The sequence below is a fragment of the Anopheles cruzii genome, chromosome 2, assembly GCF_943734635.1.
Source record: "Anopheles cruzii chromosome 2, idAnoCruzAS_RS32_06, whole genome shotgun sequence".
NCBI classification, from domain to species: Eukaryota; Metazoa; Arthropoda; class Insecta; order Diptera; family Culicidae; genus Anopheles; species Anopheles cruzii.
Genome location: NC_069144.1, coordinates 15,725,023 through 15,864,469, shown reverse-complemented (window position 1 = coordinate 15,864,469; position 139,447 = coordinate 15,725,023). Strand labels below are relative to the sequence as shown.

At 53.7% G+C, this 139,447-nt stretch overlaps 10 protein-coding genes across 12 annotated transcripts in view; 4 read left to right on the top strand and 6 right to left on the bottom strand.

Annotated features, from left to right (window-relative positions):
* The window catches only part of LOC128278529 (dipeptidase 1-like), a 1,549-nt gene extending 285 nt beyond the window's left edge, over positions 1–1,264 (bottom strand). The window contains exons 1-4 of the mRNA XM_053017257.1: positions 1,249–1,264; positions 1,001–1,184; positions 146–921; positions 1–74 (exon numbers count right to left, since the gene is read on the bottom strand). The exon at positions 1–74 is cut by the window's left edge and continues 285 nt beyond it. Of these exons, the coding sequence (XP_052873217.1) occupies positions 1–74; positions 146–921; positions 1,001–1,184; positions 1,249–1,264 (1,050 nt within the window). The remainder of the gene's footprint in view (positions 75–145; positions 922–1,000; positions 1,185–1,248) is intronic.
* Positions 1,265–1,764: 500 nt separating this feature from the next.
* LOC128268246 (ribosome biogenesis protein SPATA5L1) lies at positions 1,765–4,251 on the top strand. Its single transcript, XM_053005285.1, has 2 exons — positions 1,765–3,822; positions 3,889–4,251. Exons 1-2 carry the CDS (start codon positions 1,765–1,767, stop codon positions 4,033–4,035), a joined length of 2,205 nt encoding a protein of 734 aa, XP_052861245.1. The 3' UTR covers positions 4,036–4,251.
* Positions 4,252–4,453: 202 nt separating this feature from the next.
* LOC128278528 (dipeptidase 1-like) lies at positions 4,454–5,578 on the bottom strand. The gene is made up of 3 exons (XM_053017256.1): positions 5,575–5,578; positions 5,308–5,476; positions 4,454–5,252 (listed from the first exon to the last, which is right to left on the bottom strand). The coding sequence occupies exons 1-3, from the start codon at positions 5,576–5,578 to the stop codon at positions 4,454–4,456; spliced, it is 972 nt and encodes a 323-aa protein (XP_052873216.1).
* Positions 5,579–7,276: 1,698 nt separating this feature from the next.
* LOC128278526 (tyrosine-protein phosphatase 10D) lies at positions 7,277–12,117 on the top strand. The gene is made up of 6 exons (XM_053017255.1): positions 7,277–8,983; positions 9,079–9,238; positions 9,312–10,019; positions 10,089–11,236; positions 11,303–11,648; positions 11,720–12,117. Exons 1-6 carry the CDS (start codon positions 7,277–7,279, stop codon positions 11,965–11,967), a joined length of 4,317 nt encoding a protein of 1,438 aa, XP_052873215.1. The 3' UTR covers positions 11,968–12,117.
* Positions 12,118–12,468: 351 nt separating this feature from the next.
* On the bottom strand, positions 12,469–16,079 carry LOC128278165 (tyrosine kinase receptor Cad96Ca). Its single transcript, XM_053016833.1, has 4 exons — positions 15,959–16,079; positions 13,531–15,043; positions 13,346–13,451; positions 12,469–13,271 (listed from the first exon to the last, which is right to left on the bottom strand). Exons 1-4 carry the CDS (start codon positions 16,053–16,055, stop codon positions 12,765–12,767), a joined length of 2,223 nt encoding a protein of 740 aa, XP_052872793.1. The 5' UTR covers positions 16,056–16,079; the 3' UTR covers positions 12,469–12,764.
* Positions 16,080–62,815: 46,736 nt separating this feature from the next.
* LOC128278525 (uncharacterized) lies at positions 62,816–98,736 on the top strand. The gene is made up of 3 exons (XM_053017254.1): positions 62,816–64,865; positions 95,654–95,779; positions 98,524–98,736. Exons 1-3 carry the CDS (start codon positions 62,816–62,818, stop codon positions 98,640–98,642), a joined length of 2,295 nt encoding a protein of 764 aa, XP_052873214.1. The 3' UTR covers positions 98,643–98,736.
* A 1,672-nt stretch (positions 98,737–100,408) lies between these two features.
* Positions 100,409–111,281, top strand: LOC128268880 (phosphatidylinositol 4,5-bisphosphate 5-phosphatase A-like). 3 transcript variants are annotated; one of them, XM_053006172.1, is made up of 10 exons: positions 100,409–100,443; positions 102,451–102,689; positions 106,853–106,975; positions 107,047–107,272; positions 107,345–107,520; positions 107,592–107,822; positions 107,884–108,037; positions 108,673–108,846; positions 109,551–109,832; positions 109,904–111,281. In XM_053006172.1, exons 2-10 carry the CDS (start codon positions 102,658–102,660, stop codon positions 110,183–110,185), a joined length of 1,680 nt encoding a protein of 559 aa, XP_052862132.1. In that variant the 5' UTR covers positions 100,409–100,443; positions 102,451–102,657; the 3' UTR covers positions 110,186–111,281. The 3 variants fall into 3 exon arrangements, with proteins under 3 accessions (XP_052862132.1, XP_052862131.1, XP_052862129.1); XM_053006171.1 differs by lacking the exon at positions 100,409–100,443 and adding an exon at positions 100,822–100,919; XM_053006169.1 differs by lacking the exons at positions 100,409–100,443; positions 102,451–102,689 and adding an exon at positions 106,116–106,195.
* LOC128278524 (probable G-protein coupled receptor Mth-like 14) lies at positions 110,685–114,445 on the bottom strand. The gene is made up of 5 exons (XM_053017253.1): positions 113,846–114,445; positions 112,572–113,314; positions 112,380–112,498; positions 112,080–112,299; positions 110,685–112,005 (listed from the first exon to the last, which is right to left on the bottom strand). The coding sequence occupies exons 1-5, from the start codon at positions 114,443–114,445 to the stop codon at positions 111,525–111,527; spliced, it is 2,163 nt and encodes a 720-aa protein (XP_052873213.1). The 3' UTR covers positions 110,685–111,524.
* A 1,535-nt stretch (positions 114,446–115,980) lies between these two features.
* On the bottom strand, positions 115,981–117,886 carry LOC128267428 (uncharacterized). Its single transcript, XM_053004261.1, has 4 exons — positions 117,304–117,886; positions 117,009–117,212; positions 116,764–116,935; positions 115,981–116,681 (listed from the first exon to the last, which is right to left on the bottom strand). The coding sequence occupies exons 1-4, from the start codon at positions 117,851–117,853 to the stop codon at positions 116,384–116,386; spliced, it is 1,224 nt and encodes a 407-aa protein (XP_052860221.1). The 5' UTR covers positions 117,854–117,886; the 3' UTR covers positions 115,981–116,383.
* Positions 117,887–121,882: 3,996 nt separating this feature from the next.
* Positions 121,883–126,482, bottom strand: LOC128278324 (uncharacterized). The gene is made up of 5 exons (XM_053017034.1): positions 125,836–126,482; positions 123,306–123,538; positions 122,897–123,243; positions 122,468–122,828; positions 121,883–122,392 (listed from the first exon to the last, which is right to left on the bottom strand). The coding sequence occupies exons 1-5, from the start codon at positions 126,169–126,171 to the stop codon at positions 122,071–122,073; spliced, it is 1,599 nt and encodes a 532-aa protein (XP_052872994.1). The 5' UTR covers positions 126,172–126,482; the 3' UTR covers positions 121,883–122,070.
* Positions 126,483–139,447: the final 12,965 nt, after the last annotated feature.

Genomic DNA, 139,447 nt, shown 5'->3' with positions numbered 1-139,447 from the left:
CGTCACCCCATTGTAATCGCCACCAATTCCGATGTGGTCCACTCCGATGAGCGATCTGATATGGTTGAGATGTTCTGCAGAAGACACAGAAGGAGAGAGAGACATGAGAGAGAAGGAGAGCTTTTTCTCCGTGGCGGCCACCTACTGATAACGTCGTCGATGGTGTTGCCACCGACAAACAGCGGATAGAAGTTGACCATCACGAGGCCACCCTTTGCGGCCAGCTGCTGCAAGATATCGTCCTGAACGTTCCGGTGGTGCCCGTGCACGGCGTGGGCCGACGAGTGGCTGAAAATGACCGGCGCCCGACTGTGCTCCAGAACGTCACGCATCACCCCGTAGCTAACGTGCGATATGTCCACCATCATACCCAACCGGTTCATCTCCCAGATGACATTGCGGCCCCAGGCGGAGAGATTGTTTAGCTGTGGCGGAGGGCTGCCCTGCTCGACCTCATCCACCGGCGACGCATCGGCCCACGGGGTGTTGCACGAGTGCGTTAGGGTTAGGTAACGGACGCCCAGCTCGTAGTACAACCGGAGCACGGCCAGCCGCGAATCGATCGAGTGGCCACCTTCGACCGCAATGAGCGAGCCAATTTTCTTCTCCTGAAACGCTTCCATTATACCGTCGGCCGAATCGACGTAAATCAGATCGGCCGGATACCGGCGGATGATGCGCTTGGTGACGTCAATCTGCTCCAAGGTCCGCGCCACCGAGTCCAGGTACTGCGTGTCGACGCAGCGCACGTAAGCGACCCAGAACTGGGCGCCCACCATTCCCTGGCGCATCCGCGGCAGATCGGTGTGACTCCGGTCGGAAGTCATCCACAGGGGGTCCGTTTTGAGGTTCGTGTCGAGGTGGAAATTTTTGATTACATTCTTCTCCATCAGATAGACCGCGAAGGGTAGATCGTTGTGCCTGGCGGGAGAGAGAGAGAAAGAGTAACGTGCTATACATATTTGTTCCACAAAGCACCACCGTATCACCGTATCCGTACCCATCGATCAGGGGAACTTCATCTAACACGTCTCGGCCGATAAACGGCGCCATGGTCGTTGACGTTACCATTGCGCTTGGCGCATCATCGTACGAGTTGACCACGGCAATCGGTACCACGATGGCGCAGATCGTTATCACGGCCGCGATCGCGCAGGCCGTCAGTAGCTTTTTGTTGCTTAAAACTGAAGAGCCACATCCACCGTTAGGAACTATAGCAGAGTAGCACTCATAGGCAGTAGTACTTACTTCCCTGGAGGAACATGTTGCCGAAGCAGATCCGTACCTTACCGAGACACTACGCTCACTAAACTGCGAGCGCCGCCAGCGAACTACCTGCGAGGATGTGTACAGATAACGATACGGTTGAACGGGTTTATTGCTCACTGATAGGGCCATTTAATTATCGATTACCGACTCGCTTTGCTCGGTGCCTCACGGCATTTCTGCTCCGAGTGTTTTGCGACCAAAAATTAATAGGGAAACATGTCGCCGGTAGCGTAATTTTGTTACCTGAACCGATTCCCACGACCGGTTCAATCGGTTTCCAAACCGTTTTAAGTTCAAAATTTTGAAATTTGAATTGCACAAAATGTCGACGTAAGTGTTTGGTTCGTGTCTTCGCTAGCACATGTCGACTATTGTCTGACAGCTGACGTTTTATGTCGACCATGTGGTTTATTTTGTTTACATTTCTGTAGTGTAAATAAACGTTTTGGAGCGCGGAACGTTGATGTGAAATACGTTAATTATCGGCGATTCACCATGGAGGAGACCCACAGGCTGCGTTTAGAGTACAGCCCCCATCTAGAACCATCGTTCGCTGTGCCACAGACGTGTCTGTTGTGGTTCCGCGAAGGCGACCGTAAGAACTGGAAGTTTCCGTACGCGATGCCGGCTATCGGACGGTTGGCCAACGGTCAGCAGTATCTCTGGCGAATGCACCCCCAGCGGGATCGAAACTCGGTCCACCGAGAAGGCTATTTTAGCCTAGATTCGGTAGAGGCACCCGAAAGTGAAGAGGCCGTTCCGTCTGCCGATCGAACACTGGTCGAGGTCGTGCCCATAACGCAACCGATCGCCGACTTCGAATCAGTGTTACTCGATGTCCGGTTAGATTGTGCCGTGGTAGACACAACGCTACTGGTTGCCAAGGATTGCTTGCACGTGCTGCTCCGTTCGTTTCTTAGTTTATCCTTTTTCTGTCGCGGTGCGCGACTCGATTTCAGCAAAATGCGCCACAAAGGGCTTTGTGAAGCGTACGTAAAGGACACGACCGGGCCACCGACCGGTTACGGCTCGCTTGGAAAGGGAACGCGTATCGAAATCGGCCGCATTCTGTACCATTCCGTCCGGCACAATGTGTGGCAGGGTAAGCGGCTCGGAGGTGTTACCGAAGCTCGTCAACAGTTGACCGACGCGCTGGTCACCAGACGGTCATCGCTCCTGCTCGCCGGACCGAGCGGTACGGGAAAGTACACGATGGTCAAATCGTTGGCCGTGGACCACAACTACCCCCTGTTTGAGGTGCGCGGACTACACTTTATCCGTTCGTTGCCCGGTGAAACGGAGGCCGAACTGCGGAAGATATTCCAGCGCTTGGAGCACTTCGAAGAGCTGATCGACGACGGGCGGCCAATTCTTCTGCTGGTGAAGGACATCGATATGATATGCCCGAAGAACAGCGCCAAAAAGGGAGAGGATTCGTCCAACATCTCCCGCATCGCTTCACAGTTCCTGGCGCTGATCGATCAGTACCTAGAGTCATCGAGTAACCTAGTCATAATCGGCACCACATCCTGCATCGAGAACCTGGACCCGCGGCTGAGAAGGCCAGGTCGGTTAGTGAAAGAGATTACACTCGGGATACCGTCCCGCGAGCAGCGGATCGACATTCTGCGCTCCTTCGAATCGGACAGCACCTTTACGCCAGCGCAGCTAGAAGAAATGGCCCACCGAACGACGGGATACGTTGGCGCAGAACTGCAGCTTCTTTACTTCAACGTGACCCGAGAGAGAGATCGGCGAAACCTTTCGTTTCAGGACGCACTGACCGCGGCACAGCGGAAACATCGACCGGGCGCACTCCGGAACGCGATCGGATTGGTCGGCGAGGATCGGTCGCTGAACCTCGATTCGTTCGGTGGCCTGCAGCAGCTAAAGACGTTGCTACGGTTGTGCGTCGTGCAGCAGCTGAAAAATCCGGCCCGCTTCCGGCAGCTCGGTATTAGCCCGTTGAAAGGCATCCTACTGTACGGTCCGCCCGGGTGTGCCAAAACCACACTCGCCAAGTGCCTTGCGGCCGAGTCCGGCATGACGTTTCTGTCACTTTCGGCGGCCGAGATCTACTCACCGTACGTTGGCGATGCCGAGCGGCTTATCACGCGCGTGTTCAACGAGGCTCGCATGAACGCTCCGGCCGCAATCTTTTTGGACGAAATCGATTCCCTCGTGGGTAACCGGGGAACAGCAGGAATGTCCGGAACGGGCGTGTCCGTCAACATGGGCGTTCTGTCGACGCTTTTGCTCGAAATGGACGGCATTGGCCAGGCCGAACAAACGGCCAGTCTGTTGAGTGAGGATGCGAAGCGGGTCGTAGTGCTTGCGGCCACTAATCGGCCCGATATGGTCGATGATGCACTACTGCGACCGGGCCGTCTAACGAAACTGATCCACATTCCTGCTCCGGATGAGCAAACGCGAGTGGAAATACTCCGTAAGACCGGAGAGGCCACGCCATTCGCTCCGGATGTGAACTTAAAGCGGCTGGCCGAACGTACGGAGCGATATTCTGGTGCCGACCTTACAAATCTCTGCTCACAGGTCACACAACCACCAGCAGGCTGGTGATAAATGGCCGTTTTAAATCTTTCGATTTTTTTCTTTTAGGCAGCATTGGTGGCAGCAACGGAGAACCTTAGCGCAGCAGTGGTCACGATGGCACACTTTGAAGCAGCACTGCAAGACGTCCGCCCTTCGCTAACACAGGAGCAGATCGACTGGTACTACGCTTACGAGGCCAACAAGCGAACATGATGAGCTCATTGCTTTAGAAAGGATTCAAAAATTGTATATTAAAAGGAACAGGACAGGGAAGGGTCAGTTTTAACCAAACACTTCATCGGTATCGTCATCTTCGAATGCTGGCTCATGTGACAAGCGTTCCCGAATCTGCTCGATCTGCCCGAACAGCCTCAGGTAGTTCTCGCCCGCAATTTTCCGTATATCTTGCTTTGGCCACGCCGGATACGTTTCCCCATCGGAGTACTGACCTTTCGCGAGTGCTTCAAAAAGGTTTCCAAACTTAGAGACATCCTCTAGTCCCTGCAACACACTGCTGAATCCATCAAAACCCGTTCCAATTCCTATGTGATCGACTCCGATCGCATCTCTCAGATAGTTTAGGTGCTCTGTGGATACAATTTAATAAACAAACCATCAAATTGAAGCTGTTCTAACGAATGCCCTCGAACGACATACCGACGACATTATCGATCGTGTAGCCACCGAGAATGGTAGGATTGAAGCTGATCATCACAAGCCCCGCACGGGAAGCCAACTGTTTCAGCACATCGTCTCGCACGTTCAGATGATGCGGATGGACACCGTATGCACCAGCGTTGCTGTAGATCACTGGCGCTCGGCTGTACCTCAGCACGTCCAACGCCACACCGTAGCTACCGTACGAAAGGTCAACGATCATTCCGAGCCGGTTCATTTCCCACACCACCAGTCGGCCCCAAATCGACAGATCACCCCGGCTACCGGCGATCCCATTGTCCAGTTCGTCCACGATCGATGAGTCGGCCCAATCGCAACAATTGTGTTCCGATGCCAGCGACATGGAGCGAACACCAAGCGCGTACAGTGAACGCAACAGGCTCAGCTTGGCGTTGATCGAGTGTCCGCCTTTCACGGCTAACAGTGAGCCGATCCTGTGGGCATCGATTGCGTGCCGTAACTCTTCGACCGATCTACAAAGCGCTAGATCCTGCGAATGCTTTTCGATTAGCCTTTTGAACGTGTCGATCTGCTCATACAGTTGCTGCACGGTTTCGGCCGGATGCCCGGAACAGTTGACACCGGCTACCCAAACCTGCGCGTGTACGTGACCATTCCGAAGCCGGATCAGATCCGTACGGCTGTTGTTCACCTTGCCCCAGACGGCGTGACGATCCAGGTCCCAGGTTAGATCGAACTCCCGCAACCGTTGGTTCTCGTACCGGGCCACATTGATCGGCAGGTTGTTGTGCCTGAATGGAGCGAGTTGTGAGCAGTCCGGATACGTGTGCACCCCGTGATACGTACCCCGCGATCAGGGTCCATTCTTCGTGCTCTTTTATCCGACGCGTTAGGATGGTGTCGCTGAGGAACTCATCGTTAATTTGGTGCAGTTCAATTTTGGTTCCAACCAGGACGAAGATGAAAACAAAGGTAAACGTGAACGCCACCAGGAGAATGACTAGAAATGGAGAATCTGATGGAGAGACGAAGGAGACGATCAGTTACGAATGGAGTCGCGAAGTTCGATCGGTCTGCGTAGATCAAAAAGCAGAGCGTTGGAGATTTTATCACCCATACCACTACACTTCCCACCGATCTCTTATCAACGTTGCTTGCATCGGATTTCGCTACGTGTCCGCGCAACCAGCTACGGCCTTGGCCATTCTCACCGTTTTGTGGTGCACCAGCGCGTTGAACCGGCGCAGGTTGGCGGTTGGGCATCTTCTTGGCACGCTTGGCACCTCCGGCTACTGCTAAGATTCCAGGTCTATCTGGGAACCGGATCTGCGAAGTATGTACTAGAGAGCTGGTAGAACTAGACTGGCGAGCCCATGGCCCAGCAAAACACACTGCGACACCAGATAAGACGATGTTTTATCGATTATCGTCCTCCTTCGCGAGCTGATAACAGAGTTTCGGTCGCTTTCGGGCGGATCATGACTAACTTCATTCATTCGACTGCATCACCCGACCGAGCCCAACGTTGGCCCCCAACAGTTCTACTGCGTTGGGCTGCCGATAGTATACAAGCTCTCTCTCTCTTTCTCTCTCTTATCACTCGCCCGCCCGCGTGTGTGGTGGTGTCGAGAGAATGGGCTCCCTTATCGGTCCGGCACACCTAGACGGAAGTGGCTTGATCGGTAACGGTGTATTGGCCAATTGGGGTCTATTGGTAGCAATAAACAGCACTAGCACGCGAGAGCCATTAACAGCCACCGAGTGGATCGTCGGTGCGCCAGTCGTTCTCGGATCGCGAAGGTGACAAGGCGCCCATTACGGTAGTGTCCCAACGGAGGTTCCCGGACAATGTGATAGCAATCTTATCACCTAAACTAAATCGTGTAGAGTTGTGTCGAAAACAAGATCTTCCAAACCAAAAAAACAGAAAACAAGACCAGGGCCGCGAGATTCTTCAGTTTGGGAGAAGGAATTCTTCGTCCTCTGTGGTTGCGTCGGGTGCTGCTGCGGGCGGCCACCGGGGAGCCGATTGCGCGAAATAATAATGCGAAGTGTTTGCGTGATTCGGCACCACCATCTTCGCTTCGATAGCGGCACCGTTGGACACAACAGAGCACGGAGAGCACGGTCGTCGATAACGCCCAATCGATGATGGATTAATTGAATGAAACGCTATCGATAGCCCTCCGGTGCCCTCCTCAAGGTGTTCGATGTCAAGTGTATTATAACGTTGAAAACTCAATATCAAACGTCTCGGAGCCCTGCCGGAGCCACCATCACCGTCCGGGCCATCGGCGGTGGCAATCGATCAATTCGGGGGGAGAAAAAGCGAAACAGAGCGCCGGGGAACATGTGGCACTTGCGGCGCTGGGAACAACAATATGGCAATAGCTACTTGCAAATGATGTGTGCAGATGATGATAACAACCTGGGACGCGCGTTGACGCAGATGGGTAGTAATTTCCAGAAAGTTGCCAGCGGTTACGTCGGTCACCCATCCTAAAATAGCGCCCGAAACATATTGGACCGAGCGAGTGTCAGTGTAGGAGTCAGTCTCTTATCAACTCCTAGATCCGGTTTCCACGTTATAGTTTTGTGAGCTTCCGGAACGTACTGGAACGAAGACGGAGCGTAATACATGTGTGTCTCCCTTGTAGCTTTTACAGGAACAGGAACGAATTGAGATGAGACGGCCAGAGCCAGTGTCCGTTGTTATTGCTTCCCGGTGAAGTGCTGCTCCTGCTGAAAAGCACTACCTATCGTATTAGTATTCTTTTATCTTTATGCGCGCCCAGGCACGTGATGCAAAATAGTGATGGTGAACCGAGACTTTAGTCACCGGTGTGCCGTGGTGCTGTTCTGTTGTTGCTGGGTGTTGTTGATACTTCCCGAGTGCCACGCGCCCGTTATCTCGCCCGATACCTCGTGGATGAGTAACGATGTGAATGGTTTTGAACCTCCGCTCGAGGCGCTACCGGGAATCGGATGCCAGCAGGCCAGCCTGACGTTGGTTTCGCGTGTTTCCGATCTGGCCATCGAATGGTCCGACGGTGCTCACCAGCAGGACGATCGAGCGATCGTGAAACACTTCTACAACATTTCGTGGTACGATCGAAACGAAGGCAGGGTGATCCGGCAAGGCGGAGGTATCCTTAAGCTGCAAACCTTCCGACTGCCGACGCAGAACAAGTGTGAAATCATCGAGCTGTCCGTGTGTCGTCGAGATTGGCAGTCACAGACGTGCGCGTGTGGTATTTGGACCCCAGCAACCAAAGCTCTACGATCGATCCGGGTTCTAAAAGGGATCGGTGGAGTGTACAGTGTCTCCTGGGAGTCAGACCCCTGTGTTACGGAGTACGTGCTTGAGCCGGGTTCCATTGTGCTGACGTCAACGCACCCGGTGGTAAGAGTTTATGATGCAACCGAGTGCAACTGGAATCAGCTGGTGGTTCGTGGCGAGACGCAGAACGGAGCCACGTGGCAGGAGCTGGTCGAGTTCCACGCCTATCCTCAGAGGCTGCTGTGGCCGGGCTGTGTGATGGCGAACAGTGTGGCCATTCGTGCCATTCCCGAATCGGTGTACGAAAGCCCTTTGGAACTCACGGTGGATCGATACCGTGAGGCGGACGAGCAAAGTGCGGCGTGCTTTGTTCCGACCGCCCAGGACTATGCGGTTGCTTGTGGAGTAGCGTCAAGTAGACTTCGGCACCACGCCGCAGCAGCAGTACCGAGTGCCGACCCTATGTTTTGTCCTGTGTTTCGATCTACCGCCACCGATCCGCTATCCATTGGTCCGGTACGGGATCTGCGGGCGAATACGGATCTGGATCGCACCGTCATTCTGACCTGGCGAGAACCGGACGATGCTGACGATTGCGTGAAGGAGTACCAAGTTAGCTGGGGTTCGGAAATGGTGGTATTGGCGCCGGACAAGACATCGTACTTTGTGCGTAATCTGGAACCGTGTGTCTCGTACAACTTCACCGTGGCAGCCGTTGATCTCACGAACGATAGGGGTGTTCCGAATACGATCGAGGCGACGGTACGCGAGATCGAGCAGCTCTCGGAGGTGGTCGAACTGGAGCTGAACGAGGTGGATCCCCGGTCACTGTCGGCCAAGTGGAAACCCCCGGTCAACGGGACGAACTGTGTCAAGTCGTATCGAGTGGCCGCGTGGTACACCTCACCCGAGGATGCCAGCGATGAGGTCGTGTTTTCCAACACGACCACCGATCAGCACGTTACGTTCGGCGAGGTTATAGCCTGCATGACCTACATGGTGCAGGTGATTCCGATATCGTTCCTCAACAAGGACGGTCGCAACGAAATTGCCCCACTGAAGACGAAGGAGCGCACGATTTTGCCCTACCACGTGGAACCGATCCGGGCGGTAGTGGTTAAGCCGCGGAGTCTCGAGCTGTCAACGCATCTGCACGCGGACAACAACAACAATTGTCTGCTGGTCAGTGTTCGGTTCAACTGCACGATAGTAACCGATGGGGAGGCCGACCCCGAGTCGCAGGTAAGATTCGGTATAGTAGCAGTGCCTACTACTGCTTAGTTCGTGTACGTAAATAAACAAGTTTCGTTCGTTTGTCTCGCCGTTGTCCGGCTCAGGTTGTCAAGGAGTACCGCATACCGGATGGAAACGCGAGCTTCGAGGGCCTCGTAGAGCCGCTTGTTCCCTATTCGGTGTATCAGTGCAACGCGCAGATCCTCAACATCGCCGGCTGGTCCGACGCCACACCGTCATACGACATTCAAACCGCCGAAGATGGTAATCTTTTCGCGCTTTTCGATGCCTACTAAGAGCTGACCTACAGCTAATGTGACTTTTCCGTTATTTCCAGTGCCGGAAATACCCCGCGACCTGCGACTAAGGGGGGGCAATGGATCGGTCGACATCACCTGGAAGGCACCGGCCGTGAAGAATGGGATCGTGGTACGCTACCGGATCCACATCCGGATGATCGGCCCCGAGTATCCGCTGCCGAAGGCTTGCGATGAGTTGGAGGAGTACAACGAAACGGTGGACCTGCGCGATGAGATCGAACCCGGGGATACGCGCAGCTGGGATGGGGTCGACTTTCAGTACACCGTCACGCGGCTGGCCCCTTACACCGAGTACACGGTGCAGGTGGCCGCAGCGACAGGAGCGGGCGTTGGACCTTATAGTGACGCGTCCAGCGTTGTCACTCGGCCGGGTGCACCGGAACTGGCGCGAAACTTTCGTATCGAATCCATCCTGGGCCCGGAACTGAACAAACCGTACCAATCGTCGGTGGAGTTCTCCTGGGAGGTACCGTGCCGGCTGAATGGGCAGCTGCGCCGATTCGAGGGATTGTTGTACGGCGTCCGGGGCCATAACATCTCCGCCACGCACTCGCTCGCGTGGAGCGTGACCGTTGAAGAAGGGGACGATCTGTTGGAGCCGTTCCGCTACATCGAGAACCGGCTGCTGCCCGAGTATGACTACATGGTTTCCCTTTATCTGTTTGTGGCCGATGTGGACGAGCCGAGCGCGGAAACGATGCTTACTTTCGAGTCTCCAGCAGGCAGTAAGTACTCCGAGCTGCCGAGTGACTTCGAAAACGGGCTGCATAACTCACTCAAGTCTTCTTTTGCAGTTCCGACCATCGATCCGACGGAAGAGTGGTTCAAAGTGGACGTGTTCGATGCCCCGAACCCGACCAACACCGCCCGGATACTGCTGGGCAGCATCTCGCTCACCTCGGACATTGGCAGCATCCGGTACGTGGCGCTGCTGGTATCGGAGCGTATCTGTCAGAGCGATCCGCAGCCGCGGACCGACTTCATTAACGTCGCCGGCGAGTCCCAGTGGCCGGAGGTTCCCGACTGGCACCGGGTGTACAATATGCGCTGCACGGAGCAATACCAGACGACGCCAAAGTTTTGGAACCCGATGCAGCGCCTTGTGCGGGGCGAAACGAGCGCCGTCGAGTTCGTGGTTGGCGAGGAGCGGTGCGACACTGGCAAGGAGTACTGTAATGGGCCGCTTAAACCGGGCACGGACTACGCGCTGGTCGTGCGGATATTCTCCCGCACCGGCTACACCGATTCGAATCTGCAGTTTTTCCGCACGGATTCGCTCATCTTGGTCGGGCTGATCACCGGCTCGATCGTGGCCTGCTGTGTGCTGGCGTTCGTTAGCGGGTTGGTGATACTGTGGCGCCGACAGAGGCTGCTGTCACCGGCCCAGCTGGCGGGGCGCACCCCGAGCGAGGAACCGTCGGACATTCCGCTGAAAAACTTCCCCAACCAGTACGACGAGCTGTTCCAGTCGAACCGGGAGAAGGTTTCGAAAGAGTTTCAGGCGATCAACTACTTCGCCGATACGGTGCTGCAGGAGACGGTCAGCCAGCAGAGTGCGCGCGAGAACGAGCGTAAGAACCGATACGTCAACATACTGCCGTTTGACTCGAACCGGGTGCAGTTGGATGGCCACGACGAGGTCGAGGGCGATGCCAACGACTACATCAACGCGTCCTACATCGAGGGCTACAAGTACCAGCGGGAGTACATCGCGACGCAGGGTCCCAAGCAGGACACGTGCTACGACTTCTGGCGCATGGTGCTGCAGTGTGAGATCGAGTCGATCGTCATGCTGACGCAACCGATCGACCACGACAAGAACAAGTGCTGTCAGTACTATCCCCGGTTCCTACAGTCAATCTGCTTCCGCGACATCCGCATCAAGTGCCAGCAGGAGATGAACCTGGGCCTCTACCAGCGCCGTCTGTTCCTGGTTTCTCAGGTAGATCAGGCTCCAGTCGGCGATTCTCACTCGATTTCTTTTTACCGATCCCATCCGCCTTTGTAGGGCAACCTGACCAAGGTGGTGTTCCACTATCACTACCTCGACTGGCCCGACCACAGCTGTCCGGCCAGCCCGACGGATCTGATCAAGTTCACCAAAATCGTCCGGGCGGAACGCAAGAGCTACGCCCTGCCGCTGGTCGTGCACTGCAGTGCCGGCGTCGGTCGCACCGGGACGTTCATTGCGTTGGACATACTGCTACAACGGATGCTGCAGGAGAAGAAGATCAACGTGTACGACACGGTCAAACAGTTGCGCCGCCAGCGAGTCAAGATGGTCCAGACACTCGATCAGTACACGTTCCTGTACCAGTGCTGCCTGGAGTACGTCACAAAGAGCAACCGGAAAAGTAACTAGCTGTTTGTGTGTGTGTGCATTGGGTCCTGACATTCCTGACATTCCTACTATTCCTGTTCACAGAGCCTAAAACGAGCTACATCGAAATGATGCGACGGGATGGTGATGGTGGCGGCGGCGGAACTGGTGGCGATGGGAAACAAAACATGCCCACCGTCATCGAGGTTGACCAGCCCGGCACGATCAGTAACGGTGGGAAGCCGCTGTTTAAGATTAAGTTCCCTAAGTCGGTTAACCCGGGTCTGAACCCTGGAGGTCTGGAGAAGGTGACCAGCTTTGCACCGACCGACATCGGGGGAAGCGATCCTTGATTCGGGGCAGCACCAGGAACCGATTGTGTGTGCCGATACCGATGATTACTGCTAAACGGGTATGTTATCTATTCTACAAAGGTCTGAACAGGAAACGTTTATGGGATTAGAAGAAGGGTGAGCGAGCGTGAGCTTTTACCAGTTAAAGACTACATCTAAGTTATTTATAAAAAGTCAGTTGTACAAATCAACAGAAGAATCAGGACCTCAGGATGTGTGCAAGCAATCAGCGGGATCTGTCAAGTCGGGTTGTCGGGCAGCGGGATCTGTCAAGTCGGGATCAGCGGGATCTGTCAAGACGTGATCTGTATCGTGATCCTCTTCAAGATCAACTAATTCAAAAGATAGTATTACCTAATATTGTCACATAGTTAGTTCTTTATTTCAACCTTCAGCTTCCTCGCGATAGAAGCTGGAACTGGTGGTTCTACTACGAGGCCACCACAACGGAACAGACTATGGAGTAAATACAGATGCGAAACAGCGAAATCAGTTCTCTCCCCGTCTATATACACACTGGAGAATGTCGGTTAAAATGCCGTGTCTTTAATCGACATTGCGCCCTCGACTCCATTCTACAAATCTCTCCTCGTTCGGCCGTTCGGCTTCACACGATAATCGGCGCCACACGACGATAAGCACAACTTGGCGATCTTATCACAATTATCATAATCTGCGGCGGCACTAGAGTCTAGTGCCCTGCGCGTCATCCACTTCACCCTTGAGTATGTTACCACTTCCTGGAAAGGCGCAGCCCGGCGTAAACCCGGGTGAGATCCTAATCCGCCCCGCCGCGCTCACAGCTTCTCGCCGCTCATGTTGAGCATGTTGTAGTAGTTGTGGTCAGGGAACCGCTCCAGTTCGATGTAGTCGGTTTCGGTCTGGAGCAGCCGGTCGAGCATCTCGACCACCTCCGGGAAGCCGGGTCGCTCGCCGGCGTCGTGCGCCCAGCAGTAGAACATGATGTTGTACAGCTCGCGGCGGCAGTGCTCCGGCTTCTCGAGCCGGTAGCCGTCGCGCACCTTGCGCATCACGTCGGCCGCCGCGATGCCCGGGTAGGGCGTCGAGCCGAGCGTCACGATCTCCCACATCAGGATGCCGAAGCTCCAGATGTCGGACTTGACGGTGAAAATGTTGTCGTACAGCGACTCGGTCGCCATCCACCGGATCGGCAGCCGGCCCTCGCTCTTGCGCTCGTACACCTTCGACGTGACGATGTCCCGCGCGAACCCAAAGTCCGCAACCTTACACGTGTGGTCGTCGGTGATCAGGATGTTCCGTGCGGCCAGATCGCGATGAATGATCTACAAACGGTGGAAGCGGAAAGGACGATAAGCAGTGGAACAAGAAGAGGTGGTGGCACCCCATTGACACTTACCCCCCGCGACGTAAGGAAATCCATTCCTCGGGCCACCTGGAACATGAACGAGGTGAGATCGCCGGAGGTGAGTATTTTGGACTTCCCGTGAGTGTTGCCGTAGTGTCTGTGGGAAAAATCGGAAGCACACGATTATTGGCGCGCCCTTCACACGGGGACATATTGTCCCACGGCCCACGGCTTACTTTTCAACGCGCGAGTTCCGCAGGAAGGTTTGCAGCTTGCCCATGTTGACGTACTCGAGTACGACGAAGATCGGATCCTTCTCGGTGCAGCAACCGAGCAGGCGGACCACGTTGATGTGGGGCTCGAGCGACTTCAGGACCTGCAGCTCCGACAGTAGGTCGCTCCGCTCCGCTTCACTTGCGTTCTCTTTCAGCGTCTTGACCGCCGTCACGGAGATGCCCTCGTGGCCATCGATGTCGGTCGCCTCGCAGCGCCAAACCTGCCCGAACGCACCCTCGCCAAGGATGTTGAACACCTTCAGCCGGTGGCGCGGGAACTCCCAGCGGTCCTTCGCCGACAGTGACCCGTTCGACTCCTCCGACAGCTGCGAAGTCGCCTGTAGGTGGTGCCCGTTTGCGTCCCGTTCCCAGGGCGACGTGTACCGGTTGCTGAACGCCATCGGGCCGCTCCAGTGACTGAGCCCGATCGAGTTCCGGCTGTCCTCGGTGGTCGTGTTGATGGACGCGGACGCGGTGACGTTGCTGCTGGCGTTGCTTTGGTTTGACTTTTTGGCTTTATCGATTTTGTTCTTCTTCTTCAGCGTCTTGCTGATCGCGCACAGGTACTTGCGGAAGATGCAGATCGCGATCAGGCCCGCACTCACGAAGATGATCGCCACGGAGATGATGACCGGCAGCAGTATTTTGACCGTGCTCGCGTCCTCCTGCGGATGGGCTCGGACCGGGTGCTGGTGCGTCGTTGTCGTCGGGCTCGAGGTTGTGTGCAAGTGGCCGGGTTGTTGACCCGGAACTTTCGTACTGGTCCGCCCCGGAATCCGATCGCCCCAGGTGGCGTTGCTGCGGGCCGGACTCTCCGAATCCGTATCCAGATCGGTGTTGCCATTGGCCACGGGTGTCGCTTCCTCGCCGCCAGTGGATGGCAAATGGGCCGTGGGCCGTGGATCGGGATACGTTTTGGTCTGCTTGGTGGGCGACGGTGATGGCGGTGTCAGGAGTGTGTCCTGCTCACCGGAGTCAACTGGCGTTGCCGTTGGAGGTCGCCGGGTGAACTCTGGTGGCAGCGGTGGCAGTGGAACCTGCGGTCGGTGGCCCGTTCCGATCCCGGGCAGGTTGAAGCCGGCCGGCAGTATCTTGCGTATGTTGTCAATGTTCGGCGTGAACTGAGGTGCCCCCGGTCGGCTCTTGTACAGTCCGGTGGCGTTCTGCGCGAGAATGTTGACGTACACCTCGTTCTTGGACGTGACACTGCCGTCGGTGACGGTGACGTAGACGAAAAAGTTCTGTCCCGCCCGACCTTCGACGCTCTTGTTGAGGTACACGTAGCCCGTGTGTGCGTCGATCACAAACGGTTGGTCCTGGCCGGCCACCAGCGCGTCAAGGCCGAACTCCAGCTTGTCGTCCTCGTTATCGTCGGCCGTGACACGCGTGATCATGCTGCCCACTGTAGTGTTTTCCCGGATACGCCAGTGGCGATCCACCAGAATCACGGGCGGCGTGTTCAGCTCTTGGGAGTCTGTAAGAAGTGAAGGAGAGAAGATAACAACAGGGTGTTACAGTCCTTGATCTTGATCATCATCATCAATGGCCTGCGATTAAGATCGCGTTCTTCAGGCCGCGTCCGGTCAATGGACCGGACGGCGTACGCGGCCGTTGAATGTATCTTGCTTAAGGTCACCCGCGACTTCCTTGTCAACGCGCAGGTCTACATTCTACACGCAGGAACAATACGCCTGGCCCCTGCCTGCTATCGGCGCGATAGGGCCACGCGTGTTGCGTATTGAATAATTTTCGAACGCCAACTTCCGCTCAAAACCGAACGGCCTTCGATTCGGTCGGCCTCTCTCTCTCTCTTTTATCACCGGGTCCGGCTACCCCGACGAGAAGTTTGCATCTCGATGGATATCACACAGCCGGGAGGATGCCCTCTGCCGATTAATAAACCGGTAGACCTCCAGCCCCCGGGGGCCGTCATTAAGTCATTGGCGGAGGTGCCGTCCGAAATGGCCGGACAGCCGGAGTTCAGCCAGCGCAGATTGCGAGAGGGTTGAAGGACTATGACATAAACAAAATAATTTGTTGACACCAACCCCGACACACGAACCCGGCCGAACCGAGTGTCAGATGAAGGCACGGGCATCGTCTGACCACACGCAGACCAACTCGCAGTAACGACTGCGAAGATCCGTGCGGAAAAAAAAAACCGGTTTGACCGGACCCAACACAGCAAAGTGTTGTACTCATACCGGGACCACTTTCATTTTAGCGCTCCGAGGATGTGCCGATGCCACTCGCTTTCTACCTCGCCACTCCGGGGGCGCTGTTGGTGTCGGCGGTCACCGCGCGCGCTGTTTGAATTGACTGTACAAACATTATCGAGCCACGTGTTGCAAATAATATCGCGAGGGGCAGAAGAGACCCCTGATCGTACCTGCGCCGTGTTGGTGTAGAACGCTGATCGTTACCAGCCAGACGATCGTCAGCGCACAGCACCGGCTAAGGTGGACCAGCGCCGACGCTGACGTCATTCGCCGCGCGGTCACTCTTCTTCGTCGCAGCATCACTCTCCGGGCAGTCGCCGGGTCCGGGTTGAGATCGATGCGAGATCGAGCTCCGGCTCGATCGGGATGAACGTTTCCGGTTTTCCGCACACACGCACAGCTACGCAGTCATTTGGGAACCTCCAAATGTCCTCTGTCTCTGCGTACCCCTTTTTTCTATCGAAACTTTTTCACTCACACGAACGCGTTTCCAACACGGTCCTTGGTCCTTTGGCGTTGATCGCTGGGCTTTTGGGCGCCTTTACGTAACAATTTCACAACTTGTCACAACGCGCCCGACGATTGGTGCGGTGCGGTGCCGTTCGGTTTCACTTTCGATTACATAGTCCAACGGAGACCGATACATTTTCGGGCGCTGTGCCACAAGGCGACAAACTGTGCACTGTTCGGGGATCTCACTTCTTTACCGCATTGAGCCCATGGCAACACCGTGATTCATCGTGTCGCGCATAAGGATCAGAAGTTGCCCTGTTGAAGGTTTGCTAAGGAACGAAATGATTTCATTATTATATCAACCACTTATGTATTAATGTTTGTCCTTGATCGCATTCATTTTAAACATGACCGATCAAGTAATTTAAAAAAGGGGCAAACGATGACTCGCCCAGCAAGTTAAAGCTGCGCGATCACCCCGGCCGCTAATGAAACTTCCTCTCGTCTGGGTCTTTTTAATGGCTTCCTTTCTCACGGTCACATTCTTGAGGTTAAATTAAAGCATTTCCTCCCATTCAGACCCAGGCCCTCCCTTTTGCTCTAGATTGCGGATATGAAAAAGGGTCACGCACACACACACACACACGCTTGGGTGCGGTTCGCAGCAGCGGTTAAGCTGTTGTTCTTCGACACCAGCGAGCGTCTGGCGCTCTTTCGATCTGATCGCACTCGCCCAAATGCCCCATGCAGCATTAGTATTATCTCCTATTTCAAGACAATTTCACCGGCAAACACACTTTCATCGCCTCGCCGCTAATGATTTAATTCGCCGATTGCGCATAGCTTTCCAACCGCATTGTGGCTTATTTGAATGTGGAAGCTGCAAAGTGAATTGTCGTTCGTGGGGCGCCGCGGGCGCTTTCCACCACCGCTAGGGGTCCGCTATGCACTGATTCCGCTTTCCGCGCTCGCCCGATGATGTTTGAAAATCCATCCATTTCCGTGACCCCAAACACATACACGGGAGCGCGATCGAAAGAGTTGAGGATCGAAAGAGCTGAGCAAAAGCGACGAACCCTCCCGAAAAGTCGAGTGCCAATTTATTGCATCTGCCGGCATCCTGCCACGTTTTCTCTTTCACTGACCCTGAGGCGCATTCGGCGATCCTTTTACTTTACCCCAGCCACCCAGCCCCATGCACACCACCGCCGGTGTGGTTTCACAACATCTTGTCCCGTCGATCCAGACCAGACCACCGGGCCGCCAAGTGAAAGATCGGTCTGCGGTGAAGGTGCATCGTCTGATCGTGCCCCCCCCCCCCCCGTTGCCCCTTCTTCGGTGATCGGCCAGCATAAAGTGATAATCATGCACGCGCGTCGTCGAGTCGCCACCATTGCGCCATTTCTTCGCTCGCAGTCCCTGGTCCGACCATTTCACCGTTACCGCGGTACCCGATTTCTCTTTTCCTTCTCCGGCGCTTTTCTGCTGGCTCGCCGGACCGTTTCGCTTCACTTCACTCTCTGCTGTCACTCTGTTCACCGGGGGTTTGTTCTCTAGCTCTCTTTCTTTCTCAAACACCCTTCCACACAGAGAGAGAGAGATGTATTTTTCTCCCCTTTACACCGCGTTGCTTTTTTGTTGCACGATCACGTCTGAGACCCACCGCGCCAACCGTGGTCACTGCGCACTTTCTTATTTCATCCACCTCCCGATTTTCTTTCGTTTTCTTGTGTTTTTATTCCGCTTCCGCCATGGCCCGTGGCGGCGGCGGCCTTTCTTTCCTTTCTTCTGCGCTCCGGTTTACGGTATTGTGATGTGTGTTGTGTTTTTGTATCTCTCAATTTGTTTAAGGCGAACCGCACCACGATCTCTCACACGACCGAATGCGCATTAGAAGGGGGTAAAGCTGCTGCTGCTGCTGCTGCTGCTGCCGCTACTGCGTTGTTGTGATCGATTTCACAAACTTTATCCGTCGTCATCATCGGAGTGGCCTGGCTTCCGCGCACCGGGTGGGCACTGAGATGACCGAAAGAAATGGCAAACCGCAAATCGGGCACTCCGGAAACGTGAAATCAATTTCGTGGCTTTTCCTGCCCGAACCGAACGATGTCATTTTCCGCTGCCCACAGTGCACTTTCGTTTTGTTTTCGCCGAGCGCGGAGAAATTTGCATCTCACTTTCCGATTGTGTCCGGCCGCTGCCTCGCCAGCGCGGCCGTTTGCGCATTTCTTTACACTCTCGCCATTTGTTTCGTTTCGAAAATTTCACAACTCACGCTAACACAATTGCTGATCAAACACGCCATTGTTACGGCGCTAATTGGCTCTCGCTGGCGGGCCATTTGATTAGTCGGCCATCGATAACGCAAAATCCCACCGCCCGGGTGGGTTCTAATCACGACACAACGCTCCGTAATGAGTCCAGGAAGTTCTCACGGTCCGTCGTCACGTGCACCGGAACGCGAGATGGGACTAAAAATTGTAGCAAGCAAACTAGTGGCCACCAAACTACGATCGTGATCGCGCCAACACACAACCTACCTCGCGCAGATACCAGCTCGAATTGAGCAGCCGTCGGTCGATGGAGATCGCCGGACCGGGATCGGGTGGAGCAACGACAATGTGGGGCCCCAACGTTGGTGTGCGTGGCAACGATCCTCGAACCCGTTCTCTCTCACTTTTGTGCGCTCTCGCTCTGCCCCGCGGTGGGCAATGTTTTGATCAAATGTTTACTAGCCTCTAGCTGCTGAATGTTTGATGCTAATCGGTGAGGTAGTTGGGTAGTTGAGTACTATTTAAACATCGATTAGTAACTCGCCTCCCCGACACATTGCCAATTGCCAGGTAAACAGCATACACACACACATCTTACTGCCAGATGATTGGTTCCACTAACACAACAGAGCGGCGCCGCTGCAGCAACCGGCCATTCTTTCCAGTCATGCCGCAAAAAAACCCGCATAATGTGATGAAGAACCAGTCTAGACCAAGGCAAAACGAAAGCTAAGTGGTGAAAGAACGTATCTTGATGCAGCCTCGCAGATCGCATCAGACGGACACATGTGCCCTGATGACGTCGCGTACGGTCAGCTGCTTTTGCTTTCGTTACATTGAGCCGCACCTTTTGTGTCGCCGAATGGTCTCTCTTAATGTGTGATACTGTGAAAAGATAGCAACATAAATTTATTACACTTTATTCTTGATCGTTTTGATGTTCTAGAAGTTATTGATCACGATGATCAAGCTTTTTACGCTTCAAACAGGTTTGCTAGGGTTCGTTTTCTGTTCGGCTATCGAAATCTTTCGTACGCCAAAAGGCCAGCCAGCCAGCTAAGCCAACAATCTCCTCCGGCCAACTGAGATGAACTTCTCACCGAATCATTCGCTCAAGGTCGTTCGAGATCCGAGGCTGGTGATGGAGGGGTAGAGGGATCACATTTCCCGAGAGCCGCTTACGGATGTTGGGGACGGACCGAAGCCACGCAAACGATCGACCGGGCCCGTGATTCCGTGTGGTGGTGGTGGTTGGATTCGTTAGCATAAATCGCGGCCCTAGTGTGCGATGTGTGTGTGTGTGTGTGTGCGTGTACTGTGTACTGTTTCCCGACCGCATCGGGGCCGTGTGGGCCAAAATGTGTGGGAATCCCGCGCGGCATGTTGGTGAACACTGGTACCGAGGCGGCGAGGTGTGTTTCGTTGCGCTGCACTGCGGGTTCATTGTGCACGGGTTAAGCCCCATAACGGGCCGCAAGCTCTCCGCTCCGCTCTGCCGAATTCGAACAAACAACACACGCACGCACACAACGGTGCATGATTTATCCGGCCTTACCCGCACCGGGCGGAGTGACCTCGGAGTTGCAAAGGGGTGCCTCTCCCGGGTACGGTCTACCAAGAGATGCCACGGTTTAACCGTTAGTAAGCGATACTAAATCGTGGGCATGAAGTATTACTTCATGGTGCACAAATATCCAATTGGTTTTCTAAACCATCGCCAAATGGTCGCCTCCTGTCATTCTATTCCGCGCGCTCCATGCCTGCTTCGATCGTCTTTCTGTGTGACTTTGATCGGCACCCGCGCGAGTTCGCATTTGCATAATTTTGAATCGAGCTTTATTTTTTGTTGTCCCCACCACGGCTTGCTTTGTTGCAAATATTTTCGTTGTTTCTTTCGCAAGCTGTCAAGAGAGTGACAGCAAACGTAATGTGGAAAGGAGTAAAGACCTTTGGAGCCATGGGTCTTGTTTGCATGTTCCTCGGCCCAATGTTTAAACTGCGATCGTTGCGATCGGCTCTGCGGATGATGATTTAACACGGCGTGCCTTGGCGTGGTATGCGTTTCCTAAAACAGCAAACTGTCATTGTTGCACGTACCCCACCACCACCGCCAGAGACACCAATGGCACTTCCCTTTTCCGGTGACGATTTCGAAAGTCGGCCAAAAAACTGTCACTTTCCCGTGTGGCGGACAAAGGACAGCTCGCGCTCGGGGCTCGCCATCGGGAACACAAAATCAGGTCTGCGTTGCGGTGTCCTGTGCGTCTAGCATACTTTCACTTTCCAACTGCATCCCGGGCTCCCGAGGACCACATTATTTTGCACTTTCGCATTGCTTCTTCTGTCGTCCAGCGGCAAATGGCAAACGCCTAATGATGCAATCGCTGCGTTCGACTGGAGATTTTATGCAAATACGAAAATGCCCGAAACTCTTACTGCTTCGTGCGACGTCAGAGTCGGCCACTGACGTCAGTGGTCATTGCGGTGCTCGAAATTACGCCACCGCTGCGGCAACACCTTGCCGGTGACAATGGGCAGCAGGGCGCTGAAGGGTGTGCAAATCCGGGCCCCGATTTCAGCTCATGCACCGTTACATAAACGGCAAGCCGTTGTAGATGCTTGAACTTTAGTGCGATCCAAGGTGCTTGCGATCCCTTCATCGAAGATCCGGGTACGGAGCTGAGAGTGAAGCCGGCCTTAAGGTGAAGCCGGCCGGCTGGCTGGAATGGAATGTTTCATCGGAGTGGGCGCCAGTGGTGGGTTGTTCCGGTTACGGCGCGAGCATGCATAAGTTATCGTTGGCGTAGATTTCATAACTTGTTGAAACTCTCGAATTGAACGAGAGCATTTTTGTGTTTATGCATATTTTTTAATTCGTAGAAAGAAGGATATTCGATTGTGGACCGGTGAACAGTGCTAATGCTCATTGAAGGGGCTGTTGAAAGTTTGTGTTTTATTTAAACCATCGTTCGGTAAGTGCTAATAAATGCATCTAAAATTAAATCAATGGTAAAATTAGGCGTGTAAAATTAACAAGTTTTTTATGAATCATTTAACGCAATTAACGAGCATAAGAAAAAAATCATTATTGTGTGTGTTAATTTGCAACCATTCCGCGGCGCTTTCAACGAATAACGCCTAAAGGTATGCAAACGGCGATACAAGCGAGCTTCGAGCGCACCACCGAAAGCTCCGTTTATGTTTCGAAACAGCTGATTTCGAATGCCGTGGCCCGTTGTGCATAACCTTCCTTTCGTTAACCATGCTTTAGGTTTGATTTTACACTCTGCTGATGCACGCGGCCACGCAACGGCGTACCGAATCGATATATTTGCATGTTCCCGGTGATCGAGGCCAGCCAAGCCTAGCCGAGCCCTCAGCTTCCGCGTTATCCACTCTTAATCGCTTCACGTTCGATATGCGCTAGCGCACATGTGCTGCTTACGTACTATCGCGCACCGCGTAATGCAGATCGCGGCCATAGCTTTCAATTAATGAGGTTTTTTGCTTCATTTTGAGGATCACCAGCGTGTGCCGTGTCGTGGTTGCACAATTTATCGCGCTTTATCCGCTGCTCCGGTTGCCTGTGGCGCAGTTTTGTTTATGCGTTGCGCGAATGGGTGGCCCCAAAGGGTTCTGAAATTCAATAACGACTCCGAATGGGAGGGCAGCGCCCCAAACCACGCAAAAGGTTGAGCATTTTTGGGGCGTCACAGTATTACGTTACCACGGCTGCAACGGGCAGGGCTCGAACAATCGACGGCGAGGTTCGTCGCCTGTCGCTTGCAGTTCTTTGTTTTGTTTATCATCAGCTTGTGCGTCGAAAAGAAGAGGAGAGCGAAAAACAACCCGAAAGCGGACCACATTTTGGTCGCGAAGATGGTACGTGAACTCCGGTGCGAGCGGAGCGCGATCGATTTAGTGGGCCCCCGAAAACCGCACCAGGCGCACTAAAACCATAAACGATACACCAGCGATTGCATGTGCCCCGCCAATCTTCTGGTGCCGCTCGAGAGGGCGAAGAGTAAAGGGTCCCCGCAACTAAAAAAAAAACAAGGACAATGCAAACCACTTTTGGCGGTCGGTGCCCCCTTGCGCGGCAGATCGTATCGATGGATCCACCCGAAGCGTAGGCTTCGTTAAGGTTGGCGTATTCGCCGTTTTACTCTTACTTTGGTTATTTATTTTCTTCCTACACACCCGAAAAACCCACGGCCAAGGTTCGGTCTACCGCGGAGCCCACCAAAAAAAAACACGGCTTGAAATCACAAACACACAATGTGCTCCGGCCAGATCCTGCCGCAAATGTGCCGACCCTCCAACTCGGTTTACTGATAAAACGGTTCCATCTCAAATCAAGGTCCTCGCGCAGGACCTCGCGCTGCACGAACGAACGCAAACACAATTTCGACCCCTCCGGGGAGCGGAGTTGGAAATTTAATTAAACATAATTGAATCCGTTCTGGCCAGCACGAGATGGTGCTGCTGCGTGCCAACGGAGACCCGTGCAGCCGCGCCGTAGAATGATCGATGCCACCGAAATGAACCTTCCGAAGAAAAAAAAAATGGCCAACTCGTGAGAGAGGAGCCAAGCGCAAAAGCGAAAGAATGCAAATGTATTTTATGCTCCGGATCCGCGCGACAGTGTGCGGCGCATTCTTGCGCCGCTGCGGTAGTCACGAAGCCCCCCCCCCGACTACCCCAGAACCAGGCGGGCTTTGGACCCGGACCTGCCGAATGCCAGGGCTAAACGGTCGGGACGCTCGGCCGGATCGTGAGTAATCACTTTCGACGCAATTTATTATTGTTATTATCGCAACTGTTAACATGCTGTTTATCGCATTTTTGTTATTTATTTTGTTTTTTTTTTGGGGAGGAACTAGGTCCGGTTTTGCTGGGGCGTGTGCGCGTGTGTAGTAATTGAAGAGGCTGTGCTGACCGGGCGACAGCATCACGGAACACGAGTCCCCGCCCCAGGTTGGGGATTTGGTTAGTTTGTCCGGAAGCTTGACTTTAAAATAATAAAATGTGCGACAGAAGTGTGGGTCCCCGTTGCGTTGCATCCGAAAGAATCCCAAAACCGCATGATGTCTTAATTTTTTTGAAAAATAAAATTAACACACTGCGTGTGAGTTGCGGCGTGTGATCCTCGGGCACCCGGGGCAAATTCTTGCCGTCAGCAGTAGCTCGCTGAAATCGATTTTTAAATGCTTGTAACGACCGCAGCGTGAAAATAATGAGTGTGCATCGAACTCGGTCGGTGGCACAGGACCAAGCTGGTCACCTGGGCGCGATAAATCATTCTGACAGATCCCACCACCGCCGGCGATCCGCGCCTGTGCGTGCGTGCGCTTGGTTTAGATTGTCTTGACGCGTTTTGTTCCGCGCACGGCGCCCATTTTATGATGCAGCCCGTTAATTATTTTAGCATACCATCCATTTCACTTAACCCGATCGTGAAGGTCACTCGCCGTGCAGAAGGCAGCACGCTCGATCGCCTCCCCCCGGGCTAGGAGATGGCCACCCCACAGGAGAGTTCCCAGGGCAATTAGTCACCGATCAGCAGGTAATTAGTCAAATGTTCAGGTTTTATCTCTTCGATTTCTCTATCGCTCGTCGTCGTCGCCGTGGTCGTCGTTTTTATCCCGCGTTCGCCAATTTGCCTATTGCGAGTCCCGGCCACAGCACAGCGCACACAAATCGGCAAACAAATGGCGTAGAACTCGGCGCTCTCGTTGCTTCGCAGGGACGCTTCGCTTGCGTGTTCAGGATCAAGACATTCGCGAAAGACTCCTCCCCACCACGCGAAATCGAAGCGGAGCGAACCGTGACGGCACGGAACGGCGCGCCCGCGTTCGGAGCGCGAGTTAATGCGCGTGCGAGCGCAAACGACGACGACCCAGACGTAGACCCAGAGACCCGCGCCCAGACGACGATTGCGTGGGACCGTACATAATTATAAATTTATCTCTAATTGTAGTCTACATCGTTGAGAGCGATGCAGTCGCGACATTCGCTGTCGCGAGACTTCGTCATCCATTTGGCGCTCCGGGGTCGCCATGGACCCCCGGCCCAGGTCCCATGCCCCCCTTTGTGGATTCGAGCGCGAAGAGGCACATTCGCTGCGTGTGCTACAGAAACGATAAAACACTCTCGTCTTCTTATTAAAGAGCTCGTGATAAATGGGCCTTGCGCATCCCTCGGAGCTGCTCGGAGGGCCACGGGCACTGTTTCCGGCCTGACACTAACGACACGGCGATGCGATCGATCGACTAACGACACGTGTGCGACGATCCCCACGACCCTGTGTGTGTGTGTGTGCGGTGGAAAATGTTTTATGCAATCGTTAATGGGGATGGAGACCGTGAGGATAAAAACAAATAAATCGATTTCCATAATTCATGGCCGAGGCCCTGGATTGGGACGGGCAGACGATCCTGCAGAAACCCCTGTGCGCTGCTACCCGTTGCTGTCAGCACCATTTGCATTTGGTGAATGTGTGATTTTAGTGTTCGAAAAATGGGCATAAATAGAAAAGCAGTCAATATTTGTTAGCGCATCCTAAAAATTTGAACCCACCAATATTGGTGTTTGGTGTGGATGTTCTCGAAAAATGATTTAATCGATACGGGGCAGCAATTATTTAAAAACTTAGGAGCGTACATTTCACTACATCGAAACCTAACTTACCTTCTATGCTTCGGTCACTGTTCGGACCTCAATACCCACCGAAGACGCACCCGACCAGTCACCCGATGGCTGGGCTTGGGATTTGCATACGGATCCCGGGACAACCCAAAAACGGAGGAAAACGTAGTGCCCAGAAAAACGGGCCGACGCGGAACGGCCGCGGGTAGGGACCACCGAACAAGGCCAGGCTAGGCCAGCGTCTGGGTCGGGCCCCGGGAAACGCGGTCAAATTCGTGAGATCCAAGCGTCGGAAGATGATGATCGGGACGAGGGTTCGCGGTGGTCACCAGCGACCGTAGACCCGGGTCCAGGGTCCGGAGTCTGTAATTAGATTTTTATTTTATTTTGTAGTTTTCCTCCGTGAATCATAAATTGATTTTCCACCCGGCGCGGCCCGGCCCGGCCCGGCGCTCGTGCCACCACCATTCGCCGGGCCCATTCGGCTTGGGGGGCCCAGAAAGGGGAAGCGGCAAAACACAAAAAAAACAACAAAATAAACGGTCAGCCGACCCGGGTGGTGGTGATATTTCATCTCGTCGCCCTTGCCGACGTCGCGGCCAGCACAATGCACACTCACACAAGATAGCGATGCCTCCCGATGCTCGATGCGAAAAACGTGTCCCGAGATTGGTCCTTATCCCGGCCCGGATCTGGATCGGGACCGGATCGGAAAGGACCGGACACATGTTCCGCGGTGCTTAGAACATAAATTAGAAGCACGATCTGGCGAAGCCCGGGCCGGGCGAGGTTCTGGCCCCGGGTCGCAGTCGGGCGATGATGCCGATTTGTGATAGAATCTTAATGAATTCCTTTCGGTGATCCCGCCGGTCGAGTGGCGCGCTCATATTTACGCCCTTTTTCGCGAGCTCTGACTACCGACCGGGCGATCGATCGATAAGCGTCCGCGCGGTGGTAGCCCCGAACGGACGCGTTGAGGGATGTGGTATTCTTCTTGCTGTCGGCAGAGTGCGGCTGCTGCTGCTCCTGACACGTAGAACCTGGGCCACGTCGGGGTGCCGTTGGCGTAACACCGTTCGCCGCCAGCGGATTGTTTGTAATGAAATCTTAACGCTTTTATCTGTGGCCGATCAAATGATTTTTAGCGTCGCTTAAGTGAATTTAAATTTGTTATAACATGATTTTTATGCTAATGCGCCGGGTGCCGGGTGCCGAGGTGCCGGGAAGATGTATGCATAATGGTTGGCCGCAGGCGGTTGTGCCACGCGGAATTTTTGCCATTAGAAGCCATCGCCGCATTAGAGCGCGATGTTATCGATCGATCATCATGATGTCAGTTTTTTGTTCCTCTTTCTCTGATCGCCATTTCTTATTTATGGCCACTCGTTTTATTTCCGAAACCAGTTTAATGTTTTTAAATTATTATTGTTAAATGCGTAGTAAAAATATTTAACGTTCCGCGCAAAATGCCTGCCCCGTTCTGGAGGCTAAAAATACACCGCGCCGTCCGTCCGTGCTGATGCCTAGAACATCGGTCGGTGCCGGCCAAGGCTGCCACCGGGATAAGCGGGCTCCGGTCGTCGCAGACTCCGACCCCTAATGGCCTGATAAGCCGGAGCCGCAGCCTTATGATTTATTCGCCCATCCGAAGCCGGCTACGAAGCCGAAGCCCAGGACCGACCGTGCCGACGGGGCCCGTGCATTGTCCTTTTCGTCCGCGAAGCGCGTCCCAACCGCAGCACATATTTGTCAGCGGCGAGTAATTCCCGCCGCGACCGGAATGCCGGAGGCCCTGCGATGGTGGTGGGCCCTGCGGCCTCCCCGCCCCCGGAGCCGGTATTTCATGCACTTCCGTCGCATACATTGTCCTGCCGCGCACAGTGCCGCACAGTGCCGCGCGCCACACACATAAATAAATCGTCCACTCGCGCTGCCTAAATCGTGCGCGTTCGTACGTGCGGCTCGCCGGGGCCGCTAAGGGTTCACACAAATCAAAAGTGATAGAGAATAAATTCTACGTCTCGGCCGCCCGCAGGTCTTCTAGTTCTTCGTCCCGTGGCCACGACTGTCCACTGGCCGGTGCCGTGGCAGGCTTCGCGACGGCTTCGCAGATGACAGGCTACACCGACAGCTCCGTGGCTCCACGACAGGCGGGACGATGAAGTACACGCTGCGCGACAATTGATCATAGAGCGAGAGAGAGACGGAGAGAGAGAGAGTCACGGAGACCCTGGGCCCGACCCAAGACCACGCGGTTGCTTCCCCGCAGAACACCGATGATAAAGGGCCGCGGTCCGCGGTCCGTGTACGCGGTGTTAACCGACCGCAGCCTTGGCTGGCAAGGGATCAGCCGCGGACGCTAATCGATCGATTGAATGCAGTTGCCGCGGGAACACCCCAGCCCTGGAGTGACTCCCGCTCCCTGAAGGGATGGAGAAAGAGAATTTGCTTCGCCGGGCCGAGAAATTAGTTCTGATGTCTTACTCCATCGAGGCCACCGAGACGGGAACGGGACAAATTAATCGATCGACGGGAGCATCTCCCGCAGTTCCTCGGCGTGCAGGGCACGTGCCCACCAATCTGCGGGCCCCCGACGCAGGAGGCGACTCATTCATTAATGATGATTTATTGGTTTCTAATGCGATCCCTTTTTGCGGCGGTGCGGCGTCCGCCTGAAGTCAGAAAGCGGGCGCGCCTCGGCCACTGAAAGGATCACAATGAAGACTTTGAACATGATTTGCTCTAATTATATCGACAGGACAGTAAATCTTACGCGCCGATTCCGCTTTGGTGCGCACGTTCGCACTGGTTCGGGTGCAGGCCCGTTGCTTGGTGGGCTCTGACGGATTAAAGAGCGAGCGATCAGCACTGTCCTGCCGGAGGACACGCATCCCGCGAGCAGATGATGATTTACGAGCTAATTAGCTAATTTGATCCGACATGCAACTAGTTTGATCCTATTAGGTTTCACCCTGACCGCAAGAAGTAGATGTTAATTCCATTCGAAGCACGTCTCCGGGAAGAATAATATCCTGCCGAGGATCCTGCGGAGCTCGTTAAGCTCGGGAAGATCAAATAAACGTTATTGAATTACACAACACCGATCGATTGAGAGAAGGAACTATTTGTCGGGATGCTGAGTGTTGAAGTGTAGCTATTCGGCCTTCCATTTCCTAGTGGTTCCAGAAACTCCAGAAAGAAGCTCCACAAGTTACAGTCTGCCGGTTCTAATATTCCTGGACAGCTTCTTTAGCCGCAGTCAACAGATTGATCAAGCAGCCTTAGACTTCCGACGCTCGTCAAAATTCCCGATGCTTCCAGCATCTTCACAGCCCCGGTTCCAGAATGAGGCCACATTCTTGGGCAGCCATTTCCACAAGAAAAAGCACAAGCAAAGCAAGTCAGGTGATGATGTAGCTTCTTTGGCGGCGAATGAGCGAGTCCAGGAACCAGGAACTGTCATCGAAATGTGACTTACCCCGACCGATTCGATTCCGAATGGTTACTCACATGGGCCGATGCGCTTGGTGCGATCTCTGACACACTCTGGTGCCGTGCCGTGCCGTGCTCCGGCTGTTCTCACGGCCGGTCGTCGATCGTCGTTACCCCGCGGTTGTCAATTCGCCGATCGCGCCGAAGAAGAATTACTTCGCCCCCACCCGCCCCGCGCGTTGGCCGTGGCGGTACAGTTTCGAAGCAGAAGAAAATTACCCCGATGACGAGAGCGTGAGGCACAGGAATGCTGCTAGCCAGAACCTAGGCCCCTCGGGACCAGGCAGAAATGGAGACAGAACGCGAGTGCCCTGAGCCGACCAGGGTTGAGTCGAATTTAATGGGATGTTTGTTTAGCCAGTCCCCGGACCCGGATGGGACGGATCTCAGGACCTGTATGGGTCACGCCGTGGAATGGGAAAAAGTTGCATCGTTTGGCCTCGAAGTCGTCGTCGTCGTCGTTTCCTGGCACCGCTGCCTGGATTTACTGTCCGGGCTGTCGAATGCAAATTGATGACTCTGCCGGCCGGAGCCTTTCGACTCGAGCACTTCGGTGCCGGACAGCGAAAGATGGATTCCAGCCACATGGATGGAGTCGGAGTCAAGCCCGCCCGCCCCAAGGGGCCAATAATCTGTGGCAATAAAAAAGCTCGAGTGCGCGCGCGCGCGCGCAACACTCTAACCGCCCGAGGGCGGGCCCCCGGCGTTTCGGGGCCGCTCCGGGTCCTTGCCACGGAAGGTGTAAATATGTGTGACAAGGAAATGGCGAATTCATTACAGTTTTCAAACGGGATTCGGCGCACAACTAGCGCAGGCTCGTCTTCCTGTTCGCCAGGCGCCAGGCACAGGGACCCTCGTTGCTTGTCGTTGACGTTCGAGCGTTCATTAGGAGCACTCGAAATAATTGTGCACCGACCGGACAGAACTTTGTTGGTCCAAGGCCAGCACCAGCACCAGCAACTTCTTTCGGGGAAGGTTGGGCGCGTTGGGTTCGGGTTGGGTATGGCGTACTTTTTTTCCCCCCGTGCCGACCAACCCGAGTCCAATTAAAACGCGACTTTATTGGCACATATTGGTGGCCGTGGTTCTCGCACTCGCTCGCGTATTGATGCATATATAAGAGATTTATGGCGCTATGAAGCCGGGAAAAGCAATTTATTCTCGCTGCTCAACTCAGCGCAGGAAGGCCCCCGCCGCCGGTTTACCGTACTGTTTTCTCTCTCTCTCCCGGTTCGGGCCCCCTGTTGTCCGCTGCTGGTGTAAAAGTAGTGTAAAGTCCCGGCGGTGGAGTGTGTGTTCTGGATGGATGGCCGCCGCTGCAACTGCAAGCAGCACAATATTCTTTTGGTCATAGGTTTATGTGTTTCTGTTCGCCCGCGAAGATGCCCGCGTCTCTGGCCGCTTGTGGGAACACTATGCGTCCATAAATATCACTCGGGCCCCCCTCCCCCGACTCAACACCCTGCAGCGGGGTCCGGCTACGGGTACCGCGGTGACGCTTTATGTCCCTTGCGGTTGTAAAACTTCGCTCAGCCAACCCAGAGATGTGGGGCTGTGGTCCGAAAGATGGATCGTTCCGCTCAGGTTCGCTCAGGTTCATTGCATTCCCCGGCCAGACGCTGGTTTCCGGCACACACACACACACACACACACCTCCCTTCGCTGTTTGACCTCGGCCACGACGTTCGGCTTGGTTCCGATGGCTTGGTTTATTACGCTACGCGCGGGACGGGACGAACAACCCGTGGGTGATCGACATCGGTGGTGCAATGGGGTCTTGTCTCGCTGGAGATACCCGCCTTGGTCGCCTGGGGGCCAGGCCGGGGTGTTATCAAATTAGCGTGGCCCCTGCGAGGGACAGAAGGACGTCCCGAAGATGTGTCCGATCGTGTCCCGCCCGAAGGGCCAACCAGCGGGACCGGGTCGCTCATAAATTCGCAACTCCACAACCGTGGTGCTCTACTTCGTGACGTGCTGTGTGTTACGTGTTCGCACCTTGGGCGCCCTTAACGAACCCTTACCGAGGACATCACGTGTCAGCAGCTGTCGCTGTCAGCGCAGTCCTTCAGCAGCAGCACACCGCATTCTATCGCCCACCGTCTCTCGCGCGCACGTTAGCTAGTTAGTGCCGCGAAGATCGCACCGGTTCCGGTCATACAGCCGGACCGTCGGACTGTTGGACAGGGGAAAACAAATTTATGTGACCACTCGGATGGCTCTCGACGGATGATGCAAGCGCCAATCGGCCCAACGGTCCGCCAAAACATCATCTTCGCCATCCGCCCAATAACGCCGATGAGCCACAAACCGATGTCGATCGGCCTTTCGAAACTATCTCTCCGTAGCGCACGCGAATTGAATTGCGTAATTCGACCCCGGCGCGGATTGGCGTGGGTTATCCCGCCCCGCTCGGCACCAAAAGGCGGCCAAAGGTAAATTCTTTTGTCGTCCGCCCGGTGCTGTTTGATTTGCTTGACGTAACAACTGACAGCCACGTTGTCGAGTTGTTCAATCGCACAGCTCGCACTGTTGCGGCTTGTTAAAAAACGACGAAAGAGAGCGAAACGTTGGCAAGAAGAAGAAAGTACGCATGGTGATGGTGAACCCGGGACACCCATTAGTCACCCAGCGGGAGTCGCGAGCTCGCGATGGAGAGCCCATCCATTGGTCAGCCTCAATCAGTTCGAAGGGGGCGCGCGAGAGTGATTCGATGACTGCTCGACTGCTCGATCGGCCGGATCCGGACTGCGGTGCAGTGGCGTGAGTGGTGCACATTCCCTCATCCCCGGCGGCTAATAAATCATTTCGTCACTCGCACACACACACAAACACGAGGGCAGCTTCCTTCGTATTACAATGTGCGCTGCCGAGCCGAAGGAATTTAAATCACCAAGGACCGGGCAAGGTCGCCTGATCGCGCCGTCGCCGTTCCAGAAGTCCCGGCTTGGGCCTCGGGAAACTGCCGTGATAAGCAACCAAGCAAGCTACCAGGCCAGGCACCACCATGTAATCATCGTTTGGCCATCGCCGTTTCGGGGTAATCTAATTTCGGGCGCGGCCATTTTCGGCTGCGCCAGCTAACTACCATGTTGCGGCGGCACGCACGCGTGTGTGTGAGCATCGATTTAATCGATGGCCATGTTAATTTGATTAAACGATTCCGGCACGAAACACTGGCTCCGCAACGGGATGCGATTAAATTTTAGGACCCCGACCGGCCGGGATATCACGATTCCCGTTCGCCCGGCACAAACTTAGACGCACACTGGAGTTGCACCCGTTATTGATTTATAATAATTATCGATCGTTCGCGTACGGGGCCCATCGAGGTTTAACGAGGGCAAGGGCATGCATCCTCCATCTCAATCATGGCCATTCGGGACAGCACAGGTGATCCCAGGGGGGTATGCTAATGTTTGGCGGGGTGCCCCAAACAGAGCCGCGGCCTTGGTCGAGGTCGGCCGGTAAACGCGTCATTAGAAGCCGCGTCGATCGTGATCGATTTCGTCGGCCCGTCGGTCGGGACGGGATGGCCGTCGATCGTCCGGCAACATTCGCAACAACATGTTGTTGGTTTTCAGACGGCTAATTTTATCGGTGGTGGCGACGGCGGCAGCAGCAGCAGCGGACCACCGATTAGCTGGAACGACTTTGAGTAATGGCGCATAATTTACATATGTTTCGCCAACGAAATTGAAAGTCGCCAGCCGAGCCGAGGCCGGCACAGTCGGCTGCAACACTGTGTGTCTGCCGTGGGCCAAGTGAGAACCGCATTCGCACCTTTCGCAGGCTCATCGCAGGATCCTGCGGTTGGCACGGGGCCCCAAGGGGCCACGGGTATGATAATTTATGAACAATCATTTCATCCCTGCGCTGATGATGATGATGCTGCTGCTGCTGCTGCTGATGCTGATGACTTAAGACCTGCGGTACGGTGCGGTTGCCGCCGGCGTCACCCGAAGCCATCGAGGACCGCCGTTGCCTCGCGCCAACAATTGAACCACAAAGTATGCATGGCATGGCGCATGGCGGTCGCGAACGTGGTAGTAATAATAATAACACTTGCAATATTAATAACAACAATGTGCCTCCATTGTTCGGTGCAACAACGGAACGTTCTGATGGGTGCAACGCACCCATCCAAGCCCAAGATCTGGAGCTGCCCGGGGACCAAGATGAAGTTCTTCTCTTCACAGCACCACCAGCACCAGACAGAGCCAGAGAGAGAGAGAATGAGCAAACACTCGCGCCCGTCCTGACAGTCCTGAGAGGGCCTGATGGCCCCCCCGGTCCAGACCCTGGGGACGAGGCAATTAGCTGTGTCATCGTCGTAAAATTGATGAATATTCACAATAGGTGTGGTGCGAGCAAAAGGAACCCGTTCCCGGGTCCGGGGTTCACTAAGACGCTTTGCCGGATAATGCCCCGGCCCGGGAGCGGGAAGGGAGATCACGGGTCAAACACGAAGCCCCCCCTCGGGGGCAGGAGTCGGGCGCAGTGACATACAGAACGTTGACGCCACGTTTTCCCGGTTCCCGTTCCCGGGATGGTTGCGGATTTTAAATGTGACAAATAACGACGAGCAGCCCGACACGCGAATGAATGTGCATCCAATCGGTGAAGAAGCATCGGGCCCGGGCTTTCTGTGCAATTCTTCACCTGGAGTGCTGGAATGGTGGAATGGTGGAAATTAATTTTGAATTACATCCCGTGTCCCGGTCGTCGAATGTGTGCGCGATAGTGTTCACATTATTCATAAGCTCAGCCTTAGCTAATCCGCTACAAATTGGAAGTAACGTTTTCATGGTAATCAAATGCTTTTTTATTGAAGCCGCACCGCCAAAGACCGGGATCGAACAGGATGTTCGGGGTGTTAGGGGTGGTTGAATCGATGTAAATCGATTGCAAACGAAGAAAATTATGTTTCTTTTTTTTCAATTAATATTTCCTTCTTTTACAGTTCTTCTGCCGGGCTTTGGGGTCGCACAATCGACCGGGATGGCGATTGATAGTTGAGTGTGCCCCAAGGCAAGACCAAGCTCAAGAAAGTTATCGACCGGGTTTCCTAAGCTCGAAGTATTTTTTTAAAGCGTCGTAAAAAAACTCTTACCTATCATACTTGAGCTGAAATTTATAGGACGTCTTTTAGCAGCACGCTGATGTAACGTTGATGGATCACTGAGAGGAAGCGTAATGGAGCACTAAAAAACGGACCTCATCCTGTTAATTGTTTGTATCAAAACTGTGAAAAACTTTTAAATTAATATTATTGGAATTTTAATCAATAAGTATTGCTTAAGCTCGCGACTTAGCGGTCTTTGTCGGAACAATCAAGCAACGTGGTTTTGTTTACACGAAGTCAGTTGAACTCGCCGCGCTTATTCTTTAGCTACACTGAGTTTATATTGCATTAATAGTTATTATTATTGTTATTTCCGGCTTAAAACATAGAATTTAAGTGTTGCAAAACGTAGAGGTCGAATAGAGTATTTTGGGATTATGCTATTCAAACGGAAAAAGACCCGTCTAGATCATTGCGCCGGTCGCTGTCTACTTGATCAGCATCGAGGTCTGCGGCTTCACCTGCTGGCTTCGTCAGCTGTCAAAATGTAAGTGTTAAAGTCACACGCAATTGTCAACAAATCGGAAATGGACCAAAGTCTATTTGCATTTATTTACAAGAACACCAGCTCACTCGGCGAACTTTGTTCTGCCCCAGGAGCAATACATAAGCAGATTTTGGATTCTATCACGTTAACTTTTTTATTGGGAGTAGGATAAATAAAAAATCTAGTATTTTATCGATTGACTTTTTGACTTTTTCAGGATTTCTTTTTGTCATCAGTTAAGCACCGGTGTTAGGGGACGTACCGGGACGGTTATCCCTCCAACACTTCCGCCCCACACTTCCGAGGAGGAGGGCTTTTCACTCAATCCTCTTAACGGAACGGGTCAAACGGAATAAAAAGTATCCTATGTACGCCTCCCGGTTCTAAGCTATCTCCCTACCATGTTCTTGAGTTATAAATAGTTTAACTAAAACGACTTTTTCTATACATATAGATTCATTCTGCTCCAACAAACACGGCCAAACTTACATCGGATGTAACAAAAGTGCGTTAAGATTGAACCTCCGCCAGTTATTCAAATGGAACCGAGCACCGTTAGCACCACTTTCATTATCATTGCCCAGCTCCAGCTCCAGCAGACTTGGTCCGCTGCTGAGGTTTCTCCCATCGCATCTGTTTGCGCTGCTCCGTTTCGATATACTTTCCACCCATCCGCCGATGACGATTATCATCTTATCGCTGCACCGATGCACCGATGCAACAAAAGAATCCAACCACCGCCAACCGATGGAAACTGAAAGCGAGAGAAATTAATTTTGCAAAACCGAAGGCACCCAACCGCACCCGGTGCCCGGGCGCCCATTGCAAATCGGCCGTTCGAAGATTAGAAGTCGTCCGGCCACGCCGCTGATGCCAGTGGCCGTGTGTGTTAGAATGCATGAGTATGAGAAAAGTTTTCACCGCTTTTCCGATCCGTTCGAACGGGGGCGATACAATCTCCACCGCCGACTCCTGATGCGCATCTTCCGTTGCGGCGCTGCTGTTAAGCGATGCGCGATGCGATTTCCCTGATCCGACCGACAGAGAGAGAGAGAGTCGTACCGTACCAAGAAAAACACCTCCACGATCGGCGCTTTCGAGTGAACGTTTCGCCCTGCATTGTAATTAAATTATTAGCGTGCGGTCGCGTGCATGGGACAGATCGCGATCGTGATAAGGAAAGGCGGAAAATTTCGTTTCACTCTTTGCACGGACCCGAAATCAGTGTCGAAATGGTGCGCGGGAGCGGAACCCGATCAGCGCGAAAATCTCCGTTTTCCAAAAAGTATTCACCGCGCAGGTGAGATGAATTTTCCGCGGCCAAAATGATCGATATCTAGGGCACTGGAACCAACGCGGATAACGGCGCCGGGAATCGATCGGGATTTTCCCGTCCGTCCCGAGGTAATGGCACGGGAAACTGGGTGAACCTGGGTGAGCTAACAACCCATCATTAGCTGGAAGCCCGAACCCCGAATGCAAATGAGCCCCCCAATAACGCGTTCAAAGCGAGCGACGGAAGCGGCCGCTTATGGGTTTGTTCTTCTCCGCTGTTCTCCGCACAACGGGAATCGTGGGCCTCCGCCCGCACCAACCAAGCAGCCGACGAAGAAGAACGGTTTTCGGATTATGGGGTCCGAGGGCCCCAGGACGCTGAGTGGCTGGCTGAGAACAGCCACGCACAGAACGAGTGCGGTCCGGTGCGGGGCAGCGAAATTACAAACTCCAAAGCACCGTAAGATCCATAAATCCCATAAATACCGTCAATTATCCCGGTCCCGGAGTGGATTGGCCTTTTCTCCGATTTATTGGCGATCGCTGCACTTGGGGTGCCCGTGGTCCGAAGGTTGCAATGAGGTCTTGAACTTGATCGCCCGCACACCCGAAGGGCCTGCCGGTTGGCCGCGTCGCGCCGGACCGGGTCGGGTCGGGCCGGGGCCGGGTCTCCGGGACCACTCTGACCACCGGTTGCCGGTTGGTGCCGGTGCCAAATCAAACATTCCATCCGCACGAAACTAACAAATTAAAGAACAATAATAAACACATATATTTCACCTCGATGGACGGGCTGCGCGCTGGCCAGCATGGCCAGCGGGCTGCATCGGAACGGGACGCTACATCGCTGAAGGGCCCCAGCGCCGTGCCGTGGTCATAGCTGTCCGGTGGAAAAGAATGAGCCATAAACTATGTAATCACCGCAATTATCCTGCCTCATCGTCGTCCGCCCGGTCGGTCTCGGTCCCGGCCGGTTGCGTTCGTTGCGCGCTGCGGACCGCGGATCGATGGACAGCGACCGATGGTTTATTTGGATATCGAAATCAGATGCCAAATGGCTACGACGGCGACGCCACGAGAAGCCCTGCGCTAACCTCTAACACATCTGCCACGGGCCACAAGACAAGGAGTGTTGCGTAAGGGCCTTAATCGAAGGATTAAATTCGATTCGCACCGCCCGGAAAATGAAGCACGGCCGGATGATCATCGTGATCGTGGTGCACGGGCTGCAGGCTGTGGAGACATTATGAATCCGTTTGCCTGCGGTTTCGTATAAACTAATTTGTTTTAATTTACCGTTCACAATTTATTCATCTTTATGCTCCTCGTTACGGTCGGTTGACAGTACTATTTTACTCACAATTTTTTAAGGGACGAATAAACACGGCGACATTTTGAAGCCTTTTAATATTCAGTTCAAGCTAATCAACCGCAATCAAAGAAGGCACCGATTGACCGACCCCGTGTCAGCCTGGCGACTAAGGCACCGTAATTAACCCACTGGCGCGCCATATTTTACTCAACTTGTTGAAACGCCGAACGGAGCAAACGGAGATCCTCGGAACATGACTTCTACTACCGAGCGGAACCCAGCGGACCGGATCATGTTTCACATTTATCTTTCGTCCTCTGCGTTTTTTTTTTGTCTTTCATTTTACCAACCCGGGCCACACACGCCGCACGCACCACCCCATGGCTGGAATGTCCTGGGATGGAATTGTGCACAAACCCGGGACACTAATGGGCCTCGTTTCACGGTGTGTCGACAATTTGGATGATATTTTTTACGAGCTTCCACGAACCCGGGTGGGGGCCACCCGCGGGTGGCCGCGAGCAATTTGTTGGCCCGCATCTGGAAGATTCAAATCTTCCGCCAACGGAGCAGGTGATAATTTATTTTATCCAGCGTGACGGTGCAGCGTGCAGCGAACTTTGCCTCGAATCGGCCCCCAAGCAGCAAAAAAACAATGAACCAAAAAAAAGGAGTGCAGCGTTTGTCGTCCACGCCGCGAAGAACGCCGTGAAGGATGCTTCCGTTCGCTAGGCCCTGTGCTGTAACGGTGACGGTCCCGGTAAGGAACGTTCACTTCAAAGCCAAACAAATCCGGGCACAACATTCTTGCGACAATTAATCGAAGTCATCTTTATATGGTCCCACCGGGATGCACGCCGTGCCGTGCTCCGGGGGATTACATAATTTATAAGCCTTCGTATATCTTCATCACGGTACAATTAGTTAATTTTGTACTTTACTGCCACCCAAGGCGGGCCCACCGGTCGGCGAAGATATATGGCCGATGTATTTAATATCATTTTAAGCTGTAATTTAACTTGCGCCGCGGATCTTTCTCCGCAAGCTGATCCTCGCGCGGCACGGCACGGGCTGGGGTGCCTCCCCGTTGCCTCGGTTGGGTGATGCAATTCTTGATTAAAAATACCGACGAGTGGCACGCACTCGTCTCTCGGCATCATCATCGGACGGGACCGGGGCGGGACGACCTCGTCGGTAAATCGGATCGCGGGCAAACGTAGAGAATTAATCCACACTCGGGCGCGGGCGCGAGCAGTACCATTTCTCTCTCTCTCTCTCTCTCTCTCGCTCTCACCCTTACGCGCTTCTTACGCGGGTTGGTGGCAAAATCGGGTGGCAATGTTTGATTATGAAATATGTTTACGCGGAAAAGCGACGGCCCACGGCCGGGCGGCCGTCCGTTCGTTTCCCCCCGGGGGGTGCGAAATCCCTTCAAATTCGCGCCGGGCACCGCGCTGGGTTCCTCCCGGTAATTGATCGGTGGCCAGCACTGCTGCTGCTGCTGCTGGCCACCGGTGGTGGTGGTCCGGTGCCGTAATCATCCTTGCCGGTGTGGTGTGGTCTATGCTAATTCGATTCGGTTCGGTCGGTGAAGGTGTCGGTGGGCTCGCAGTTCATTTTTTTCTCTCTTGCGTCGTGGCCAATCGAAGCCCAATCATTACACGATAAGCGAAGCCCACCCAGCTAGCGTAGCAGCAGCGGCCATTTCGCGTAACGTGCGTAACTTGTGCCATATTTTCACCACACCAAAGACGAGGCCGGCCGTTTTTTACGATCGCCACGCAACGAAATAGCCGGCCTTTACGGTGGTAATTCGCGGCCGACACAATTCTGTGTGCCGTGTGTGACTTCCAATTTGTCGCTTCACCACAGGACGGGCTTTACGGGCGATCGCCTTTCGGTGCGCCATACATTGTCCACACCTATCCGGGGCGTGCGTAATTGCGTAAAATTTCTGTTACGCGCATCCACCGCACCGGTGTTGTCAAACAACCGTTGGAAGCAAATGAGATCAATTTATCCCGTCCGGGTGCGGGCTGCACTCCGGGCTGTAATAATGTGAGTGTCCGTGCCCACTCTGCCCAGCAGCAGCAGCTCTACAACAGAATGGCCCCAGTGGCCCGGCTACTGTGCGCGGATCTGTTACGTTCTCTACGCCCCATTACACACACACACACAGGCAGGAGGCACACTCAATCTTGGGCCTAAGTACAAGATGATAGTCGCTTGATTACGAAACAATTGCCCGGTGCGCTCCGGGACACTCTCGCGAACAACTCTCCCTTCGGCGGGGAGGGCAATATGATCGCGGCGCGATTGCTGCACCCGCCATCATCCTGCAGAAGGATCGGGCCGCCCGGAGGGACCGAATGGGTCGGCCTAGGTGCCCGCCGGGGCACCCGCTAGCCGCAAGCCTGTTCTAGTTCTAGTTTTGCGCCACGGCGATGCTGCCGGCCCCGAAGGTGCCAATGGATGGCCAGCCCGCGCGCGCACAGATAATTAAAACAACAGCTAGTTGTTGGAGTGTAACGGATCTTTTTTCCCTTTTGCGCTTTGTGGCGGTAGCACCGGACAACGGACGCGCCCGGGACGCGTCGCGGGTTCGTCGCTGACCGTTGCGCGCAAGTTACGGCGGCTGTTGCGGTCGCTGCTGGCGCAAAGTTTATTTCCATCGTTTCTTGACGAGCGCAATGCGGTGCCGATGCGAACTTGTCGGCCATAGGGCTCGAGGCGCATTTCTGCCGGCCGCGGAGTGATGATTGGCTTCTGGTGCGTTTTGGTTTCGGCCGCCAAGGGGCACAGAAATGGCGCAACCGGGCGTTGCAGTAGCACCCTCCGGCCAATCCGTTGCCAGGTTGGCCCGGGACAGCTATCCCGGCGGCCATTCGACTGAGCTGAAATCTTTTATGTAATGAATTTAAAAAAACTCATTTAATGAAAGCCTATTTTAGATGCAGGTTCTGCGAAAATCAAATCTGCTCCAGGATAAACCACCATCAAGGTATGAAGGAACTCTTTAAAAAGCAGGGAACAAAACAGCTGACCGCCGGGCCAGGGCACCCAACAGGTTCTGTCGGTGACGCAATCGGCCGACGAACCGGTGCACTTTATGTCGTGCAAGGCCCTCGAAGGCCCTTTCAGCCCCGCTAGTAGGGTGATAATTATTATCGTCATTAATTGCACTTATCACGGCCCCGGTCATCTCATCTTTTAATTGAATCACTTGCCTGCCCAACTATCCGGTACCGTTGCTGACTCCACTCGGCTTGGCTTCTGTTCACAGTGGCCACCCGCAAGAGTTTATTACAACCGCTCAACCCTAGAACCCTACGGGCTCGGGTAATGCGCGTGTCCCGAAATTTATTACACCTTCTTTCGCTGCTATAAAAATTAAAATCGAGCCCTACAAACACCGAGCACCGCGAGGTGATCCCACCGACCGACCGTCGGCGGAGGACAGCATTTTAAATGCTCCCAGCCCAGTATAACTGTAAAACGCCCAGCCTGGAACGTTGCCCGGGGCCCGGCGCAAATCAATCAACCGACAACAAACGTAACGAAGTCCGCTTACGGAGTTTTATTGGACAAAATTATCAACCGGCAAGAACCGCGTCCTGTCCAGCCAGCGCTACTTGGGACGCTGCTCAAAAATCTTCAAACGGATCGACCATGCCCCGCGATGGAGAACTTGTCCGCCAGATGGATGTGGTGATACAAGCGAAGATAAACAACCGTTTTGGTGAATCGTTTGACGGCGATCGGTCGGTCGGTCGGCGCATTCGCTGAGGTTCTTGTTTTTTGGTGGCTGCCACTCGGATCGTTCGGGACGTTCTGGGCTGCGGGCTGAAGTGAAACAGTTTTGACAGTCTGTTTGGCCGGTCTCCACCCGGTCCGGGCGAAGGTTTGTTGATTGACTCTCAATGTGCCGCATAATTAACCGGAAATCTTGCCCCCGACCTCGAGTCGTGGCGTAAGAGGAACGCGAGTAATGTGCTTCCACTAATCGAAGCCCCACCACGGGGGTCCCCGAAAAAAGGCTCCCCGATTCCCGGTGCTACTGGAATTGAGTTTTGCTGCGGTTGTGGTTGCGTTGGTTGGGATCCCCCGGGAAAGGAATGTCCGAAATCGGGTGGCTTCACGATGGCGGGAAATGTGGTGATGCGACCCTGGCAGCCTGTGGCCGGACGTCAAAAACCTGCTTCGGGAGCCTCGGTGGGTCTTGTTTTGTGGTATAAATTTGCAAATAAAATTTTCCTCCCCGGTGGCTATGTCCTGGGCCCACCGGATCCCGAGAGCGTGGTCCCAAAATTCCGGCGGCCTGCCGATAGCCGGCGCGCGGAATATATTTTGCAATAATCGCAAATGGCCATCATTAATCAAACATGCTGCTGTCGCGCAGCAGCAGCAGCATCCTGGGGCGAATTCCGGATAACCCGACCGGGGCCGGGGCCGTGGCTGGGGATGGCCCGACAAAGGGATCCACTTTCATGCGCCATTAAAATCAATTTTACTGTGAAATTTTGCAATTTGCAGTTGCAATTTGTTGTGAAGTCGTCCGGTGTTCAGGGTCGGGGACGGCTCATCGAACATGCAAATGATGTGAAAACGGCATTTTTGGTGAGCCTTGCGGCCATGGGGCCGGGTCGCCGTAATGGAGTTCCCGGTTCCCGGTGACGTTCTGCACCGGGATGAGGGTTTCTCGAACCAGACCTGTGCCGGGCTAATGTATCAATTTCTGTTTCTGTTCTTCTCTGGGCTTGGGTCTCCTGTTCTGATCTCTGGAGACGGGTCGCCATAACGATCGTCTTCTCCGGTTGTAACTCGATCCGACCGGCGCGGCACTCATCTCCTGCGATCGCACACGGAGCAACGGTGGAACTAAGGTCCCCAGACGGACTTCAAGCGCAATGCACTCAGCAATGCGCAGACCGCCGAGTGATCCCTGTTAAGCCTAATGATCGATTACTCGCCGACACCGCTCGAAGCCCGCAGACAACATGCGGTCGTGTCAAGGGTTTGTGGTTTTTTGTTCCAACACAGGCTCCATTTCTTCCGAGGTCCCACCTACCCGACCGGGGGGCACTGTTCGGTACCTACCTGCCTGAATCACGTGCCGTTTTCCGGCAGACGCACGCACAGGATCGATGTCCTTTGTCGAGCCACCCGACGGTTGGGGGCGATCGGAAAAGATCCATCATGTCACGCGTCATCATTTGCGTCATTTATCGCTCCGGGGCCCAGTTCTGTAGAGAACTCCACTCGTTGTCGCTGGCAAATAGACCTAGGACGTGGCGCCATCGTGGCGAAAGAAAGCGTTTCGCAAACTCCGCGCACGGATCGATCGGCGAGCGACTCAACCGATGCGCCCCCGGCCTTCAGCTAGTCGGTGTGAGACAATTTAGAAAACAAATTAATTTCACGCTCATCCCGCCGGCCCGGCGCTAAACAGTCCGGTGAAACGACGGCCGCGGTGTCCCGTGTCGGGCGAGGACGGCCACCGGCCAAGACCGGCAAGGATGCGAAATAAATGGTGCCGCGAGAAAGAAAACACGACAAGCATGTTCACAGTTCTTCGACGAGAGCCCGATCGTCAACCGGGCGGAAAATGTGGCGCTCGATGCTGCCGCTTGCGGCTGCCGGTGAAACGCTCCACCCCCTGATTCCGACCCCACCCCCGGGAGGCTGAGAGATCGCGCGCAAACATCAAATGCAATCCGATACGGCACGCACGTCGTGTCTTTTGGCGGCGGCAAATTGAATCAAATTGAAAGGCCAGCCACCGGCCACGGCTTTTTTGCAAATGGGAAAATGCACTGCACCGCGTCCGCAACGCCGCCACCGGTTTGCCTGTAGATAAAGTGGTTTAAATACCGTGCCACAAGTATACACCACCTCATCCGAAATTCGAGCGCGTTTCCTTCGATTCCGCTTTTTACAACCTGCAACAAAGCGCAACGTCCGTGGCAACGCTCGGGTGGCACCGAAAGGGACGTGCTTTGTTCGGTCGTCAAAATGCTCATTTGATTTAATAGGAATTCTCAAAACTGACCGCGCGAACACTCGCCCGAGGATCGCATTTAAAAGGGGTCCGTTTCACGCTCGCTAATTGAATTCATTTAACAAATGCACCCCCGGTGAAGATGAAAATTCTGCATCCGACGGTCCGTCCGTTGCACTCGTCCGTCAATTAGCCTTACCCACATTAATCTTGCCTTGCCTCGTGGCCGGGTGTCTCTCGCTAATGGTTTCTGCAGTATCAATCTGCAGCGGCCACTTCGTTACCGTTTCGCATGGGGGTCAGCTAGCGTTCTAGCCACGGAACATCTCACAATTTATCATCCCTTTGGGAGCACGCGATGGCCGCCCGCTATACAGTACCGTTTCCGTGGTGCGGGACACACCGGGCGGCCACCGGGGCAGGATCCTCGGATCCCGTGCGGATCCCGGCGGTCCGTTGGAGATTGTAAATCTTCCGGTCCGGTCGTTTGATTTACGATTTCGTTCCACACACAGCCACACAACGACGGCCCCGGAACGCGGAATCGGATTTGCCCTTTTGTAGTCGGAGTGAGGCACGATCGCGCACGGGCAGACTGATGCGCCGAGGTTCTAACCTCAATAAATAAACAAACATCCTTCTAATGGCGGCGTCACACGAGGAACACGGACGGATGAAAGAGGGTCGCCTCGGAAAGCCCGCAAAAGCGCACGAATAATATTAATATTCTTACGTTCGGATGGGAATTACTTTAAAATGCTTCACTTTTGTGCTTTTCCGATTTAAATGACGTATCGTTTCGTCACAGGGCTCCACGATCGTTCCTTGTTTTTGCCAGCACCCATCACTCAGCGAAATGCTACCACCAATCAAGCAGGCGTCGCTCTACCCGAGGGAACCCCCTGCCAGTGCCAATAGGCGAGGCGGTGTTCTCGACGTCGTCGTCTTGATTCCTTCGCCGTCGAGTGCTACGATAGCTCACGAAGAAAACAATAGGATTTCGGTCACGGTCACGACCACCGAGCGTGACATTTTAACGTCTTCATTGGAACACCGGGGCAATTCACTCGTCGCCGTCTCAAGACGATCTCTCGGCCTTTTGTCACAGCGAGACGTCAGTACTAATCACTCGTGTGGCATCATTAAGCACCGGGAGAGGGTCCCAATAGGAGAATCTAGATCAGCAGCGTCTAGGGGGCCACCAAAAGCACCTCCTAGACGATTCTACGGAGCAGAAAATCGCGGCGCTTGTTCGCCATAAAGAAGCCATAAATCAGACGCTACAAACGTGTGAACAAGAGAACGTGTGCCACGGAGCAGGGCGAGAACACACAGGTGCAAGCCCTCCAATGGCCGGAACCCGGGAAGGAACCCGGGCCGATCTCGTCGTGCGAAATGAAGTGCAACCTAGCCAGTTCCCGTTCTGTTTGTTTTGCTAGAATTCAATCATACCGGACCGGAGGTTCACCCAGGGCACTCGACTCGACTCGACGACAACCCAAGGCCAGTCTTGCGGCCTGATACAGACCGCGGGAAAGACCAGAATTAACGGTAACCGGGTGGCGGTCCCACCGGTCCGGTAATGGAAACACTTTCCCGGCTGGATCCGGCGCAATCCGGGAGTGCTGCGGAAGAACGGTAACCTCGCTACTCGCGTCGCTGTCCTAGCGATCGAAACCTGCGATTCGGCGGCAACCTCATCTTCATTAATGTAAAACCTGAAAAGAGCGTTTTCCACAATCCGTTCCATTCGTGAACCGGACCGACGGCAGCGATTTATGGTTGGCCAAACAGTCGCCGCCACCGACGATGACGGTTTTTCCGCAGCAGCCCGTGACAGCCTTTCGTTCCGTTCCGTGACAGTATGTTGGCGAAGGCGAAGTACGGCACCGGCGAACGCTATTTGCTTGTTTGTTGCGCAAATAAAGCATCGACATCCGGGAGATCGATTACAGCTGCCAGGCCAACCGCCAGGCGTACCGGCTTCCGTTCTGCCGGTCCGCCCGATACCCGAGACCCGAGAACGACAACCATTTTCCCGCGCGAATCGATCGCGGCCGGCAGAAATTGGTTCCAATCACCAACTCGAATCCCCGGGTGAATCTCCGTGAATCGTCGACCATTATGCTAATCGAGTTTATTGACTTTTTATGGTGGGCGGACCGTGGCAGGCGGGCTACCGTTCGTAGATTCGTCCGCAACATTGTAGCGGGGTGAACTGGGCTTCGGGATCTCTGACAGCGCGCCGTCTGTGGCCGAGAGCGGCCTGGACTGATGAAGTCCAGTCCAGTCCAGTCCGCTACTGTTTTCCTTCTACTCGAGACACGTCAAGAATCCTGCCCGCCAGAGACGACCGCCACATCACCGACCATCGTCCGCGGACCCAAGCGAACGTGGTTGGCTGGATTGTCCATCGAAAGTCACCGTCACCGGGCTGTCGGGATGAAGCTGTTGGTCCAGCCACCAGACTTGTTTCCACCCCGCCGGACGACGTGGTGGGGTCCGCGCCGGCCGATAACCGGCGTCTCGGAGGGCTCACCGTTTGGCACCCTGTTACTGCGCGGTGCGAGTAGCAGAGAGGGTGGTACATTAAGTAATTTATGGGTGGCACTGCACGATGGCACGATCGATTCACGGTCAAAGTGTGAAAAGACCAATAACAATCGAATCGTGCGCCTCGCAGACCGCCGCAGCGGATGATTTGAATGGCCCCTCCAGGACTCCAGGACTCCGCGCCCCTGGTTCCGGAGCGGCCCGGTTCCTGGTCCCCTGGGACCTGGGACACGGGCTCGGATCTTGTTGAAGGGCGCGAAACACGATCGCATTCGCTTTCCGTCGATCATCGGGCGGATCGTCGTCCGCCCGGCGCTGGGTAGTTGGGAAAAGTGCTGTTATTTATGGCGTTGATTGCAGCGCATTTAATGACAGGTTGAACGACTATTTTTATTACCACCCAGGCCCGCGCGGTCCCTAGGGGAGCAGGAGGGCACTCAGCCGGGACTCTTTGCCGGGATACCTTAGAACAGCGGGGACCGGTTGGAATCGAAAAATTATTCAAATCACCCTAATCAGCCTCGACTCGGCTCGCTTCCTGTGCAGGCAGACGCAAGGCATTGGAGGACATTGGCCAGCCGGACGGACGCACCGTGGCCGCACTGTTGCACTTAATTAAATGTGCAAATATCAACAGTTCGGGGACCGACCGGGACTTTGCCAACTAACCAACCGCCCTTCGTCGATCGATCTTCTTCTGCGCTAATGTACTTTGATGACACACAGACTGGGCAGACTGTCGGAAACGATCGGAAATGGTTGTGTAATCACGCACCGATGAGGTAACTGGCCCGGCCTGGTCAGGTCGTTGACAACACCATTCGACCGCGGGTCCGCGATCAAATCGGCCGTCGGCCAACCCGTGAGGTAATCGATATGGTATGCAGTTGGGGAGGGAATTTTTATGGCACCCTCTTTCAATTATAATAACTAGCCCGACCTCGGCCAGAGGCCATTGACCCGTTCGGTGACTGTCGTAGGGTACCGGGTCCAAAAGTATGAAAAAGGATTGCGGAAAACAGATTGCGGAAACAGAACAGATGGTTGGCTGCGATACAACCGGTCCCAGGACTCGAACCCTGGCCGGCTTCGTGACAGCGACGAGCGTTGCCGACTGCTCTATCAGCGGGGGACAAATTCTTCATTTAGGAGACACTAAATATGCAAATATTTTCGATAAAATACGTATATATGAGATGGCTTATTAGTTGCCTAGTTACCACGCACTTATCGCTGATCACCATGTTTGACACCGTCAGAAACAATTCGGTTCACTCCAAGTCGCCAAAATCAATTGCTTACCAGTGTGGATTTGTTTTGTTAGGAATAATTGTGGCACAACAAAATTATTATTGTTTTCTGTGCCATCACAAAAATGGATTAATTTAACCACCTAATCCGTTAGTTGCGCAGCTTTTGCCACCCTGTACCATTCGTGGTTGTCAAAGTTTGATATTACATTAACGCGATGGGCTTTTCGAAACGTAGTTACCTTAGCCAAACTATTCGTCTCCCGAACTATTCGTAATGATCTTTTGCATCGAACGCATACGCATTCGTTGCTGTTCTTTCTTTTTGTGGTTGGAGTTTCCAAATTTGGTTTTTTTATCTTAGGAAAACGGGCCGGAGTTGGAGTTCCCAATTAACGGTTGTTGGCTGTGCATCGAATCCTGCGTCTTATTCTGAAGAAAATATCCTCAAAAGTGTGGCCATGAAAATAACCTTTGTGACGTGGAAAGGTATCAGAAATGAAGAGGATGTAAGTATAAACCGATACACGATATGTGCTATCAGCTTGGTGTTGGAAATAAGGCGCGGTAGCGATTGTTGTTGATCATTTTCTTTCGTTTCTTTGCATAACCATGACGCCCAGACGTACGAAGACGCCGCTCAAAATGGTGCAAGTGCGGTCGGCGATCAAGTCTTCTGGTTGATCCTGCGTTCTGGCTGATCCTGCAGCTGGCGTACACGTTCCTCTAGCTCTAGTTCCTTCTGCTTGCTCTGTTGCAGCACATCCTTGATGGAAGCATTTTCCGTGCGGAGGGCCACATTTTCGCTAGCTAAATCGTAGTCCGTACGATCGATGTTCGCCAGATGATGCGCCACATTATCGCTGTTCAGCTTTGCCGAATAGATATAGATGTTGTCCTCATCGATGCTGCAAAGTTTTGGTGAATCCACCGCCGCCTGTGAGGTCACCTCCTGGATCAGGTCTCGTTTTCGTGAACTCTTCAGCAGTTTGGCGTTCATTTCCGCCTGCCGTTTAAACAGTGCTTTCTCTGCTTCGGTCATAATTTCGAACCCATTCAAGTGATCCGATTTGTAATTGAACTTACTGAACCGCTACTTACCGAGGATCCTCTTTCGGGAAGCGGTGTACTAAGTGGGGCGGGCTTTCAAACATTCGTCAGAACATTTACCCTTCACAAAACCTCCCCTCTGCAGAGTTTAATTAGATTTTCTCGAAAAAAACCCCAATTATACTGAACTTTACGTTACGTTTGCAAGGGAGAATCAGGAATAAACGTATTTTTGTGGAATTTTAGTTTCATTTTCCCCCAAAACTTTGTTCGTAAAGAAGAACCGGGAACGGATGTCAAGGCCCCGTGAGACCCCAGCTGGATCTGAATAAATATTTGGGTCACCGTTAGAACACCCGCGTGTGGCACGACATTCTGCTCACACGCTTTTCACCGTTTGACGGAGAACTCGTAAAAACCTCGTATTTATCGCATCCCTTCAGGCCGATAAACGGACTGGCTGCCCATTTGGGAACGGGCCCTTTCTTCCCGGGCGAACGGGCAAACGCGCCCTAATGGAACCCCGGGTTGCATTATACGGTTCTGGTGGCCCTTGTCGATTGTCTTCTTGGCTTGCCCAACGGTCGCCTCAAAATCTGGTCTTTTATGGCGCGCGCGCGCGTATCTCCCAGTGGCTCGGCCCGGACGACGGCAACCGGTTCGCTGACGGTGGCTTATGTTGCGCCCCGTCACCCAACCAACGCCCCGCCTGCGAATGACAAGCGAACGGTCACGGCGAACGCGCCGCGGAGCGACCGGGTCTTCAATTACAAATCATCAGCCGGGAGGATCACGAGCCCGCTCTTGCCGGCGCGGCGCGGTGCGATTATTTCCTTCCGCGTAAGTCGTTTTTTATTATTATTGAATGTCTCCGCCACCGGACTTCGGCCGCCCTTCCTCTCGTCTCGTAGAACCGGTGCGGGGCCAGAACAAATATTGAACCGACACGATCGACCACCGGCGAGCCACCGGGTTGATTTGTTCGTGATGATCGGGTCTTCGCCAGCCGGGTAATGGCCATCGAACGACCATCGGGCGGCTCGCACAATTGTGCCCCCTAGCCACCGCCTCCCGCCTTCTCTCCCAGTCACCGTGCCGGCGATCGGTCCCAGTCCCAGGGCTTTAACGGTTTTAATGAAAATTTTCAATTGATTGGTTTTAGGAGCTCCCTTCGCAAAGCCGGTGCTGCCGCTGCCGTCACCACTACCTCCGGTCGATCGATCGATCGATTGTCGGTGCGATCGCGATCAGGGAGTACCGCCACCGGCACTGCACGCGAGTAACGGATCCCCGAAAGAGGATTTCGCTTCCGTGCCTTCGGCGGGCTCTAGGTTTTCTGCTTGTTTGCTTGCTTCGTCCATCAGAACGGCCCCAGCTGCTGCTCCTCCAATTCACCTTGGCCCATTACAACGCCCAGCCGCTCTGCCAGCCCCGAAACGGCAGCAAAAAATCAGATCACCCCCAGAAGACTCCGGCTAGGTGGGTGCCGGGTGTCAGCCTCGGACCAAAGTTCATTGGGCCATTTTCCGCATCCCGTCGTCGAGAGAGCGAGCGGGCGGCCGGCGACTGGTCAGCACATTTTCGTGCTTCGAGAGCCCATGTTTATCTTCTTTTCCCTTAAGTGGTTCAAGAATGACCGCCCGACCGCCGACTAGAAATAATAAAATATATATTCCCGAATTTGCGGTCCAGTTTTTTCTCTTTCATTTTGGATTTCCTTCGGACCCATCCGCCACTGCCGGCCAGCCTTCGAGAACAGCGCGTTCCGTTAGCGCTGCTCAAGATCTCGATCAAGCAGGAGATCGAGCGGCACCCAGGACGAGGGCCGCACGCCCAGCCCGAGCCCGGGCGAGCATCCCGAAACACCGTTTAAAACACAAAACATAATCGATCGGCTCGGCGAAGGAAGAGAAAACGATGTTTGGGGCCCGCCGATCGATCTGATCGCCGCGTTATGTTTATCTAAGCTTTCTATTTGGACACCCGCCTGAAGCCTGAAGTGGTACGCGCGTCGGATCGATTCCGTTCCGCTCCGCTGTCGCGCCCGGCCTCGGGTTGTTGTTTATCGGGCGGACCGTAGCGGGTCACTGGTCACTCCGTTATTGATTTGTTGTTTGACGAAATGAGATCTCGTTTCGGGGCCGCCGACCAGAAGAGATTGGATTCTATCAAGAATTCGGGTTTTTCGAAAGTCATCCGCCGGGCGCACCTAACGGAACGCGCCGCGTCATGTCACTGGAGCCACGTGGAGGAGGCCGGCATCTGGGGCCCTCCCTTTCGGAACCAGCGAAACAACCAATATTTGGCCAGTGCTTCACGACACCGAAGAGGGCCGCTAGCCGCTGGTCTATTGATTTCTCCAATCCCGAGAAGTGAACGCGAGTACGAGTGGTCCTTTCAGGATTGAAACAAATTGTGATTATGGCGCAGTTTAGGGTTAACGGCCAAGAATTATGTCCGTATTTTTAATAAATCCAAAAATAAGGGCCCGAATTCTAGCTTTTCTTGGGCTGAATTGAGAAGTCTTTTCGCTGTAAACATAACCTTTGAGGGTCAGAATTGTGGAAAACATCCCCAGTCGTAATTCTACAATTTCTGCCCAGTCCTCCCGTTGTATCTTCTAGTTGTGTTTATGAAGGTGAAGAATAGAAGCAAAGCCAAGAGCGACTAAATTCACTCAAAACACAAGACAACGCGACGCGATCTTTTCTCGAATCCACGATCGATCCACGATCGCCGATAACGCGCCCGGTGCCGCATCGAAAGTGTCATAAAATAAAACTCGAATTGCGGAACCCTAGAATGGCGATCCGCCCACGGGATAAGTGGCCCCATAACCATTCCCCAATCGCCCATAACACTTTGCTAACCTACTTGCGGCCCTCGGCCACGGCTACGGCGAAACTGAATTCTTCATAAATTGTACGTTACATAAAATTGTCCTCGGCTCGGCTGGGGTGGGTGGGTTGTGGGTCACCGTCGGCGTCACCGTAGCGCGAGTCACGAGCGGTCCTCGGCGGTTGAGGAAGGTCTCGGTCAAGCGCAAGCGCACTCGGTTTCCCACCGAGCGCAACCCAGGCGCCCCGGGGCCATCGATTATCACATTTTCCTGTCACCTCGACGGACTCTCTGGACTCTCGGGGAAAGCTCAGCGGGAACCAGGGCGTACCCGGGGGGGCCGGGGCGGTCAAGTTCCCAGCCCAAATCGCTGTGATCGTTTGTGATCGGCGATAGAGCGCCCCGCTGGAGCGCCCCATGCCGACACAGCTGACCGGTCCCGACGGTGGAGCTTGGAGAAAAAGGAAAAGGGGCTCGTTTCCATAGCTCCGCCGCGGCCACCCCCCCTAGTGAGGCTGTCGTCGATCGGTGTCGTTACCCATTTTTGCGTACCAACTGCTGCTGCCGCGCCAAATATCGTTCGTTTGTATCCATCACACCTTCCAATTACGTCAAACCCTGCCCAGAGTGCCCTAGACCGGGTGCGATCGCTACCTTTTTCCGTATTTGGGCACCGGTCATCCGGTGATCTACCGGTGGACCGCCGCGCCGGCCGTCCTGGACAGTGTGCTGGCCACTAGCGGGGGTGCACTGTTCGGCGCAAATTGCGACGCATAATTTAAGACCCGGGGTGTACACGGTGACGACGCGCAGTTCACGCGCGGATCACGAGGTCCCGTGTCCCTTGCGGCACTGGTTGACCGTCGGTTGGTCGGCTGGCCACAGGACGCCGCACGCCAGCGATCGTTAGAGATCGTTAGGGGCGGATGACGCCGCTGATCCTAACGGGTCGCCCGGATCGACCGAAAGGCGAAAGGCACATCCAGCACACGCAGCTCGTATGCAAACAGGGCCATCATCGTCGCCCGGTCACGGGCCCGGCCGGGTGTCTGCATTGGCCCGCGGCCCAATAGAAGGGGAGCTCCGGGATCGGGTTAGAATGTTGCCGGACAGCGCCAGAAAAACAAAATCGAACGGGGAAGAAGAATGTGAAGCCACGGTGTTCCAGCTTGACCTTCAGTCAGCTCGAAGCTGCCCGGTTCGAGGACGATTCCTTCGGGCGGTTCGGCTGGTCCGCTGGGCCGTTTGGATTTCGGTCACCGCACGCGAGAGCGTGGGGACCGTGCTTGTTAGGCCGCGGTGCGGTGGACACCACCACCACCCCCGGTAAGATCTTCTGCCCCGCAGCAACAAGAGGGGTTGGGACGAATCGGGACAACGGCTTCGTGGTTGCAGGGGCAAGCATCGAGACCGTGAAGAGGGATGCGGTGGCCCTTTTGTTTTGCTGCGGCTTCGGTCGACGTTCGACCACGTCGTGCGCCCGGATCGGACTGGCCGACTGTCCTCGTTTTTGCGTTTTGCGTGGAATGTGGTTAAATTCGACACATCATGAAGCGATGCGTTGATGGACGGTGTTTTCGCCTGTCCAAAAAGCGTCGAATTGAATACTATTTTCAAAATCATGTAGCCAACGAGCGTGCAAGATAAGAAAGTAGTCTTCGTAAATAAAAGACTTGCATGTGCCGTTTAATTACTACTTGGGCTGCAGTGCGAAGATCTTCTTGTGGTTGTGAGCATGGAGTTTTTTTCATCTCTTACGAAGCCGAAGATATTCCATGCACAGCCAGCATGAAGCTGGCTTCTAAGTCTGCGGACAACAGGCACAGTGGCAGACCATACTTGTGTGTTTAAAGCTGCTTTCATCACACTCCAACAATATGGCGAATAAGGAATATAGCCAAAGGAATTTAGCCAAAGAAAACTTTACAGCAAGAATTCAAATCAAATTATTTTCAAACTAGGCATAGCTCAGCTCATAAAGAGAAACAATATGGCATCATCTGCTGTTAACCTAATTTTTTTATATGTTGGTACGCTCTTCATATGAACGTTGAAAGAAGTTTATTGGTGTTCAGGGAGACCATACTGAGCAATCAAGTGTATTTCAAAACATAAAATTGTATATTTCTTATTGATGCTCAAAACTTATGGAACAACCCAGTATTAGCAACATCCAACTTATATCCTCAGCTTCTCGAATAATTCTATTCCATTAGATGGAGATCCATCCATATAGATGGAGCTGTTTGGATGCTTCATCCTCCTGTTCGGCGAAATCTTTCTCATAATCTGCCTTTCCTTTCGATTTTCCAGTGGTTTGCATCACGATGGTCAATAGTCAACGGATCGAGAAAGTGTTTGAACGCAACTTGAATGTCGATTGACGAATCTTAAGTGAATACGCAATGTCGCAATGGAAGCCATAAATGAATTTTCAACACTTTAGGGCAACCTTTTTGGGCTTCGACTCCCTTTTCGAAGCCTTGTTCAATTATACAACACATCTTATGAGACTTCATTACGGGTAAAGGCCGGGCGAAATGCGTACGAAATCATCGTACGCACCTTGATCAAACGGGGGACATCAACTCGGCAAGCCCAAGGTGCTGATCCCGCCTGGTCCCGCCGAAGCCAGGAAGCATAAATTCTGCGTCGATCTGCGCGACTAACGAACACGCATTGTGCAATTGTGGGTGCGTGTGAGTGCAGTGTGCGCGTGTGTTGTCGATTGTTCGCTCGGGACTCGTCCCGCCCGGCAGCAGCAGGCAGCTTAAGACCGGTAAATAATAAAACACAATTTCCATACATTATTATTCTGCCAGCGCTAGGGTCCTTGCGCCGGCCAGTGGGATGCGCCGGTGACAAAGGGTCTCTCGGCGATGCAAATAACGAGAATGCACAGCGCAGTGCCCCATTGAAGTCCCTTCGTTCGTTCGTTTGCATCCCAGTGCGCACGCGGTCGTGTCATTACTTGCCACGCTCTCGGTCCTCGGAAGGTTCCCGGTCTCGGAAGGGCCAGGCAGTGTTCGCACAGAACGCGCCGCGCTCTGTGCCCAAGAATGATTTGTATTTGTTTTCTCCCATCACAACCCATCGGGCGGACCGGCTGCCCCTTCGCCAGTGCGCGATAGCATCGCGGTTTGCGCCTTTCGACGCCCTTTTGATAGAGGAACGTCGTCGGCGGCGGCGGCGTTCGTATGCAGAATAGAACGCGCTAGTGTGCAATTACAGCATAAAACCACCGTAACGAATCGGGCAGAAGAAAACGAACCTCTACCGAACACGCTGGCCCACCGAACGGGGTGCCGATAAATTAAACCGACCGACCACGGCCAATAAAACCCATCAGCGGTGCTGCTGGTGGTGCTGGTGTTGGGGCCACCAATTAATCAAACGCACCGTATAGATTGTAAGTAATGTGTACATTACGGTCGTAAAGCATGCAATCGGATCGATGCTCGATGCCCGAGCCAGGACCACCAGGCGGAAGCCAACACGCGGAGGCGCGTGTTTCGCGTGTGTGGCTTCTGTTGGTCGCTTCAAATTTATCTCCATTTTCCCCACCCGCGGCTCTCTCTCTCTCCGTTCCTGCGCTTCCTTGGATTCTCAGATGGGCCGGATCCTGTCACCGATTGTTACCTTTCATAAGCCCGCTCCCATTTGGCGTGGAATCCATAAATATATTCCCCGGAAGAACTCGGCGCTCATCGGCGCCCTTGCACCAGCGGCGTCACCCTGTGCGGCCCTTGGGCGGCCCATGTTTCCCCGTTCCGGATCTGGGTCACACTTGTCCCCGGTATGCTAATTTGAAAGGTATGAATCGCATTCGCATTCGACATTTGTCCGCCGGGGTCCACAATCGGACCGCGTGCCGATCCGTGCATCGGTGATGCCCTTTTGCGCCGCGATCTTCCACTCTCCCCGAACTCCGATAAAGCGCATTTCCATATTCCTGGCCCCGAGGCTCACGTTACGTTTTCGGCTTCGGCCGTATCGCTGCCGTCTCCAATGCAACGCGGTGGTGACCGTGGCCGTGGCATTTCATTAGGGCCACTAAATTCGGATTAGATTCGCAAGTGCCGCGCCCCGGTCCCCCCCTCTGATTGACCTCACCGACGTGAAGTGAAATCCCGAATCGTGGAAAACAAAACTTCCCGCCGCCGTACTTTCCGGGTCCTCATTAATATTCAAGTGGGTTTCGCGGGTCGAGCGGTCCTGATCTGACACATGGCCAGTACTGCCGTCGGCCGCTAACTGTAAATTTTAATTCATTCACTCCATTTAAGGATCCCTCCCGGAGCAGCGGGAGCAGCGCCGCCGAGAGGACTCGAGTAGCGTGTCTTACCGGAGTAGCGCGCGGAGCGGTCGAGGTCCAGACGCGGTCCGGACGATCATTACTACTGCACACAACAAACACCACCCGTTTAATGATGCTCAGCGCTCATAATGATCGGCCTCGGGAAGTCCGGGGAACAATCCGGCCGGCACGAGGTAATTGCCGATCGATCCGTCCCTCGAGGTCGGGATTCGATTTGGTCCCGGCGGCATGGTTACGGGGCCGTGGACACACTACGGTAAGACACGACGACAAGGGCACGCCACCGCGCGCCTCGGTGACCTTCGACTGGCCGGGGGGTGGTGGGGGGTGGGGGGTGAACTTTGTGCGAACTTCCCGGCCGGTCGGCCGGCCGCCGGCTCATTAGATGCAATAAATGTCAGAGTCACTTCAAGCCAAGAAGCCGAAGCCCCCGGAAGGGATGTGCTTTAGGCTGCCACGCGGATGCCAGCGCTTCGTGGAGTGGAGTGCCGCCCGATCGTGCAGTGCCCGTGGAGCAGAGAGGTCTTCCCGGTGCCGTGTAATTACAAAACAGACCGCCAGAGCGCCGCGCTATGACTCCCGGGTGGCTCGGATCTCGCGGATGTTGTGCTTCCATATTTGTAGAAGTCGCACACCACAAACACCGCCGACCGGCCTTAATGCTCCTATTCAGATCAGATTAGCGCGCTCCGTGGGGAGAGAGCGGGAGAGAAAGAGCAGGCAAATGGATGTTCATCGAAGCCCCCGGAGGGTCGGTTCGATCCGTTGGCCTCCTTTTTTCCCCAAGTTAGCGCTTTCCATGGCGGCGCAGCGAGGTTAGGGGGTTCTGGAGTAGGGCCACGGCCACGTCTAGGCTTTTTGATGATCGCGCGCGCCTCATTTGACTAATACCAGAAGCCAGAACCCATGAACCGGGGCTGGCCCGAGAATGTGTTAATTATCGATCGGCGAGCCCGGAACCGATCCGGGAGCTAATTTGCGTCTTCTGGACCCGTCTCGGGGCTAACGAGGCAATCCTGTGGTCGGTCTCTTATCAGTCTGCCGAGCCGTGGGCTAACTAGCTAACAGGATTAGTTGCCTCCAACTCCAGTTGCTGGACCACGGCCATCGGTCGGTTGTCATCTGTCCCGAAAATTAGGTGACCGCCAGACGAAGTGCCACAACTTTACGGTACCTTCACGGGCCCAACCCGATGATTGAAGTGTTGAGCCACTTCGTCCGTTTGTTTTCCCCCGCTGCCTCCTGTTTTTGTCCGCATACCGTGGTCACCTATCAACGAAAAAAAAGCTGAAGAACTAGAGATGATAAAACAAATGTGTAGTGGAAAATAACTGCCACGCGATGACCTAAGCGTAAATTGGTTGTGTGTGTGTGTGCGCGCGGTCACGACGACCGGGACGACGACACGCAGGCTCCGAGCCGGATTCCAGCCGATTCCGATGTGACGTGGCCAGTGTGCCAATTTGGATCCACCGTCGGCCCATTTCTCCTGAGTCATGCTACTGGCCCCGGACCCCGCGCCGAGCGGCCAAGTGGCCAATTTGATGGCGGACTTTTCGGACCCCTGCCCCCACCCCCCAGAGGGAGTGTGCCGTCTCGGGGCGGCACGAGCTGCCGGTCGAGTCCGGCAGCCGGAGCGCCAAACTATGTTATTACCCGACCGACCGACCGCTTCTAGTCTATCCGGAATGAGCAGACGGCCGGCCTCCCCCCCGGGATGGGGACCATGTGGGATTTTCGATAATTATGCGCGAAGCGAGCCGACGAAGCGAAGAAGAATGGAAGAAAAAACCGGCAACCCATCGATCGACCCGGCGGTGGCAGGCATAGAACAGGACACCTTGGCCGGGCAAGAAACACTTGCGGGTCATCGGGATTGAAGAGATCATCGACAGAGGAGAGGCCCCGTCCCGGGCTTCGCGCGGGATGACCCTTGACGAATTCGCGCAACGGTAATGATGGCCGTCCGACGGATCCTGCGGGGGGTTTATCGGGACCCATAATGTGCCACGTGCAGCGCGGCCGTACCATATTTGCGCAAACTATGTGCCGAGTGTTGCCACGTTCTTGGCTTCGCGAGAGCGGCGCAATTTCGCGCAGCGCGCGGGCGCGCTTATTGGCACGCTTATTACATGAACCATTATTATGGCTTAATTTTGTTGCGTTACACCAGCCGAAGCCCCGACAGAGCGTTCTGATCGTGGGTGGGTGGATGGATCGCGGGCCTTAGAATGCACCCCGCGCGTTGGGGTAGTGTTTTGCTCCGAAGAAATGCTCCGGAAAATTGCTTCTCCTGATTGCGTTAAATCGAGTGCTGGCTTTAATTTGTGCAAATTAATGGTAAAGTTCTAGCTTCTCGCCCTTTTAGTAATTTGCTGGTTTTTTTGTTTTGGGTTACGTCAGCCACTGACAGCATCACGACAAGCGCCAAGAAACATTGCAACATACCACTGTGGCCAAAAAGTACCGGAAAATTGTGATTTGAGTATCTTTGTGCTGAATTTGTGATTTTTGGGTGGGGAAATTTCTGCTGTCAGAAATGGTTAAAAACGTTGCAGAAGGCCTTCGGTGAGCAAGCTCTATCGAAAACAGGGTTTATACGTGGTCAGATCAGATCAGATGTTCAAAGAGGGTCGGGAAAGCATTTTCGACAATCAAGACAAAATTACATGAATCACAAATGGAGATGAGATTTGGATCTATGCTTACGACCAGAACCTAATTACATTGAGGGGGATGAAATTAATTTAGAAACATTAAGAAACATGTTTGAAATAATATAAAAATTTCATACCCACAGTAATAATTTTGACAGCTGCAAATCGTCAACTCAATCGAAGAAGTGTAATGCTTTTCACTATTTGACTGTGAGCCCCCCAAACCCAAAAAAAGCAAAAGTCCCTTCGGTAGGGACGCGAAACAAACCAAATCACGTCCTGCCGTCGCCAGCGGCCATCGCCACCATGACGCGACACCGACACGTAACCGTAGTCGGGTGGAATCCACGGAAAGATCGCACCGGAATGCAGCGGACCGGTCGGTCTCACGCGATGCACCGCCGCCGAGAGGGTTGAGTTCAACCAAGTTCAAGTGCAACAGTGCCACAACCGTGACCCGATGCGCCGGCGCGAGAAAGCGGAAAAACGAGGAAGGAAAGTTGCGAAACCGACGCTGTGCAAACAGTGAAACGGAAACAATACTCCATTTTTTTTTTTTCGGGGCGATTCACTCCGTTTTTCGTCGTCTGCTCTTATCGATATATCTTTCCGTTTCCCTCTCCGAACGAATGGCATTGAAGTCTTTCGTTTCAAATTGAAATAAACGAACCTTGTTTATTTTTCTTTTTTTTCGGGAGGCTTTAATCCACGTCCCGGGCGTCCCAACACGATAATCCCAGCTCATTGAAGTGCACTTCCCCCCAAAAACCCAGGACAAAACGCCACGCTATTGAAATGTTCTCATCCGATGATACAGTCCTGAAGAGCAGCCATTGCACTTTCGTTGGCGGCCCCCCGGGACCAGTGTCACTTTCAGCCCGAGCAAGTTCCATTCGCTTCCCCAAAAAAATGCGGCACAGCAAACCCCGCGCAGAACGCGAGAGATGACCGATTGCGACCCAACGACGACGGCGGCGTCGGGCGTGATGGTATTACTTTCCAGAAACGGCCGAGAACCCGAATCGGACACCACGACGCGCACCGTAAGACTCGTCCTCAGATAACACGATAAAAAATGACCCTCTTTATCTCTCTCTCTCTCTCTTTCTTTCGCGCGCTCCTCTCCATTCCCGAAGAAGGACATCGGATGCGGCGCGAAAATGAAACTGTATGAATCTCTGACGGGGGCCTTTTCGATGCCGCCGCGGCCGCCGCAGACGTTGTCACCGCGGCGATGCGCAATGGCTTTTAATTACCAGTGCACGTATCGTCAGGATGCGAAGACACGCACGACAGCTGGCAGGGCGCGGCACGAAGCGGCGACGGAACAAGGCGAAGAAACTAATGAGCTGGTAACCGAATCGCTTTGGCGTTTCGTATCCTCCGCGCACTCCAAATCGATGATAATTTATCATTTCTAACAAGTTGCTCGGGTATCTTAAGGCTGCGGCTGCGGCTGCTGCTGTTCCGGCGGCTGCTGCTCCTTGGTCCGGTCCTTGGCCTGAGAGCGCGGACCGTGGCCGTGAAATTCTGCTGAAACGTGATCGCCAACGCCATCATCAAAACGGTCTGCATTCCGGGCTTCCTCTGGAAGAGCATCCCGTCGCTCGCCCGGCGGTACCCGTGGCGAATGCGGGGACGAAACGAACCCACCCCGAGATTGAATTCCAATTTTTAATAGCATTCGCTAATGGTTGCGAGAAATCATAAAATTTAGACATAAAATTTACACGACCCCAAAACATCCGCCACCGCGCAGGAGGAGGCGGTGCATTTTGGACCCCAGCCCCGGGCCAGGGGGCGGTTCCGAAGGGGGCGGGATGCGGCCCGCGAAAAAACGAACACACCCAGACCCGAATGCAAACCGTTCCGTTCCGTTCCGTCGGTCTTCGGATCGGGATCGGGGAGGATTTCTCGGCTGGAATCGTCCCGGTCCGAGGTTGTTTTGTTGTTTTCTCCCGATTTCGCGTTCTCCACGAGGTTCTGTGTCCATTTCTGGTTCCATTTCGGGCCCCGGTCCGTGCGATGAATCATGAGGGCCTCGCGATGCAGGACGGGAATGATGTTTCGCCGCGCGTTTTCGGGCGCGCTACATTTATGACGCTCGCTGCACATCCTAAAACCGGAGAGGCCGGAGATTGGTTTTCGGGACCGGGACCTGCACACGTACGGCGGGTTTTGCCCGCGATGCGATCCTTGTTTCACGGCACGGCCCGGCAAGCTGTTAAAATGTGACTTAAAAAATCATTTATTTTAATGAGCTTTTGTTCCCGCGGATCCCGAGGCGGCCAGGGCTCGAGTTTGGGTCGAGTCGCGCGTTGTTACTTTTTTGTCGCTCTTTGGGACTCGAAACGATGACGGCGGGCGCAATAAAGATGCAGACGGCATGCAGAACTCATTTATGGCTCCATTTGTCTCGCTCGCCACTCGTCAAAGAGTTTTTCGTTACCTTTCCCAGCTGCTTCTGCTCGACTGTTGGGGGCTCGACGCAACAGAAATAACTCTACGGTGAACGAGTTCTAGTTACCTCTTGAGGCGTAGCCATGGTAACCTTGACTGTCAGCGCAAGAAGCATATTCTAAAATGTCAAAAAATAGCCCCAAAAACCGTTTCCTCCATTCATTTGGGGCGCATTCCCGCGATTGTTACTTAATTTCTCACCACTCCCCGAACCAAAAGTCGGAAACGCACGGTTTCAACCTTTGGCCGCGGTGAACGCGGGCGAAAATACTGGAAAACGAACGCCACACACAGAGCGGCCACAAAAGAAAGATCAACACCTCCTGATTACCCGGACGGGGGGGTCGAGTTTGGGCAGCAGAACCAGAGGACAGAACGCGCGCGTGCATAAGAAAGTGCTGGCCCGTGGTCAGAGGGCCGAGAGCAGATTTCAGAACAATTGATAACGCAGCAACGTGACAGCGACAGGCGATGCAAAGCCGGGTAATTTCTGCGTTTTATTTTCCACCCGGCAGTGTTTGCTTACGGCGGGAGGTTGCGGTCGGTGCGGCATACCGGAACGGGCGGGATACGCGTGATTCATAAATATGCATGCTCCTCCGTGCCGTGGTTTCGAGTGACGCGCGTACATATCTTAATTTCCAAACAGTCGCCCTGCGTAATCACACTCGCGACCATCGCGGACCCGCATGGCAGCCTTTGCAGGGCGAGCACCACGGACCGGGCACTGAAAATCGTCACACGAAACGGCGAACGGCGGATCCTTCGAACACGGGCTTGTGTCGACTTTTCGGAGGTTCGTCGCTTGTTCTTCGTCTTCGGCTGACGGGCGTACAAGTTCATTGAATTACGGTCACATGTAATCCGCGCAAATGGCGCATCGAAGACAGTCGAAATTGAAGATGATACACACAGAGAAAGAGAAAGAGAGAGAGAGAGAGAAAAAAAGAAGAGAGAGAAAGAGAAGATTTTTTGGAGGGCTTATCGATCGATGCCCACGTCGCCTCCGAGCTCCGGTCCCGTGTCCCGAGACGTGTGTGTTTGTGTGGCATTCATTGCGCAGGACTTGCCCTGCCCGAGAGAAGGCCCTGGCCGAAGCCAATGACCCCCGTCGTCGGTGGTGCGGAAGATGCTCTCTTTATGCGTCTTGCCCCCGCGTGCTTCGTGCCCGTGGCCGATTCGAACCACTCAACGGCAGGCAGGATTATGCGCGCAGTGCGCCTGGGCTCTCTCTCTCTGTGCGCACTTGTCTCCCTGTGTGCGCTTCCAAAAACAAAACAAAACCGTGACCGTGACCGGGGCAAAGGGAATCGTGAGCAGCCCCCCCCCCCTCCTTTCGGGCCCTTCAAGCCCTTCGAGTAGACGAACGACAGAAACGAAACAAAACGATTGCCGGGCGGTGGCCCACGGTCACGGATTCGGGGTCGAATCGTAACATTGTTGCACCCCCCCCGGTTGACCCTTCGGTTTCGCGGTCCTCCCGCCGGTGGCAATCAGTGTCTGGAGTCCTGCGACTGTCTGCGATTCTCTGCGACAGGACGCAGGGCCCCGTACGGGGCACGAAGATGAACCGTTCGCATGTCACATGTGCGATGGTAGATTATTCCATCACCCCGACCGCCGACCCGTCGTCATGATTCCGTTGTGTTCTTTCCGCCATTTCCGACTCCAAGGCTCCCGTGGGGGCACCTTATGCGCCATGCCGTGTGTAGTAGAAAAGAAGGCCGGCCCCGGGGCGCGTTTGTTGCCCCCGTCGGTCGATGCACGCTCGCGTTGTTCGCTGGTCATCCCATCGGACCTTCATCATCATCATCATAACAAACACACCAAATCATGTCTGTCATGCGGACTAACAAGGCGCCCGCGGAGCCCATCGCCTCGCTTCCCTCTTGATCGATCATCAAACGCCCGGCGATCGACCGACGATCCCGTCCCGGTCGAGTTAGTCATCGTCACATCGCCTGGACCTGGCTTGCATATGAGTTCAGCGTCCCGTGGCCGGGCGGCCCTGCATTCTTCCAAGCCGCTCCCGAGCCGAGCACCATCCCCAGACCCCCGGCTCGGCGGAGTCCCGGGTCCGCCGGGTAGTGAAAGAAGTGAAAACGGGATTCTACTTTCGTTGCGTTCCGCGTGCGGAGAAATCATCATTTGCCCGTTTCCGTTCTCGTGGGGAGCCCGTGGGCGCTCCGGTTCTTAGTCCGTCCGTTCGTCCGCCCGGGATGGCGGGAGAAATATTATGCTCGCCTCGCTCCTTCTTGCCACCGTGCGGTGGCAACCAGAACCAGATCGGCGATCGGCAAATAGCACTGCCGATTGCGTCACCGTCTGCGGCCACCTAACGGGGGTTCGTCGCCTCCGGGAGCACCGCCCAAGTCACTCCGACATTCGCTTTTCGTCCGGTCCTCCCACCCGGGGGAAACGGAAAGTGTTTAACGATGGGGTGCGGGAAAAACGGGAAAAAAGCCGGCCACCGCGCGGCGGCGGCAAGTTCCCGGCAGACTTTCCGCGAAATTTGGCGCGCCGTTGGGTGGTTTAAAAGTCCCCGACGGCGCGAAAGGCTTACGACACGATCGTCGTCGCTCACCCGACCGATCAGTGAGTACCCTCCTCCGAAGCGATCATCATCCTCGTCGTCGTCGCCGTTGCCGTCGATGATTGTTGCCGTTGGCTCGAGTTGCACTTGAACTTCGCGCTTTCCAGGAGAGAGCGAGTCTCGCGAGATCGCGCTCTCCGAAGCGGGCGGCCACTCAGGGCGTGAGTGGCCTCGGAACGCGCAGGTTCGAGCGGACGCGATCGACGCCGGGCCGGGCCAGTACGCTAGCGTCCGTCCGTCAGTTCGGTATGGCTCGTCGACCGAAACGGTCGGCGCTCGCGCTAGCAGCGATCGCAGCGCTCGTGGCGTTCTGTCAAGTGACCCCGGTCCGGCACCGGTGCGGTGGTGGTGGTGTGGTGGTGGTAGCGGCCGCAGCGGCGGCACCCGAAAGTGCCGAAACGGACCTGGAGGCGGCCGAAAGCCGCGACCATCAGCGGGCGGCGCTGCTCAATCTGCCCAAGTTCGGTGATCGGCTCGCGCCCCGCAATCGACCGCCCGCCGTTCCCGAAGAGGTGGCGGCCCCGAGTGCGGTGGGAGCGGGCCCGGGTAAGGCACGGCAAGCCCGGGGCCATGTGTACGGTGCGGGGGGACGCGGTCCCGGGGACATCAAGCGGAGCGATGTGATGGTGGTCAGTTCGCGCAGTGCAAAGGGTTCGGTGGCGGAACAGGAGCTCCTCACGGAGGAGGAGGAGGAGGAAGGGGAGCAGGCGGTGGAGCAGGAGGATCAGGAGATAGTGAGTGAAGGAGGAGAAGGAGCGGCGGCGGCGGCGGCGGCGCCGGAGGACCACGTGGTCGAGGAGGAGGTAGAGCTAGGGGAGGCGCGTGTGGCCGCGAGTGCCGTCGGTGGTGACTTCCGTGGACAAGTGCGCCGCGTCCCGGTGCGGAACGAGCTGGAGCTGGTCCCGGTGGTGGAGGATGGGGCGGAACGGGGGTCGCACCGTGGCGGAGCGCCCGTCGCGGGAGGCAACGCATCGTCTGCCCAGGCTCATCGGCTCGAGATGTCGACCGAGTTCTTCGTAGTGCCATCGACCGCGGCGTCCGCGGCTTCCCGCTCCACGATCGTTCCCCGGCCACCGGGGGGCGTCATCCTGGCCGCCCGGCGCCCTCCGCCACCGCTACCGGGCAGCACCGGCCGGGCTTCAGCTTCGCAACCACCGACGGTGGTGGCCACGGCTGAGTATGGAGCGGGTGGCACGGGTGGCACGGGCAGCGGGGCACTGCGCAAGGAACCGTGGGTCGTGCCGGTGCTGGTCCTTGCCTCCCTGTCGATGCTGATGATGGCCGCGTTCGAGGTGTTCGTCCTGTGCAAAGCTTGGCGGACGTCTCCGAGCCGGAGGCACCTCTTCCTCGGCCAGATGCTGCTGCTGGGACTGTTCGCGTGCTCCAGCCTGGCCGCGGTGCTCACCGTCAACCCGACCGTCCTGTCGTGCGCCACGATGCGCTTCGGGGCGGGCGTCGCGTTCGCGCTCGTCTTCGCCTCGCTCCTCGTCAAGTGCGTGTTCCTGATCAGCCTGAACGGTGGCGTGTACCTGCCGGCCCCCTACCAGGGTCTGCTGCTCCTGTTTGCCGTCCTCATCCAGGTGGCCGTCGGTGGCCAGTGGCTCCTTACGTCCCCGCCCGCCGTCGACAACGTGGCGGTAGCGTCGGGCCCAGGCGGCTCCCCACCGGGAGGTACGGCCATCTCGAGCCGCTACCATCTGCTGCTGACGGCGAGTGACCTCGCGACGATGAACCCGCCCGGGGTCGGGCCGGGGACCACCATCATCCCGCTCTGCCACACGCCCTTCTCGGAGCTGCTCCTGTCGCTCGTCTACATCGTGTTCCTGATCGCGTTCGTCGCCGTGCTGGCGATCAAGTCGCGCGGCATCCGCGACAACTACCGCGAGGCGACCTACATCGGCCTAGCGATCGGCGGCATCATTCCGATCTGGCTCGGCTGGACGCTGTGCGGGCTGGCGGTGGCCGACCGGCACCGGGACGCCTGCCTCGCGTTCGGGCTCGTCGCCACCTCGTCCACCGTGTTCCTGGTGATGTTCATGCCCAAAGGCCGCCAGCTGGCCGCGATGGGCAAGGAGGGCCTGTACGTCGAGGACCGTGAGGAGCGCTTCAGCTCGCTGAGCCGCGCCGGTTCCGGCTACTCGCCCTCCTTCTTCCACTTCAAGCCTATCAAGTACGGCGTCATGGGTCCGTCGCCCACCCTTGGCCAGCCGAACGGCGGCGGAGGCGGTGCGGCGGCTGCCCTTGTGGCCGGTACTACCACCACCTCCAAGCACCAGGCTGTCGCCACCCTCGGCGGAGGTAAGTCCCCCCACCGGAACCCAAAGGACCAAATCCTTCCAGTGTGTGTGTTCGTGTGCGTGTGCGTTTAGGTTTCACTTTCCACGCGCGGCGATCGCGGATTAATGTACAAAAAACCCATGGTGATGAGAGGAGGTTGATGGAGCATCGAAAAGGGGTCTCTCGAATCGGATGTACTCTGCCCGTCCCCCGATTGCACCACTTTCTGCCGTTGCCTTCCTGGGAACGGCATGTTTTTTTTACATAACCTGCGCATTATGCGACCGAATGCACTTTTGCACCCAACCGCTGCAATCGCTTCGAGCTGCAGTTGCGCGTGGGAAGGTGAACGACTTACGACTTCATCCACCCCCTGCTCGGGTTGATGATGGGGGGGCGAAATGGTTGGGCGGGAAATTAAGCGTTCAGAGCCCCGGGGCGTGGCGTGTCATCTCGTGTGAAAGTGCATCAGGGCGCATTAAGTGCACTATGCACATTAGAAATTGAGATGTGCCGTTCGCGAAAACACTCTCCCTTTGCAGTCGCGGTCCCCGGATTGGGGCCGTAGATTATTATGTTACTCGCAATCGGGAGCATAAAAGTCCCCCGGGCCCGCCGAAAAAACCGGACGGTTCATTAAAATTAATTGACACTCGCCCGAACGCCGAAACTGCGGTTGACTGCGGAACTCGGGGCTGACGAATCCAAACCAAAGCGCAGCCCCCAACAATGGAGACCCCCGGCGGGGGGAGGGCGAGGCTCCGGGCGAAGAAGCCTGAATGCATATAATTGCTTTTGTCTTGCGAAATAAATCAAATCAAATTTCATATTCACTCGACAGTCGCCCGGCGCAGCTCGGGCGCGGCTGCGAAGGACGGGCGCAGCGAATGGCAATTAAAAGATTTGGTCCGGGAGGGGGCCAACCAACGGATAAGCCCCTTCTTAAGTAGCGCAAAAGCGCATCCGCGAAGAAGTTCGGAAACCGAGCGCAAAGGCGCAAACACAACCCGAACCCGAAAAACTCCAAAACACATTTTGCTGAATGCTGATAAAAGTCGCTGCTCTTGACGATCGCGACCACGAAAGACTTGTGCGATCGCAACACAACGAACCCCGGCATCGCGAGTGTCGGATGGGCGCGGGAATGCGAAAATCAGATACCACGGAAGGACGGCCCATTCCCGGCGAGGAATCGACCGGCACACAAGGATTCCGACCGCGGGATGGGATGAGATAGCAAATTTGTTTTGTTTCAAACACTCGGACGCGGACGGTCTTTGCCGGGCCACGGGGTATTTTGATAAGTGCCAGGAGGATGAGGATTCGGACTCCGTGTGTGTGTGTGCGACTTCGGGGAGCACCGATCCAGTGAGACGGGCTTAAGTAGCGGCCCAACGTGATGTGAGGCACCGCTGCGATGCTGTTTGATCCTTTTTTTAGTTCGTGTGTTTGTGTTGTCGAAGTTTTCCTTTTATAAGCTGCCCGCAGAGTTTGGTGTTTTTCTTGGCCGGAATTTTCTGGGAAACTTGTTAGCCCACCGCGTACGCCTTTCCCTTTACCACGGGCTTTTGCCCAGCCCAGCGCCCACAGCCCATTGGCAGCCGCGGGCCGCTTAACCGCTTTCGCCGCATTTCGCCGCGGTTCGAAAACGGTTACCAAATCACCGCGCGGCGCCGCCCGGCGGGAAAGCGTTCCCGGCTGCCAGCGATCGGCCAGCCACTTCGATCGCGTTCCGTGCTACCGAAACTCGGCGGCGGCGGCGCACGAGAGAAAATTAGATCACAGTTAAATCAGCTGATCAGCGGAACGGACTGGACTGGCTGGCACGGCCTCGAATCGGTGCTTCATGCGTCGGACCACAAGCGTGGTCGGACAGAAAAACGCAACGCAAAATGGCAATCAAAATTAAATTAAGTGAAAATTTCTCTCACCCAAATCTCGGGCGATCGGGCTCCGGGTCGGGAACGAGCGAGATAACGCCGAACGAGGGCCACCCGCCGAGGAAACGCCCGTCCCCCCCGAAAAGGTAGTGCATTCCATATTCGGCCGCTCTGTTAGCTGCATTCCACAGGCAGTCGTTGGGCGCACCTAATCATTGTTATTATGACGCGTAAAGTGCGCGTTACGCGATCGGCGCGCGATGACGGTCCCATTAAACCGAACGATCATCGATGTGTTGCAACATTGGCCAACTCGTCGTCGGAACGGATCGGAGTGGCAGAAATCTTTCATAATCTGCACCAAACACGGCCCAGGTCAGTCTTACCCAGAACGGGCCCCCGGCAGGTCATTGGCCCCCGGTTCTAATCAAACCTGTGGGACGGGTTCGCATTCTCAGCGCGCTATTTGAAATGCGGAATAAGATCACTCAATCCCAACGCGGTTCCAAATTGACTCGTCCAAAGGCCCGGACCCGACGCTGGCTATTAGTTTAATTGCAGGGTCCGAGCGCGAGGAGTATACGCCCCTCTCGTCGGAACTGTCCAGAATGTCGGAACGCTACGCCACGAAAACCATACCGAAACCTTGCTTCGGAGCGCGATAATGGTCACCCCATTTTCCCGGACCCACGTGTGGTTATTGCAGGTTATTGAACGCGCCAGTCGCCAGTCAGTGGTGCGTCACCCGAAAACATCGCAAACATACCCGCAAACGATGGAATGTGCACGCGGTGCTATAATTAAATTTGGAAAATTATTACCGCCACGCAAATTACATCTCGCGGAGGCACCAGAACGCCCCGGCGCTGATCATCGGGCGGATCGCAAAATAAAGATCACTTCTTCATCGCGCCCATCGATCGGTTTGCGTTGTTCTAGCCGCAGCCGGGGATTCGAAGCGCTCGGATCGGTGGAGCGAAACAGGGCTTGTGTGTTGGAGTTGGAACGCCGTTGGCCCGTAATTAATGGTGCCTAATGTGCACTCATTACGATAATTGTGATTGGAATCATCGCTGCTTCACCGATTCGTCGGGCAGATTGTGTGTGTATGTCCTTTCGGGGTCCTGTGGCCCATCCGTACCGGAATGTTTGGGTTGGCGGTTGATCGACACTCGTAAAGTCGTCTAACATTAGATCGCACGTTTGTGACCCAAAAGCGACCGGCGGCGTGAATTAGGCAATGGACCATTTCTCACCACACGGTGAAAGGTTCACCGTGTTGGGGTGTTGATAAATTGCCGATCGTCGATCCGGGGCCAACAGCCAACATCTAAACACCTAGAACACGATTAATCTTCGGCCAAGAACTTCACGGCCGTAATCATCGCCACGACAGTTGTTCGGCCACCCAGCCACTGCGATGGAGTCTGATTGATTAGGGAACATTAAAGTGCAAAAACAGAGGCTTATCGGTGGTTCGAAAATCTGTGACGCAGGTTCGGGGGGCTTAGAACCAGGTAACTGCTGTTGCTAACTGGCCCCGTTTTTTTGTTGGTACAGCCAAGAACCCGGCCCAGTAGTTCGTGGTTCCGATTGCTTAATCCTTCTTGGACCAGTTTGGTGGCCTGGTCCTGACGAACCCGACTAACGGTACTAGCAGAACACCGACCGACCGTTTGGGTGACCGGCTTTGCGACATTTCGATTACTTGTTTTTTTTTTGGGGTTCGTTCCTTAGCGGAACCACCCTCCGGCGGACCACCGAAAACCCGTTTGGAACCCGCGGCCGATAATTCGCAATTGGTCGCCCCTCCCCATTTGGGTGACAGTAATCGTGCCCCTTCCCCGTGAGAGTGTGGCCCCCGAATGCCCAGTTTTGGGATTCTTGGGCTTCTTCGCTCGCTGGCGATCAAATAAAACCCATCATCGCAATCAGCCAGCCAGCCATCCAGCATGGCAGCGATGATCGGGAGCGATCGTAACGACCTCGGTGGGCCGTCCAGAAAATTCGGGCTGCACGCTTGGCGCGGGGCTCACTGGTGACGCGAGCGGGAGGGGTAGCGCAACAAATGAGCGGGCACCGAGCAATTAATCGTACAGCATAACTGCAGAAAACTGGAAGCGAAGCGAAATGGCAAAGAAAAGCGCACCGCCTGGCGTGGGGCCTGTGTCTGCACGTAACGCCACGTTCGGACCTTACGGCTACCCCGGGGCCTCCCCGCTGCCACTCCCTGCGGTGGTGGTGCTTTACGTCAAACAATGGGGCCTAAAATTTGTTACAACCGATTGCCTCGCTCGATGGCCAGCGGCGCGCATGGTGGAGAACTGGAAAACCAAAAAGTGAGAAAACTCCGGCGCACGGCGGTGGCGGCACTTTCTTTTACCACTACACGACACACACACACACACCTAGCCAGGCCAGCAGAATGTGAAAAGTGAGCGTTGAATTAATTTCACTCGATCGTAAAGGTTTTCCATAAAAATAGGCTGCTGTCGGCAAAAGTAGTTCCGTCAGTAGGCGACGACCACGCGACCCACTGTTGCCTTGGGCCGCTGTTGCCATGCCATGCTTCGAGCAGTTAGTTGGCGGTGGTTTCCCCACCACCTACGGGACGCCTAGGCTTACTGATAAAGATGACAAGAAGAATTGCCTGCTCGTTAGAAGTCAGTGGCAACCTGGCCGACGAGAACGCTGCGCGTTGCGAAGCAAAAAGCCTTTCAGCAATGCAGGCGAAACGGGGAAAAGCGTAGCGAAGCTAGGCGTTGCAGGGAGAAAAGGGGCGAAGAAAAAGAAGCCAACAGAAGCACGCCAGCGCGCCAACAAAGGGGTAGCTGCGAAACAATCCAGTAGCCGCAGAAAGCTGATAATAAAAGGCACAGCGCACTTCTTCGCGGGGGCCGACTTCTTGTGCGGGGCCCCGAGGAAAACCAAAGCACCAGAACATGCCAACGCCAACACGACCGCGCCAGTAGCACCACCGGTTAATTGTTCCGAGCGGCAAGTTAGCCGCCTAAAACACGGACACGGAGAGGCCTCGGAGCGAGCGGCTACGAGACGGGTTGAAAAACGAAAACTTCGTGTGAGCGCACAGGCGACGAACCCGAACGGGTGAAGAAAGCAAAAACTATTTGTTTTCATGAAGAGATAATAACCATCATCGGGCGGGCGGACGGTGAAGACGAAACGGGTGGAATGAAGTTGGGGGTACCGGGCGGTCGGGCGGCCGGGTGTGGGCGCGAGATTTTGCTCGCGCGCGGCTGGCTTATCTACGCCCGGTTGGCCTACAGCAGCCGTGCGCAGCGCTGGAAACCACGTGTAGCAGCGAATTGATACAAATGTTAAATGAGCAGCGCCTCGTGCTTGCACCTAGGCTCCTCCCCAGGAACCACGCCACACCACAATGTTGGTCATGCATCACCGCACCGAGCACCGTAAAAGCGCGCTCATCGTAAAAGAACCTCTGCCACTGTTTGAGTCGAAGTCGGGTGGCTATGATATGATTTAATTAATCTCGTTTATGGTGGAAATTGAACCGAGCATACTTCTGGCTAGTGTATGAGTTTAAACCAAGCTCCGATGTGTACTTTGATTGCGATGCGGGGTCCACTACCATTACTGTGGCGTCCCACCAAACCGTTGAAATAATGAAAGATGCAAAAGGAATGTTTTGGGTTTTTAAGACGAAACTCAGTCATTTTTTAATTTGTTTTCCCATGCCCGATTGATTTTTTTAATTTATTAACGTGTAGAAAATATTGTCATCGAACCGCAAGGCTTAACTGACTTAACTGACCCTAACTTAATTGATTACAAACTCATATAAACGGATACGAGACGAAACACAGATAACATTTGATTAAAGTCAAAGAACTCGGACACTTGATTAAATTACCTACATACAAAATTGGCCGGGTTCCTCTGCCGGGCTAGTGAGATGGGGTATTCAAGTATCTGACGGATCTAACTGCAATGAAGCGCTTTAATGCAGCCAAGGTCACGGAAGTCCTAGTTGTCTATACGGCTTAGCGACTGTCAAGTAGAATACCAAAATCCCGGACGCACTGACTGTTCGATATCGATATCATCCAGCTTAAAATGGTGAACATGATAGGTATACGCGAACTCCCCTCTAAATAATATCTTGCACCCAGCTGACGAAGATATCAAGCTAATTTCGAAGGTCCAAACAGTCGTTTACACCACTGACCATGTAGAACGATTTCAGATCATCGGCAGCACGGATTGATGAAGTGTTTGACCCGAAGTGTTTAACAAAAGACAACGAAACGAGATCTTTACTTTAATTTGATCTTTACTCAATTTGTTCTCAAAGTACAGAACGATCGCGTTGCTGGCCAGCTGTCTTTCGCGTCCCAAATTTATGCAACCCAAGTGTTAACCCGATTGAGCAGATCGTCATCCATTAACCGTCACCGTGACAGATTCCAACACAATTAATCCGGGCCGTTACCGCACCGACCTTAGTAACGGATAGAAGCAAAGCATAAGAGCCCCCTGGTATGATCCTATTCTGTGACACCAGCCAGCTACCGGGCGACCTAGACGGCCAAGCTGAGCGGCTTGATTGCAAATGTCCTTTCGCGCATATGTGGTCAGCCAACCAACCATCGGTAGAACATTCTGTTTTTGTTCCCCCGCACACTCCCCTACGCCCTCCACCCGGCCGAGGGTCTTGTACGTGCGGTGGTTGGGAATGTTGTAAAGAATGTGCTGCAAAAGGTGATCGCGGAATTCACGGTGCGCGCGCGCTGCCAGTTACGTGGCCCAATGAATGAGGAAGACCAAACCGAACCGAACCGAACCGAGCCGACCGCCAGACCAAAAGCAAAAAAAAAATAGATAACGATGGTTACAACGACCGGGCACCGTCGCCGGACGACAACATCCCGATCGCATCCGTCGATCGCCTCGTCGGCCCAGCCGGAGTCGTCGCGGGACACATAAATATCGATGTGTATACATAAATAGGCATCGAACCGTGCGCGGGACAGTGTGCCGGGTAGACAGTGTGCCCTTGGATTTGGTATGGTTCTTTGGTCCCCCCCCCGACCCCCCTTTCAAGTGCCACGATCAGATACGGTGCGCGCGCGCGCACCGTGCGCACGAAGAGGTGATCAGCCGCCGGTCGCGGAACACCATCGGACATCAACCGATTATAGCGCCTGGTCGGGGGTTTTCTTCCTGCGAAGAAGATTCGCCCGCCCGCCCGCCGGTTGTACGTATTATTTTTTGTCCAGCCAGCGTCCCGCAAGGTCCCGCGCGAAAAAACGGACCCCGCGGATCTCGGATCGGAAACGATATGGCCGGAATAAAAGAGAAAATACGCACCCAGAGTGCAATAAGTGCGCGGGCAAAACCGAACGCAAACTGCACTGCAGAATCGTGCAAGTGCAATAAAATGCAAGGGCCCCTTGGCCGGCGGGGGGCCTTCTTCCCCGCTCTAGCGAGCGTCTCGATTTTCCACCTCATTACTGCCGGCGGCCACCGGGAGCACCGGGGCGAGCGCGAACGCTCGCCCCGCTGGGACATATTCTCACCCAGCGACACAATATTTAATTTATTTAATTTACTTCACCCCAAAACGGGGGGCGGCGGGGGTGGCGAGAAAACGATCCGAAACGGAACCGGAGGCAGTAGCTCGGCTCGTTGCTGAAAATGGAAAACCCGATCCACCGACATTGCGAACATCGTCGCCGCAGCAGCACCAAAGTGAATCTGTCACATCCCGCGCTAGTCGCTACACTAGTCCCCGGGTTCTTCTCCCCGCGCAAGGGTTCTGGCGGGGTGGCGGGGCACCAAACCGGAGCCCTCTCAGAACAGCGGGCGTGGGTAAATACAACTGATTTAGCGCTGATTGTGAGAAAACGAATAAATAATTGTGTATACACGCAATTGATTTGCGCGAACCTGTGCACCCGAGCATTCCAGGCGCAGGGGGTGGCCAGCGAGGGCGAATCTCACGAGACACTTGAACGACGACGAAAAAAAACACAAAACACCACGGCGGCGGTGGCGGCGGCTCCCGGAGTGAGAAACAATTCAACCGTTCCGATGGGGCGTTAAACTAGCCGCAAGACTAACAACTGCGCTGCCCCTTGAAGAGTGGCGCGCAGTTCACGATTCCGATTCGCTTCCTGAGAGGTGCCCTCTAGTACGGGTACCCCCCCGACGGTTCTCCGGGTTTTTTTTGCCAGCGAGAGGGGACCTTTTCGCCAGTTGTCTCTGGCTTCGAATGGCAGGAAAAAGGGGCAGCAAAAAGCTGCCACAAATAATAACCCCGGGGACGGCGGCGCCACGAGATTATCCTTTTTATCGGGGCTCGGGGTGTAAATCACATTAGCAACTCGTCGGAGCGATCGTACCGGAGACCATATGGTCAAGGCCTTTCACTATCTTTTATGCAAAAGGCTCAGGCACTTCCGAAGTACCGAAAGGAGCTAGAGAACCCTGGCTGAACAAGCCTCTGCAATTACGTCAAGTTAGGCCCAAGTCCTTGACGCGCGCGCACAGCACTTTCCAATCAACTAGCGTGGGCCCGGCCCGTTGCACATGCACACCGAACCCTCCGGATGCTCTCCGCACACAGGTGCATTCATTAACCACAGTCAGGCCACGCAGCTAACGATCCCGCGCAATCCAATCACCGAATGATGCCCATAAACGTAGAACCATACTTAAGATCAATGTTTTCTCGTGCCTCCTCGTGTCCTTAGCCGGTAGCCGAGGCCGAGGGAAAACACCTTCCCCGCGGGAAGGAGACGTGGCTCGAGCATGTTAATGGGTGGCGATCGCTACAGAACTCGGCTCCCATCGGCGCGCCGGGGTTTTCGATTTCCTATTCTCGCACCTCGCGGCCAATAAGGAATGGGCCGCGTCCACTGGTGGCCATACACACACACACACAGGCACACGGACACTTTAGAGGTGTCCGTCACGCGAACCGTAGTGCGGTGCAAAGAGAACAAAACTGTGTCTCGACATCATCATCGAGCGGGCGAGCCGACGCGAGGATCCAATCCTGGTGCCAGGATGGCCCGAATGCTACATGCTCAGCTTATGTTGACCGTGCCAATATGTGCCCGTACGCAACTGAATGTGAAATAAAAATGTTCCGATCCTCTCTCGCCGTGAAATCGATCCTCGCCGGAGAACCGGACTCATAAATTCGACACCATTAAGCGCGCGTGATCGGTAGCCGAGCCACGCCATTTGTAGGTGGAAGCTACTCGAGACCGGGCCACTCATAACTCAATCGCCTCCATCACTGGATGGTGCTGGAGCCCCGAGGGCGTTCGAAAACGGCGGTCCGCTACGGTGCGATTTTAATTAGGCGATCGGCGTTTTGTTCGATCGCGCTCTTCCCGTTATCCGCCCGGTCCGATCCGGAGCAGAATGAGCGCCCCAGAACCACATTCTGAACGTCTGAAGTTGCTTGGTTCTGTGTCTATGGCCCCGGCTCCGAAACATTATGCTCCGGGTGCGGGTGCTGGCGCGGGCGAGGTGACCCACAAACCGACATTCGGGAACCGAGAGATCGAGATTTTGCGCATCAATGGGGCGCCAATAATTCTGGCCTGGAAAATGTAAATAACTCCCGCCCGACTCCCGGGCGATTGGCATCGGCCGGGCCCAGCTGGCAGCCCAGGCTTAGCTCGGCGCCTCCGGACGCCGGTTTTGTAGGCCAGCGGATCAAACCGCGCAGATTGCGCCATCGCACCGTGATGGATGAGGTTATGTAAACACACAACCACCGCACCGCAGATGCTGGCTCCCGCTTGCTGGCAGAGTCCGTCTAGACCGGGACGACTGGGCGCGCGAAGGGGCCAGACGCCGAATGGAGAAGCGCCAGGGCGCCCGGACAATGATCGAAAAACCGCAAACAATGATTACGGGTATTATGGGGCGGCCCGGACAAGTAACGAGGGTCTCGACTCTCGACTCTCGGACCCGTCCCGGCGTCTGCGAATCGCGACGCCGATTGGCGGACATAAAAAACAGTTACAAATGGAACAGTTAGGCCCGGTGATGAAGAAATTACTGGTTGGGCCGGGCGCCCCCCGGTGCGTCTATGGTCCGCTCAGTGGGTCCCTCAAGCAGGAAGCTAATTTCCCCGCGCGCGCGCACGCTAACCATCGGAAGCCACGCGGACGTCGGTTAACGACAATGGCATCGGAACCGCGATCGGTTTCCTCAATTTTCGCTCAACCCAGCGGCCAACATGCACCGGCCAAAGACAACGCCCGGTCCATCCTATCAATTAATGTATGCGCAGTGTGCGTGTGCTCACCCGGGACCCGAGACCCGGGACTTCCTTAAGTGCGCTGCTCTTCCCACGAAGCCCACAGGCCCGTAACAGGTTTATCGCCGGGCAGCATCCAATATCTGGTATGTTGAATGACAATGTTTATTATTTTACCCGTGCCCCCCCGGGTGGCTCTATGGGGCTGCAGGTCCACGGGTGGACCACGCGTAACTGTTCCTGTTCCACGAGCGGGGCGAGCAGGCGTCCTACGTGGGCTCTCTCGAGCGCATGTAAATTAATTAATAAATATTAAAATAATTTTCTCCCAGCCCCGGTCGGGCCAGGAGTCCGGCTGCCCGATCGCTTGTTCGCTGGCCGCCGAAGGGTACCTACCATATTTATGCCCCAGTTTTGTGCAGTATTTTATCGCACAAATAGGTTCCACGGAGCCACGGAGGCAGCTGAATAAATACCTGTTGTTGGGGGGGTTTGCGACGTGGCCACAGTGAGGTTGCTTCTGGTGCTTCCGGCAAAGATGAGTTAGCGAAGCATCGACGCTCGCTGCAGCCACGTCGTGAAGTCCGGCCTGAAAATGGTACAGCGCTTCACTAAAATGAGAACAAGTTTGGTAAAATAGTACGCAAAGCCTATCAAGTTTTTGTATATCCTTGCCATTACAGAAGATAGTCGAACGATGATTAACGGATTTGTAGCGACTCAGCAGCGGTGGTAACTGCAGCGAAACAGAGTATGCTTTGTTTATCAAATGAATTTGATGAATGATGGATAAATAATAATGGCGAATAATAAATATAGAAATAGAGAACCTGGCGTACACAGAACTTTCGATAAATAGCAAGATTTGTTTAAAAAAAAACATAAGATGCAATGTCATCTAATAGTTTGTAACATTGTTTGAAAGGTACATATTTTTTCTCTTTCAAACGCATCCAATTTAATGCAAATCAGATGACAGATTGAAAAGTTATGCGCGTTAATGTGTCAGTAGGCTTAGTAGCCGTGTTACAAAAAAGTAGACATGGAGCAAAGAGTCAACATTGTTACATTTTCTTACAACAAGGCATGTGCGTCTTCAAGATCGAATTCATTCAGAAAAGGACGTTCAGACGTTCAAAAGGACTGTCGATCGTGTAATAGGTTCAGAAGACAAGATTAAAACCGCCATAAAGAACAACTAACCTCCGTATTCGCCTGATTACTTCTCATTCAAGTTCAAATTGGCCATGAAAGTATTCTTTTATGACGACATTCCAGCAACAAATGCGTTTAACAACATTCTAAAGTTCTTTTCGATCAAATTCCAAAACCAACTCCAACTGCACTTATCTTTTTAACGTAACTGCACTCGGAACAGCAAACTTTTGATACGTCACTCATGTTCTGTTACGAAGCAACAGCCCACCAATGATGACTAGATGTAGATACCTAAACAATCTCGTAGTCGTACTCGAAGTCGGGCCACTAACTAGAACCGGAATCAAACGCCACGCCAAGAAGCCGTGACCGGCCTGAAAGTGCAACAATTATTATTTAATAATAAAATAACAAAATTCGAACCCATCAAACGGTGCTCGAGTTGCTCCCAGGGGGCCCACCGACCCTACCATTAGCCCTGCTGCTTCCACTTTTCCCAATCCCACCCAACCACCCACGGTCCGGAGAAGGAAGCCACCGTTTTTTCACTTTCAACTCCCACGCGGTCCCGGCCCCTCGCGGTCAGCGATCTAATAGTAACGCTCGATTACCAAACAATTTTCCACTCATTCCACACCCCACACAGCACGGGGCCGGGTCCCTCCCGCCAGCGATAAGAAGCTCGCGGAAGGCAAGGCAGTGATCCGAGCCCGACCTCTTTGCGGTAAATGACCGACTCTGAGCCCTCTCGCTCCCGTAGCTGGATCTGGATCTGATCGAATCACCATCGGGCCGGGAATCGGCGTAACTGCGTCCGGACAAACAACCTCCGAGCTACCGAGAAAGAGAGAGAGAACACCGGTTCAATCCCTCCGCTCTCTCTCTCGCTCACTCTATTCGTTTGCTTGCTAATGAATAGAACACAAACATTTCACACCTGTTTGGCCACTCGGCGGCGGCGGAACCTGAGTGGTCGTACCGAGCCCGGGCCCGACACCTGTTGAGACTCGATCGCCGGCGATCTTCACAGGAGCCAGGCGGCTCGAGTTCGCTTCCCTGCTCTCCCCAACAACAACAGGTTCGGACCCAGGGAGACTTCAACGGGCGAGCGACGAACCCGGGCATCCTCCCTTCAGGTCCAGGCCCAGGTCCATTATAGACCGACCGGGCACAGAATGAGTTGGCACGAACCGAACGACGGGGGCAACGGGGAGGGTGGGGGACGCTGTCGAGGGCTCGCTAGGGCTGGCCGGATGGAGCGGGAAAATACAGAAAAAAACAACTAACCCGCTGGCCGAGCCCAAGAACGGCGCGGGTTCTGCGAAACTTGCTGCTGCTGCTCCACGCTCCGGTAAGTTCATCCATCTTCCCGCTCTATAGTCGCCGCCGAGACAAACCGTCGGCCGCCGGGCCGGCCGGAGGTTTGAATCGGTTTCGCTGATTTCACTTTGCACACCGCTGAACCACCGAGCGCACCCCGCGCTATTCTTAATCAACCGCAAAGGTGTCGGAAAGTGAATGGGGACCCCGATCGGTCCCCGCGGATCGGTTGTCGTGTCGTGTCGGCCGGCCGCGGAACGACTTCCTTCTCAGCGAGAATGGTTCAGAGTCCCACCCTACGGCTCCTCCTTCCCCCTCCTCAGCGGGTGATGTGAAGTTCAGTGGATTTTGTGGCTTTTGTGCTGCCTAACGAGATGCGGTTCCTCTACTCCGGGACCGCTACTCCGGTTGAAGGCTTAAGGAAGCCTCAACTTCAGCCGCGCTGATTGACGCCAGGGGTTGATCCTTCTGTTCTACGCGTCCGCCCGTGTGTGTGTGTGTGTGTGTGTGTGTGCCATGCCACATGAACAATGCCAACTGCCGCCCGCCCGGGGATCCCGATCGCGGTGTTCGCGGTTTGTGGCCTCGCCGTTCGGATTCGGGTTTTGGTGATTTTTCGTCATTCAAAACCACCCGCTCGTGGGGGGCTACCGTGCAAACCGACGCGCTTAGAGGGCACACAAAGACCCGCTCCGTGGGGTCTTAAGACCCGCACGGAGCCTTTTGTTGGGTTATATTGAATAGCCACCGGGCGCACCAGGGCGGAAATGCGGGAGCTTCTCCGCATAATGCTTTTTTAGGGAAGTCAGCCGCCGACTCGGCAGAAGATGGTTCGTTTGTGCGAACCAGAATCGTGGAAGACGGACCCCGGGCTACCTCATTCGGTGCGGTTTATTAGTGCGGCCACCGGAGTTAAGTGAAATAAATACAGCCACACGCTAATGGTGGTCTCTTTCGGTCGATCGGTGCTGCCGAGAGCGCGAGGATGTATAATCAAATAATTGGCCAACCGCGCGCGCGATCTCCCGGGACCCACGGCTAGAACCCTCCGGGCCAGACGTTCGTCCGAGCTGCGAGGTTCGTCGCTGCCGCTCGCATTGAGATCACAATCACCGATAATCGTTCGAAGGTGCTGGGAAGATGAAACAGGCAGCCTTTATCTGGTCCGTTCCGATCGATCGGCTTCCCCGGTCCGGACCATATGTTATCGTCGCGCCGTTCGACTGGGCCGCAGAAAATTGGTTCATGTGCACCGAAATTGTGTCGAAGAAGTGAAACTCCGCTCCACTCGGAACAAGGAATGTTGGGCCCTGGCAGACCCCCAAACGGGTTGCCGTGCGAAACGCGCCCGGCACCTCCGGCCAAGCCGGTTCTTCAGGCGGCAGAATCTCGGGCCCCGGGACCCGGTTCTAGGCTGGCTGCTGGGTCTGGGATTAATTGAAATTTATCGTTTTCGATCAATCAACCAGCCAGAGCTCGGTCTGTGTGTGTGTTGAACCGGTTCGGAACCCCCAGACTTGGCCGTTGGACCGGACTTAGTGAACACGTGTAGGACCCCCTCCATCCAACTCCAAGTCCGGTTCCCAAAAGCGAACCACTTCGGACCTCTGGAGGCTGCACGGAATGCACTCGTATTCTTCGCTCCGCGATGACGAAGATGAATTCCCGTTTCGACAACAATTTGTTAATAATAAATCAAAACGCAAATCGTTGGCACACGCAAAATAGTGAACTCCGGAGCCCGCGGGTCTCTTCTCGGGACAACCGGAGCCGCGTGTTTAGTATTGAAATTTATTTCAATAAACCATTCAAACAACCGACCGGCGACCAAGCTTTGAGAACGCTCCTCGAGAACTCCGCTTCGGCGCCGGAACTCCCGGCGCGCGGGATGATAGAATATGGAGATAGCGAATAAGGTGCGCTCGCCGGGAACTACGGGAACTTATTTTTCATTGCGCGCCCCGTGCGATGTGCACCCGTAAGGCGCAAGCATAAATAAACAATTGTTTTCCGATTGGCATAATTTACAATCCGATAGCCGGTGAGGCGCTGCCGAGACTTCTAGCCGGACATGCGGCGCGGCTTCTAGAGCGGCCTCCCGATAGGAACATTGAATTGTAAATTCGCCCGCCGGGCGGTACAAATCTTGGTCGTGCCAGGGCGCCCGGCCACCACGACTATTGGTACTATTTTTAGTCCCGTAGTCCCGCAGGACCGTCGGCAGTCGGGGTGGTGGCGAGTGCATCTGCGAGTCGTGACGCCGCACGCATCGCCGACGCCGACGGTGTTGCGAGGATATTTGCACCCCAAGGGCCACAGACAGAGAGAGAGAGAGAGAGAGAGCCCAGCGTCCGTCAGATTGATCTGGGTTTGACAGCAGTTTGTCACTTTTGACCAACCCACCCACCCCGGGTTGGACTGGGGAGCCAAATGAATCATAAACTTCGGCCGAAGGAGGGGAGAGCACCCCGGGGGGGAACTCCGCCTGCCGCCGGGGGCCAGAGCGCCCCGATCGATCGATCAGTTAAACTCCGGTGCCCCACGACGGGAAGCAATAAATATTTAATAGGATCAATTTATTGCACCCAGCCCGTGGTACTATTCCCACACGCGCCCATCGACTCCCGGGACTGAGACTCGTTAGCCCTTGGAGACCTTGGCACGCCACGGCAGCAGTACTGCGTCTTCGTCTGTGTGTGTGTGTTCGGTAATGTTTGCAGAACAATCGAAAGATTTATCAGCACCACTCCACTCGGCTGCAGGGCAGGGCCAGTCGGGACTAATAAAACAGGCCCGCGCAGTAGCTAACTGGTTCATTGGAAGGGCGAGACTTACGGCCGTTTCCATCCAAGGAGCATCCTCCCGCGGGGTGGTGGTGGCTGATACGCGCCTCTCGAGCCGGGCAATAATCGCCAGTCAATTCCGATGTTAATAATTACTCTTTTAATTAGTCCGAGGCTCCGCGGACGGACGGAAGGCCCCACGGTTTTGAAGGATACACCCAGCCCAGCCCAGCCCAGCGGGTGTCCAGTCGGGGAGGCTCAAGTTATTCATTAACAATTAATGTTAATGATAGGCCGTTGTGCGTAATTATTTAAATCGGACGACAACCGGAACGTTTGATGCCGCGCCCATTAAACGGGTGGGCTGCTTATTTTTATTTTTTTCCAAATGCCTCACTATCTTGTCGCGCGCGTTACGCGACCACTGGTCGGTGGCCACGGCCTCGCAGGGAGGGGATCAACTTCCTAACTTCGTCTTCCAAAGATCGATGAACTGTCGCACGTTTTATTGTTGCAATTAAACGTTGCTTAATTATACTAATCAACCCAACCATTAAATGTCGCGGAATCGGTTCGCGAATCGGTTCTGGAATCGGAACGTTGGGGTCGGCATGCAACGTCGCCATGGTAGCTAGTCGTAGTAGTCGTAGTAGTAGGATTGGACGGAGGCCTAATCTTTTCCGATTAGCGAGTACGAGGATTCTTCGAGGGTTCACGAGTTTAACTTCAATCGTCTTCGCACTCGCTGACCTTGCAATATTTGTAACCTATTGATGAGTCTGTAATGGCTATTTTCCAAATTCTTATGCGCACTTCTACGCTCCTTCGCATCATAAATGACACTTTCATTTGGTTTCCTTCCTCGGCTTCAGCTATTATAGGTTTTTTACTGACTAAACCCCAGAGGCCAATCATAACATCACCTAATCTAGGACTCCGTTGTCACGTTGCGATGATCTCTAAGGCGAAAAAATCTTATCTAAGGCGAAATGGCCACTTAAGTGCATTATTTCGACCCAAAAGAAATGTTCCCCAACAATAACCAACGATTTGTTTTCTACACATTTATGCACAACATGTACGCACTGCCATACGCACGCACGCACGCTGGGCTCGGGCCGCCGGTGGCCCCCAGGAGGTTGATCGAAATAATGTGATTACCCGCCGGAATGCGTAGGTACAACAATCCTGTAATGTATTTTCGCACGATTCTTATCAATTAAAATCCAATCATTGCCAATTACGGTGGATTGTGTTTTTCACATCTCTGCGACCGACGCCGCCGCCACTGCACCGATGCATTCTCTCCGGACGAACGTGCGTTGCATCGTTGCGTGAAGTGCAGCGAGCGAGGACGACAGAGACCGGCCTCGGATTGATTGATCGCAAAATAATGACAACTTTTTGCGCTAAAAATAAAATACTCTCCCTTATCACCGGTGGCTTATCTTCGATCGGGCCGCTCATCAATCATGATGCGCGCCCGCCATCAGCTATGCGCTACCCCGGGCCGTCCGTCGGCGCATAAGAATCCGGCCGCTCCTGGTTCTATACTAGACCGGAGCCCTCCGCCCCGGGAGTCCAGCGTTAATGCAAGCAGCACGGATCGGCGCAGCTACTTCTTCTAAATATAGTGTGCCGCGTGTGTGTGTGTGTGTGCATGTGTATGTGGCTCAATCCGGTTCCTGGGCGCATTTGTCCATAAATCCCTTGCGGCCACGTCAATCGAAATTCGAGCAAAAGCGAAAACGTGAGAGAGTAGAGAAGCAAAAACATGGCGGCCGATCACGGGCCGTTGATACGATCTCGGGCAGGTAGCTCTCGATCGGGGATCCCAAACTCGAATCAAATTGCATTCTTCGGATGCATTCCCATTGTACGGGCCCCAGCCACCCGAGCCGCCGTCAAGATCCGCGAGGCTCTTCTCCGGCTGTCCGGGGAAGTCCGGTGATGGCGATCGCAAGAAACCTAGAAGTGGCGACACAGAAAAAAAAGGGCAACTCGACGACGACGACGTCCAGCGTCCAGTCCAGCCGCTAAAGACGAGCCAATGAAGATTGATTTGACTGATATGAAGTGGACTCGCCGAAGTACGTCGCGCACGTCGCGCGCAGCAGCCGCGGCAGCAGCGGCAGGTCCGAACTGTTCCGCAGGAATGCAGCTTTTGTCGGTTCGCCTGATGGCCGGTCCAGACATCGGGGGATCGATACTCGGCCCGGCACCGGTCGAGGTCGTGTCGAGGAATCAATAACGCTGCGCGGCTTATGATGAGTGTCTGTGTGTGTGTGTGCTGAAGCCATCGTCGGGGTCTTATTCTTGCACACGTCCGCCGACGAGACCTTTCCGCAAGGGGTGCGCGATCGCGATCAAGCGAACCGCATAATGATCTACCGATCGGGCGCTGATAGGAGGCCAAAGGACGATCAAGGGGCCGTAGCGAAATGGGAGCGCAGTCCACCGGTGGCGCGATCTTTTAGGTGAATCCCGGCGTGTCTCGGGCCAACGTTAAACGCCCAAGTCCGCCCGCGGTTGCGGTTGAAGGTGACGAGAAGAATGCATAACACCTGCGCAGCGTCTCCGACGGGAAGAGTTCAAGGATTCAAACGAAGAAACTCATCGCCGAGAACAGGGATCGAGGTGCAGGAGGAGGGAGCGGTTAGTGCACGTTCACGAGACCGAAGTTTCATTACTTTTAATTGCCCATTTCATCACCATAAACGTCGACGTCGGCGGGCATCTCGCGGGCCGTTCCCGAAGGGTCTTCACTCAGCATCCAACAGCCCCGAGAGACGGCCCTTCCGAGGTCTGCCAGACTGCGACCGCGCTGTGCCGGACCCGGGTGTGCTAAATCCGGAGCTACTGGCCACAATTTTACTAACCTCAATTTGCGACCACGCGGCGACCGGCCGGACGACGGGACCGTGGAATGTCGGTCACATAATCCCGACGCCGCGAGGTGATGTAACGCGAACTCCGCGCAGAAGCGCGTGGACCGCGTGCGGAGTAAACGAGTTTGTCGCGGCAAGTAGTGAAGTGGTACGCCAAATCTCTCTGTCCGCTCTCTGGCGCTGCGCTTACAATCTTGCGCGGATTAAAACCGGATACCCGGGCCCCGCTGACCACGCGGGCTAAAAATTACAGTTGCTTATCCTAAATTCCGCCGAGACCCCGAGCCGTGGGTCGGCGCACTCTCCGTGGCGCCCCTGTCCTGTCATGGCCTGATCGATTCGGGCGGTCTCGAGCCAACAATGCGCGGGGCCCCATACCGATTGCCGACACGACAATCTGTCAACCGACTCCAGACTCGAGGCGTTTGCCCGAAGGGTGGGTCCCACGGCGCGCCACGGCAATGTGTCAAAACGGGCCTCCCGGGTGTTAAAATGGCGTACGAAAACCCCCTCCCGAGCGAGTGTGTGGGCTTTTAATAATAAATAATGCATGCTTTCGAGCGGCCCATGACCCATTTTCGCGCAGTGCGCTCCCTGAACGCACCCACCGCCGAGGCCCACGCCGGGTGCGCCCAAAGTGCCTGACGCCTAAAATTGTTCCCTCAAATATGGGTGCGCACGCGAAAACTGTCAACTCATTGTGGTGCCCAAGAAAAGGCTCAAGCCCAAGAGCCACGGCGGATAGGATTGGAGGCTGTGAAATTAACTTGGCGACGGCACGGACTCCAGCTGCTGGCGGGGCCCTGGAGGTGGAGTTAATTGAAATCGAAACCCGCGACTCGCGACGGCCTGTGACACGAGGCGTACGACAAACATAACACCTGCACACTCCAACCGAGGCGCGGCCAACCTTAAAAAGCTGGGCGACAAGAGTAAGTGCCCACAAAAAGTGACGCCTTTCTTCGCCGGCCGGCCGGCCGGCGGCGGGGAAGCGAAGAAAGCCCCTGAACCGTTAGCGTTCCACTCGGTCCACCCCGTTGGCGAAGAACGGCACGAGAACGGCACGAGATTATAATGGAATACCGGTCCCGTTGCAAATTGTTTTCCTGTTTTTCGGTGGCAGTCGGTCTCGGTTTTCTCGGTATGAATTTCTGGCCAAGAACCAGAACCTTCCCGAACTACTGACCCACATCTCAGCGACGGGGCCGGGAAGGGGGACGTAATTGCACCTTCAACACCTTCCACGCTGGCAACACCCGGAACGCAGGCAATAGAGAAATGGCCTCTGCGAAGCCAGCCAGCCAGCCACTAACTGTTTCTGCGTCTGCCGCTGAGTTTTCCCGATTCTTAACCAATTTCCTTTCACGGATGAGCACATTAACAGCGAGCCCGCCCGGCGGAGCCCCCCCCCCCCTCCTCCTGTGGTGGTGGCTGAAAGATTGAGCGTTTTAAAAACGGTTCGCTGACACACCGAGTGCCCACGATGTTTTGTGAAAATTGTGATGCGTTGGGTTCTATTCACTGTTGAAAACCCCTAATAGAGAGACTGCCAGAGTGCTAAGTACAGAGAGTGCACTGTCGTCGGCTGTGGATTGGACCTGTTTTACTTTAACGCACGCACTGTACTGTCATTAGACAGGTTGGCTAAGGTTGCTGCGTTCCAGATTTGATATTGAAACCAACCAGGATGGAATTTACTACTGTCACCAACAAATATCGGGAACTCGCTTATAACTCTAAACTTCTACACCTTTAAAGTAATCCCTACCCTCTACAGTATATCTATTTCTACATTTGATCCAATTGAGAATAGATCCTTATTTTGGGAATAGCTTTCAACACACTCTTCGTTTCGACTCTTGAGTTTAAGGAATAACCAAAAGTCAGGGGACTGCGATGATTATGAAACGATCTGGATCTGGAATGATCGTTTGTGTCGAAATGATCACTAAAATGTGATGCAAAAATATCACGAGGAAATAGAACCAACAATTGTCTCTTTACAAATCCGGTACTTTTTGACGCACAGCAATACGCAAACCACGTATAACACTCAAATAGTATTTTTTGTTCGGATAGTCAAAGAAAACTGTTTAACTTTGGGTTTTGGTCACATTACTACAGTGCAATACTTAGAATCAGAATATTTTTTCGCATCAGAAATATATTTTTCAATTTGGTTTTAAAAATGGAGTCGAGGCCGCAACATGTACGTTGAAAAAATCTGCTCAATAGTGTTGGAGACCCGTTTGGGGCTCATTACGACGTTATGTATTCGTTTAGAACTCGTCAGTCGATTTTTTAAGTTGCATTCTGGAACACTCCCTTGATCGTTTGACAGTTGATGGTGATAAGTGAAGAAATTACTTAAAAACGATTCAAAATTGAAAAGAAAGCCCAAATTATGAGAAATATTTTATCTCAAATATACGATAACGTATCCAAAATAGATACTGTACACGGAACACGGAAAAGCAAACAAAAGTTATGCTCCACGGACGGTTCTCTGCATTCAGCTCCTTGAAAACTGCTAGAGTCATTTACGGAAACTTGCTTGATACTCTCTCCCATTTCTTGATTTGCCGGGTTATTCGAAATGTATGCTTCGTTACTGCGATGCGTTGCGACGGACAGTGTTTATGCCCCGAATACCCGAACACCGTTGAAAACATAACCTAAAACATTTATTTATGTTCAATCGTCCAATATACCGTGCGTTCGTGTTTGGAACAAAACGAGTTCATGCGGCAACAAACCGCCGCAACTCGACGATCGATGAATTATTCAACACCGAATGGAACCCAAAACATTGAACGCAGATTATTGGAAAAAAATCATTGGATTAATGTTTAATGCATGCGACTACTTACTAATTTACCCACAATGCCCCAGTCTGGAGCTTAAAAAATCCGACTGTGCGCACACTTTGGTTGTCCCCCGGGCCGAGCCGAGCTCCATCACGCCACAAATCACGCTCCGTTTATGGCCCGTACCCCAAAGCTCCGGGACGGGTCCGTCCAGATGATTCCCCCCCATTCCACGCACTCCCGGTTCCGCAAACAAACGCCCGGCAATTTGTCGCCCTGCGTCTGCTATGCGTTGCGACTTTGTCACGGTTCGGGAACTATTAGAGCCGAAGACACACACGCGGGACTTTTTGCTCTGCCGGCACGGTCCTCCGGAGACAATTAGATGCCCCGGCCCGGCCCTGGCCCCGGCCCGTGTCTTCAGGTGTCGAGGAGCTCGAGGAGCGTTTCCTTCATCACCCTGGAACCCTGGACCGTGTGGCGGGCATTAGAAATTCTGCGCCTAACTGTTCTGCGGCGCGGCGCGTTGCGGTTGGCGAAAGCGAATCGAAGCCCGATTTTTCCGATGGCCACCCGCGGGCTGGGCGCGGGGTTGGGTGGCGCAAAACAGTTAATTGCCAGTCTTTTGAGTTGAATTTACACTATGCGTGCGTGTGTGTTTTATTTTCTCTTCTGTCTATTGTTACGTCCGGCGCTGATGAGCGGTTGGCCGGACCACCCGTCCAGGGTGGTGCGCATCGGAATTGCACTTCCGACAACAGCGAAGGAGCCAGCCGGTGGTGGGGTAGTTGTTTTGAAGTTTAGGCTCAGCGAGCTTGCGGTTCTTTCGCCTGATGGCATTTAAATGGCCACTTGGGCGGCCATCAACAGGATCGCAGCCCGTCACGGGCCTTACGTTGAATGTTTTGGTTAAGCTTAGACTTGCGCAATCGATCTTGTTCTGTGCGATCGGTGCGGAAGTAGGCCATCACCAAGGGGCCGCCGAGAAGGGCCTCCCATTACTCCGCTGACGGGCTGACCGCACAATCTCGTACACGCATTTCTCATTCCTGCCCCGGTGGAGGCCCAAAATTTATGATAATGTCCGGCCAGCGGGCGGGTGGTGGTGCAAGCGGTCCCCATTAATCTTCACCTCTGGCGCGGGGGGCGGGGGTCCATTAGATTTCCCCGCCGCCGCCCGCAAGCCCTTTTTGGGGAGGCGCCACACGAAGCCCTACTTTTCGGGGGCCCGATTTCCCAGAAACATTTGGACACTCTCCGGGCGTGCGCTATTTCGGGGGGAAAACTCCGAAATTACCCACGCATGCAAGTGGTGGCGAAGGAGGAGACGACCAACTAACTTCATTAGCTGTGACGAACTGCCCGGCGGTGGGCGAAAACTGTGAGTTCGCAGCGCCCAGGCGCGCAATGTGGACCGCGAGGAATCGATTGTAATCGGTGCGTGGAAGTCGGGGATGGCCAACGTGCAACGGTGAATCTTCTACATAATTCCGGTCGCCCAAGTCCGGAGAAAGTTTTATCACCCAAAACCAACCCAAAACCGGCACCAAATGCGCGCACCACGTGGCTGGCCGTGTTGGACTGACTCGCGCTGACCCTAGCGCATGCGCCGGACCTAACGGGAATTTCGGGATCCCGGACCCGAAGGAAGCGGACGGGCGAGCGGACCGAGCAGCGAGACCGAGTGCTCCAGATTTCCGTGGTGCCGCGGTTATTCGATCTGACTCGCGGAGGTATCCTTTTATCGTCGGGTGACGCCCGACAATCGATCAAGCCCAAATCAGGTTTACGGTGGACCCACAGTTCGGAAGCCCGTCCCCCGGCAATAGAACTCGGCCCGGTTTGACCCACTTCCACCAATCTACTCTAATTTGTCACAACCAATCCACCCGAATCCACCGGTCTGTGTAGTAGCGTGGTCCGGTCCGGGGGGAATGTCCAATTCCGTGTTTTTTCTTCTCCGATGCCGATTCCTGCGCTCGACTGACGACCCGCTTTTTTCTGGTTGACCGACCCCCAGAACCCAGATGCAGAGTGAGATCGTAACGAACGAGCCGTAAACGAGCCGGGAACAAACCGATTCCCGGTTGATGGTGCTGGGACCTGACACCAGCACCACCACCTGGATGCCGCGCCGCGTTAAAGTACTGTTATCGGTTGTGCTACGCGGTTGTTACGCGGGAGGAACACCACCGGGAACACCGAGAAATCCGGTACCAGTACACTCCGCCAAACGGCATCATGATTATTGGTTGTTACTTCTCGCAGTTGTTCGCTCGCCTTGCCGCCGGACCCCGGAGCGGCCTTGGCCACTTGCTGCGGGCACTCCAAACAACTCCACCGGTCAATCTGCCGGCCAGTCCATGGCATGTTTTTTGTCCCGCTCGTCGTAAACCCGCCCCAAAGCCGGCCTGTTGCATATCGTTACCGGTTGGTCCCCCACTCCCCGGGGTTTCGAGGTCCGGTGTCATTGTCGGGGCCGGTTTTTATCGCCCAATCACGCCCCGCGGTTCGTTATCAGCCCGGAGTCCCAGAGGCCACATTAAAAATACAGCCAAATACTTCGACCCTCAGCCAGGATGCCGGCCGCGACCGCTAATAATCACACCGAAGGGTACCACACCTGTCCGTTATGGCCCGTTGGACGGCGAATGGACATAAAACTCTCCAATACCCGGGATTGCCAATATATTGCCATAAACCATCAATCAGAGGCGTTCGTTGGCCGGTGGCGGCCTCACACAATTAAAGGCGATTCGGGACTTCGGGTCCCAGCAGGGCAGGGTGTTAAGTTCTCGCCATAACCGCAATTCGCGCGCCAACCACAACAAGAAACTGGGGGTGCCTCGGGCGTTCCCGTCCCGATCGACTGCAATTGGCTGTGATTCGCTTCATCAAGAAACCACAAGGCTTCCCGCCCGGGTGTCCCGCCGAGTCCGGCGGTCCTATCAGATCTCGTTCTCTCTAGGAACGATCCCTGATTCCTGGTCCGATCTCGATCCATCCATCTCCGAAGTCGAGTCGCGCGCTATTATTCTCCGTTCTCGGCCACTTCCGTTCAGGTTCAGGGTAGTATCTACGATCGGCGTCCGTCGGCCGTATCCGACAGGGACCAGTTGCGTCACCGTCGTAGCGTTGCCTAAGACCCATGCCTGTAACTGGCTGGCCCGGTGAAGTAATACCCGGTCACCCGGTTTTGGCACGTCGCCGCCGAGCCAACTTTCATCCGCACACAAAGGCCTCCTGCCATTTGACTTCACGGCCCACATCCGCGACTCATGTCGGATCAGCGCCTCACGTCAGCGTTCCGCTTCCGTTCGACCGACGGGTGCGTCCAGAGGGTGCGTCCCGAACGACGACGGCTCTAACCCAGAAATGCAACGGTGCAGTGTGGCGTAGCCACTCCTTACTTTCTTCTATTCAGCCTTTCTCTGGATGGAAACAAAAATGGATCCCCCCCCCCGCAAGAAGAGCCAAGCATATTATGCTGGCCTTCTGTGAGTGGCGCACGAAAGCCAGCGACGACGGGCAGGCAGGCAGGTCATCAACCTGGCAGCGGAGCAGTCGAAAGGCGGAGAAAAGAAAACACGAAACATAATAATTCACGTCGTCAACATTGGGGAGGCGTGAGAGGGCGTCACGGGGCGTGAAGGCGTGCCCGGGTGGCACACCTATCCCCTTGTCGTGGCACGACGATCATCGAGACGCGATCGTTCGCCCGAGTGGAACGGGAACTCTCCCAGGAAGTCGATGGGCCGATGGCCCATCAGTCACCTAGGGACCTAGGGAAAGGGGCACATCAGTCGGGTTGTTGATAGCCTCCAAAATCATATCCTCGGCGTTTAAGTACCCGCAACTCACGTGCCCCACGGGACAGGATGGACGACCTTCGGGACACACGATCGCACTCTTCAGCACTCGACCACTCGACACTCGGCTCGCCTTGTGTTCACTGACCTCCTGCAGGGGTCGCTGTGCGTAATGCGTCAGGCCGAAAACGTGCGCGTTACACGATCGTAAGACAGAGGTTGCTGCGCGGCTGTTTCGGGGGCCTGTAAATGCTACATAAATTATAAGCTCACTTAACCCGATGGCGTCTTCACGCGGGGAGTTTGCTCAGATTGTCATTCCGAGAGGCTCCGTCGCCCGTCGGGAACGTGTGTTCGACACCTTTTACGGGGCCGATCCGCATTGAAATGCATCGGACGTACGCGATCACGCGCGAGGATGCATTCAGCCGGCTCGTATCTCGATCAGCGACGATCGGTTGGTGGTGAGAACCTGCGATGGTGGTCCGGACCCGTCATCAACCCGTCCCGACCGGCACCGGAAGTCGGTCTGCAAAACGTCTCCGGGACGGTCCCTCTTTGGTCAGTCACTTTTCCTCGAAGGAACTTGCACGATCGTCGTCGTATCTCGATGGACCACGGCTAGAGTCGGGCCGGAGTCGGCAAGAGACCACACCGAGTGGCCCCGAGCGATAGACCCCACCGATAGGCGAGTCGTAAAAACGGACCAACGGCACCGCCGCCCGATGGTGTTAATGGTTTTTCGGTGGGGAGGTCCCTAATGGAATCGATGTATCATTACTCCGGCTGGCCGCTACTCCATTGACGGTGACCGGCCGGTTTTCATCTAGAAACGAAGCCGCTCTTTCTCGGGTCCCACACACACAGCGCGGTGCATCCTGTTCGCGACGCTGCGCCACGCGCGCTGTTTATCCGAAATGGGGTCGCTTATCCAAATATTGACCCCTGCGGAAGTGCCTTCCGATCCGGGGAGGTCCATAGCCTCGTGACCCACAAAGGAGCGCACCTTCTCTCTCGCGCGCGCGCGCGACGCGCCACACTCACGACCGGCGGGCGGCGAGTGGAAAATTACCATAACCGTAATTTTCCGACCATTTTTCTGCCCGCGAAGCCGCGTGGGCCGTTTGGCCCACCGGTCACCGATACGGACCATTTTCGTGTTAGACCAAATTGAAGGGCAACGGCGGCCGACAATGTTGCAGCCTAGCGGACACCGGCGGCCCAGCATAACCAAACAATCGGGCGACGCAAACATAATAACGCCGACCGATTGCGATTGGTGGCGCAATTTGGCGCTTCCCATAAATCACAGCTATCACCGCCACATTGTTGCCGGCTGGCAGACTGGCTGGCTGCATTCCTTTCTTCCGCCAGCGGAGTGTGCAGCCAACTGCAGCCAAAACCGCCCGCCCGCCCGGTCGGTGTAAATAGGCCAACCGTAATCGGCGTCGGTTGCCGGGACACGGGGATTAGATAATGGTTGGGCTGGCTGGCTGGCTGGCTTCGGTCGGTTGGTTGGTTCTTGGCGCAATGCCCCCGGTCCGTGGTGTGGCGTTGCCGTTTCCTTTGGCCATGAATTTGCTAGCAGCCCTCGCAGCGTGAAGTCACGCTTCTCAAGAATCCGCCACTTCCGGCACAACCGGCTGGGGAATAGAATTTTGAAATGCTGACGCTTTGGGTCGTCATAAAAATGCTTGCCATAAAAATGGTGCCATAAAAAAGCGGCTCAATCAGAACCCCACAACTTGTGGTGTCTGTCGGAAATTGAAGCGTCTCAATTCGAGGGGGCGCCATTTAACGAACCTATTTTTTGTGTGTTTAGCTCGAAAGCCCCAATCCTATAATTAGTTGAACGAGAATGCTCGGCGGACTGGCCGCACCGGTGAATGGATGGGCAATGCGGAAGACATCAGAAACCACTGACAGGCCATTTAATCAGGTTGATACAAAAAATCCTTTCAATCGGGGAAACAGGTCTTCGTTGGATCCTTTTGATGCATCATCAAACTGCGCGCCAAACGGTCAATTTGAAATGGCTGTCAGTCATCACCCCAAAAAAAAACTAACCCCAAACCTTATGCAATGGGGGGGCTAGCTTTTACGGCACCGTGTTCTGGCTGGCCACCCGCCCGGGTATGGTTTCTCTTTCGTTTCCTGCACACCGAGCCCCACCGGCGTCCACAAATTTGCATTCCGTCCGGCGGCAAATGGCCGTAACACGCTCAACTCATCGCCGCGGCTCGGTACGATAAGGCTTATCGAAAGTTTTACGCTTGTTAGAGATGCTGCTGGCCGACTCCAGTCGTGCGTAACCGTGCTGTGCCGTGCCTTTCTCCGGTTCCGTCCATCCTAGCCGCCGCGCATGATCGCGTTTGCAGCGCAACTGCACAACCGCCACGCGGATCGATCAACGGAACTCGAGATGTCGGCGCGGAGCCCGTGAATCATCCATTTTGCATGAGGCCGATTTATCACATCACATCGGCCAAGCCTGCAGCGAATGGATTTCACCGCAACCGCCAGCGTGGCGTGGCCACGCGACACGCGCTCACAGCACGCCATCTGTTACCCTCCCCAGGGGCCAGCATCCCACCCACCGGCGGCGGTGGTGGCGTCGCAAGTAGAGTGGAAAACAATTATCCCCTACTCGCGACACCGCGCGCCGGGCTTGCCGTTTCTCCGTGCCGAGTGCCGCGTCGTCATTACCACCACCGTCATCATCATCAGCGTGGTTGCGGTTTAATCGCTTCACGCAAAACCGCTCACAGAACACGAAAACAGAGACACTCGGCGCCCGGCCTCCCGGTGGCCTATGTTCCGGGTGGCACTCCCGGCACCCCGGATGCCGACTGCAAAAGGTTCAGTCCTTGCGCCTCGGTTTTCGCTTTGGCCGTAATTTGTGTCGCGTCGACTGCTCCGTGCCTCGCTAAGCGATCTTCATTAGCCCGCCCGGCGACATCTTTATCCGTGCGGTGCGGCCCGTGCCCGGGCTTCGGGTCCCACAAAGTTTGTTTGCCTAATTGATCCTGCTCTCTCATTGAGCCATAATTCACGTGCCATAATTACTCTCTCTCTCTCTGCGTGCGAGTCGCGTTTGCTTTCGCACGATCATTTATTGCGCGCGCTCCTTGGTGTGTGTGTGTTGGTGAGTTTAAATGGTAGCTTTCAACACCCCAATCAAGCCCCGAATCGGGCATTTAAGGCAAGCTGTCTTAACTCTGGCACCACACACCTGGGTGGGAAGACCTTAAGCTGAGGATCGGCGATCGGATCGATGCTAGAAACATCTTACACCAAATTACGCGACTTTTCTTTTTATTAAATCTTAAAAAAACTCAGAATACTGAGACGAGACATGTGATATTGTCCTTTTTTTGACGTTTGACGTTTCGAACGTCACACAGCCATCGGGTGCCTCGCAAAGGACCTGCTGGCGTCACGAAGGTCACAAACGACGTTCGAAGACGGCCAAGGCCAAGGTTGCAGCTCCGAGAGCACGATCACCCACGATTTGGGCCCCTAGGATCTAGGAGGCGCTCCGGATGGAACCACTCACCCTGTTGCGACCTTTCGCGCCGTCCACCGGTTCACCGACCTCCGAACCGGACCCTTGGCGGGGGTTGTCAAGTAAGGCGCGAAAGAACACGTCGCCGCCGCCGCCGCCACCGATTCTTCCCCTCGGGGGCCGCACTCCGGTACGTTATCTGCATTCTGCGACGGGGCACCCGAAGCCGGAACCCACCGCCTCCCGCTAGCACTAGTTTAGGGTAGGAACAATAAATTATCCTCTCGCGCGCTTCTTGAAAGCTAAAATTATCGCAATTTTTACCTCGCACCGTCAGCGGAGTGAGCGGAGTGTCAGCCCGCAAGCGCTGACCTCTCGCGCGCGCTCCGTCTCTCTCCCTCGCTGTCGACCGTTGTGGAATTTCATCCTCACGGATAAGCGGCCCCAGCGCCGATGTGCGGTGCATCGGCGCAATGAATAATGTTCTTGCCATCATCAGCGCCCGACCCGAGATGGTGTGGGCCAGCAAATCCTGCCCGGCATCGCGCGACGGCCTGGCCCGGAATGAAAGGGAAGACGAATTTCTGAAATAGTTTTCGAGGGTTGCGGCCACCGTGCCCCGGCGGTGCGCTGCTTCCATTCCTATGCAAACACAGCCTCTCAGGGCTCTCTTCCCGGGGGCAACGGTGACAGTATTGGAAGCCGAACAAGACGGCACGTTGCGGGGCGCGTGAAGATGCCATCTTCGAAGGAATGGCCAAAGTGTTTTGCACCTTCGCACTGCGTCTGTGTGTATGTGTGTGTGTGTGTGTGTGTGTGTGCGTGTTTGCGCAGCTCGACAGCACCCGTCCGACGACAGGCAGGGTTCGTCGTCTGCTGTTGCACGCGCGTTGTAGTCTTTCGATCGAGTGGCGGACTTTCTCGGCGACTGTGTGTATTGATTATCAGCGCATTATGCTAATGCACCGATGGTGGTGATGGTGGTGGTGGTGGGACGGTGGTGCCGTATTGTCGCCGCACAATCCACCGCGCAAAGAGCAATAGTCACGCTCATTATCTTCTCACGCGGTCCACCACCGATCTAACGTTCGCCCGCTCGCCGCAGATCCTTACCGAACGGGATGTGTATGAGGCCGGCCGGCAGGCGTACGTGCGCGTATTTGCATACACTTTTACCCCGCGTTCGAACGATCTCCTGCGGAACAGCAACGCGCACGCGCAGAAGGACCACCGCATATTAATGTTCTTCGCTCCTCTCGCGTCGCATCGCCGGTAAACAATGCGGAACCGAAGGAAGTCGAGCCGGGTTCGACGTAACACGCGGGCAGATAACACCACCGCCGCCGCCGCCACCGCCGAGGGTCCCGTGTAGGAACATGGTAGAGACGGTCACGGACCTTCGGACCCGCGGGTAAACATGCTGCTGCGCTGACAAGAAGGGCCCTCTTTTCTAAGAACTCGTACCCAACTCGGAGTTGACAACCCCACCTGAGTGTCCTGTTCTGCTGCTGCTGGCGCGATAATGAAGCAAATGTTTGCGCAACCGGCCCGTGGATGCGCGACGCACAGGGAACGATTGGGAAGCGAAGCCTAACGGCTTACAATTTAATAACCACCAGCGTTCACCGTTCGCCCAACCAACCAATCATCGCTCGCTCATTGACCTTTGCCGTAAAAGTTCGTAAGCACTTTCGCGCGAAACGTTTCGTTCTAAGAATTAACAGTTCGCGGGCCACGAACAAATGGCTCGTTCGCCAAAATTAGCCATTAACTGGACGCCATTTCGATCCTTATCGATCCTAACGGGCTCGTTAATGGTCGCTGGGACACTCCCGGATCGATTGCTGTAAATAAAATGTACATAAAAAAGAGTGTTAATTCGGTCGGTGTCCGGGAGTGTCCACACCGTATGTGTGTCGATCGAGGTTCGAATTGATTGCGAGAATTTTAATGCCCTTTAACAGACGACTTTGATGGTGTTTTTCGTTTCAGGTATTATGTTGTTTTTTGCATGTTTCTAATTTCCGTTCCTATTTTAATGCTTCATCAAAGTAATACACATCAGGGAATTCAGTGACGTTTGTACAAATTCCGTTCATCTCACCAATCTTCATCCACATTAATGCACACACACGCACCGCAAGAAATGGAAGAAGGATTGGCACATTAATCAGGAATTGCAGCTTCCTGATTGTTGCACCACTCGCACACGCGCACACACAATCGGCGGGTGATTCTCGACCGACCGCGACCACCGCGTGTGTCGTAACGAGGATTCACCGCGAGCCCCGGAAGCCTCGGTCCCAAACGTCCCACCCGAAAACGCTCTCTATGACTGCGCAACCAACCGATACCAACCAATACCGTTGTCTGTCTCTCTGTCTCATCTAATTTTTTAGATCGCGTTGCACTGGTTACGGCACCACCGAGCTATACGCCACGCATGTATCATTACTTTCCAGCACACATGACACACCCCTTCTGTTACTACCCCTCACTGGCACCGCAACAGGCGCGATACCCAGGTACGTATACCGACCGCCCAAGGGCGGCGGTGTTTCGGTCAGCTCCGAACGGATAGCCCTTCGCGGCCGCCGCCGCCGCGCACATTCGTAACACTATGCGCGCCAGTATTACGCGAAGCATACGCGCTTATGAATGTACGGCCATTTTTATTCATTTACCCCTGGCCCCTGGCGACCACACTAACCCGCCCATTAGCATAGCTCGTAACTAACCGGAACACGCTCGGTGCATCGGCTAACAAAACCAACGATCACCATGGGGAGATCGATTCCTTGCTCCTAACAGAGAGAGTAAATGAAAGAGTGATCTTTTCGGTATGTTGATGAAGATGGGAGTGGGTTGAACTCTAGAACTGTGGACAGCATCTCCAGCTGTCGGATCATTTAGATGCAAAAGATCACCCGTTCACGTACTCTCTTTGCTCTCTAATCCATCCTCTCGCTTCATGGGTCGATCTCACCATTCAATCTAACTGGTAATCGCTTTCGCTAAACGCCCTAAACTGACCCCAAATCGGCCAAGGAATTAACGCCTATCGAAACAAAAAGTGAGAGGATCACCATCAACAACGATGACCGACGACGACGAGCCACAGTCCGTTGGCGTTGGCTCGAATAAAATAAAGTTCTTCCGTCATTCCATCGAAGCAACATTTATTTTTTATCCGCGAGAGAAGAAAGCATAAAGAACCCGACCCCACCCGGCAAACGTAACGCTTCATTATACAATCCGGGGCGGGATCAAGTTTCACTTTCTTCGCGCTGCAACGCGCTGACATTCGGCTTGCAGTGACTCGTTGCTTCAATTTCTTTTCTCGCCCCGTGTGGCGCACGATGTTGCGCGCGTAATCGAGCGCATTTGTTCACCATTCATCGCCCGGGACTTTTATGTTGTCTTCCTGACTGTCTGCTGATGCTGCCGCGCTACTGTGGTCGCCGTCGTTGCCGTCTGCTTTATTGTTGTCCCAAAGCGCCTTGTTATTAATTCCAGCAGGGCCGACAATAACAATAACAGCCGGCAACAGCGGCGTGCTCGGATTTGCACGATCACTCTCGAGTCACATCTCGACCGACCACTAGGTTGGAAACTGTCTCTTTTTCCTTAATTTTTCCTTTCGCCCGGCCAGATCGCTAGATCGGTGCGGGCTAGTTTACGAGCTTTTCACTTTCCTCAACTCACTTCCCAGTTCGCGGTGCTCTCGCGGTGAGATGTAAACCGTTTTTTTGTGTTTCTTTCCAATCACCGCCGCAATTTAATTATAAAACGGTCCCCTGGCAGCTCTCACGTGTCGTGGCGTATCGTCCTCCGGGGCTTTCCCAACTTTCCCAACCCGTTTGTGATCTATTGGGGACCTGTCTTGGGACGCTTGGTGTGTCTGGTATGCAAAAATGGGTTACGCTGCTTTTGCTTAACAAAGAGCACGTGTTTTGGACATTCCGGCTCATTCCGAAGCGTTAGCGGATTATGGATGCCCAAAAACGGCCATCAAACGGTGTATTGTGATGCAAATGCAGTGCCAGAGTGCGGAACCAGTTCAAGTCCGGAACCTGATCCCGAAAGCTAAAGACACCATTAGGGCCACTTAATTGATCGGCTGCATTTGAATAATGTTAACCGCCCGGGAGACGCCGCGGTCTGCGAACAAAACGCCGATAAACGCTGGACGCTGGACGCTGGAAAAACCGTTCGAAGCCCAAAACTTTCCCTCCGCCGCGTGGAAAGTGGGTTTAATTACTTTGTATTATGTTTTGGGCCAGTCCGACCGTCCCTCGACCGGAAAATCGCTGCGGGCGGCGCCGATAATGCGAAAAGCGTTGAACATATCGCACCCTTTTTTCGTAAATCGATCAAAAATGGTTGGAATATTTCACCCAAAACGCACACACAGTGGCGTGGTGGAATTCGGCCACTTTTCGTTTGAACCTCCCCCCACGGCCTCTCAACACAACGGCGCCTTAATGTGCTTCCCTATCGCCTTTGCCGCACGTGTAATTTCACTCACTTGCTCCCGAAACCAAACGTGTCGGTAACGCAAAATTTAATTGTGCTTCAAGCTTGAACAACGGCCGGCAAACGGATGCCCTTGCGCCAAAAAGGCACGCCAAACGAGGATTGGGTTGGGCTGGCGGGCTGATTCCGAGCCTGAGCTAATCCGTAAAGCCGTGCCGTCGCCATCGAATCGAGAAAAAAAGCGGCTGCAAAAAAAGTACGCAAGCAATGCGCAACTGACCAATTAACTGAAAGTGAAACCGCAGTCCCGGCCGGGGGTTTTTCGGGGCCCGGCTGGCTGTAAAACGATCGGTCCGATCGGTATGGCTCGCACCGGCAACCATCCACCGTAGTAGTCCGTAGTCCGTAGTCCAGTAGCCCCCCACACCCCGCCTACGGGTCCGTAGTCGTAGTAAAATTTTACTTTCCTTAATTAACAAGCCGCCGGGCTCATTTGCGGAGAGAAAATTTCGCTTGTCAAAATAATAACTACAACTAAGCGGCCAAGTTGGACATGGCAAGAAAACCGCCCTTGGGCCGCAAAATTGGCGTGTTTAAATTTATCCCCCTCTCTGTCCTCTCTCTCTCTCCCCGTGTCTGTCTGCTCTCTCTTTCTCTCTGATCCTAATCCGTTTTCGAGCTTCAAGTCGAAGTCTGACATCAGACTCGATCTTACGCGCTGTCTGTTATGTTGAGCTACATATTACATCGTTTCCCCCTTTTTCTTTTTTGTCCCGTTTCCCCATCATGGCAGGTTTGTTTATGCGACCGGATGAGACGAACCTGTACACCACGCTCGAGCAAACGATGAGCAGCAACCCGAACGTGTACTTCCAACGTGGTGGCGGCGTCCATCCGGGAATGATGTACTGAGGGGCCCACCGGCGCCAGGAACGACTACTCTAGACGAACGACGAGAGGTTAGGTGGCGAACGGTACGCGGACGCCCCGGAGACTAAGGACTCTTCCGTACGCGCTACCGTGTTGGCGGAAGTTGGTGATTTTAGATGCTAAGAATCGAACACTCCACCGGAAACCCTCCGAACTCTTTCAACACAGCAGCAGCGGCGGTGGCAGGAGTGGCAGATGCTCCCCGGCACACACCCGGAACTCGCCACGGAACGAATAGTAGCGATAGTTTTCATTTAGTTAACTTAGTAAGTAACCACGCTGCGATCGGGCTGCGCATTGATCTTAACCAGCTTGTTTTGTTCTACATTTGCAGAGTAATCGAGAAAATTGTGATCTCTCTACGGTAACTACTATAATGGGGGTGAAAAAACCCGAAAAAACGGTGGCACAGCGGAGGACGGCTCCCGGCGGGTCGGGATCGGTGCGCGGCAGCAGCAGACAAGTGGCAGCATGTGGAGTCACCAGCGGTACAAAATGGTCACCATATTCTGGCAGCACGGATTGCTGCGAGCTTCGATTGGACGCGTGTAGTAGACAATTTCGTGCCCAACCTTCTCCTGTATCACTGTAACAGTAGCCGGTTCTATCCCGCGATTTAGTCCACCCCAAAAGCAGGCCCCAAAAACAACCGAACGGAAAAATTGTCCATCTGTGCAGCGATCAGTAGGCAACTAGCAAATGATGTCAGTAGGAAGAGCAACCGATTGCTCTCACCCAAACCACGTCCTCTTTTAGTCCATTCAGCCCGACAACAGTGACAACAACGATTCTTTTATGGTTTATACGTAGGTTAAGCAAACTAGAATATTTCCCACAATTTTAAAGGAAGAAGCGCCCATCTCGGGCACAACGAGCCGCACGTGTCGTGTTAGACTTCTAGCAAAAGATGGAAATTTCGTCCCGCAGCGCAGCCAACGTCCATTCGGAGACGGTACGGGCTGATGCGTAACCCCCCGACTGCTAATCCCATCCCCACGGAAGGACGGGCGAGTCCGAACGTAGCAATGCGCGGGCCGGTACACTGTGTGTAAATATTAGAATTTATTAGCGGCCAATGGCGGCCCTGCGAAACGGTGCCCTATTGCAATGGTCTGCAACCCGCTTTGACTTTCACTTCACTCCGCGCGGTACCGAGAGCGATAGATTTTAAGAGATTAAGAACCGAACCGAACGAATGTACCCCGACGAAAGAGAGCGGGAGCAGGAGAAACGGAGAATAGTGTTAGGCTTAAGGATTCTGTACGAGAATAAATACTGACAAACGAAAGCTAGCGTTGTTTGTGTGAGTTGATTTTTTATTTAAGCAGCTAAAAATCGAAACGGCTAAAACGTGCACCGATTTAGAACCAACCGTGCAGCGCCATCTGGTGTCAAACCACTAGGCAGCGTTTGCGGGCGGCACGCAAACGTTCCCGAAGTTCGGGAAAGTGTGTTTGCTGTCAAACGCTGGTTTATTTGTCGTTCTCGCTCTAGCGCTCAGCTATCCCTTTCCCGTTCGTAAGTAACTTTTAGACTTCGGGTCGAAAAACCAGAGAGCGTGCAGAGAAACGAGAGAGAATAGAGAAATACAGAGAGAAAAGAGAAAACATCGACTATCTCGCTCTAGCGTCATGCTGTCCCGTTCGGCACATGGTCAGTTTCGGTTAAGAAAGGTCAGGTTCAAAAGTGAGGTTGTTCTAGTTCTTGATTTTCAGGTGCAGGTTTCAAAACTAGTTAGTCGACGGTCAGAAATTCAAAAAAAATTCAAGCGGTATAGTGTTAAGTACGTAAACGTAATACAGAAATGTAGAAATGTAAATTGATCTGATCTTGATCAAAAAGTTTGGCCGAAATTTGCCTCCAACGGTCAAATTGAAAAATGTGTGAAATATTTCATAAACAAACAGAGCTCACAACAGAGTGACGAAAAGAGTGACAGTTGCTGGCCTACATACACTTTTGCACAGTTTCTCAGAATGTTGACGCCGGGTTAGAAAGGATTTCGTGATGTTGGGGCCGTTTCGTATTCTTTTTGCTCCTCTAGTGTACTCAGCAGTGGTGTAACCCTTTCGTGCGCTGTGTGTACGTTTCCGCGTGGGGCCGCGTGATTCTTCTAAACACTCTCCCTCACGCGCCCTGGCTGTCCATCATCACCCGTGATCGTGTTTTGGGTTGTTGTGTTTAGAATTCCCCATCTCAAAGCATTCATTAGCGACACGCGTATCAGCAACCGATCGACAGTGGGTGGAACGGGCGGAGGTAAGGCATGTTTGTGCATTCCGCGGGCTGGTTTGTGTTGTCGTAAGTTCGTGTACTGGCCGGGGCTGGAAGTAGGTTACCACCGCCGTCGCCGTTCTGTTCCGGCCTTTCCAGTGAACCGACCCGCATAGGTTGGTGCCGTTGGGTGGGGATTTTTTATGCCCGTACCGTACCCTCTGCGTGTCTTTCGGTACGGTACACGGATGGCGAGTGAGTTTAATAGTGACAACATTAAAAATAGATTCAAACACGCTGCCGCTGGTGCTGCGGCTTCCAAACCGTCAATTTGGCGGAACGTCGTTCCCTTGCTCGTGGTGTTATAAATTATCAATGCCTTGTGTGTGTGTGGTTAAGTGAGTGAGCACCGTTCAATTAAAGAAGCAAGGATCAATCCGTCCGCAAAATGTTGCAGAAAACTGCGATCCGTTCTTGTCGCACTGAGCCAACTCTACCGTGAGCGGCACGATTGTACTATAGCACCGCACAAAAAGGTGACAACGAACGATAGTGACAAAATTCAACACAGCAACCCTGAAAAACCAACAACACATTTTTATGCTGGCGCTACAACTGCACGCTGAAGGACTAACCCTCAACCCCCCTAGCAACGGTGCGATAGCTGCTGACACTGAGTTTTTTAAGGGTAAAACCACCAGAACGCGATGGTCAACTGTCTGGCAGCGAAAACGATAACGAAAGTAAGCCGCCTTGGCTGAAAGCCCGCTGTGCAGATATCGTAAAACACTCGGTAGGCTTCTATCGAGACGGCGAGACGAAAAATGCAATGTCACGGAGACCTGGTCCTGGTTTGTAAAGTAAATTGATTATTACGATAAAACTGAGTACCGATGAGAGATTTTTGCGCAAAACATAACCCTTTTGCAAACGGCATTTACTGTAGCTTCAGTTTTAGGATGCGGAGCTTTAGTAGCCAGCTTTGATCTGGGCAAAACCACCGCGCAATAGTGTCCGGTCCGGTGAGCTTGAAGCTCCCGCATCCGTCGGGTGTCAACGTGCCTAGTTCTCACCCACCTTGACTCACGGTGCGCGCTGCGATGACCGCCGCCTCGCGGATCGTGCCTCAGTCCAGTTTGTATTCAGCGAAGAGAGACGCGGATTGGTCGTGCTAGAAAAGTCGTGCTGCAGCGGCAACTCGTAGTATTAGAGGTCATGCCAACCCGCCGCGGTTGATCGCGGTGAGGTGACGGCCGTTCAGCGGAACCTGTTTTCTGCTGACACACAGCTGGAACAGGGCTCCGAAGTTTGGCGGGTTTTTTTGTGGCCCACCGCCATTTGGCGATAATTGTGCGGTGATAACGGCGACCCGGTCATGACCACAGCGGACGATAAGATAACAGCGTGGCACAGTGAGGGTGCGAGGTTTATCCTCTCTGTCGGTGAAGTAGACAGAAAAAAATTGTCCCAACGCAACCGCGCTCCGGATCAGAACCCCCGGCTCAGATCGAACGAACGGAAGGTACCCGGCATAACCGCGATTCCATCTCTTAATTGTGGCCGTTTTAATTTGCAGTGCCGTTTGTAGTGGTTTTTTGTAAAACCTGAATCGAATCTAGTGACCGGTTCGTGGTGAATTGTGCGCGATAGACGAACCGGATTGAATCAGTAGTGCAACACGACGGCCGACTGTGTGTGGAAGGCGGAAGAAGCATCCCCTGATAGAGGTGCGATAGTCATCGGTACCAACGGGACGGCCAACGCTCGTTCGTGAAGCAACACCATGAGCCACACTGATAACGGCTGGAACGTAAAGTGAGTACCGATTGATTGATCTAACGCCGATTTCTTTCCATCGTAGTAGCCTACCATCGAAAACTCTCCGGAGGCGATTCGGAAGTTGTGTAACATAACCTCGAAAAACGACGGATTCATAGTGAGGGAAAAGGAAGAAGGAAAGAACCCCCACTACCTGTGTGGTCTGATCCTTGTGCGCGACCCGGTTTGACCTTTCGCCGGTCAATAACGGGGAGCAATCGAATCGAACCATTCATAAACGATATCGCCTTCTTGACCGACGCTGAATATCGTCGTAAAACTTTGGGTTACACGGCTTTCCGTTTCTGTGTAACCCCAAGTGGCCTTTACGTTAGTTCTTATATCACCTGGCCGTCATGGGGGCTTTTGAAACTATTTTAAGACTACTATTCTGGTGATATTAATCCATGCTATGGGTAGCCATTGTGGTGTATTTCACTCCACAGTCGCTTCCTGACTTATCGCTTTATCTCGCTAAATTCCGCCAACAATCATTAAGCCGATATCATAATTCCTGGTACCACATCCCTCCGGCGAGGCGTGCCATCACCGAAGCTCACAGTAGCTACACCGGAGCCGAAGGGTTCTTATCTCCACAACCCAGTTACATAAGGACTTCCTCTCGTGTACTCGAGCTCTCCTACGTGACGTCAAACTTACTCGCACTCCACCAGCAAGCAGTGCTCTCGAGAGAGCTCCGTGCTCCATCAGGCTGGCTGCAGTTGCACTCGGTGCATTAGAAACCGGTGCCGCGCCTTTGAGAACCGCTCTGATGGATCGTGTGATACCCCCAGTTTCGTGCAATCTAATCTATCGTTTTGTAAACCCGCGATGATGCAGTCGGGCCCTGCACTATCAATCGGAGTGACTGATGACGGCACACGTAGCGTAGGCCGTCCGGTTGAATAGGCGGAAGCTACTATTTTTCCCACCCGACATAAAAAATCGAAGCCACACGCCTCGATCCACCTTCGATTAACGCGGAATCTAACTGTTTTTAAAACGCCTTTTAAATAGATTTGACCCGCTGCCAGTGGTAATCCAGCGAGCGACAACTGACGCCTGGCACGAAACGGGCTCCCAATATCGATCATGACCTCGCACACCATGGCGTTTTGTAGCCTCTTTCGCTGCGCGAGGCTTCCGACACGGGCGCGCGCTACATCACGACGCCTTTTGCTGTGTTATGGTGCGCCTTTCGTGCTGTGTGGCCTGGAGCTGCCAATCGGCCTTCCTCCACCGGGCCAGAAGATTTGCCAGACGGCGGCCACCGGTGCCCGAGGTTCGGAAACGTTTGCCGTAATGCCAACGCCTCCGGACGGCTGGTGGCATTTCCACTGTGCTTCAGGGCCGCTTTCCGGTTCCGGGCTTCGGCACCATCTTTCATTATCGAGTTGCACCGGCCACAGGGACACCGTCGTGTGGCCACCCTTTGCAAACACACATTCGTAATAACAGTCAAAGGGAAGGGCGAAAGTATTGATTTTGCATATTTTATTTTATTTTCTGTGCTAGCGTGCCCGTCGTCATTTGTCGTAGGCATTGTCGCCCGGTTATACGGAGCCCGGGTTGGCGGTCCAGAGCCCTAGACCACTTTCATCAAATAACATAAATCACATACTCACTCAGTGGGTTCAGGTGCAAAAAACCAAACCCCTTTAGCAACAGGTCGATGAAAGTATAGCTCTCTGCGTGTGGCGAAGCTAATCAAAACCCACAAGTTTCACGCGAAACTCCCTCGCTGGACAATGAATTCATTGGCCCCAACTAGGCTTGTAGCAGTTCCTTCCAAACCCAAAGTTGAATGGAATTGTTAGTCAAAACGATCTCTTACATATGCCATCGTTTCTTCTATTTTTAACGAGGCACCTGTTTTTGGACCACAATCGGTGACATCAGCTCTCGTTTATGCTACGTTATCGACTGGAGTCATGAATGTCCACCACGAATATCTTGCATCGGGAGCACGGTTCATCTCAACACGTTTCGATGATGCCCGTGCCGTTCCGTTCTGTGCGACATTCCGATTGCTATCGCGAAAAGGTCAAATGCACAACATTAAAGTGCAATATGCGCGCCTCTCTACGAGTGACATTTCGCGATGCTGGGCAGAGCGAACATTTTAATCACGCGTTCCGACGCAACACGCGTCATACCCGGGTGATGGGCCATAATAAACCTTGCTTGGGTGGCACTGTTTGCAACCTCCGCGAGATGGCCTGCAACTTGCAAAAGATCCCTTCGATTTTCGATTTTGCCACACAGAGAGCGAGCGAACAACAATCATAAAAGCCCCATAAATTGTTTTACACTCTCGGCCTGGTTTATAGGAATGGATGAATAAATCTATTTGCGGTCGGTTGCTGGCGTTGCTTCCTGCTGGCGATGGACAACGCCTTCGAATCGGCTGAAGTTTATCGCTCTTCCTTCATTTGCCAAATTGTTTGCGTGCCACCCAACTGTGTCATTGCGCAACGGAAGCGCTCCTATGCTGCGCGAATGTTGGGCCGCCGCCCCAGCCCGGCTGCAGCGTGATTGCAGCACGGCACGACGGCGCACTAGTTTCGGGTGATGGAGCTCACCTTCGTTACGGTATTTGACCACTCATTCGGCCTGTGGGCGAAGGTGGCGCCTTGGTTCGCGGACACGACACGTTTCGGACGCAACGCGCAGAAATGTGCAACTTCCTTGAGTATACGCAAGAACGATACTCTTTCTTTGATCACCGCAGGTTCGCCGAAAAGGATCGCATGATCGCCGCTCGTTGGTCAAACATAAGTTTGCGCTGGAAAGAATTATTGGTAAGTTTTTGGTCTTATGAATTCTAGCGAAGTGCAACGAGAACTGGTTCTTGGCTTTAACCGCTCGTGCCGCTCGGAAAGTAAAACGAACCCCAAAAAACAACCCTTAACCGTTCGCGCCTAATGGCGGCGCCATGCGCTATGCCTCGTGCCGTGGCGTCTTAATCGTTCGCGCCGCTAGCGTACGCCACCGAACGTAAACAAAAAATGGGAGATCAGCAAACGTAGAAACGCAATGGACGCACGAAGCCTACTTTTCCACCCGGTGTCTATCGTGTTTTCCGCTTTCCCTCTCGCTCTGAGCGATGCTCGATGGCCGCGTGCGTTTTTGAGGTTACGGCTACGGGTAATTGCTGCCCCGACAGCTGATGATAGGGGCTCCGAGGAGGGCTCTTCGTAGGCCCCGTTACGATTTTCAACCGATCGCCGGAGCTGGCCGAGATCGTTAGTTCGCGATCGCCAGTGCTCGGGTGAAGTACGTACGTCCACGACGGAGAAATCTGGGACACAGCTTTGTCGGAAGAGGGATTTATTCGTTTATCCGACGACAGAGTGGAAGTGTCATTTTAAAACATTGTGGTTGCGGTTGAGACATCGCCTGGCGATCTGCCGGCGGTCGGCCATGTTTGGGCGTAGGACTTCGAAACGGCGGCGAAAAAATCACCATCCCAGGACGGAGTATCGATCTGCAACCGGCTACAGGTATGACAAGCCGTACACTGCCGGATCCTTGGGTGACATTGGCGCCCGGTTCATACCAGTATCGATTGCTCTTATCGTAGTGGAGTGTTTTCCTTTGGTCATCGCACACCCAAGTGGGGGTCATTACGGTGCCGTGTTGTAACAATAAAGTCGGCCTTAAATCATCGCATTAATTGGCCGTAATAAAAGTTGCAAAAACGAAACGGCTCTCGAAAATCGTTCGTGAATGCTTCTTGGCAAAGAGAAATGCAAATTATCGTTTTCGCTGCTAGTGGATGTGGAATTTCTCCACGACGCCGACCCTACGGCATTGCATTTTGGATAAAATGGCTTCTTATTAGGCAGCTTTCTACAACAATTTCAAAACAGCAATGCAAGCATCTCATTACTTTGCCATCTGTGCCGACAGCGCACGTCGAACAACTTGCTTAAGTTTAGTAGGCTACGACATGATACTCACAATCTCTCAATTTGATTCACACAATCTCTCTAATGAGCAAAAAAGCAAAGTAAGCCTTTTAAAGTACTCTTTTAAAGATGGCGGCCACTAGGGCACCATTTTAAGGAGTTGTTTTTGTAGGTAAAAACCAAGGCCGGTTCCCCATCGCATCACCATTGACCCCCCAGTCTTCTTCGGTCTCTTCCACTCATCCTCAGAATCTACGTCGTAACATGGAACGTCAGCACCAAGTTTCCGGAAAACATTTCCCTTAACAAACTACTCGGCTTAGAGACGCGTCCAGAGCAGGACACCCATCTGCCGGATTTCTTTGTCATCGGGTATGTGTCCGTTCGACGTTCTGAGAAACGTATAAGTTTTCAAACTCTTCTCGCTCTTCGCACGCTGTTAGGCTCCAGGAGGTGAATGCGCAGCCACAAAACACACTCTTCAACCTGTTCAAGGATGATTTGTGGACGCAAAAGTTCAAGGATCTCCTGAAGGAGCGCGACTATGTGGTCATCAAGACGGAACAGATGCAGGGTTTGCTGCTGTCGGTGTTCGCCCGCCGGAAACATCTGCTGCATCTCCGGCAGGTTGAGACAGAGTACACGCGGACCGGTCTCGGTGGAATTTGGGTATGAATGGTGTCTCGACAGCTACTCGCGGCACGCCTTCTAGATCCTGCCCTTCTGGTTGCTACATTCTAGGGAAACAAAGGTGCGGTCAGCATTCGAATGAACGTTTACGGGAGCTCCATCTGTCTGGTGAATGCTCATTTGGCGGCTCACGACCACATGCTGGAGGAGCGAATAAACGACTACGAGCGCATCGTGCAGGAGCAAAAGTTTCACGTAAAGGCCAAGGAAGCCATCTTCGATCATGAGTGAGTGCCAAGATCCTGCAGTGCGCCTTACATCCTGCAACGCAAGCCTTCAATCCCCAACTCTGTTGCAGCTACGTGTTCTGGTTCGGCGATCTAAACTTCCGGTTGACCGGTGAAGCGACGACGTCGGCCGACGAAATTCGGACCATGGTGGCACGCGACGAGCTGAAGCAGCTGATCGAGAAGGACCAGCTGCTGCTAGTTCGCCGTGAGGGTCGTGCGTTCCAGAAGCTACAGGAACGGCTGCCACAGTTTCCGCCAACGTTCAAGTTCGAGCACGGCACCAACGATTATGACATGAAGTGAGCCACAGCGACGGTGATTTGCAATCGTTTGTGCTTGACTCGATCCTTTTCTTTGTAGACGAAGACCCGCCTGGACGGATCGGATATTGTACGCGGTGAACGAAACCAACTATCGTAACGTGCGGCTCACGGTGGAGCAGACGTCCTACAAGAGCCATCCGAGCTACAGTATTAGCGACCATAAGCCAGTTACCAGCGAGTTTACACTGAAGGTATGTGGACAAAAGGCTTCTACAATGTCGCGATTCGGTACATGGCTCCCAAAGCATAAACCTCTCATGCGAAACCCATTCGCCTCGGGGCGGCTCATTATTGTACAAAGACATCCCAGAGAGCCCAGCGATCGATCATTCTCTACGTGCGCACTCTCTCATTCCCATTCCGACCCACCGGCAAAGTGATGCACCCGGTCCCTTCTGCTATTAATTGGTATCGATTCTGTCGTCGGCGTCGTGCCTGTTCGCAACGCAAGCAACAAGAAAATTCAATTTAAACCAGACGCTGGACCACCGATTGCGACGCCTAGCCGCTACCCACTGTGCCAACCGAAAAGGGAAATCTAATCACTTACGATAAGAGACGATGCGGAAAGCCGTCGATAACACCCTTCTCGACCTAAGTCCCTTGTAAAACCCGGCCCTTCATGGCTTCACTGCTTCCGACACGTGGATGTGTTCGCTGTTGGTTCCTCCATTTTTGTTTTGCTCCTGCTGCTCCGCTGTTGTGTGACTTTCTAACTTCCGTTTCGTTTTGGTCCATTCAAACAACAACCACACCGACATACACAACCTTACACAACATCCCATCATTAACCCGCACACGGCGTTGGCGATGGTGGCTGTGGCAGTGTACGCTTGCGCTTAGTAGCGATGAGAATGGGAATGCGTATCCTGTGGCTGGAACGCGGCACAAGGTGATAAGGCGCAAGAAACGACGATTCGCCGCGGTGTCGGCGATCAGCAGGACAGCGCCGCCGGTGGCTTTGGTGGACACCGAAGGGGCCTCTAGGGGCGATGCAAGGGTGAGTTCCGGTAGTACCACGGGTCACAATGCCAGTCACGTCACACGTGCGCTCCTGTTTCATGACCTTTTGCTATAAATTTTAATTCATTGATGTATGATTTCACATTCAGTCATCGTTTAACGGTTTTGAGGCAACGTTTTAATGGTTTTGTTTTGCATTTCCATAGTTCAATTTTTCATTTAAGTATTAATTTATCCTTTCACTTTGCTTTCGGTACATGATGGTACACGGTGAACATGGTTAGACACATTCATTTTATGTTAATGTTCTTCATATTGCCTCACTTTCACATAACTCATTGGTTTTACTTACTAATTGTAGGTATTTCAGTTATTTTGCCACACTAATCGAAAACAATAAGCCACTAAAACTAACGTTCGTGCTTAAGTTTGGTAATGTCGAATGTCTTTTTCTTTCTTTCATTTCTTGACTCTATTTGCGCGCACTGCACATCTTTCGAACCGATTAATGGTGTTTTGGGTGATACTCGTCGGCACTCGTTATGCACGCACTCACATCTAACAACACGCTCTGCGGAATGCATTTGCGACGTGTCTGGCCCCTTGTGCCGCCCGGCCACTGCGATCGTCGCCTTTTCGATCGCCGCAATCGTCCTCCCCACTCTGTGTCTGTTTGATTTTGTGCTCGGCTCCTCCTTTGGCGGGAATGTCTTCTCCTACTCTCGATGGGCGCGCGTGCAGGTTCAACGGAAGTCCCAGTACAATTCTGAGCAGTTCCGAAAGCATTACAACAAGCGGCTAAGCTACAAGATGGCAATGGCTAACAATTCTGACGTTCATTCTTTCGACGATATCGTTGCGGATCTGGTCGACGATGGTGCCCAGGTGTACGAGGATGCGTCCGAGCGAACGATCACCTTCAAACCGATCGAGCTGTGGCATATCGGCGAACCGAACACGATCGAGTACGTCATCCCGGCCGGGTTCGATGAGAGTAACGCCGACTGGATCGGAATCTATCGGGTAAGTTGTGCAGTAAGCGAGGGCAAATCAACACGAATCTAACGTTTCATCCTTCTACGTGTGCCTTTTAGGAAAACTTTACTAGTCTGAACGAGTACCTGGCGTACGAGTACACGGAAACGTACAAGGATAAGCAGCATCAGCTGAACGAGCAGCAAGTGCAGCACCTTCACAACACGCGCACGGTGGAGCTAACGTTCTCGGAGAACGTTAGCCTTCCGCTCGGCGAACAGTACCAGTTGCTGTACTTCCAGAGCACGGGAACACGGGGCGTTACCGGACTGGTCGGTATCAGTAGCCCGTTCGCGGTCGAGAAACGGTGCCCTTCGCCCTCGTTCGACGATATCGATTGATCGTGGCCGAAACGCTACTAGGATAGTCCGGGCCATCACCACCGCCACCGCCAAAACTAACAGCCAAAGCCCGTGTTGTGGCTTCCGGGTGGTAGGCTACGCCACACTCCTTCCAAAGAATGCCGTTGCGGGGACCTGAAAGTGTGTTCGACGCCGCCGGTCGTTCCGCTTCGCTTTTTCCTGCAGCCGACGCAAACACGAGATGCGCAGAAATGTTCTCTCAACAACCCTTTTGCTTCCTCCGGCGAGAGTAACATGGGAAGACAAATCATCGGTTTGTGATACGTGGTCAATCACTAGCACTAGCGTTGCCCAAGTGGGTGTTTCATTAGTTACGAATACAATCACCAGTTTCTAGACGGCGCCACAAAAGTTCCGGATGTCTGAATGTGCACTTCATAGGAGAGGCCTTATAGCTGGTAGCTTATAGTGCAATAGACACGCATGTTAACACACGCAGTGCAGTTCCATTGTTTTTGTTATCGTTGTTGTTTTTATTTTACCATTGAGTTGTATGTAAAGTAAATGATGCCGTGTGCTCTGGTAGTACTGCTAGCGAGACAGGAAATGCGACCTGTGCGAAGTCCGTGGCTTATTTTATAAAACTCGTGTTATTTTTTTATTAAAGTAAGTACAGTTCTAGATGGTGTGCCACCGTGGTTTACCTTTTGTTATTTTGTACAGTGTCACAGTTTTGTTTTCAAGTTGCACCGTCGTGTACGTGTGCAGCCCGTTGTTGGTATGCTTTCTTGTTTATGCGATTGTTGAACAACTTATTTGCTTCCAGTTGGACAGACACACTCAGACACAGACACATGAAAATGCACGCCCGTACGACTACCACGGGTACGATTTTAAGGCTAAGGATAATAGGCGGCGATAACTACAGTGAAACTTTCTCTCCGCAAAGTTAATCGTCGCCGCCTGCAAAGCAATTTGACTTACAAAATGGCCACCATTTGGCCAGTTTACGAAATCCTTTTAGATCGAAACCGTTCCTAACGTGTCTAAATGTTATTGTTTTGTGCATCTTGTTAACGGGACCGTGTTTTCTTCGCATCGACGATTGTGACCAATAAATGGAACCTTAATGAAAACGAACAATAGTTTAATCTTACCGCGCAAGTTGTGTTGTAAATTATTTGTACGAAGTCTTGGGGACAGTAAGCGTTACGAAAAAGGTATGATGCAAAATTAGAACCGAAATTTCAGTGCTTATAAGATTAGAAAATCCCCCCACAGGTAAAGCTAGAAAGAGAAGAGTTTGTATTCGTTGAATACCACCACGAAACCCGTATCCGTTTTTGTAGTTGTTGACGGCAGTGTGTGACCCGGCAATCTAACACCCTGGCACAGCATGAGCGCCGTGTGTACAGGATTCGTGCGCCACGTACATGAACGGATTTTTGCTCCGAACTCGTGGTCTGCCGCTCCCTGCGCCGCCTGGCGTGCACGGTATCGATTCCGTCGTCGATATGGACCGTGCGGGACCGTGCATCATCAGTGGCTGAAGGACCGTCATGACGGGCTCGCCGTTTGGCACGGAGCGGGCCATCATCATCGGTTCACTGCGGTTATTCGGCGACTGTGGTTTCTCGTCCTTGTAACAACACGTGGCGCAGTAGCCGTGGCGGAAGAACCAGTTCTGAACAACGCGGAACGGCTTTCGCATACAGACAAAGATTAGGAAGATGAAAATGCCCTGGAAACCGAACAGGATGTCGAAAAAGATCGGAATCTCGCCCGTCGTGTAGTAGGTGAGGATCGTAACCATCCAAACGGTGGCCATCACCAGAAACAGCAGAGTGGTGTACTTATTCCTGCCAAAAAAAAACAGGGACGCGGTGTGTTAGTCAAGCAACCGAAACGTTAGACCGTAGATTGGGGGACGTACATGTAAATAACCTTGTTCAATCGGTCACACTGTATCATGGGAACGGAAGATGTCTCCGACCCACGGTTGGCTGCTATCAAACGATGTCGGACATCTTTATAGTAGTAGTGTAGCGCTATGACCCGCCGCAGACCAACGACCGTTACGAAAAGACTTATCATGTTGAGGATCAGCGTAATGATGATCGTCCCGAAGAAATAGTGCTTCACGACGCGTGCGCCTGCGATAAGAAAAGGGCAATTTACGTAAAGCCACACACGCACACACTGCGAGGATGATAACACTTTGATCGTAGCTTACCATGTGCGTTGGGAGCAAACGTTAAAATGATCCAAAGCGGAACCAACTGGGCTACGGCCGCGTAGATAGCGAATCGGATTTTCTCTCCTCGCTGGTCTCGGTCACGTGGCAGGAAATACCTTGAGGGACAACGGCAACGATCATTTTATGGTTCGTTCGGACAGGTGGGACCCTCCTTCGGGAGTAACTTACCAAGCGTGTAGACAGTTGTTGACCAGATTCACCATAAGCCAGAAGAACGTGGCCAGTATGAAGTACTCGGCGTAGCTTTCCAACACAATCTCATCCGAATCGGCCCGTTTACCGTGGGTTCGGTGCTGGAAAAAGGTTTCCAGCAGCAGCGCGACGGCAAAGTTGACGCAATTCATGGCCAGCGCTTTCCCATGGATATCTTGGAGTTCCGGTACGACGCTGTATAGAACGGCCGTCACCAGCAATAGTGGCACCGCTATTATGAGACACAGCGTCAGCATCACCAGCTGGCCGGCAATGATGTCCGGCAAGAGTTCCACCTCCGAGACGCAAACGTACGCCAGCATTGACCCATCTTTCGCGTCGTAATCGAGACAGTACGCATTGTAGACGTGAAACTCGTCGACCGCGTTGAAGATTACCAGCAACGATCCGTTTTGAATCACGTACAGGGTGTCGTTCGATTTCGCCCCAAAAGCCAACAGGCCCCGGTCCATCGGGCACGGGTCACCGATGGCAACGCCCAGCTGAATGTCCTCCTCCAGATCTTCGATGCATCCATCATAGAACTGCGCTACGATGGGTCGCACCTCAAAGCTGGGACTCATCGGGCCGGACGGGAAGTCTTCCGTTCCGCAATCCACATACTTCGTGCCGTCGCGCAACAGGCGCTGGCCGATTGGGCAACACTTGCGGATGACGTTCGCGGTTTCGCTGCGAAAAACGGGCTGGTTGGCAAATTTCTGCGAAAAGCACATGAGACAGACCAAGTGACGAACGATTAACGATACAATTCTCCGAAAGTTGTATCCAACATTTTTGGAGTGACGTCAAACCGGGTAGGCTCCTCTTCTTCGAACACGATCTAACACCGGGCCGTACACTATTTGCACTACTTTCTGTCATTTTAAAACAATTTTATCTTATCACTAGTGCGCCTAGGGCTTACGATCGTCCTCGCTCCGGTGTATGTGGCCATTACAAACATGCACTTCAGACAGGCGCTTATCGGAAATGGTTTATTGATATTGATTGAATCAACCCGGCGGTAGTATAGGGATATTTTAACGCCTTCAATTAATCTTATCCCAAGAGGATTGGTGGGCTAAGATCGTGCGCGATCGGAAGCATTTGTGAACGTAAGATAGCAACTATAAGGGTTTTTTCAGCGTCGATTACGCAAACCCGTTTTGCATAATGTAATACTGATGCCGGCGATGACGAAATCATATTATTCACACTTCCTATCATGCTATGTAATATTTGTCACCTACCTGATAGCGTTTGCAATTATTTTCGTCCTCGCCAGTCATTGAGGTCGGCGGCATTTCAGAAGAGCCAGATGGTGTTACGCTACTGCTACTGCTGGTGGTTGTGGACATTTCAAAAACCTTCGTTGTGGCAGCATCTTTAAGTAGCACTGCGGCAGGTTGAGGCACCATGATCGGATTGAGCGTAGTTTTATTATCGACGGCACGATCGCTATCACTCGGCTCGAAATCATGTCGAACACTGACGGTGGCGACACTGTGCAGATCAGAGTCCGGCGAGGAATTAACTGGCACCGGCGCTACTTCCGCTGGCGCTGCATCGGACGAATTGTCCGGGGGCTCTTCGTCGTCGTAGTCTCCTGAATAAAAAATGTCATCATCAGTGATCGGGTCCAGTATGTCGTACTCCAGCAGGCCGGCAGCTTCGAAGCTTTCACCTTCGTCGCTCGGGTGCTCGATCGGTCGATGGTACGGTGTGTCATCATCGTACTCTTCGTACGTTTCCTCCGGTAGGCCGCTTCCGTCTTCGAAGCCACTTGCCGCATGCTGCAGCACACCGCACAGCAGCACGATATACACGGTCATTAGGCACGATCGAGCCATGCTTCTTAATGTTGGTCTGCGCGAAGATCGCACTCCGTTCACATGCTCGCCACCAAGTCTACTGACCGATTGTCTCTCTTCGTGGCTTTGGACCTCGAGATCACTCGGCAGACGCTTCGCGCGTCTTCAAGGGTAACCGTTTGTGGACTGATTTTTCTCCGCAGAACAATCGCTCCTCTAGCCCACGGAACTAGGCGGCGCAGGTTGTTGCACACTATCGTCGGGAAGAGACCGTCGTGGTCGTAGTGCCACTATCAGCAAATCGAACACACGCACCGGCGGTAGATATGCTCCGAGGGCGCAACGTTGAACTTCGGGCGAGTCCGAGTCGGTCCGCGGCTGATAAGGCAAAGCTGCCGGGGGTATACAGGTGTGTCACACTGGGTGCACGGAATTCACAAGTTATGAAATTGAACCGCGCGAACTAAGATGTGTTTCCGTTTAGGCAAAATTCCACTGTAACCCGATATCTCATTTTACAGTCGCCAATATCTCCGGGCAGGGTGTGTCCCCCGGAGACACACGATGTCAAGTTAGCCCGTGGCGCGGCTAAATCCGAGGTTGGGCGGTGACGATAACGAACGCGGAACGCGAATCTCAGTATGTGCACACGCGCGCGCGCGCGAACGCGATGGTGGTGGCGATGACCGAATCACGCGACGACACATCCAAAACTGATCACCGCGGTCAGTTCGCTGGCGGCAGAAACGGCGTGGACATTCCTGTGCGGTGCATATCGATAGACTGCAGCAGGCGCGATTGTCAGTTCTGCCGCACGCCGGTCGATTGGTCCGACTGACGCACACCACACCGACGACGACCAGTTCGGCCTATGTTATCAGCGCTCCGATAACACCGCCAGGTATCTGCCCGGTGGAGACCCCGATGGAGGTATCCGACCGCCGACAACGAGAATGGGTCGTAAAAAACGCGAAACCTCTCAAAAAAACATTTGGGGGGTCGCTTCGGCTTCCCTGAGTTGCCCGAGGCTACGCGTAACCGATTTCGGTGCGGAAGTCAAGTGTTTGGACAAGTCGAAAAAAAGCCTCCCCACATGGTACTTACCTAAGGCCACGGTGTGAATCGTGCCGTGTGGCCGCGATATTTGCGTAGCGCATGAGCTAATCAACCCGGCCAAGGCGGGCGACGATGCTCGCTCGGTACGTTCGGACACTGGACTACAAAATAGATGATGCGTACCCGGTGCTATAGGTTGCTAGATTGCCATTTGCTCCAGCAACTTGGCCCACTGGTCATAGCGTGTTTCAACGATATTTAAGAACAGGGTGCCCGTTGATCGAAGATAGCGGCAAACCTTTCATTACGTCGCGGAGAGACACCAACCCGGGGCAGAGTTGTGTGCACAATTTTCCCCACACTACACAGCACTACGGTATCGTGCCGATGCATTCTGTTCCGTTATCAGTAATCGGCATGCTTTTTTGGGCGTGATGATGATAAACATAAAAAACAAAGATGTTGTCGCTTTGCGCACTTTTTTTTTGACGGTTTATTACAACATTTATTCGCCATTCTCTTCGTTCCTTAAGTGTATAAAAAAGTGTTCGTTGACTACATTTCGACAAATTTATAAATATACAAGACGTGCTAGGAGTTTTTTTGTGTGACACCCGTGATGAACTGTGTTGCTGCGAACTGGCACTCGTCCTTGTCTTTTTTGGCACACGATAGAGGATCTCCGTTGGGGGGTGGTGTTGCTCGCACCTCAATCGCAACCCGGCGTTCGGCACGGCATTTGGTAACTTCTCTCTACTCTCTCTCCCCTCTCTCTACCCTAAATCGACATACGTATTCGGGTGGCGCGGTTTAAGTTTTCACGGCGTGACACCTGGCGACGAACTCGCCGCGGCAAAAATATCATCCTCGCGAACATCACAGATTGTAGCAAATGGCGAACAGAGGCTTCTGGCACGGCCACTACGAGAACCTAGCCACTCGGTCGCCGGCGTCGTCGTGGTGCCGTAGCCGCTTCATCTCGAAACCGTTCTCCAGCACGCGCAGATCGGCCGAGCCCGAGTTGCTCCAGCACTCACGGATGATGATCCACTTCTGGCTGCCGGCCACAAACACCACGCCAACGAAGAGACCCTGCACCACGATGCTATAGACGGCGGCGATCCGCGGGAAGTCGGTCATGTTGCTGGCCAGCATCAGCACCGCGAAAGCGACCCAGCACACGACCGAGAAGCCGGCCTCCATGCGACACAATCGGGTCCTGTACGGCGGGACGGTGTATGAGTAATGATTTGACGCTCCCTACTCTCGGTGGCCTCGGTGGCCACTAGGTGTCAACTTACTGTTTGCTTATGTCATTCAATCGCGCGTGATTAATTTTCGTTTGACCGCTGACCGCGGTATCGTTGATATGCAGATAGATGCCCGAGGTCAGACGTCTCGTGTAGTAGGTCGAAAGGGCGTGCGTTAGGGCGATCCCAGCATAGTAGATGAATACGATCGATATGAGTCCACCTGATGAAGGAGCAAAACGAGGAAGGTAAATTAAAAGCGTGACCGTGATCGACAACCAATCATCTCATCTCACCTTTTGGCAGCAGCACCAACGGTATTAGACTGATCAAGTAGAGCACTCCGATGAATACGTAAACGTCTCGCTTGTTCTGGCCATCGTACTCAAGCCCATTCGGGATGTAGTATGCAACGTAGGCGGTATTGAGAACGTTCATCAGGAAGAACATAAACACCGAGGTACCGAGGAACGCATTGGCAAACAGTTCCACGACGACGGCTAGAAGAACCAGCGCACCGCATGTTTCAATTAGCACCTCGAGGAGCGTGATTACATCTGCAATCAAAACCGCGCATTCTGCCGCTCTTACCGTTGGTTCCTTCGCCGACACATTGGTCACCGCACCGAGCTAGGCCGAGAAATATCGTTCCGATGGCGAAGGTACTGGCGTGGCCCGCGATAAGGTACCCGAACGTGTCATTCAGCTTTGGCACGAACGTGTAGCTGAGCGCGGTAATGGCCAGCACCAGGCTCGCTACCGTGACGCCAATCGCGATGATCACACCTAGGAAAGCGATCTGGGGCTCGTGCACCTCCTCGCACACCTTCGCCAGCAGCCGGGCATCGTTGGTCATCTCCACGCAGTAACTGTCGAAGATGGACACCAGCGAACCGTACTCCAGCACCAGCAGGGACCCGTTCTGCATCACAAACAGCTCGTCGCCCTGGTCCGCGCTGTACATTAGTGCTTGCGGTGCGTCGTGGCATAGGTCCTGTGACACCACGGGAAGCGTCACCGGCTCGTCGCCCACCTCGATGCACTCGTTGTTGCCGTAGAAGTGCGCTTCGATCGTTTCGATCTTCAGCTCGCGGTTCCCCGGCACGCACTCGTACCGAAAGTTGCTGAGCGGCTGTATCATCTGGCCTGGCGGGCAACACTTCTGGATGCGCGCCCTCTCATGGTAGACGAGCTGAATCGGAGATGCCTACGGAAAAAATGGGGGAGGACACCACACCATTCATCAGTAGAGCGCGATTGACTCCCAGATTACCCCACGCGGTGCTGGATCTATTCATTCCGGCTGCTGCCGGCGTCTGGCAGTATGTTCTAATAATGGCCAGCGGGGTTTATGCATATTCATAGTTGAATACTATTAATAAGGCAACAAACCGAAGCTGTTTGAAATAACTTATCTAGCTAACCTAATTAGACGAAACATGGGTTTTCATGGTCGCCAAGCTTGATGTAGCAATCTAACGTAACGGAGCCTAATTTTATGTTTTCTGCCACACGCAAACGGAGTATAGAACAAGACCCGATTCAATGCGTGACTGCCCGGGCAAACCACAGCATGCTTCACGGTATGCAAATATCTAATCATTACACTTTGGCTCTGCCCCATTTCTAATCACAATGTCAACGATGACGCCAGACTGGCGACGGCGGCGACGACAACAATGCCGATCCCCGGCCATCGTCGAGTCTAACGGCCCAACGGGCACGACACATCGTTAAACAGCAATTAGGGACGGATCGCAAAACATTGCTCCGTGACCGTGATTGGTCGAACCGGGAATCGCGTTCCCGCTTCTGAGAATGTCTCTTCACGAGGGCGTCGAACGTCGGGCGCCGTGCGCATAAAATCTTTATCATCTTTCTTATCACTGCCCGTGGCCGCGATGACGTCGCACATGCGGTCTCATCGCGTAGGAATGCGAGAGCATAATGTAAGCCCTGGAACCTTGGAACGGTACCTACGTTGAATTCCGAGCAATTGGAGGGAAAATCTTGCACCTGCAGATGAGTTTCTTGTTCGACGGTTCCACCGGGTACGGGGTTTTCTGTGGCAGGACGCAGGCTGGTTGCTGAGGACGACCCAGCCTCGGTGGTCTCGGGCGCAACGGTCGACGTCGATGTTGCAATCGATAACGAAGTTGGCGTGGTCGTTGTGGTGGTGCTGGTAATCGTTGTCGTTGCACTACCTTCGCCGCTCACCGTTGGCCGGCCGCTTGATTGATCAATTTCGTTCGCGATTGAAGGTTGTGCCGCAGCCGGTGTCGATGGCGGCGGGACGCTGGAGTCTTGCGGTACCGGTGCCAGAGAGTTCTCTCGCACGACTCCGGTGCTGGCGCTGGCGATCGTGGCACGGCTACCGTCAAATATCGGCACCAGGAGCGACAGCGACAGTAAAACCAGTGACAGCGAACGGGATGGGCCCGCGGGTGGCGTGGCGCAATGCATGGCGTTTGTTGCTCGGTTCGAACTGCAGAACTCGGATTCACCGCCGGCCTGGCCACACCTCGCGATCGGTCGGCTGGGGTACGGTCAGCGGAGCGTGTTATTAAATCACCACCACAAGCAGCACTGACGACGGTCGCCGGTTCACGGGTTCTGTACCTCTTCACGGCACGCAACAACTTCGGGAGGGTTACGAGAGAGAGCGAGCGAGAACGTCGTTGAGTCATGTCACGTCCACATCGGCCACCGTCAGCGGTTTCCGTTGTTGCAGCAAATCCGGTAGCTTGCTACCTCACAGAACTTCACGTCTTCGTGGCCACCACCGCGCCCTGGAACCGGCCGGCCGGTCGCCCGGCGCGTTAACAGGTAGTCAACGGGGCGGCTCACAGAAATCGTGACCCACCTAATTACGGGCCCTGATACGCAATCCACCGTCACAGGCGACACATGTGACGCCTCCGGAAGGCCATACGGCGGCGGCCAGCCGCGCGCTCAAAGCTTTCGTGCGGTCCGGGGACGTATTCGGGGTTGTTTGTTTACTTTTTCTTTTTCCAACCGGAGCACCATTTACGTAACACTCACGCACACACACACCACCCTGGGGTGGTTTCTTGATCGTTTCAGATCCTCGACCGCGGCACCGGCTTAAGATTTCGACGGGATGCCGTCGGGACGCATCTCGAACTTCGACCCGCCGGTTCCAGGATTCGTCCAGCACTCACCACCACTAGCAGGACCCCAAACGGACGACGCGAACTTTGCGCCGATCACTTAACTACTAAGCCCCCAAGGGGTTGAAGCGCGCGCGCGCCAATACGCGCCAGGTATGTCGTCCGAATCTCTGGCCGCGCGAGTTCGCTCGCGGATTCTCGCGGGGCCGCGAGTTGCGTCGAAGCTTTACTCCCTAAAAGCGCCTCGCTCTCGCTCTCTTTGTTTCTTTGTAGTCTGCCTGTGTTCGTGTGTGTGCAGAGGGCGGAATTCGATAGTCTTCGGAATTAATTCACGGTTGGATGCCGGATCGTCACCCGGAATGGGAGGAGGGAATTATATTCCGAACCGGTCTCCGCGGCGCACCACTGTACTACTGCCGATTGCCTAGCGGTCTGTCTCACGCGGCTTGTGACACGACCACCATCACCTGAACCGCACGCTGCTGAGCAAACACTGCACGCTGGTGCGAATCTGGAGCTCCGTCGGGATTGATAAGGTTTATCATATCTCGAACCACGCGCGCCCGCCACTAGGCGGATCTACTGCGTAACAGGTTGTGTTGCGGGGCCTGCCGAACCATGCTACCTCACCACTACTACTAGTGGTCCAATTTGCCCATAACGCCCATATTTGCAGCCGGTTCGCTATTTGATGCTATTTTTCCGTTTGTCGTTACGCTCGCGCTCGGCCTCGGTCGGGGGACCAGAGAGTGCGTGGATCGCAATATCCGGCCCGCCCGCTGGCTAGTCGTCAACGCATGCTTCCGGTGTTTTATTGTCCGGGATTATTGCCTTCTTATGCTGCTGGGCGGCGTATTCGCATCGGCACGGCACTTGGGAGCGAGTAGAGTCACGCATAACCAAGCAGGGTTCTAACTCGCTACATTGGGTGTTTAGTTTCGATTGTTTCGTCTTTTTATTCTCAGAGTCACATTTATGCGGCATGCGACTCGTCCGTAGATCATCCGTCGACGCTGACAGTGAGTGGAGTACAAAACTTTAATTTGCTGCTTATACCAATCTACTCGTTCCAACTTTTAAACGGGAATAAGAATCATCATATTTATGGCAAAAATCGGCGAGTTTTCTCATAAATGACAAATCGAATGCAGTTTGTAAGTTACCGCCCCGATGAATCATCGCCCGGTGAATTCCCGGTTGATCGCGGTGAACGATCTTTCTTTAGAGGACAGCAACTAGCGGCTGGCCGTTAATTGTCTTCATTCCATGGGAAAGCCATCTAGACAATCACAGCGCTGCAATCCCCAAGACGACGATGGGGTTTTCCGTGGTTCAGGTGATTTTTTATGCCACAAAGTCTATGGCCAGTCTGGGCTCTTAAGTTGCAACCTGATGGCATTTAATCGAAATGTATATGGCCTCAGCGTCCATAAAAAGAGAACCACACGATGCTCTCATTCTCTCACGGCACAACAACAGAGAGTACGAACTCTTCAGAATGTAGATTTTTATACTTTTATTGCTTGCATTGATTGTGCAGTGGGCCTTTTCCATCCAACTTCTTCCATCATAGAAACAAACAAAAAGTCATCGAGGTAATAGCAACCCCAAGCGAGAGAGAGAGCGCAGAGTCGCTAATCACAGTAATCCTCGACTAACGTTATGGAAATTCCTGTTAAAATGGTTCAGCAAACCTGAACCGGCACAGATGAAAACCGGACTTTGGGTCTTACGGCAAAAGTTACTTTTTCCCTCTCATTTTTGAGGTTTTTAAACAAAAAACAAACTTTCTCACAGCACCCAGCCGGCCAGCGCAACCTCGAAACGTCTTCAAGGTCACGAGGCTGTCGGGTCTTGGTTCGGGACTGCCACCGCCGGGACCGTAAGTCGGTTTCCCCTACGACATTCGCTAAAACCGGTTCTGAGCGGCCCGCTTTCGGAGACAGTGGCCACCCAATGTAGCAAGATGATCAATTGTAAGGCGTGTGTTGATTTTGGGTTTTATTTATCGTTCTCCGTGGCCGCGCTTATAGGAGGCGCTTTAACAACTAAGGTTCGTGTTTGAGTTTTACGTAATAAAATACACTAGGAATTGCGCTACCGAAAGCGGAATCGTTGCCTCTATCCGGACCGGATGGCGAAGACAGGGCGTACGTAAGAGGTAACAGACCACAAGTGAAGAAGCTAGGAGGAGCATAGGGTGCGGCAGCTCGAGGTGTCCGAAGCCTTACACCACACGCAGTTCGTTTTCGCCATCAGCGTACGGTGTTGTCGTCCCGTCTTCTTCCGGGAATTGGGAGATCACCGTCTGAGTGTCGCGCGGAACGACCTGCTCCGCGTAGGGATTTCCGTTGGCGGGACCGGATCGCTGGTGCTTCAGCCGCTTGCCCACGTTGCAGAGCCCGATCGAACGGCGTCTCAGGCCCACAAAGACGACGCACACGATAATCGCGTTCCAGGCGAGCACCGAGAGCAGCGAGTACTTGTCCATCGAGTACGGTATCCAGACGATGATCTGAGTGGCACAGGCGAACGTTGACACGATCGTTCTGGAAGCAGAGAAACGGAACCAAAATCTTAGTACAGTTCCCTCTAGGGGCTCGACACCCTACTCGGCTACTTACAGCTCCCTTCGCTGACCGATTCTCTTGGCGGTACTCCCTTCGTTGATCATTTCGAACGGATTCTCGTTGCTGTTGAACCCGAGATGGTTGCGCCCGAAGGACGAGTAAACGTTCGCCCCGCTGACAATCAGGGCCACCGACAGGCTGGCGAGCACGGCGATAAACAGGACACTTTCGAAATAGAGCGTCAAGGCCATGGCAACGAGCGAACAGGAGGAGATGAAGAACACCGCCACCAGCAGGAGCCGATAGTTGATGCTGGTGGTCCCGGTGGCCGACGAGAAGAACAGTATCAAGCAAAACAGCACGAAAATGGCGTACGACATTTCAATCAGCACCTCCACGATTGGCCGATATTCACCTGCAAAGCGGATCAAACGGGGGAATCATTACATTCTACACATACGCCCGAGATCCTGGTGATCCTACCTTGCTCAAGTGCGACTAGAAACAATTCCGCCAGGATGGCGGCGGCCAGCAGTCCGGCGTGACTCCCGATCAGTGGTCCGTACCGATGAGGAAGCGTACGGTCGAACAGGTACGCCAGCACGGTGACGGCCGAAGCGATCAACGCCAGCGCGATCATCGCCGTGCCCAGCCAGCCGGAGAAGAGATCGGGTTCAGATTCCGGTTCGCAGATGTGTGCCGCCAGCACCATATTGCCCGACTCTTCCACGCAGAAATCGTCGTAGAACTCGATACGGTCGCCGCGCGTGACGACCAGCGAACCGTTCTGGATCAGCAACATCTGCGTGCCCCGATCGTTGAAGATCAACCTGCAATGTATAAGTCACCGTATTAGTTCAATAACTTAAAAAAAAGCAAGCTGCAACCCTACCGTTGACCGACGCATTTCTTGTCGATCGTGATGTTGTAACGCAGGTACTTCCCGTATTCATGGCAACCCGGGCCGTAGTAGTCCAGCTGGCGGGCCAGTAACGAAAAGTGAGTCCCCTGTGTGCCGAAAGGATCCATCGGATGGCAGGTGGTGATACTCAGCCGGTGAAACGATTGGCCCTTCGGGCAACACTTGCGTACCAGCAGCTTGCTCGCGCGCTGGACGTCCATCGGCTGGCGAACAGAAAGATCAAAACGAACATCGAATCATTAATCTAGGGATTTGGGATTTTTTTGTTAACCTTGATCAGGCATTTTTGTCTGGAATTGAAAGTATTGTAATATTATCTTCAAACATGCGGCCTTTGCGTCGTCGTAATTTTTGCGGCTTATCATAATTTTTTTTTGTCTAAAAAAATATTTCTTACATTATCACCGTCTTCAAACTGTAACTCTGCAAAAAGAATAACGTTTTTCGGCTCCCGAACAACCGCCACACTATCGCGAAGATCAGCATAAATTATGCAAATTCTAGTCACATGGCATAACTGTACTGTGTCCCATTTCAGAGTCTCGAATATGTAGCCGGCCGTTCTATGCACTATTAAATTGCTTCTATCCCGAAATCGTCAGAATCAGACGTTTGATATCGTGGTGCGTGTTAGCTTTTATAAAACTGCGAGTTTTGGCATAGTGTATCAATCGCAACGCGATATCCGGTTCCCCAGGAGCTGTTTAGCGTGCTCTTTTACCCTTTGGTTCGGGCGTTTGAATTTGAAACTCAATCCCGAAAACCGGTACCCAGGGAGAGGATCATTCGTCCGAAAAGACGAAGCAGATGCGCCCAACCATCCTACGCCCAGCTGCTCCGTACCGGACGCCGCAGCCGCCGCTGCCATGATTTCGTGTTATACGTATGTTACCGACACGATAAACTACATTAGACAGACGGCCGTTGCAACCGTTGCAAATGCAACGGACATAAACACGGACTGCACCACGGCGCACTCGGCGCCTTCGCGCTCAAGAACAAACATCAAAATTAACAAGCCGAACCAAGCGAAATAGTTTACGTGATTTCGTGAACGATGACCGCCGAAGGCCAACTCGATTGGGCTGGAAAGCAAGGACCTTCGGAAGTGGAGTGTTGAGAAATTCTGTTTCGGCCGGCTTTGCAACTGCACCTGCCACGTCAGTTTCAGTGTCCGTGTCCGTGAGTGTGGCGTTGGTGCATTTCATTCCATGGCGCTAAATTCGTCAGTCACCTGCCAACTTGCCATAAACTATTCAATTAGCCTATAGCTTTCCGAATGCCCAAAAATGACACAAAAATCCAGCAACCAGTTAGAATGTCCCGGAATTAAGAAGGAAAAAAGTTTGGGGTAGGCGTTTCGAATCGATATGAATAATTCATGGCAGTTGAAAGGCTGAAGTCGCCGCTGCCCTACCACAGATGCAGTGGCCGCCGGCTGTTAAACCTCTTTGTGCAGAAATCCAGAAAGTTTTATGGCGCAGCAGAACAGAACCTGCGCTCCGTATCCTCACATCCTTGAACCCCCTGGTTTGCTGCATTTTTGCATGCAAAAGTGATTGTAAAATGGAGAATGTTTATGACTTGCGATAGCGCAGCACAAAGACACCATAACCACCCGCCATAAGTGCGCTGCTAGCGCCGGTTTCCATCGTAAACATCAACTTCACATTTGTTTCCATTTCCGGCCTGGACGGGCAAGCGAATTGGACCGATCTGTTCTAGAAACACGTTAGGAGCACGTTATTAAAACAATTATACAACTCCAGCAGTCTCGATCGCCTACGGTGGCGGAGTGGCAACAATAATTTCACTGCCAACCTAGGTGAAGGCGAAGAAAAGTCGTCACCCGGCCAGGCAGGACAGCAAACCGGTCAAGGCAATTAACAGTCCCCATCGGTGGCTTGATGCATGCTAAATGAATCACGCCTGACGTGTGCGCGTGGACACAGTGCAATGAAGCGTTTGGCGATGTGATTTGATGCGCCCGAATCAAGGTGTGCAAGGCGTGATGCCATACCGCAAAGGTGAACCACTTTATGGGCCGCAAAAGTGACTCAATTCGCCCTCCCTCGAAGAATTTGCTCTCAATTTGCTATCGCTTACCGCGCCCGGTGGATGTTGATGCGTGCGGTAAACAACAACAACAACAACAACAACAGGCCCGTCTCCGATTGCCAATGTGCAGCCAGATGCGAGCCTCAGTTCGCTTCGCAAGGCCGGTAACGGAGCTGGTTTTTGCTGGCTGGCTGGTGGTGCCATTGCCAACAAATCCACACACCACCGGCACGTCATTAACGCGAGCCGCGGCTAGACTGCGTGCGGTTCAAGGTCAACCTTGATGTTCCTTCTCTTCACAAAAGCGCGCGCTCGTTTTTTGGGCCGGCCTCCAATTTGTCCAGTTCGTTCGTCGATTACAATCTTGCCTCCCCAACAGGCACAGCTGAGAGGCCCCGGTTTGGCCACCTTTGGGAGCCATCTGCTCCGGGGTTTTTCTTACCTTGCGGCTGCCTATGCAAGCTATGCTCTGCTCGGCCGAACTTGCCACCATCGGGGCCGCGGGTCCCAAGGACCGGCCCGACGCACTGTTGGCGCCACTGGGCTGCGTTGGATCCGTTTGGTTGAGCGCCTTCGAAATCAACCGATCGAGGGCCTCGTTGTAGTCCTCCAGGCGCTCCTTCTTCGGCCGGTGCTGCTCATCGATCACGTAGTCGTCGGGCAGATTCTCCCCGGAATCGTCGACGTACGTAATGAAGTTACCGCGTGCTCGATCGATCCCGGCGAATAACAGTGCGCACCAGGCGGCCACCAGCCAGAGTGTCCTTTGTGAACTCATACTATTGGCCTGGCGTGTGTGTGTGTGTGTTGGTGTTGCTAACTTCCCTACACAAAAGTGTCACTTCACTTCACGTGCGAACTATCACAGGCCGACGATCATTCTTGTTCACGATCTGATCACAATCACTCCACCCGCGTGTGGTCGAACTGAACCGAACTTTCGAAAAATTTGGGAATCCTTTTTCTACCTCTCGCACTACGCACACGCGATCTCGGTCGGCTGTTTCCGTTGCTGACAGCTGTCTGTGAACGGACACTGTCCGGCTTGCTAGTGCGCCCTGCGCCGTGGCTGCGAAGCGTCTGAACCGTCTCGAGGTCCGAACGTCTCGCGATCACGGTGCTAAATGCAGATCACACTGGCGCTGCCATTTGCCCACAGTTCTCCATGCCGGTGTGCGTGGATTGCCGCCACCACCACCGCCGCCATCGACGCCTCGCCGAACTGGCCGTCAGGTGAAATCAGGTTTTCGGTTTTCGGATGAGTGGCTGCGACTGACGCAACACCGAAAAACCCATCCGCCCTTGCGGAAGTCGGGCGCGATCGGAAAAACAAGTTCTAACGATCGGCCGAATCGTGCCCCGGGTAGCCGAAGGCCAGCAACGGCGCGACCGATAGCTAGCTTCACGTTGCAGGGCGCTTGCAAACTGCACAACGACACGTGGAAATTATTTAGTTCACTTCATTTAGTGGAAAAAAGGCAGGGAACTTGAGAGGCCCATAATGGGAATCGGTCCAGGTGACAATGACTTGGAGAAACACAGGCCCCTTAATGATCGCGCGGGTAATCCCCGGTTCTCCGGTTTTGGTTAAAACCCGATTCTCGATCGTCTCGGTTTTTGAAATGACGAGTGCTTCAATTTGCATACTTTTAGGCGCACACATTTTGAATCGCCCCGCGCACGTGACGCGTTTCCATTTTCAAACGAAACGTGAACAACACGCCGATGCGAGAGTGTAGCTACTAAATTATACAACACAACTATTGTATTATGGAACTATGAACATTCCAATGCTCGCTCCCATTGCCCACAGACTGCATTTGCTTGCTACACCCTTAAAGCTTATCCAAGGTGGTAGACGGAACGGAACGGTGCGGTGTGGTGCGGAAGAGATGATGTACAACTTAAACCCACATTTGGTTTATGTTAAACATTGGTTCTACATACGTGCAAAACACGGTGTCGTGAAAGCTTTTCTCTCGACCCGCCTACATCTGTTTCTGTTTGCTGCTTCAGCCTACGCTTACGGCACCACTTACCCCACTTGCCATACCTATCGTACGTTGGCCGGTACACACATACACTCGCACACAAACGAGTGTCCTTTCACACACACACACACACACACACACGCTGATATCGTTTTAATGAGAGTCTTCAGCTTCGGGTTCGTGCCAGGGAATGGTTTTCCTTTGGGACGGTCGGTCGGTTGGTCTCTCGTTTATTTTTATTCCGGGCCCCACCCGACCACCCGCCCACTCACCGAGAAGCGGGATGCTACCAGAGGAAACAAGGACGACAGTGAGTGAGTGGTGCTGGCAGGAAGCACGAAACACACGCTAACGAACGAACATTCATTTCGTGCGAACGCTTTCCTAATGCCGTAATGCCCGGGGATTAGGGCTTTTAGTGAACGATGATTGCGATCAGTGCGTCCGCCGCCGCTCGCCCCGCGCTGCGTTTGCCGTGAAGTCCGTGCCAAATTTCGAGCTCGAGTCCATTCGTACAATAATGGTGCGAGGCTTCTTGTTTTTGACATTCAATCATTGCTCTGCTGCACCGCACACGATGTGAGGATAGTCGCAAATCTAGCAGACGGCGAACGACCACCTTGCTGGAAATGTCAATCAAATGACCCACGAAATGCGGGCTTCCGTGTGCAGTTCAGTAGCATACGTTTGATCGCTAGTGTCTGTGGTGCGCTTGGTTGCCAAAAACCGATCAATAAAATGGCCCCGCCAAGCAAAAACTGTGTGATAACGCTGTGGGCTTTCCCCATTCCACTAATTTTTGCTTCACGAGCCACTTCGAAAGTCTCCCGGCGCAGCGCTGTGCTTACGCCGAAAGCTGCCGAAAGCTCACGGAGCTTTTTCTCGATGTTATGCTGAGGGGGGTTTCGCACTCCACGGACCCCAATAAAAGGACTCGGTGCTACAGAAATGAATCGTGAGCCCAAAAAATCACGTTTCTCGGGAAGCCACAAGACGGAAGTGTTTCTTCGTCGCTTCAATTCGAAGAATTAATCACAGCAGGCCCACGGTTGTGGCCGTGCTTGGGACGGCTTTTTCCGGGAAGGAGTCATTACGTTTTGTTCGCCCATTTTCCTAGCGGCCGGCCAGCATTTCCACGATTTCGTCCAATTACCTTTCGGCGCTCGGGTTGATTGCATTTCCCTTTATTTTCACCCTTTTGTGTGTACGGTCCTTCCAACGTCCCAAGGAGCCGCACTTGAAACAGATAAAGGAAGACTACTCGAGCCCTATGATTTCGTTTTGGCCACAAGTTTAGATTCATGGGAAAGAGAGTGAAAGAATGCGTGCATGTGTGTGTGTGTATGTGTCCATAAAGAACCAAGAACCAGACGGAGAAGCACCCTATCGATCATTGTGAGGCACCTCAATTTTTTTTGCTCTCGAAGGTGGAAGAAAAGAAACTTCTCCACTAAAACACTACCACCCGACGGGAGGGAGCCTGACTAGTCTTATAAAAAAGTCCGGCCGGCACGGAAGGTACGCACCGGCCCATCGGTTTCTTCTCGAGCCTTCTTGAGTTTCTTTTCCGAGAGAGGGATGAAAAATGTACGCGGAAAACTTTTCTCCATCTCCGGTGTGGCCCTCAGCAAAATAGCCCTCCGGTCGTAAAAAAAAATACGCCAAAGGAGAACTTCGTATCGCCAGTTATTATTAACGACTACGCGGGAGCAGTGGAGAAAGAATAGACCCACTGCCGTCACTGCGGACACCTTACGGCGCTGGCCAGTGCAGGAAGACCCTCACCGCATGCTCACACACACACATCCGGCCACATCCACACACCTCTTGGGGTGGTAAAAAGTTAAAATTAATTACATTTCACTTGGCACGCCGGGCGGCCCCACCGAAAGGCGCGTCCGCCACATGCGGAGTGCGTGTGTGTGCGCGCAGGCGCGTCCACTTCCGTTCGCTTAACGCGCTGCCGCCCAGCCGCGACGGTGATGGGTTGGGTGAAGATCGATTTCCGATGACCCCGCACACACGGACCACCCACCCACTGGGGGCGGCGAAAAATTAAATATTTGATTCTCGGTACAATCCGCTCGATTCGGATCCTAAATCCGAATCCACTGATTTAGGGGTTGGCAACACGTCTGTGTGTGTGTGATTTTTCACTGCTGGAGAATGCTTTCACCGGAAAAACGGTCTCACAAACATTGGATCCCCAGTCGCCACATAGCGTGACGCTAATGAGACTCATTAATTCAATATAATTTCCGCACGGTACATCCGCTGCCACACTCTCCGGATTCCGGCGCTCCTTTTTTTTTGGTTTCGAAATGTCCTTATTGTTGTCCTCTGGATTGGATGCTCGATTTGCTTCTCCGCCTTCGGTGTTTCCCACGCAGAGTTTTCATGTTTTCGGAGAGTTTTGCGATAAATCACCCAACGCCCAACATCCTGCTGCAGTTGTCCGTGTTGTGCGTCACGGGTTTGTACCATCGTTCGAGTGTTTATTTTCCAGTTCGTACAGAGATTTCGATTTCGTTTTACGCCCTACCGACACCACGACCTTCCAAAAGGGGCCGAAGTAAATTAGCATTAGATTGCGCAAATTCAGTTCGTGATATTGGGTTTTTCTTTTCAAGGTTTCTCCGCCTGGAAGGTGCATTTTTGATTACGTTTCATGCTAAACATGACTAGTACTCATACGCTACTCGTCAAGCGTGAGGGACATGATTCTGGTGGAGAGCAGACCCATCAGATCTCCTGAGACTGTACAAGACAACGATCAGGTCCGTCTTGGAGTAGGGTAGCTACTGCTTCCACTGGCCGGGCAAGGCAGCCTACTACAATTTTGGATACATTTAACCCTCCGTAGGATTAGGATGCACAGATACTTCCTTGCGAGAGGAAAGCAACACTATTTCTGAAAGTCTTCGCGAGAGGGCAATTCCTGGCCTGTTTATGAAAAAAGTTTACAGAGTGCTCCCTACAAGAAAACGGAGCAGGTTTCGGAGTCTTCAACTCAACAATTGAAGCCTGTCTCAAACCGGAGCATTCTCCATCGCAGAGTTGGCTGCTATTTTGTACGCGCTAGTGTTAATCAGCCCCAGACCCTGCGGACATTTTTATATTTCCACGGACTACAGCGAATCCGAAGCCCTGCTTGAAGGCACTACGGATACCCCGGACTACATTCCAGGGATTCTAGAGCTCCTAGCCACTATGTTAGAAAAGCACTTCCGTATATCGCTAGTGTCAATCCCAACCCACTGGATGCCACAATTTGAACCACCTTCTCTGGCCCAGCATGGAGTTCAATGTGACGCGGCCGGAGTTGTCGATAATGTCGAGTTGTGATGTTATGTCGATAGAATTAAAAAAAGGTATTAATAAATCCGTTCCCAGTCCGTTCTTGAAGAATAAAAAGAAAACATGAATCTCCGGGTCGGGCCGATAAAGTGCTACGCCACCGCCCGCCCCCGTTGGGGTGCGTAAGAGCAGCATCCGCGTGGCACAGGAGAAGGGGTTCCGCGTGGGCGCCGCGTGGTTTAACATTTGGGCGAACATCTTCAAGATGTCCAAACCAGATGCGATTGCATTGCGTTTGTGCTGGGTGAGTCGCTCGCGTCCGGAAATCACCAACACACACACACACGCACACAAGCGGACCGGCCATCGATTCGTCGAGCCAATCTCTTCGGATGTTCCCGATGTCCCGGGCTCCGTCTCCGTCGCTGGCTGCAAATTTAATTAAGCGACCCCCCCGATTCGGAAGGGATGGTGGTGCGTTAGAGTCGGGCGAAGATGTGGAGAAGATTAGTTTCGCGCTGCTTCCAGCGGCCACCCTCCCAAGCGGCTCGTGACCTATGGCAAACTGCTTGCCATGACTGTCGATGGCTGGAAAGACAAATGACTAACATCGCGACCAGAAACTGCAAGAAACAGCACACACACACACGTACACCGACAGGGGCAGAGTGCCTGTGTCGAATCAACCGGCACGCTAACAGGAAGCAACTTAGCGCTTGGTTAGTGCCGTCGTCGTCGGAGTTTCAATCACGGAGATCTCCACTCGACGCCGCCATGATGGATGGCCGGGCACCGCGGGGCGCGGAGGTCGCGTGCTGCGCACAGTCCTGAGCAGTGCACACGGTTGCAGCTGCACCTTCCCGCGAGAAGCTGCACCTTCCGTTTGCCGCGCACCTTCGGCTGTGGTTTTAGTGCAATGTGGATCAATGCCAAGTAGCGCATACGTAAACAGCCTTCACACTCGGCCCGAGTCTGAGCCTTCGCTCTGCTCTCCTCTCGTCGCCGGCAGGAATCGGTCGGCTACGAAAGGTCGACAATCCGGTGCACGACGGCGACGGCGTGCCATATGCTTGGTCGTCAAATTTTATGCGCTTTAAACGCACGACGTCGCGACGGCCGTGGATCACACTATAGTTTGTTGCGCGAACTGGCGCGGCCTTCAAATTGGCGCGATCGACCAACGCCCCGGTTGCGGTTCGCTGTCGCTGCGGCGGCCGCAGGTTGTGTTGCCAGCAAACCATGCTTCCTGGTTTGTGGAAGAGTTTAGCAATAGCCAGGGATGCTTGCCAAAGAGAATCCTCTCGGTGGAATATCTGTTTTGAGCACCACAAAGATGAGATGAGAATCACATAATTGACACCAAAAGGACAGCTACTAGCGAGGTTGTTAAGCACGCTACTCCGATCCCTCAGTAACCTTTCCATCGCTCGAAGTTCGAAGAAACTCGAATCGCCAAGTAATACGTTCATCAAACTCCACCGAACGTAGTCTGCAATCGAAAGGACTTCAGCTTAGCGGCCGCCATATGGTTTCGCCCGAAACAAAATGGCCGTACACTTTTATGTTCTCGCTTTTCTGCGATGTCGATGTGAAACAGATTTATGGTCCGACATGTACGCTGTGCGCCCTCTTCGAGGGCCCCCCCCGAAAACATACCGTATAAGCGCTCGGTGTAATTACAACAACCGTGACATGGATCGCATGGCCCAAGTGTAGCCCTTGGCATGGTTTCTGCATTTTAGTCCGCTCGCTTGCCAACATACTCACCACTCAGTACTCCTCTCAGCCTGGTTGCAACATTTCCCTGGTTAGCGAGTTTTATCGTCAAAGGATGTCCCACTCTTTTTTTCGGTTTAATTGTCGGGTTAATCAATTATCCAACAAAATGGGGCGCCCCCGGGGGCGAGGGAGCAAGCCCACCGGGGGAACCTGGGGTGTGCGTTCGGGTGGGTGTTAATCCCTCAAGTAAAACCACCAACGCGGCGCGCGGGACGGCGACGGTGAATTGATAATTGCTCTAATTGGATATCGATTTTCAAGGATCGCGCCCATCGCGTCGGCCGCTGGTCGGCCACCGGGCGGCCGGATTCCGCGCATTCCGTCAATTGTTTCTGACGGAGTTTTCTGACCACCGCGCATAAGCAGAGCAGGAGCGGCCGGTCGTCTTCGAAACGACGCTTGATTACCACCAAAGGCTGTGTGTGTGTGTGGCGCGCGTTCATTTATTTTCGTTCGTCATTGTACTGACATTGGGCCCAACGCTACAACACAGGCCACAGAGGGGCGTTGTGTGTGCGCCCCACGGACGTGGTCGCGGTGGCCGCCGAGGTCGCACTGTATATGAGTTACAACCTTCCGCCGTTGAACCGTTTTCAAATGTCACTTAAGTTACCAAGCAAGGTGCCGGACCTGTTTCACGAAATGTGCGCCGCGGCCGTGCCAATAACCCGACGTTTGCCTCCACTTAGCTCCACGGGAAATCTAATTACTTTTTGAACTTCGACTCCTCGATTTATGCTAGGTGCTCGGTGCCTTATCGCTCTCGCGTATTACTTTACCATTACAGTTCGCCGTAGTGCCGCCAGTTTTCATCACAGCCCGAAGATGGCGAAGAACGATAAGAAGTACCCCGGTTGCCAGGTTACCACCTGAGGCACCTGTGGCCCACCGTTGGGACGCTTCTCAATCAGCCCAACCGGGGAGATGCGACACGTCGTGGTGTTCGTTCGGTTCGGCGGAACACGGTACGGAATATACATTTCGTTATCGTTATCATCTGCAAAGCTCCACTCCTGGGGGGATCGACTTTGTCGCCGCCGTTCCTGATGCCCAAGATGCTCGAGACGCCGTATCGATTTCGGCCGCCGAAGATAGGATGAGCCATCGCCTGGGTTGGTGGTGATTTTAATCCACATCGCCGAGAGGAACCCCCGCCAAAGAGCCGGGACTGGATTGCCGGATTGTAAAACAAAATGGCGAAGCAGAAGATTATCACCGAACGGTGGCAACAGGAGCCCGACACCGACAATCCTTCCGATTCATCGACCGATTCCGCAAACGATTCGCATCGGAAAACCCATTCGAATGGGGAAACCCAACACACAAAAGACCATTCGAGGGCGCGCGAAAGGATGGGCTGGGCAAAAGGACGAAAGCGACTCGTTAATGCCTTTTTCACTCGAATGATTAGATTACGTAATCACCAGGGATGGCCACTCCGTCACGGGGTTTAAGGAGAACCTCCGGCCAGCGAGACACAGAGAGAGGAAGAGAGAGATAGAGCGCGCTGGCGAGCGAGAGGGTTGAAAAGCTTTCCCCACCGCGAAACCCTGACAGCGTCTATCGGTCATCATTGAATAGACGTTTTGGGCCGCGTGTGGCCCAACCGAAAACTTAATCGATATCTGGGAATGCGGCCTACGCCGACTGGCTGGGCGCGTTCGTGCATTTTACGACATTTTGTTTTGTCCCCCGAAAATTATGATATAATCACCCACGGGAGGATGCCGCGGAGTCCTCCCGGGGGAACGTGTCGGTTCGTTCGTTCGGGGCGACCTGTTGAAAAAAGCTATCATTAGTGGGGAGGCTATTAACAACGGGATTAGGGAGGCGAAATGTAATTATGCTTGGACGAGTAATTGCGTCAAAGAATCAGCCGCGCGTGATTAAGCCCGGAGCGGCCTGAATATCGATTTGCTGCCTGGGTATGGCCCGCGAATGAAAAGCATCGATTCGTGCCACTGGCCGTCGGACGGAGAATGGAAAATGCATTTTTTAAACGACGGTTAACGACGCCAAGACTGCCGAGTGCAGCGCACACATCTGGTGCTCATTGAAAATTTCATGACACTTCCGCCAGTTCCGACGCACACCGGCACACCGGATTCCAAAGTCCACCCCACCCCCGAGTGAGTGAAGGCCCCGAACTGGGTCAGGGCTGTTTCGCTCGCTCTCCAGCCTAAGGCTGGTAGTTCGTGTATCAAACTACGGCGTATACCATAGTTTATGGATTCGTCGCTCCAAATATTCTCGCAATGACGGAATGATATCTTGGAATGTACTTTTCGTTTGGCCAGCGCAACTCGGAACGCATGTACGGTCCCGTAAAATAAACGCCAAACTCCCACTGGTGGTACTAAATTTTATTAATAATGCAGCGTACATGGGGACACCCTTCTGTCGGCCCCGACCGGCACCGTTATTTGACATTTGTTTGCTGAGCAAGGAGTGGCCACTAGCCGGCGCCCGGGCCCATGGTCCAGCGTGGGACATTAAAGTTCGAATGATAAATGGATGCCGTAAGAAGCGGGGGCCTCATGCTGCATCGCGGAAGCGGACCAACGATGTCGCAAGATGCTCGAAATATATAATTAAACAGTGCGCTATAAACAAAACGGTTGCGTCAGCGATCTCCGCCATCGGCACACATCGTAAACAAACGCTCATCGGGTCGTTATTAAGTTAGCCATTAAATCGCATAATTTTCTCAACTAAAATATCGCCGCACTGGATGGCCCAGCGAAGCAGCGAACTCGCGAATTTTGGTTTCAACTTTCAAGATTTAGAAACACCTCGAGAGGCGCCGAAAAGCGTCCGCGAAACGGTCAAACCAGGCAACCGGCTATCGATCGTGCGGAAAAGAATCGATTCAATTTTAGAATTGGCATTTACGAGTAAACAACGTGCCTGCCACGGCCATCATCATCACCAGAAGCGTCAGCAGCGACGGCGGCGGCAGCGGCAGTTAGAAAAGGCACAAAACGCACGCCAAAAACGAGTAACACAACTCCAATAAGCAATAGAGTAAACAAACGAGAGATACGAAACGGGGAAGCCAAGCGACCAAGCAGCACCGGCAGCAGCAGGGGCAAAAAATGTGTCGAGGACAACAACATTGAAGATGTTTTATGTCGTGCATTCCGTGCATACGGCTCGCAGCCCCCTTCTATCGCGCGCTTAATTTCATTTAAACTTCCATTTCACAACAGTCCGCCCCGGTTTTCGGTTTTCTTTTTTTCGGGAGCTTCTCTTTCCGTTTCTTAATTCTTTTTGAGCGTTTTTGAAGTACTCTGGCTTTGTTGGTTGGTGGAATCGGGGAAAAAATACGGTGCCCGACAGCATCGGGCCCGAATCCGGACGGCAGATGAAGTCATCGGGCACATTTAATTGGATTTATTGAAGGAGTTGTACAATTTTAGGGTAGTATTTGTTATGGCCGGTGGTTCATCTTCACTCAACGCCTCGTTCGCCAGGTTGCGTGGTGTTCGTAGTCGGAGTGTGCCGGAATATACCCGGCCGGCCGGCTGCCACCAATCGGCACCTAAATCCTAATGTTTGCACATCGAAAATCGATCGATGACGGGAAGGAAATATGTCCCGAGGAATAACCATCTTTCCCTCGGGACGGCGCTCGGTGGCGCTGTTAATGGTTGGCGAGGCCGTACTGTCCGCGCAATCGATTCCGACCGCTTTGAAGCCTCGCTGGCGTTGGGAAATCAAGAGCACATAAATAAGTTTGTTATTAAAAATTCCTATTAGTATTACTAGCAGTCATCAGCCTTTCTCGTTTTCGTCCCGGTCCGTATTCGGGAAGGCAATTGGAACCGAAAACTTCACAACGTGTCGGGTTGGACCACAAGGTTCGCTCGCTTCACCCGAAAACCGATTTCTCCAACATGGAGAGCGCGGCGTGTTGTGTCGTGTCGTAACATTTATCTGTATCTCTCCCGGTGCAATCTGCCGTCATCTGCCTCGCGATGGCCGTGTATCGATCGGTCCGCCGTTCAAATGTCTTAAGTTATGCACCACCTTCCCGGGCCGAGGGAGATTGAATCGAAATTTCGTTTCGTTAGCGCGCCGGGCACCAGGCATCTCAATCCCTCACGAGCAGCCTCCGGAAGCCTTGCGCGGGCGCGCGACGATAAATCTCCTTCGGCCGTCCGTTCTGTTCGGCGCTGTACGGTGCGCTTGCCGCTCAGGTCCTCATACACAGACACACACACACCGGGACGGGTTTGGGATTTGGTAGACGAAAGCGAAAACTTTGACCGGTAAGCCGGGCATCCGGAGCCGGCACGGTGAAACGCGGGGTACTCTGGGCACCCAAAGCCTGAGAAAATGCCGCGGTCCCGGAAATGGAAGCTCTGATTTGTTCTCCGTTTCCTCCGATTTATTTCAGATTTTCGATTCCGATTCAGGCCTTCAAGAGTTCTGGGTCCCGGGAGCCGCTGCCTCCGATAAGTGTTTCTGGAGGGCCACGACCAACGCGACCATGTGGCGTATACAGTTTCCCACGTGAACGGCGACGCAGTCGAGGTCTACGCGGGCTGCGATGATACGGGGGATGATTCGGATCGATCGGATCGGACAAGTTGACAGGTCCGGGCCACCGGGTGGGGCTGGCAGGTAGTAAACGTACGAGCCGGAAACCAGACACACATTAATGGATCTTCGTCCACGCTTTGCCGACACATCAAGGCCCATCCGGGTGCTGTCGGTAGTAGCGGTGCAAAAAAACACGTTCTCCACGCGAAACTTGACATACTCGACGTTCTGGAATTGCAAGGGCCAGTCCGCGCAGAGAGATGCACTCGATCTCGCAAACACGTGGCCACGGCGCATGACTAGGGACGCGCGCGTGGTGGTCAGTCGGTCGTTCGAACATGACGTTCGATTTTAATTTCTAATCCGCATTCAGCGGAACCCGTGCGTCGCCCGTTGGACAGCGGCCAACACGGTGGCGAACGGGTTTTCGGTGGACACGAAACACGTGTTCGTTGGGAAGCAAGGATTGCCAACTGCGCGCGGTTTCGCGTGCGTTGCTCGGCGAGACGGTGAATTTTGGCACTAGATAGTCGCAGTTTTTGGGCATTTTCAAAATAGCGCATGGACAAACGACCTCGAGGCACGGTGGTTTTCAAGTTTTGAAGTTTGAAGTTCTATTTTTATGACCACTGCGGAATTAAGAACTTGCGGGTCGAACGGTACCACCAGATTCCGATTCTTCTGCGCGGTTCTGTGGTTTACGATCTGAATACAACCTTCGGTGTAATTTATTCACCAACACCAGCAAAAACCGACTCAAAGTTGTATTTTTTTATGACGCTTATCGGATCCACGGATCCCATTGCGTATTCGGGCCCCGGTCACACAACCTGGCTCCACCACACACCACACTCGTAGTGATTTACGCAATATTAAAACCTGCTCACTTTGTGCTCTCTCTTGGTGCTTTAATCGTAAAATAATCGTAAACTTTAATCAAATTCGTACGCAACTCGACAAACAAAACTACGGCAAACATCACGCGGGCGACGTGGCTCAATCGTGCAAAAGTATTTTAATGGCGAACAATAATTCCATTCCGTAATTTTATTATTGTGCGCCACGGACAATTGTTGACGGTTACTGGCGGTGCATTTATCACTTTATTGCTCGCACGGGCAAAGGTTTTGAAATGCAGCGGCCCCCGGGGCACGAGCAATCCGTCTACGATTCGTCGGCGATACGCCGTTCTGGTGACGAGTGACGGAAAATTGACATTCATAATCGATGCGGTTTCATCTCAGCATACGGTACTAATTTTATTTATTCATCAACCTACACAGCAGCAACTGTGTAAACATTAATAAATTCGTGAGATATTTACCGAAAAAGGAAATGAAACTCCTTTTTATATGCCCATGCGCTCTCCACCATTCTAAGTAATTTGGCGCGCCTCGAAACGTGAGGCCACCGCAGAACCCTGAGCCCGAGCAACGATGTGGGGGCCACGAGTGAGAAGCATAAAACATAACTCGCACATAAAACAAGAAAAATGGAAACGCGAATCCCTGTGGCGACCCCAAACTGTCCACCGTGACGAAGGTAAATTCATAAAATTCGAACCATCGGGTTTCGGGAGGATTTTTATTCTTTTTAATCTTTGGCCCGAAGGTCTGAGGGCAAAATGTAACGGATTGTAATTGACATAAAGTGAACGAACGAACGAACGAACGAACGAAGGAAAAAAAACACGGTTCCCGGTTAACAACCACCACATCCTTTCTTGGCACGACCGCAAGAACCGTTTGGTATAAAAAAAGGCATGACACTGAAATGAGCTCCGTTGACTTTTCCAACTCTATCTCACACTCTCTCTGCCTCTCTCTCTCTAAAGCATGGGAGAAGAAAATCGCGAAGGTATGACGAAAAGACGGACACCGACCGATGACAGGTGAAAAATTCGATTTCAACAAAATCGCCCAACACATCACACGAACACCACCGTTGGGCGTTGGGTTGGGAAATCGAGCACTTCAACCACCACCGACACTCCTTTGCGACATCAATCAGAGTGCTGAAACGGCCCCAACAAAGTGTCGGCGACGGTGATGGCCTTTTTAGTCAACATTGCTAAACTTCTCGCCGTCGTCGTCGTCACCGTCCTCTGATAACCAACAACGAATGCTAAATCAATTGTTTTTATTTCTTTGCCACTTTTCTTGCAGCAGCCATCAGAAAGCTGAATTTTGAATTTCGCACCGTTATGCACAGAGTTCCGTTCCGTGCGGTGCCGCCAATTTCACGCCATCAAAGGAGCGCGCGCTAGCACTTCGTAATCTTTCCCCGATCGAATACTGTTCATTTATTCATCGCGGTAACTGTACCGTTGGCGCGAGTTGGCCGCGGGTCCGGATGAAGCCGGACCGGAGCGGCCGGAGGTGTGCCAAAGTGAACCTTTCTTCGGTATGCTTCACGTGCTGGCGGCATTCTCTCTATTTGCTT

Excerpts from the sequence above, each read along its gene's own strand:
- LOC128268246 (XM_053005285.1), top strand. The coding sequence starts at position 1,765 with ATGGAGGAGACCCACAGGCTGCGTTTAGAGTACAGCCCCCATCTAGAA. Across the intron at positions 3,823-3,888 it reads TTACAAATCTCTGCTCACAG|GCAGCATTGGTGGCAGCAAC; the intron begins GTCACACAACCA and ends TTTTTCTTTTAG.
- LOC128278528 (XM_053017256.1), bottom strand. Across the intron at positions 5,253-5,307 it reads GAATGGACCCTGATCGCGGG|GCACAACAACCTGCCGATCA; the intron begins GTACGTATCACG and ends CGCTCCATTCAG.
- LOC128278526 (XM_053017255.1), top strand. The coding sequence starts at position 7,277 with ATGGTGAACCGAGACTTTAGTCACCGGTGTGCCGTGGTGCTGTTCTGT. Across the intron at positions 8,984-9,078 it reads AGGCCGACCCCGAGTCGCAG|GTTGTCAAGGAGTACCGCAT; the intron begins GTAAGATTCGGT and ends TGTCCGGCTCAG. Across the intron at positions 11,237-11,302 it reads GTCTGTTCCTGGTTTCTCAG|GGCAACCTGACCAAGGTGGT; the intron begins GTAGATCAGGCT and ends CCGCCTTTGTAG.
- LOC128278165 (XM_053016833.1), bottom strand. The coding sequence starts at position 16,055 with ATGACGTCAGCGTCGGCGCTGGTCCACCTTAGCCGGTGCTGTGCGCTG. Across the intron at positions 15,044-15,958 it reads TCTACACCAACACGGCGCAG|ACTCCCAAGAGCTGAACACG; the intron begins GTACGATCAGGG and ends CACTTCTTACAG. Across the intron at positions 13,452-13,530 it reads CGGAACTCGCGCGTTGAAAA|ACACTACGGCAACACTCACG; the intron begins GTAAGCCGTGGG and ends TTTTTCCCACAG.
- LOC128278525 (XM_053017254.1), top strand. The coding sequence starts at position 62,816 with ATGGCTCGTCGACCGAAACGGTCGGCGCTCGCGCTAGCAGCGATCGCA. Across the intron at positions 64,866-95,653 it reads TGTCGCCACCCTCGGCGGAG|ATCGCGTTGCACTGGTTACG; the intron begins GTAAGTCCCCCC and ends CTAATTTTTTAG. Across the intron at positions 95,780-98,523 it reads GCAACAGGCGCGATACCCAG|GTTTGTTTATGCGACCGGAT; the intron begins GTACGTATACCG and ends CCATCATGGCAG.
- LOC128268880 (XM_053006169.1), top strand. The coding sequence starts at position 106,116 with ATGTTTGGGCGTAGGACTTCGAAACGGCGGCGAAAAAATCACCATCCC. Across the intron at positions 107,823-107,883 it reads ACCAACGATTATGACATGAA|ACGAAGACCCGCCTGGACGG; the intron begins GTGAGCCACAGC and ends TTTTCTTTGTAG. Across the intron at positions 108,847-109,550 it reads CCTCTAGGGGCGATGCAAGG|GTTCAACGGAAGTCCCAGTA; the intron begins GTGAGTTCCGGT and ends GCGCGCGTGCAG.
- LOC128278524 (XM_053017253.1), bottom strand. The coding sequence starts at position 114,445 with ATGGCTCGATCGTGCCTAATGACCGTGTATATCGTGCTGCTGTGCGGT. Across the intron at positions 113,315-113,845 it reads ATAATTGCAAACGCTATCAG|AAATTTGCCAACCAGCCCGT; the intron begins GTAGGTGACAAA and ends TGCTTTTCGCAG. Across the intron at positions 112,006-112,079 it reads TTGAACAAGGTTATTTACAT|GAATAAGTACACCACTCTGC; the intron begins GTACGTCCCCCA and ends TTTTTTTGGCAG.
- LOC128267428 (XM_053004261.1), bottom strand. The coding sequence starts at position 117,853 with ATGATACAGCCGCTCAGCAACTTTCGGTACGAGTGCGTGCCGGGGAAC. Across the intron at positions 117,213-117,303 it reads TGTCGGCGAAGGAACCAACG|CCGTCGTCGTGGAACTGTTT; the intron begins GTAAGAGCGGCA and ends TGGTTCTTCTAG. Across the intron at positions 116,936-117,008 it reads GTTGGTGCTGCTGCCAAAAG|GTGGACTCATATCGATCGTA; the intron begins GTGAGATGAGAT and ends CTCCTTCATCAG.
- LOC128278324 (XM_053017034.1), bottom strand. The coding sequence starts at position 126,171 with ATGAGTTCACAAAGGACACTCTGGCTGGTGGCCGCCTGGTGCGCACTG. Across the intron at positions 122,829-122,896 it reads TCTAGTCGCACTTGAGCAAG|GTGAATATCGGCCAATCGTG; the intron begins GTAGGATCACCA and ends TCCGCTTTGCAG. Across the intron at positions 122,393-122,467 it reads ATCGGTCAGCGAAGGGAGCT|AACGATCGTGTCAACGTTCG; the intron begins GTAAGTAGCCGA and ends CTCTGCTTCCAG.